The sequence below is a fragment of the Leptinotarsa decemlineata genome, unplaced genomic scaffold, assembly GCF_025532065.1.
Source record: "Leptinotarsa decemlineata unplaced genomic scaffold, Ldec_3_MD MMD2_tig00003736_RagTag_RagTag, whole genome shotgun sequence".
In the NCBI taxonomy this organism is placed as follows: Eukaryota; Metazoa; Arthropoda; class Insecta; order Coleoptera; family Chrysomelidae; genus Leptinotarsa; species Leptinotarsa decemlineata.
Window position 1 is genome coordinate 4,948,185 of NW_027412593.1, and position 106,782 is coordinate 5,054,966.

General features: G+C 34.4%; 1 protein-coding gene and 2 long non-coding RNA genes across 3 annotated transcripts; 1 reads left to right on the forward strand and 2 right to left on the reverse strand.

Annotated features, from left to right (window-relative positions):
• Nucleotides 1-132: 132 nt before the first annotated feature.
• LOC141483538 (uncharacterized) lies at nucleotides 133-5,589 on the reverse strand. Its single transcript, XR_012466145.1, has 3 exons — nucleotides 5,402-5,589; nucleotides 4,584-4,731; nucleotides 133-324 (listed from the first exon to the last, which is right to left on the reverse strand). It is a non-coding gene; the product is annotated as an uncharacterized lncRNA (long non-coding RNA).
• A 29,761-nt stretch (nucleotides 5,590-35,350) lies between these two features.
• LOC141483527 (liver carboxylesterase-like) lies at nucleotides 35,351-80,538 on the forward strand. The gene is made up of 3 exons (XM_074178204.1): nucleotides 35,351-35,565; nucleotides 80,187-80,318; nucleotides 80,368-80,538. Exons 1-3 carry the CDS (start codon nucleotides 35,464-35,466, stop codon nucleotides 80,536-80,538), a joined length of 405 nt encoding a protein of 134 aa, XP_074034305.1. The 5' UTR covers nucleotides 35,351-35,463.
• Nucleotides 64,916-77,194, reverse strand: LOC141483594 (uncharacterized). The gene is made up of 3 exons (XR_012466180.1): nucleotides 75,933-77,194; nucleotides 66,487-66,657; nucleotides 64,916-65,155 (listed from the first exon to the last, which is right to left on the reverse strand). It is a non-coding gene; the product is annotated as an uncharacterized lncRNA (long non-coding RNA).
• Nucleotides 80,539-106,782: the final 26,244 nt, after the last annotated feature.

A 106,782-nucleotide genomic window follows, 5' to 3' on the forward strand; every position in this document is an offset into this window, starting at 1 on the left:
AGGTACAATGAGGCCCTTTCGGATAAATAGTTATCAAGATTTTCCAGAATGCAACCTGCCTGACAAGTCAGAATCCTGAAAGAAAAGATGATCATAACAATACCACTTCAGAGACTTTTATACTCACCAGCTTCCTCATCCAGCTCGATAATTTCGTTCATCAACTCAGTAGATATTATTATTTCATCAAAAACTGGTACCGCTGCTCCAACAACATTGGTGTTTCCACCTTGTGGACAAACGGAAGTTTGTGATCATTACAAAAAGAGAGTATTTTTGATACTTCTTCGGTTGATTTTGGTTTCAATACTATGGCACTATTACCTATAGAAAATCAAAATTCAACGTATATAGTGTTCGTATAGTTTTACAAAGAGTTAGCTTTATATTTAGTTTTCCAAAAAAGGATTGTGGTTATTTTTGATATAATAGCTTTGAGATTCTTAAAAGATTTCAAGAACTCATTTATTAACAGATTGAAAGATTCTCGTGAATAAAGTGAACTTGAACTTGAAAACATTGAAAATATAAAAATCACAAACATTTCAGTTATAATTAAATGTTTTGAAGAATCGAGGTAGTCAATAATTATTGGGAAAGAAGGTTTTGGCTTTCTACTACTCCATCTTGATACAAAAAAAAATTAAATAATAGTACTTTCAGAACAACGTCATTTCAGTTGAACACAAAGAAAATATATCATTCGTAGATTGTTTAACAGATCTAAAGAAGGGATTATACGGAATGAATGAACAATATTGACACAGGTTAGAATGAATATTACTGGAGTTTTTTCCAACACCAAATCGTTATTTTTAACACCTCGGCACGTGTTTCGATCACCAAGTGATCATCTTCAAAGAGGAAGATTAAAACTGTGTAGTAATGAATATTACTGGAGTTTTTTCCCAACACAAAATTTTTATTTTTAACACCTCGACACGTGTTTCGATCACCAAGTGATCATCTTCAAAGAGGAAGATTAAACTGTGTAGTAATGAATATTACTGGAGTTTTTTCCCAACACCAAATCGTTATTTTTAACACCTCGACACGTGTTTCGCTCACCAAGTGATCATCTTCAAAGAGGAAGATTAAAACTGTAGTAATGAATATTTACTGGAGTTTTTTCCAACACAAAATCTTTATTTATAACACCTCGACACGTGTTTCGATCACCAAGTGATCATCTTCAAAGAGGAAGATTAAAACTGTGTATAATGAATATTACTGGAGTTTTTTCCCAACACCAAATCGTTATTTTTAACACCTCGACACGTGTTTCGCTCACCAAGTGATCATCTTCAAAGAGGAAGATTAAAACTGTAGTAATTAATATTACTGGAGTTTTTCCAACACAAAATCTTTATTTTTAACACCTCGACACGTGTTTCGATCACCAAGTGATCATTTTCAAAGAGGAAGATTGAAACTGTGTAGTAATGAATATTACTGGAGTTTTTTCCCAACACTAAATCGTTATTTTCAACACCTCGACACGTGTTTCGCTCACCAAGTGATCATATTCAAAGAGGAAGATTAAAACTGTAGTAATGAATATTACTAGAGTTTTTTCCCAACACAAAATCTTTATTTTTAACACCTCGACACGTGTTTCGATCACCAAGTGATCATCTTCAAAGAGGAAGATTAAAACTGTAGTAATGAATATTATTGGAGTTTTTTCCCAACACCAAATCGTTATTTTTAACACCTCGACACGTGTTTCGCTCACCAAGTGATCATCTTCAAAGAGGAAGATTAAAACTGTAGTAATGAATATTATTGGAGTTTTTCCCAACACAAAATCTTTATTTTTAACACCTCGACACGTGTTTCGATCACCAAGTGATCATCTTCAAAGAGGAAGATTAAAACTGTGTAGTAATGAATATTACTGGAGTTTTTTCCCAACACCAAATCGTTATTTTTAACACCTCGACACGTGTTTCGCTCACCAAGTGATCATCTTCAAAGAGGAAGATTAAAACTGTAGTAATGAATATTACTGGAGTTTTTTCCCAACACAAAATCTTTATTTATAACACCTCGACACATGTTTCGATCACCAAGTGATCATCTTCAAAGAGGAAGATTGAAACTGTGTAGTAATGAATATTACTGGAGTTTTCCCAACACTAAATCTTTATTTTTAACACCTCGACACGTTTTTCGATCACCAAGTGATCATCTTCAAAGAGGAAGATTAAAACTGATGTAGTAATGAATATTACTACAATATTACAAATCGTTATTTTTAACACCTCGACACGTGTTTCGATCACCAAATGATCATCTTCAAAGAGGAAGATTAAAACTCCAAAGGCTCCAAACAGTGCATCATAAGTACAGGTTAGAATACCAACTCGTAATGATTAGTTCCAAAAACATTATGATAATTTTCAAATACATTGTTATTAATAGATAATAACATTCATATTGAAGGGAATAATATAGGATCTTTCATTAGGTGCTTTCTATCTTTAAATTTGAATAAAACAATGTGTGTTGTGATATAATATCTAAATTTTGAATTCGTTTGGAAGACCTATTGATGCCATTATGTGTGAAATATGTGTGGAAAATGGGGATTGGATATTCTTATGCTGCACCTGGTTGGAATATTCAGAGCCTCCCTAGCTCTGAGGTATATTCCAGTAAGTGAAGAGAAGTACAAGTAGTATTTATTCCCAAACCAGGTAGGATGGACTACACCTTACCAAAAGCATTCCGTTCTTTTAAAAACTATTGAGAGGCTATGTGAGCGGTATATAAGAGATGAAGTACTAGTTCACAACCCACTTCATTCAAATCAGCATGCATTACTCCGGGAAGGCCTACTGATTCAACCCTTCACCATGTGGTTGGCAGAGTCGAAATATCATTGACAACAAAGAATCCACCCTGGGTATATTCATAGATATCAAGGGAGCGTTTGATAAAATAACCTTTCCAACAATGGGCTTGTTTCATGATTTTTGGTTTATAGTTCACTTGATAGAAATTTTAAATTGAAAAACAGTGCACTTTATTTCATCTCTCTAAATACCGTAGTTTTCCGTAATTAATTATTAAAAATCGAATGTGGTATGGTGGTGACGTCACGACCCTATTCCCGCTTCTTATTTGATTGACCAATAAAAACAATAGAAATAATCAACATTGCCAAATCGTAAAATTTACGGAGCCTATAATTATCAATTTCATTATGGAAGTGTACGTGAACCCGTTAACGTTTCGATTAATGAAAAAATTCTCCACATGTAATAAAATGTACACGATAAATCATGTTTGGAAATAAATTCTACATCTAAAATCGGTACACAAAGTCGATAGATCACAAAATATTTACCTAAACTATGATTTTATGCAATATTTAATAATAAACAGTTATGAAAATCAAAAAATATAGCAAACTGGATTTAAAAATCATTTCAAATATTCGATTTATTCTACAATCCTCAATCTGTACAACTGCAATTTATTACAAAAAAACTTCCTACATACATACCTCTTTCTAATTTAGATACTAAATTGAAGCGTTATAGGCTCGCTTGGGTAATCTGTTGAATCTTCCAAAATTGAGAGGCAGGCTGAATGAGGTCAAGTATATACAGAATTGATTGTACTCGAACTGTCGTCACTTTTTAAATGATTTCTATGAAGTCTTGGAACAGTAGAAGGATTGTAGTAGTTCTTTATTTTCAATGAATTAACGTTTCAATCAATGAAAAATTCTCCACATGGAATAAAATGTACATGAAAAATCATGTTTGGAAATGAGTTCTATATGTAAAAATCAGTACACAAAGTCGAAAGATCACAAAATATTCATCTAAAATATGATTTTATGCATTATTGCTATTAAATTCAAGCGTAATATGCTCGCTTGGGTAATCTGTTGAATCTTCCAAAACTTGAGAGGAAGGTTGAATGAGGTCAAGTATAGACAGAATTGAGTGTACTCGAACTGATCCAACAAAAGCTTCAGAGATAATACCATTAATCATATGATAAAATTTAATGAAGTGAAGTTAATACTTTCTGTGGAGAATACTTGAAGTTGAAATAAAAAACTGTGTCATTAAATTCAATATTTTCGTCTCCCTTTCATTTATAGTCACTTTTTAAATGATTTCTTTAAAGTCTTGGAAGAGTAAAAGGGTTGTAGTTCTTTTTTTCAATGGATCCGATATGACATACATTGTGATATGGGTACTCCATTTTCTCCATGAGAAAATGAACAATCAATTGAAATTTTTTTCAATTATTCATTCATTTTTTTAAAATAAAGCCAGCAAACAAATAAATATACAATAATAAGATCACCCAAATGCACGAATTGAGCATAAAAATGGACAATAATACTTGCCTCGATAAAAAATAATGAATGATTTTAAAAGACAAAAAATATAAATCAAAAGAAATAGTGCGAAAGTATAGATTGGCTAATATTTACAATGACATAAAAAAAATCCAGTCGTAGATAACTGTGAGACCCTATATTAGTGAATATGAAAATATGTAAGTTGCAAATGTATTGATAAATTATGTCATTATCAATAATATAGTTGAGAACAAACCTCTAACTTGCAAATACCAATCCACATTATACTTTTCTAAATCCGACGAATCCATAACAACTCTATTTTCGCCTAATAAACTTTTGAAAAAGTGTATATGGTCATTTTGCAAATAATTGAAATCTCCTCTGGTAACATTAAAAGCATTCTGAAATAAAAAAAAACATGAATGTAGATAATGTTGAAAATTAACTGATGTAACATGAGATGATTTGAAAAATTTCATTATTTTTTAATTTTTTATAGCGATATGTAGAGTTGAAAATGTTCATCAGTAGAGAGGTATTCATGAAAATATAGAAACCGTTCCAAATCAATTGATTTGAATGTCCATCATGCAGATGGGTTTCACAATATTTTCATCACACACGATCTCTACATTACGTTAGCTTTTTTACTGGTCCTAATACTTTATCTGGCGGAAAATTGTCATAATATCTAATCTCAAATATTTTGCTCTCAATGCTTCGACTTTCAAGTTCTAAAACAACAATTTGGTTAATCTTTTTAAATTAATAATCATAGGTTTCGTTTCTACTATATGTTTTGGTTGCATGAAACTGCAAAATAAAAACATCTGGAATTTCTTAAAATTCTATATAATGCGGCAGGCACTATTTTCAAATATGCATGCCTCTTAACATTTTTTTGAACTAACTTTCATGATGATATTCGTTTTCATACAGTTTAATTAGAAAATGAGAGAAATTAAATAAAAAAAGGCATAGGTACTTCTTAATCTGAAACTAATCTCTCCTTCCAACAAAACCAAAAATCGGCTATGTTAACATGTTTTTGAACAACATTCTATCACTCACTTTTGTAAAATCTGGTTTTTTGTGAAAAAGCGATTGATTTCCTCTCCCACTTTACTCAGCAATGACTGCACTCTTGAATTTTTCACGAAACTTGAAAACATTTTGCATTTACTTCAAAATGACTTTTCAGTAGGAAAGTATTATTTTTATATCGTTAGTCTATCTTAATAATATGTATGTAAACACAATATCTGTAAACATCAACTTTATCTTTCGAAGGTTATGAAGATCACTTGATTTATGAAATATCTCATTTGAAGCGTGTGGAAAAAAAATCTCCTAATAACATACTTACATATTCTTGAATAATATTTTTTAATTGGTCGTAAGCCTGACGTGTTTTGATTCTTCAACAGTAATTATAATAATAATGTTCATTCACAGAAAAACATTTCAAATAAAAAACTACATAAATATGGAAAAAACAGCGGCAACACAGAAGCAATGTGAATATTGCTTGTGTGTGTTGGCTATCCTAAAGCTAAGAGTCGTAAAAATCTACACGAAGCAGTACTATTATATACATTCATTTACGAACATTCACAAGAATATTTGCTGATATGTTGCTCCTTACAGATTTATAATTTTTACAACTTCTTGTGTTAGCTGTGTGTTGGCTATCCTAAAGCTAAGAGTCGTAAAAATCTACACGAAGCAGTACTATTATATACATTCATTTACGAACATTCACAAGAATATTTGCTGATATGTTGCTCCTTACAGATTTATAATTTTTACAACTTCTTGTGTTAGCTGTAATATACCCCACTTTGTTTGAAGGTGGTTGACAATGTTTCGTGATGAATTTCACTAGTTCGGACTTCCATTGTCTATTATATAAAATGATTTGAAATCCCTGAAACAAGTAAAAAAGAATAATTAAAAAAGAATAGTTGAAAATAACAATTATATTAAGCAACAATAAACCTGAAATGAAATGATAGTAAAATAACCTACAAGTAAAAATATAATAATTGAATAAATAAAAATTAAAGGAATGCAAAAAGAAAATAATAAAAAAATAAAAAAGTGTAGAGATTCCAAGTCACGTTAGTTCACGACGTTTCGATTGTTGGTATCTGTTGGTATCTGTTGGTATCTGTACAATCTACAGTCATCACCCGAAGACGATTGTAGATACCAACAATCGAAACGTCGTGAACTAACGTGACTTGGAATCTCTACACTTTTTTATTTTTTTATTATTTTCTTTTTGCATTCCTTTAATTTTTATTTATTCAATTATTATATTTTTACTTGTAGGTTATTTTACTATCATTTCATTTCAGGTTTATTGTTGCTTAATATAATTGTTATTTTCAACTATTCTTTTTTAATTATTCTTTTTTACTTGTTTCAGGGATTTCAAATCATTTTATATAATAGACAATGGAAGTCCGAACTAGTGAAATTTATACCCCACTTTGCTATACCACTTTGTTAAAATGTGCAGATCTCTTTATTTTTATTTATGTATAAACTGTCATATGTCAAAAAAACTAACAGTGAGGTTCTTCATGAACCCAGAGCCAGCCAGAACATCAGATCTCATCCCTTTAGATTTTTTAATATAGGAGTAAGTACCTTGAAAATAAAGGGTACCTATAATTTCCAAACATTGACCATTTGAAATAGTTAATGAGCTGATATACCAAAAGAATTTTAAATAAATTGTGATAATGATTGTTTAATTAAATGATGAAGTGTATGTACAAGATTTACGGAAACAAGAGTACTTTCGGATTATTGATGCAATCCTATCTGACATGTAGAAAACAATTCGTCTCCTATAACGGTTATAAATCTAGAACATATATAGCTTCTTCTGGTGTGCCTCAGGCTCCAACCTAGGCCTTTTTTTGTTTTTATTGTTTATTAATGACTTATGTGAAAGTTTAGCTTGTGAGCGGTTATGCTTCGCGGATAACTTGAAATTATTTTCTATAATTAAGGAAGTAGGTGAGTGTGGAAATCTTCAATCTCAATTAGAATTTCTTGTTGCTTGGTGTAGCAATAATAAATTGAAATTCAATGTGGAGAAATGTAAAGTAGTGAGTTATAGTCGAAAAAAAGAGGTTTATACATTCCCGTATGTAACACAGGATTCAGATCTGCTGAGATGGTAATGAGATCAAAGACCTAAGGGTAATATTTGATCATAAATTAACATTTGGTAGACATATTTCACAAAAAGTTTCAGAATCTCTCAGAGCTAATGGTTTCATTGTTAGAAATTGCAGAAACTTTCATAATATTAAAGCCATGAAGCTGTTGTATTTCACCTACATACGTTTGAAGATGGAATATGCAAGTATCGTCTGGAGTCCATTCTATGAGATTCATAACATAGCCATTGGAAGAGTTCAAAGAAAGTTTTGTAAATTTCTTATTTTCAGAATAGATGGTTCTTACCCTGAGAGAGGTATCAGTAATAATGTCATATATGAACATTTGGAAATTTTTATTCAAGTTAGTGAGAGAGATAGTTTGTCCTAAAATTCTTGAACAAATTAACTTCAATGTACCACGGCCAGCTTCACGATCTCAATCCATTTTTAGACCTCTCAGAGCAAGAACTAGCATTATGCTCAATTCCCCAATATATGTTATGTGCATAAATTTCAATAGCATTTGTGCCCATGGTGATTTATTCTCCACTAACCTTCACAACATTATTAGATTTGCTAACATGTACTTGAAATAGGTAATTAGAATTAGTTTTCCTTTTTTGTTCATTTTATTTTTCGTTTATGGTTAAGCATTGTGGATAAAATTTTATATTGTCCTGTAAATGGGTAACTGTTGGACAATAAAGCTATTATTATTATTATATTATTATCAATATTGTATTATTTTCTATCTACTGTATGCACATAATGTATTATTTTCATAAATAGCTGGAACTGCATCTAAGATAAATCGTAGTTATATTCCAATCGATCATTTATAAAAAGGATACATGCCTCTAAATACAATTTTTTTAGGAAATGGTGAAGATGAAAATAGTTTACCAGTTTTACTTGCAAAAAACTGGTTGAAAATAATATTGGTTGTAGTCAAGCAAAAAGTGATGCTGATCATTCAATTGTAAAATCATCTTTACATTTTACATTTACATTTTTTTAAATGTATGGAAAATCCAAAAGTACACACGCCTTCAGGGGATTCTCAACATACAAATATTCCTCCTCGGCGCAAGAAAGCATATGAATTAAAAATTTGTGAATACTTATATTTCTTTTTTTGATGAACTATATTATTTTATGAAATTAAATAACTGGAAAATTCTCATCTTTGTCGTTTCTGATCATTCGTTTTTATTCATTCCGGTATCATTACTTGGCGTTGAGCTGGGAATTCCCTGTCAGAGACTTGGGGTTTTCCCTTAATAGAAACTCAATCAAATTATTGCATGCATCATACGCATTCAAGCTTCATGTTCCTACAGTATAGTCTCCAAAATTATTGGATGTGAAAATAAAAAATAGTTGATATATGTAACCGTTACTATGTGGTATATTTGTTCAGAAATGTTCAGAAGTATACACCAATTAGTGGTTCCACTTATGTTTTTTGATCAAGTACTTTTTTGGTTTTTCTCATTTCGTCTTCAATCGAGGACCGCCTGCCCGGTACTGACGATGCCCAATAGGCTGAAACAGCTGTATACCGGTGCCTCTTAAATTGAAATCAATATGGGAATGATCAAAAATATATATATATATATATATATATATATATATATATATATATATATATATATATATATATATATATATATCTTTCTATCAATGATGCGTCCATCAATTAGCAATTTACATCTGATGCTGCGTCCACCGCACTATTGCGTCCGTATATCGGACGCAGCAGTACAATCTTTCAATTTCCATCTCCTTCCATTGCATTACCTCATATAACGCATTTTTCTGTTGGAGGATTGGTTACCGGAACCACCCCTTTCGTTCGGACCATTTTCCAACAGCCAATCAGGAAACATTGCTGCATATTGATATTACATTCGGACGCAGAATTCAAGGAAGTTTGAAAGAAAATGAATATTTTCAGTTGGAAGGAATACCGCCAGAGGCGCTCATAAATATTCGTTTTGAATATTTAAATTTCAATTTAATAATAATGCTGCGTCCATCGATTTGGCAACATTGCAGATTGTCTAGAAGGCAGTTGTTAGTATTTGAATTCACGTTTAATATATGTTCGTGTATGTACATTTTTGATAAAAATTAGTACAAGTGGTCGAGGTGTCAGAATACTGAAAATGCTTGATAAGTGGAAGATCCTTTTTTGAATACATGCATTTTGGAAAGTAACTTTGTATAAACAATTACCGAGCTGGTGGCTCAACCACAGCAGCGGTAGTGGATATAATCAGTGGCATAGTCGAGAGCCTTGAACAACGGAATCACACAGCTATCACGTTGTGCGACCTCTTGAAAGCCTTTGACTGTGTCGATCATTACATTCTATTGAAAAAATTATATTTTTATGGAATAAGAGGAGTTGCATTTTCACTTTTTGAATCGTACCTGAAAAATTGATTTCAGGCAGTTCGTTCCAATAATAGTACATCGGATTTTAAGGAATTGTTAATACATTCATAATGAACAAAAAAGACTTGAAGCATATTTATCATAACTGCAATAGTTTGAAAGTTATTATAATTATAAAAGCGAAGGAGCGAATGAAAAAGACAAGTATCAAGGTATCACAATATTAAAAGTTTTATAAAAAGTAGAATAAATCAAAAACACAGTTACTGTTATTATAGAACAAAGTATTAAAAAAATAATTTGTTCATAACAATTTTTTTAAATGAACAATAGAAAAAAAAATTTAAAAAAGGTTTTTTCAAAACCTTAATGAACAATAGAATTTATGATTCAAAAAATTGAAAAATTGAAAAAAGAATTAAAAAAAAGTTTTTTCAAAACCTTAATGAACAATAGAATTTATGATTTAAAAAACGGTTCCTTAATTTTAATATTTAGTTGCAAAAAACGATTGTTAATTAACAAACGCATTCTTCAGCAACAAAGAATTTTTTTTAAGAAACCATTTTTCTTCTGAAAATCATGATTTTTTTCAATTAAAATAATGCAAAAAAAATTTTCGATTTGCTAATAAACAATGTATTTGTTTATAATAAATGTATTAATGATAGCTGTGGAAAATTGAGAAAAAATATATTAATAATCAGTTTTCAGCCATGAGACACTGAAACAATGAAAAATTAGAAAAAAAAAGCTTGTAATGTATTTTTTATAAAATTATAATTTTCAATTGTCAATGAAAAAATAGAAAATAACAATTTTTTTATTTTGACAACGGTAATCTATTTTTTTGCCTATTGAGGATAACTTAACCAAAGGAAAAAAATGCCAGGGTTTTAGTTTGATAATTATAGGGATTTTTATATTAACTTTCAATTCAGAAAAAGTTATTAATTACCAAATTTATAATTAACGTTAAAATTGGGATAAAAATTTCTGCGGATTATTGTTTATTGATGCATAAAAATTACATGAATTTTTTCATTCCTTAATATTTACATTTAATATGTTTGATTTTTTTTTGTTTTTATGTCAGAGTGACAAAAGGCGCGCGGAATCCAGACTACCCGCTTTTGGCTCTTTTTCCAGGGCTCTGTAAAAATTATAAACAATCGAGATACAGTTTCGGGATTCCGGACTTTTTTTTACGCAAATTCATTGATCTTTTCAAATCTTTTTTCAAATTTCCAAAATTTTGAAAATTTTCCGAGATATTAAGAAAAAACTGAAGCCCCATTTTTTTTTACTTAATTGTTTATAACTTTTGTAATTTTCATCGGCGCGTTTTCGGACCTTTCCTTAAACTTTCTATGCAAAAATACGAATCGAATGACACCTTGGTCGTAATTTTTGTACAGGGGTGAAAAATGTTACAAAAAAAAAGTGAATGTGAACTAGACTAATGCTGACATTCACTATCATAACACCAGAAACTCTGACAAGATCAGACTTCCTAGATATAAGCTTTCTATTTCACAAAAATATTCTTTAGATTTTAGTCTCAACAATGCACTGCCTCATCAAATCAAAACGATGAGTGTGAATAAGTTTAAACGAACCATCAAATCGTATTTGCTAAAAAACAGTTTTTACTCAATCAATGAGTAGGTACTTGGAAGATATTCAAGGTATCCTTTAGCCTCTGAGAACATATTTACCGTTTATGTACTGTTTGTTCAACTGTTTTTTATATTTTTCTTATATTTTTGTATGTTTATGTGATGTGATATTTTGCGATTACTTTTGAAAGTGTAGTAGTGTATTACTGAATAGTTTACTCGATATCTTTTGAGACCAATTGACTTGCTATGAATATGCTTATGTATTTGATATAGTCAAATAAATTGTCGATCTATCTATCTCTGTCTTTCGATTCTTGAGTTTTCGAGACCATTCATAGTCAACGTATTCAAAAAACATTTTATTGTGAGATTTTCACAAACAATTTTACAAAAACGCATCACGTGTTTTGCCATACTATGGTTTTTTCGGGCGTGTCTTTACTAACAATATTCTACATATTCAATGCTTAATATATCTAGTTTTACAATTAGAAGTAGGTACCTGACTTTTACCTGAGTTTGTAATGAATTGAATCATCTGAGCTTATCCCCCAATTTTAACATCTGAAAAATATTTAGTTACGGAGAGTTATTCAATTCCAATTGATCATTCAGTTAATTACCCGAATTCCTGATTCTATTGATTTCTGAATATTTTAGAAGATTGAGTTTCAAACTCTTCTCTTCTAAATGTAACACGTCGTATTCAAGATTGAACTCATGTCCTTCTGCTAAAAGGTGGTTTGCAAATGTGGAATTGGTCTATTCTAAAGAGCATAGAAGTTATTTTGTAAATAGGAAGACCAATTCCACATTTGCAAACCACCTTTTAGCAGAAGAACATGAGTTCAAAATCATAAAAGCGACGTCTTATAGTTAGAAGAGAAGAGTCTGAAACTCAATCTTCTAGAATGTTTAGAAATCAATAGAATCAGGAATTCGGGTAATTTACTGAATGAACAATTAGAATTGAATTACTCCCCTTTACTAAATATTTTTTCAAATGTGGAAACTGGGACATAAGCTCAGAAATTTTAATTCATCACAAACTTAGGTCAAAACCAGGTACTTGAAATGTAGGTACGTCTAATTGTAAAACTAGATATATTAAGCATTGAATATGTAGAATATTGTTAGTGAAGGTACGCTCGAAGAAGCCATCGAAACACGTGTTGTGTTTTCGTAAAATTTTCAAGTGAAAATCTCACAATATTCGTATAGTTATCTAACAACCTGTTTCTAATTTAGAAAAACATTTCTATTAGAAAAATTATTAAAAGTCATCCTTATTGACTATAACACAAATACATAAAAGGAGATATTGAATCCGTTGTGGGGAACGAGCAGTGCTGAATTTATTGAAACTATTCGTTCCCCACCCTCAGGCTCATACAAGCTAAAACGCCTGATGTAGTCCTTTTCGACCACCAGAGCAAGACGATATTTGTCGTGGAGTTTTCAGCTCCTGGCTGAAAACTCCACTTACAGCACGGTGTGGGGGATGGTCGTTGGTTGATAATGCTGGCGCTCCCTCCCGAATCTATCAGAGCTTCGGGGATAGGGCCTGACCAGCGCATACTTCGGTAACAAAATATAATAATTTATTAGTTTTTTAGATTATGTCTAGCATAATATAGAAAAAGTCAGCATAGTACAGTATCAGTATGGGGTAAATTAATATCAAAAACATTTTACACTAATTGTAGTCAATATAATTAATATAGTTATTGATGGAACTAGGTTAGTTGAAGCATGTTAAAGGACTCAATAGAATAGTATTTATTGGTGGTTGATTATTTGTAATTGTTTCTTTTTACTATTTCATACGTAATACAGAACAAGTCAGGTGTCAGGAACAGTTTGTCCACGCGAGTTTTTGATTATACAAATAAGAGACTTACCTTATAAACATATTACAGATTACAGATCATACATAAAAACATCTTAAGGCAATAAAAACAAGTGGTTTGAAAAAAAATGAAATATGAAAATATGTATGCTATCATAAAATATAAAAAGAGTAGCACACTTTTTTTAATAAGATATTTTTGAATACTATTTTGAATTTATTCAAAGGGAGATCTTTGTAGCAGTTTGGTAGGTGATTAAACAGGTTATTGCCATGAATTTTGGGCAATGTTCTGTTTTTTGGAGACGGTGATTCGGCACTTCCAGGATTGCTGCATTTCTCGTGTGATATATTCTGTTTCCCAGCGCTCTGAATGAGGCTTACTCTGTTTTGGCATATATCAGTATATGTATGACATAAAAAAAATGGAAAGTCAGGATTTTCTGCTGTACAAATACATTCTAACAGCTTACTCTCCTGACAACTCCAACGATATTTCTAAATGTTTTTTTTCGGAGTTAACACATTGGAGCTAGTTTCTTGCACACTTCATTCATATGGTTAGTACGGCGTTCATTCACATGCAGCCCAAGGAACTTCGTAGAAGGTGCTTGAGTGATATATCTGCCGTTAGATTTTAGCCAAATTTATTATTTGTGATCGAATTTATTATTTGTGTGACTAAATCTTATGAACGTTGTCTTCTCCATATTTAAAACCCATCAATTTGAAGAGAACCATTCCTCAGATATTTTGATTTCTTTATTGGCCTTCAAGACTGTTTGCTGTACATTTTTCATTAGAAATATCATTCACGTATATCAGATAGAACAGATGACCTAAAACAGAACCCTGGGGAACCCTTACATCATTTATTGTTTTCAGCGAAGTGTGATTGTTTGCTTGATACATCTCTCCATTACAATATGGACCTTTCTATTCATCGTTATAGGGACCATATTATCAGATACACATATTCAATAACTGTTTCATCGTATGTGTAAGTGGGATTGGTCTGTTATATTTTAGATTCCTTCCATCTGTTCAATATACAAGTTTTTATTTCAATACAAGCACCACAGAAATATCCTTGAAACGTTCTCAGAGCGGTTCCTATGCGGAAGTAGTGATTCACGTTGGATTTGAATCGCTGGAGATTGAATTCATTTGGAAAAACGTTCTCAGAAAGTTTTTTTGCAAGTAATGTTCATGTCTCCAATCAGGCAGATGAGTCTTTTCTGAATGGAATTCAGTAGCTTCAGGGTAGGCTTAGGGGCGGAGCTCCATTCATGAGGACAATACTCCAAAGAAGGTCTGATCTGAGCTTTATAAAGCATCAAAAGTTGATGAGGTGTGTACAGTTTTCTGATTTGGAATAGAGTTCCAAGCTTTTGAGGAGCAGCCTTTGCAATTCCAGCAACATGATTGTGCCAAGACATATTGGTGTCCATTTCAATCCTCAACAAACTTATCGAAGCAGAAAGCAGAATTGTCTGACCTGACATTATTCTATCCGGTTCAGAGACATCTATCTTGTTAGAGAAAACCTCTGAATTCTCATTAAGAGATGCAATCTCCTGCTGCCGGTAAAGATGTGCATCCACAATCGATGTCCACGAACTGAAATGAAATGACGAGATAAATTCACTGTCGTCAGCAAAACAATATATTGGATTATTGGTTTTTCCCAATGAGTCGTTGATGTGCACTTAAAAAAAATGTTGGAGACAAGATGGAACCCTGGGGAATACCTGCGTTGATGGTGAAAGTATTCGAAAGATATTCTTCGACGACCACTTGCAGAAAACGTTATTTCAGGAAGCTGGAGAGCCATACATAAAAATGATTCGACCAGCCACAACATCCAAGTTGGCCAGCAAATTCTCATATCACATACGGTCAAATGCTTTAGAAATATCAAGCGCAACAGCCCTTGACTCTTCATATTTCTCTATTGCGTTATTCCAAATATGAGCGACACACGATAGAAGGTCGTCTGTTGTTCTTTGTTTCCGAAAGTCACATTGATGGTCGCTCAAGATGTTAAAGCCTTCCAAATATTCAAGGATATGGTAGTTTACGGCTCTCTCCATGATTTTTAATATAACTGATAGCCCAGCGACTGTTCTATAGTTATTTAGAAGATTTTTCTTGCCCTTAATGAGAATAGTCTGTACACGAGTAATTTCCCAACAAGAAGGAAAAACCTCTTCCTTATAATACAGGTAGAAAGGCCTGCGAAACACATGGTGCAAATTCATTTGCGCACTTTTTAATTACGATGATAAGCACTTAATCAGGACCAGAGGCCTTGTTGCCATTAAGCTGTTTCAGAATTCGCCTGACTATACGTCAAAAAATCATTTCCGGCATCGTGGATGTTAGTGCGGGAATAGTGGGTGATGCCTTTCCCAGAAAATCGACTCTGGAGTGAGACGCAAATTGTTCAGCTAGTAGATTTGCTTTTTTATGGCTGTTGTTGTGTTTTTAAAGATTGTAATCCCTTTTAATTTCTAGGTTTTTCCATTGAAACAACTGGGTTTCTGGACGCATTATCATATATTGTTGAGAATATACAGTTTTTTTTGGAGAGTTCGCTTCCAATTTCCTTCGTTTGAAATCGAAGCATAACTGATAATCTAGGAGTATATACTGCTGTATGGAAACTTGAAGGGTTTAGCGAAAGGAGGAAAATTCTCAGCCATCGATCTGCTTATTTATGTTGCGATTTTGTCAAACCTGACATCGATGGCCAACGAAGTGAAGCAGGGAAATATTGGAAAGAATTGATATGTTATTTCAAGTTCTTAAATGAAGACATATTCCAGAGTTGCAACCCTATAAAATAAATATTTATGGAAATGACTAACCCTGGGTGTTGAAACATGTATGTATAGACAGTCTTCATTTTCTTTAGAATTGGTAATCTGCTTTTCATCTGTCCATAATTTTTGTAAATAAATTTTTGTGGCTCTTTTCGTATACAAAATAACTTCCCAGTTTTCAGGTGGGACCGACTCCTGAAACAATTCACCTCAAAGATAAAGAGACCAAGAACGTATTCAATTACTTATCACTTGAAATCTACGTTCTCCGACAGGGGAAGTTGCGTATGGAATTCCTTGGAATGCATAATACAATTTTCCATTCTCTGTTGTGGAGGAAAGTCCTCGAATTTGTCCGTTTCGCATTGGTATTATTGAATCACTCTGGACATAAGTTTGAATTAAATAAAACAAAAAATGATATTTCATACATTATTTCGAAACCGACTTGCATCGAAGGCATATTGATTCAGGATTAGGAAATTGTATTTTTCAGCAGTAATTGAACAAGCTCTAAATTCAACTTGTACGATCAAGTGCTATTTTGTGGCGATAGGTTAACGATATATGTCGATATTTTCTACAAAGTGTCTTGGAGAATACATCGAAACTACAACGTTTTGCATAAGTTTGCATCATTAGGAGAAGAATATTTTCTTGTCTTAGTAATACCAGTTTGGTTAGCGAAATGAGCGTCCAGAGACAGTTGTTTGTTCAGGTGTGAAACAAAAGAGATTTTTAATTCATTCAACGTCAACTATCAAATGATTGTTAGATTTTGTAGCAATTCTTCCACTCAATAAACAATTCAATTATTTTTTTAAATCATCCTATCGAGAAATGTCAGTTATTATCTTTGAAGGAGAATTAATTCCTAAACACTGATTTCAACAATGGAAAAAGAAGAAAAACAATCATAAATAATTTGCAAATTTTCACAATTTTTTTCAAACTATCCATTTTATCATACCAAGAATTTGTTAAAACATTTTTTTTATACCATAAATGATTCATGACGTGGAAATGTACATATAACGTCGATTGCTTCATCATTTAAAGTTTCAAGTCGCCATTTATGAAAATAAAGATAAAAAAATTCATTAGTGAACAATTGTATAACTTTTCAAAAAGTCAAGATGAAAAACGGTACTATATTCTTTAAGTTTTTAATACCGTAGCTTATTGAATTTTTTTAATTAATATTTAATACTAACAGGTGCGGAGCTTTACTTACGGCCTTAAGTTAAATCATAAATACTAAACAAACTTAGAAAAATGCTAGTATATTTATAATTGTTTCATTTCGAGGTATCTATGTCGGTCAAGACAGATCATTAGACTGAAAAAATTAAATTTTTAAAGACGGATTTTCACCAAACGGACTCGCTTGCGAAAAAAAAAACTTGTTTTAGTTTCGAAAACAAACTCGATTTTCACCAAAAAGACAAAATTAGTTTACACAAACAGTTTTCATCTTTTCATCTCTAGAATATGTTTTTATAATGATCTGGGATTTTTTATAATCGAACCTTTTGATCGAAAAGAGCGAAAGCGAAAAAAATCAAGATACCAGATGAGATCATTATAAAGCAGATGAATATATTATGGAACGGATGAAATTATGGCAGATTTGATAAATAGTGAGATAGGAATTAATGGAACTGAGATCATTTTCTGAGAATGCACAATTAAAAAACTGAGAAACGTATTGGAAACGAAAATTGTTGATCAGATAATTTTTCTGTATGGCTCCCCAGCTTCCTGAAAGAACGTTTCATGTAAGTGGCCGTCGATGGATATATCTCGATTACTTTCACCATCCACGCTGGTGTTCCACAGAGATCCATTTTATTCCCAACCTTCTTTCTATTGTATATCAACGACTTATTGAAAAAACCAAGAATTCAATATTTTGCTTTTCTGACGACAGCACACTTGTCTCATTCCATTTGGATTCCTGGACATCGGCTACGGAGGCACATCTTCACCGGCAGCAGGAGGTTACATATCTTAATGAGGATGTAGAAGTGATTTCGAAGTAACCAGGTTCAATTCATTGCCACAAAAACCCAGGCATCGGTTTTCTCCAAGAAGATAGATGTCTCCGAACCGAATATAATAATGTTACGTCAGACAATTCAGCTTTCTGCTTCGATAAGTATGTTGAGAGTTGAAATGGACACCAATATGTTTTGGCACAATGAAAAACTGTACACACCTCAGCAACTCTTGATACTTTATAAAGCTCAGATCAGACTTACTTTGAAGTATTATTCTCATGTCTGGAGCTCTGTCCCCAAAACATACCCTGAGTTTCTGGATTCCATCCAGAAAAGAACCATCCACCTGATTGAAGACGCGAACATCACCTGTAACCTTAATAGCCTGGAACATCGAAAAAAGGAGATTTGCCTCTCTCCCATAGATACTTTCACGGGAAGTGTTTAAGTGACTTGGCACATTTGATTACACCAAGAGCGGTACATATCATAAATACGCGACGGAATGTGGCTGCTCATCGTTTCGAGGTTCAACTCAGTATACATCGAACTTCACTATCTAAGAACTGTTCTATCTGGAGAACTTTTTTCATGTGGAATAAACTTCCTAAGAACGTTTTTCCAAATGGACTTGATCTTCAGCAATTCAAATACAATGTGAGAGCGCCTTAAGGATTTTTCTGTGATGCTTGTATTTTGTCCTTAAAAACAATACAAATTACAGATATGTCATATCTTAACAGGTGCTTGTTGTTACGGCTTGTTGTTACGGTTTCCACATAGAGAGAACTCTGTTTACAAAACACGAAAATCTCTTGATCATTCCGCCTGTCAACAGGACATTTCGTTGTTGACAAAAACAGTTGCCCGCAACTCACAATCTTCAAAATGACACAGTTGCTGTTTTTTTGTGGTTTTGTCAGTTTGGTGGAAATCCGACTTAATATCTGCTCTACCCAACGGAGAATTGAACTATCGCATGTTGAGTTACATTGAAAACGTGTTATCTTTCAACCATTATGAAGTTGATTTTAATTTCAAAAAGGCACCTGATTAGTAGCCCGATATAAGCTGAGTCTTGGTGAGCACTTTTCATTTCTAACCAGTTGTATATGGATTATTATAATGACGAGCCAACATATTCGAAAAAATCACATAAAAAATGTTAAGTGTGTAGCACGTGGAAAACAATATATGTATATACTTGATTCTAGGAAAATCAAAATTGTGTGGAAAATACCTGCAATATTGACATTTTTTGATAAATGATGACAAAAATAATAAAAATTATTTCAAAGTATGATTTCCACTGCGTTTTTAAAAAAAGCTTCATCAACAATATTCCAATGATATTTTCGAGAGAGTATCATAACTGAGCCAGTTCACAAATGATTATATGTCACTTATGATATTTCAAGAGAAGTGATATACAGGTACTATACAGTATACACAATATATTGTTTTGCAGATGACAACTGCTGGATTTCATCCAAAAAAGAGCCATCCGCCTGATTGAACACGCGAACATCACTATCAACCTTGATAGTTTGAATATCGAGAGGGACTGTGGCTTCTCATCGTTTTGGGGTTCAACTCAGTAAACTTCGAACTACATTATTCAAGAACTCTTTCATTTGGAGAACTGCGTTTATGTAGAATGAACTTTCTGAGACCGTTCTCCCAGCGATTTAATTCCAATGTGGATCGTTAACTTCGCACAGGCACCGTTTTTAGGGCGCCTAAAAGATGTTTCTCTAGTGCTTTTGTTTTGTCCTTAAAAAACAATATATCAAGAAGTGCGTTTTGTGTGTCCCATACCACACTATCTCTGTCCTGCGCGTTTGGAAAAGCAATTTCGGGAAATTTATTCTATAAAGCCACCGTTTACCAACTGAAAGAGTCCTTGAAAAGCGATGAGCAGTAGCATTCTGTGGCGTACTACTGAAAAATGTCGCTCTAGGTGGGATCCAAAAAGCGCAGTCAATCGAACAGTTTCCGTGAAGGTGTCTAGAGAAAAGAGGTCTTCCTTCAAGAAAACTAAATTTTTCTAAAAAAAAAATAGTGGCTCCAGGGTATGCTTAGAAGAAAAGCTCCATGTATGTAATCAAATTTCCAAACCAATATAGTATTCAGAATTTGTTCCTTGTAGCAGGGGGAGAGCACGGATGGAGAATCCTTCTTCTAAAACTCTTTCTTGTCACCCAAAGTTGAAATATCGTCATATGACAATTTCGGGATTCCTTGAACACAGAATGGAGATAATATATCACCATATCACGTATTATCCTGGTGAATACATGGAAAAATCCTGAAAACGCAACGCCGTGATTTTACTTGGCACGTTATTTAATGGAATCTGGATATCCTTCGGAAATATATCCGAGAGAAAGTCTGACATCATTTTCGGGATGAGGTGGGGATCTGTTTCTCATTATGACGTGCATAATAATTCTGATGTGATATCCTGTAGACTGTTGATACTCAGGGGATTGTGTACGAGAATCCCTGAGAAACCACGGGATAATGAAATTGGGATTTATTACGAAAATTATTATTTTTATCCTCGAGAAATAATGTATTTATTGGTCTTAAATCGGAAGCTTTATTAGAATTAGATACCTTTGGCAGTGGAATTATTGTTGCTATTTTCAATTCATTTGGAAACATACTAGTCTCTGGTGAAGTATTAACAAGGTTCAGCAACGGTTCTGCAATATTATCAAAACAATATTTAATGAACAACATATTTATGTCGTCGATACTACTTTTATTGGGCATTGAAAAAATAATATTCTTTAACTCCATGTAATCAAACCATCCAAAATTCTTCCAATTGAGAGTTATAATTCCGAGTTGTGACAGGGTATTTTGGCATACTTTTGTCAATATTTTCAATTATGTTCATAGCGTTGTGTATATCACAGATATCTTTGATAGTTTCCTGTTCGGAAATTTGCATTTCATTTAAAACACACGTGTTTTCGGTTTTGGGTAACATTTCTTTCAATATTCTCCACATATCATTAGGTCTACTCCTATTCTCCATAATTGCATTTTTATAATAAAGCTTTTTTTCGCGCCTTATTGTTTGTACAGCTACATTTCGATTTTGTTCATATTGTTCCCTGTGTTCTAGGCTTGAAGTTCTCACAAACATTTTATAACTACTGTCTCTCTTTCTTGTAGCTTCGGCAACACATTCGTTCCACCACACTTTGAATTTTGGATATATTATTATATTTTTCTTAGGTGCAACTTCATCCAAAATATCCACAAGTTTTTTCTGAAAGTACCTATATTTATCATATATATATTATCATATTTATCATATTTATCAAAGTTCCAATTCACCTCTGCTAGTTTTGTATTATTTTTTAAAATTCAATGTTCCTTCCTCGGCTTTTTATTTGCTTCATCTCTCGCTTATGATTAGCATGTATATAGTTGATGATTATTATAAAATAATCTGTTATTCTGGGTGTATCTAGGATTTTTGTTATAATATTTTCATCATTTGTTAGTATTAAGGCAATGATTGAACCACCAGAATTTGTAGGACGAGTACATTCACCAATCATGTTTTTGAGACCTATGTCATAAATAAAATTTCTTAACCTATTACTATATGTTCAACTTGAGAGCCAGTCTATTTCGAAATCACCTGTAATGATCACATTACAGTTTACATCACAAATTGTATTATCACACCAATCTTCAAAAAAATCTAAAAAGTCTATACAGCTACTACTTGAAGACCTATATAAACAAACCACAAGGCATACTTTTATTTCATAAAATAATTTTACTGACACTAACCAATATATTTTTTGTACATGATATTTTTCACAAAGTAGTACAAAGATTTATTTTCTTTGAAATTTCGGAAACCACCCAAAACACGCGAGACACTTCTTTCTCGTTCCACACAAGAATATATTATGATGAATCTCACAAGAATTTCTCAACTGCAACTTAAATTTTCTCCTAAACCAATGTTCCTCTCTGTACAAGATCTCAGCTTGGGAAGCCGCATACATGTTGTCCAACAACGTATTCAGCCAGGCCAGCGTAGAAATACGAAACATATGAAAACCCATCATCAAACGAAAAATAGCCAACTCCCGCCAAAACGGTCATCTCTCACGGCATCAGTGAAGCGGAAAATGGAAAGCAGAGAAAGTGAAAGTATTTCAACGACCTATAAAATAGTCATCTCTCGGAGGAATCAGTCCAGTCATCACCCGAAGACGATTGTAGATACCAACAATCGAAACGTCGTGAACTAACGTACTTGGAATCTCTACACTTTTTTATCATTTTCTTTTTCATTCCTTTAATTTTTATTTATTCAATTATTATATTTTGACTTGTAGGTTATTTCACTATCATTTCATTTCAGGTTTATTGTTGCTTAATATAATTGTTATTTTCCGCTATTCTTTTTTATTTGTTTCAGGGATTTCAAATCATTTTATATAGTAGACAATGGAAGTCCGAACTAGTGAAATTCATCACGAAACATTGTCAATCACCTTCAAACAAAAGTTCATCGCACATTGTTGTTCATGAATTTCATGAAATTTCATAAAAAAATTATTTCTTAACCAATTATTTAAACAATCGAAATATAAAAAAAATCGATATTAAACAATTAAAAATTAAAATCAAGAAATTTTTCATTAAAAAATCACAATTATTTCCAGACAACAAAATAGCAAAAAAAATTTTTTCAAAAATATTGAATTTCTCTATTTGTTTAAAACAATTCAATAAACAAATTACCTAAAAAATTCATATCCTATGTTAATAACTGACATTGTTTGATGTGAAAACAGACATAGCTGTTTTTAGATATTTCATTTTGCAATAGTTATAAAAAATCATAATTACTAAATCAATAAATTTTTATGAACTTTTATCGCAGGATCGTATGGAATATATATCAAAAGGTCTCCACGAAGTTTAAAAATTATAGGCCAATTATTTATACCTTTTATACCATTATTTATGCCAACGGAGATTGGGAAAAAATTCGTTAGTTAACAATTGAATAATTTTTTGAATAATGGTGATAACACTTTTTTTTTCTACGGGACTCCATTCATTCAAGTGTTAAGAAGGTTCTAGAATTTTTTCAAATTGAAAAAAAACATTTTATGGTATAAAAAATTATTTCTTTTACGGCAGCGCGCGCATGTCGTAACAGTCGCGCGGAACCTTATTTTCAAAATCAAATTAAAATTATAAATAATGGAGAAAGAGTTTCGGGAGTCGGGACTTTTTTATCGGAAATTTCCTCCTCTTTAAAGAGCTTTTTTAAAATTGCTTAAATATCAATATTTTTTGAGTTATTAACGAAAAACTAAATACCATTTTTTTAAATCTTATTTCGTAAATAACAATTGCAGTTTTTTACCTGCACCAAAATCCTTCAAAAACATTTTTCTAGAGGTGATTCCGAATCGAATGAGCTATCGCTCATATTTTCAGAACCTTCATCTCTATTTTTCATGTTTTTGAACTTGTTGATTAGACTATGTTGGAAAAAGCGTCTTTGATGTGCTAGGAGACTCGACACTCAGAGGTAAACATTTTTTCATAACCGTGTTATCCTTACGATTCAGTTCATTCTCGATCACGACTTAATATTTGATATCATTGATATCACGTCCAACCTGTATGTATGTTAATTTCCAGGTTTTGGAACGTATTTGAAGGGTGGGGAAGATAATGTGCCTGCTCTGGTGGGGCCGTGGGTTACTAAATATTTTAACACACTTATTACAATTTTGATGAAATAATTTGAGCGCCAAGTGGTTTTTGAAGCCCTTGCTGTTAAAACAAAAACCACTAATATCAACTAATCATCAGTTTCCTGCTCGACAAAGAAAATGAATTGTTAAGAGTTATCAAATATATATTACTATATGAAAACAATATAGACAACTCACTACATTGATACTGGACCCTACCTTATATAATTGGGGGCTCTTGCAAGAGTAACAAAAAGTATAGAGGAATATACCTATCCCTTCACTAGGAAAGAGATATTGGCCTTATTGGCATTCCAACAACACTATCATAACTATTACTATTACTACTGTCATTATGAATTATATACTTATGATGCACTGTTTGAAACCTTTGGTGTAGTAATTACAAAAGTAATAATAATAATAATCATAACAGTCATGACTAATAATAAATATTATGGAGTTTTTTCCCAACACCAAATCTTTGTTTTTAACACCTCGACACGTGTTTCGATCTCCAAGTGATCATCTTCAAAGAGGAAGATCAAAAGTAATATTCAAGATATAAACTAATCTTCCTCTTTGAAGATGATCACTTGGTGATCGAAACACGTGTCGATGTGTTAAAAACAAACGATTTGGTGTTGGGAAAATACTTCATAATATTCATTATTAATCATGACTGTTATGATTATTATTATTATTGCTTTTGTAATAAAAATAAGTAAAATAATCGTACTTATGATGTACTGTTTGGAACCTTTGGTGTAGCAATGAATATCACTGTAGTTTTTTCCCAACACCAAATCGTTATTTTTAACACCTCGACACATGTTTCGATTATTTGGTGAGGGGTATGAAAAATAATGATTTGGTGTTGGGAAAAAACTTCAGTAATATTTAAAATAATCAAAGAATAAAAAAAGAAATCTTCTCTACGAAGTACTCATTCGTGATCCTTGCTCTTGAATACATTCAATGGATGAACTTTTCCTTTCAACTAACAGTTCACCATTCGAATGAATAAGCCGCCTTGTATCTCATATGAAGGTCCAGAGATATTTTCCACCTTTTCTGCTTGTCAACAAGCAGCTATATAACCTCAAAAAAACCGTCTAAAAAGCAATGATTTCAAAGATTGAGTCGTGATCGAGAATGAACTGAATTGTAAGGGTAGGTAGGTAGGTAGGTCTAAAGTGAATGGTTCTATTCGACCCTCCACCGCAACTCATAAGGGTTTATTGTGGCTCACACCTATTCACCCTCGGCCAAATAAACCCAGACACAGGCGACACACACTGTCTTTCGACAGTCCAAGTCTCTCCATGTGATGATTCAAATGACAGTGACCTGTAAGAAGGCCTGTTAGACATCGTAGTTCATTCCTACTGTAGTCTAACAACTGTTTGGAATCAAGCATAAACGCCTTGGAGTGAGTCAATCCAGGAAGATTCTGCCAGAAGTCCATAACTCTTCTTGCCATGACAGGTTCTGGTTCGATGAAGCCGCTTGCAGCACCCTCCATTGCAAGAGAGTCAGCAGCTTCCCCAGTAATAATATTTTCATGTTGCTTTTCAGTAACTGTGATAGAAGAGCATCTGTTTGATGAAAAGACATTGACGTTCCGTGTACATGATCTGTAGCATGTATATATATATATATATATATATATATATATATATATATACAGTGTGACCCATTTAAAATGGAACCACCCCTGTAGAATGTGCATTTTTCAATCAATCTCAATTTTTTTTTATTGAAATATTAAGCATGAAAAACTGTATCTTGACACTAACTTTCACAATTTTAGTTTCATTTCCAAGGCACTCTATGGTTTTTTTTGTTTGTCAAAAACGGCAAAAGTTTATTAGGCAATTTTTGTTTTCAAATTTGACTACACCACTGGATTCGTAGTCGTTATAAATCAAAACTGTCAAATTTTCATTAAAAAATATTTGTTAACAACGAAGTTACAACAACTTCAATTTTGGAAACAAAGTATTTGTTTGTAATTTTTATTCAGATTATAGACATATTTGAGATCTGACAACACTGTCATCACCAAGTAGAACACCAGTGAATTTGTACAGTGAAAATCCGAAGTCAACAGCTCAATGCGTTCTACAGTTATAACTCCTGAAAATATGGTAATGTGAGGGATTTGTGGTGCAAGCGTTTTGTAATAAAAATCTGACTACGCCACTGGATTTGTGGATAATATTCCCTTAAAATCATTTATTTGAGTGTAGGTTACGAGAAGTGTATTCTAGAATAACAGAAAATTAAAAATTCATTTTCAAGTTATGCAGTACTTGGTACATTCTTCCGCATAGCCGCTAAAATCAAATTGATTTAAAGCATGGAAATCATTTATTCAATAATAAAACAGAGAGCAGGACAAAAATTGTTCCCTGTAAATTCTTCATAACTCAGCTAAAACAATCTTTTAGAGGAGATATCAATAATTTGAGGAAGCTGAACTCATTATGCAAAGGTTTTATTATAAATCAACAGTAGGCTGTGATTTTGACAGTTAATCATAAATAAAATAATAGTTGTTAGTTACGTGCATTTAATAATGGCTTTGCAATTATCATTAGAAGAAAGAATTGAAATTGTGAGAATTTCTGGGGACAATTATCATAGTGAAAGAGAAGCAGCTAGGATATTTAATCACAGACATCCAAATCGACTTCCCATTGACAGAAGCACCGTCAGTAAAATTAACAAAACATTTAAAGAAACCGGTGCAGTCAGCAAACATATTTTAAAAAATAATCACCGAAGAAGAAATTTAAACGAAGGTGCTGTTTTAGATTATTTTAGAAACCACCCAAACAGAAGTTTACGAGTCGCCAGTTTGGATTTAAACTTACCGAGAGAGACTATTCGACGATGTCTTAAACAAAACAAAATGAGAGCATTTAAACCTAAATTTCTTCACTCTTTAAAGGCAGGTAATGAAGTGAAACGTATGGAATTTTGTTTGTGGGCACAAGGCGAGTACCTGAATACAAGAAATTTTTTAAACTGCATAATGTTTAGTGATGAAGCTTCTTTCAGCACCAATGGGGTAGTTTCATCGCAAAATGCTCGGTATTGGGCTACGCTAAATTGTAAAAGTCAATATTCCGAAAAAGTTAACGTTTGGTGTGGTATAGTACAAAATAGAATAATAGGTCCATATTTTTTTGATGGAAACATAAACGGGCAAAATTTTTTGGAATTTCTAAATAACCCATTATCGGACGAAATAGATGAAATGCCTCTTGCGGAACAAGTAAATTTATATTTTCAGCTCGACGGCTGTTCCGTGCACAATTCGAGGATTGTTAAAGAGTGGCTAAATAACCAGTTTCCAAATCATTGGATAGGACGAGGTAGTGACTTAATTGAATGGCCACCTAGATCGCCTGATCTAACAATATTAGACTTTTTTCTGTGGGGTATTCTGACACAAAAAGTATACAGAACAAGACCAACGAATCGAGCTGAACTCATGCAAAGGATACGACAAGCTTGTGCCGAAATTACAGTTCAACAAATAAGAAATAGTGTAAACAATATTCAGAAGAGATACGATAAATGTATTGAACTTAATGGAGGTTTGGTAGAATCCACAAAATATTGAATGTTAATTTTAAATCAATGTTTATTTTAGTATCAGTTTTTTCTTAATGGCAATTAATTGTTGAATAAATACTTTGAAACTTGTTTGTATACATTTTGTTTTCATCAGCTATAGAAGAAGGTAGAGTAAGTTCAGAATCTCATAAAATGTGATTTTTCAGGTGCGCTGTTACAAAAGTACTATTATTTATTATTGGGAAACTTCCAAAAAGCTTACAAGTATGACCATTAATACTTCAAGATTCTATCAAGATTTAGTATTTTCAGCTCGACGGCTGTTCCGTGCACAATTCGAGGATTGTTAAAGAGTGGCTAAATAACCAGTTTCCAAATCATTGGATAGGACGAGGTAGTGACTTAATTGAATGGCCATCTAGATCGCCTGATCTAACAATATTAGACTTTTTTCTGTGGGGTATTCTGACACAAAAAGTATACAGAACAAGACCAACGAATCGAGCTGAACTCATGCAAAGGATACGACAAGCTTGTGCCGAAATTACAGTTCAACAAATAAGAAATAGTGTAAACAATATTCGGAAGAGATACGATAAATGTATTGAACTTAATGGAGGTTTGGTAGAATCCACAAAAATTTGAATGTTAATTTTAAATCAATGTTTATTTTAGTATCAGTTTTTTCTTAATGGCAATTAATTGTTGAATAAATACTTTGAAACTTGTTTGTATACATTTTGTTTTCATCAGCTATAGAAGAAGGTAGAGTAAGTTCAGAATCTTATAAAATGTGATTTTTCAGGTGCGCTGTTACAAAAGTACTATTATTTATTATTGGGAAACTTCCAAAAAGCTTACAAGTATGACCATTAATACTTCAAGATTCTATCAAGATTTAGTAAAAGCGCAATTGGGAGATCCCATGACATGAGATTCTGAACTTGGTCTACTACTGCGTAACTTGAAAATGAACTTTTAATTTTCTGTTATTCAATTATTCAATTTTTATTTTAATTTTCACTTCTCGTAACCTACACTCAAATGAATGATTTTAAGGGAATATTATCCACAAATCCAGTGGCGTAGTCAGATTTTTATTACAAAACGCTTGCACCACAAATCTCTCACATTACCATATTTTCAGGAGTTATAACTGTAGAACGCATTGAGCTGTTGACTTCGGATTTTCACTGTACAAATTCACTGGTGTTCTACTTGGTGATGACAGTGTTGTCAGATCTCAAATATGTCTATAATCTGAATAAAAATTACAAACAAATACTTTGTTTCCAAAATTGAAGTTGTTGTAACTTCGTTGTTAACAAATATTTTTTAATGAAAATTTGACAGTTTTGATTTATAACGACTACGAATCCAGTGGTGTAGTCAAATTTGAAAACAAAAATTGCCTAATAAACTTTTGCCGTTTTTGACAAACAAAAAAAACCATAGAGTGCCTTGGAAATGAAACTAAAATTGTGAAAGTTAGTGTCAAGATACAGTTTTTCATGCTTAATATTTCAATAAAAAAAAATTGAGATTGATTGAAAAATGCACATTCTACAGGGGTGGTTCCATTTTAAATGGGTCACACTGTATATATATATATATATATATATATATATATATATATATATATATATATATATATATATATATATATATAAATCGATTTGATTCGTGAGGTTGCAGTCAATATATATCCCATATATTCAAGAATTGACACCAAAATCACTTAATGTATTCCGAAATAATAACCTCAAAATATCTAAAACAAATGTCACTTCTATATCTAAATTATACAGTAAACTAAAAGCTCCAATTTCAAATAAACAAAAATCCAATTTAGTATGGATTGCTCTAAAACATATATAGGACAAACATCTAGACCTCTAAGTAGTCGTATCACTTCACACATAAGAGCGACTGTAGACGAAATGTTAATTCTTGTGCATTAACAGAACATGTTAATTCGGAGGATCATAAAATGAATTTTGAAAATCCAAATATTTTAGATAGAGAAACCAATACAACTAAAAGAATATTTTTGGAAATGATACATATTAATAACGAAGAACATTCAATGAATAAACGAACTGATATTGATAGTCTTAGCAAAATTTACACGTACCTACTGAAATATGATAAAGAAAATAAAAGATCTAGTAATTCGAGTATCATTCAGAATTTTCCCACTTGACATTGTCAGCCAAATTTTTATCAACTGTGATTATTTAATGTTTTTCTATCTGTTTTTGAACCATTTTATATTTTATTCTCAAGTTAGTAAGTTCTCCATATTTATATATTTTTTACAAGACATATAATCTTATTATTGTAGTTGTCCTGACGAAGGTGTGAAATATACCGAAAGCTTGACATATAACAAAGAGTTTTCTTTGTAACAGCCCAGCTATTGACTGCAACCTCACGAATCTAACCGATTTATAATTAATCCAGTCACTAATTATTCTGATATATATGTATATATATATATATATATATATATATATATATATATATATATATATAATGTAATTTTTGTATTTTAATGTAATTTTTGGGATTGTGGATTCTGGTGTGGGAATAGTCGGTGGTACCTTTTCCAGAAAATCGACTGTGAAGTGGGACACTCCACAGTCGATTATATATATATATATATATATATTATATTTGTTATATATATATATATATATATATATATATATATATATATATATATATATATTCGGTTTATTTCACACCTTCGTCAGGACAACTACAATAATAAGATTATATATCTTGTATGTAAAAAATATATGAATATTTCAGTAGGTACGTGTAAATTTTGCTAAGACTATCAATATCAATATATATATATATATATATATATATAGAATAGTAGTTTTTCGGGGATTCGGTCTGATTAGAACATCTTCAACATCAAAATGACAACTTTTTGACATTGAATAATGTGAAATACTTTTTCAAATTTTTTATTATCGTTTACTATGGGGATTTATACTGTGTTAATATTACAGGATGTATTCAGATTTATATTTTTTGTTATATATATATATATATATATATATATATATATATATATATATATATATATATATATATACAGTGTGACCCATTTAAAATGGAACCACCCCTGTAGAATGTGCATTTTTCAATCAATCTCAATTTTTTTTTTATTGAAATATTAGGCATGAAAAACTGTATCTTGACACTAACTTTCACAATTTTAGTTTCATTTCCAAGGCACTCTATGGTTTTTTTTGTTTGTCAAAAACGGCAAAAGTTTATTAGGCAATTTTTGTTTTTAAATTTGACTACACCACTGGATTCGTAGTCGTTATAAATCAAAACTGTCAAATTTTCATTAAAAAATATTTGTTAACAACGAAGTTACAACAACTTCAATTTTGGAAACAAAGTATTTGTTTGTAATTTTTATTCAGATTATAGACATATTTGAGATCTGACAACACTGTCATCACCAAGTAGAACACCAGTGAGTTTGTACAGTGAAAATCCGAAGTCAACAGCTCAATGCGTTCTACAGTTATAACTCCTGAAAATATGGTAATGTGAGAGATTTGTGGTGCAAGCGTTTTGTAATAAAAATCTGACTACGCCACTGGATTTGTGGATAATATTCCCTTAAAATCATTCATTTGAGTGTAGGTTACGAGAAGTGAAAATTAAAATAAAAATTGAATAATTGAATAACAGAAAATTAAAAGTTCATTTTCAAGTTACGCAGTAGTAGACCAAGTTCAGAATCTCATGTCATGGGATCTCCCAATTGCGCTTTTACCAAATCTTGATAGAATCTTGAAGTATTAATGGTCATACAAAGTATTTATTCAACTATTAATTGCCATTAAGAAAAAACTGATACTAAAATAAACATTGATTTAAAACTAAACATTCAAATTTTTGTGGCTTCTACCAAACCTCCATTAAGTTCAATACATTTATCGTATCTCTTCCGAATATTGTTTACACTATTTCTTATTTGTTGAACTGTAATTTCGGCACAAGCTTGTCGTATCCTTTGCATGAGTTCAGCTCGATTCGTTGGTCTTGTTCTGTATACTTTTTGTGTCAGAATACCCCACAGAAAAAAGTCTAATATTGTTAGATCAGGCGATCTAGGTGGCCATTCAATTAAGTCACTACCTCGTCCTATCCAATGATCTGGAAACTGGTTATTTAGCCACTCTTTAACAATCCTCGAATTGTGCACGGAACAGCCGTCGAGCTGAAAATATAAATTTACTTGTTCCGCAAGAGGCATTTCATCTATTTCGTCCGATAATTGGTTATTTAGAAATTCCAAAAAATTTTGCCCGTTTATGTTTCCATCAAAAAAATATGAACCTATTATTCTATTTTGTACTATACCACACCAAACGTTAACTTTTTCGGAATATTGACTTTTACAATTTATGATCCAGTGCGGATTTTCCGTAGCCCAATACCGAGCATTTTGCGATGAAACTACCCCATTGGTGCTGAAAGAAGCTTCATCACTAAACATTATGCAGTTTAAAAAATTTCTTGTATTCAGGTACTCGCCTTGTGCCCACAAACAAAATTCCATACGTTTCACTTCATTACCTGCCTTTAAAGAGTGAAGAAATTTAGGTTTAAATGCTCTCATTTTGTTTTTTTTAAGACATCGTCGAATAGTCTCTCTCGGTAAGTTTAAATCCAAACTGGCGACTCGTAAACTTCTGTTTGGGTGGTTTCTAAAATAATCTAAAACAGCACCTTCGTTTAAATTTCTTCTTCGGTGATTATTTTTTAAAATATGTTTGCTGACTGCACCGGTTTCTTTAAATGTTTTGTTAATTTTACTGACGGTGCTTCTGTCAATGGGAAGTCGATTTGGATGTCTGTGATTAAATATCCTAGCTGCTTCTCTTTCACTATGATAATTGTCCCCAGAAATTCTCACAATTTCAATTCTTTCTTCTAATGATAATTGCAAAGCCATTATTAAGTGCACGTAACTAACAACTATTATTTTATTTATGATTAACTGTCAAAATCACAGCCTACTGTTGATTTATTATAAAACCTTTGCATAATGAGTTCAGCTTCCTCAAATTATTGATATCTCCTCTAAAAGATTGTTTTAGCTGAGTTATGAAGAATTTACAGGGAACAATTTTTGTCCTGCTCTCTGTTTTATTATTGAATAAATGATTTCCATGCTTTAAATCAATTTGATTTTAGCGGCTATGCGGAAGAATGTACTAAGTACTGCATAACTTGAAAATGAATTTTTAATTTTCTGTTATTCTAGAATACACTTCTCGTAACCTACACTCAAATGAATGATTTTAAGGGAATATTATCCACAAATCCAGTGGCGTAGTCACACTATATATATATATATATATATATATATATATATATATATATAAATATATATATATATACTTGAAAAGTGCGCCAATCAACTGGCACCAGTATTTTGCAGACTTCTCAACCTGTCTTACAAGAAAGGGGTTTTTCCTTCTTGTTGGAAGATTGCTCACGTTCAGCCTATTCCCAAAAAGGGCAAGAAAAATCTTTCAAATAACTATAGACCAGTCGTTTGCTATCGGATAATTTTTGCGGCGGCAAGTGTCCGCCGCAACCGCTATGTCCCTGCATTTTATACCTGTAATATCTTCGAAAATATTCATTTAGATTACATGCTTTAAACGACCATATTGATCTATATTGAATGCACAATGTATTTGAGGTACTCAATTTGATAAGGATTGATATTGTGTTGTTTGATATCGCTTTCAAAATAAGACATCATTTCTCGAGGATAAAACAAATAGTTTTCTCAATAAATCCCCATTTCATTATCCCGTGGTTCCTCAGGAATTCTCCTACACTCACCCATGAGTATCTACAGTCTGAAGGATATCACAATAGAATTATTATGCACGTCATAATGAATAACAGATACCCATCTCATCCCGAGGTTGATGTCAGGCTTTCTCTGGGATATGTTTCCGAAGGATATCCAGATTTCATTGAATAACATGCCAAGTAAAATCACGGCGTTGCGTTTTCAGGATTTTTCCATATATTCTCCAGGATAATACGTGATATGGTAATATTGTATCTCCATCCTGTGTTCAAGGAATCCCGAGATTGTCATATGACGATATTTGAACTTTGGGTGACAAGAAAGTGTTTTAGAAGGAGGATTCTCCATCCGTGCTCTGCCACTGCTACAAGGAACAAATTCTGAATACTACATTGGTTTGGAAAATTGGTCACATACATGGAGCTTTACTTCTAAGCATACCCTGGGCCACTAGATTTTTTTAGAAAAAATCAAAAAATTCCTTGAAGGAAGACCTGAATATCACAAGCAACCTCAATTGCCTGGGACATAGAAGAAATGTTGGAAATTTATCTCTTATCTGTAGATACCTTCACGGAAACTGTTCGATATACTGAGCTGTTTGGATCCCACCTAGAGCGATATTTTTCAGCAGTACGCGACACAATGCTACTGCTCATCGCGTTTCAAGGACTCTTTCAGTTGGTAGACGGTGGCTTTAAAGAATAAACTTCCCGAAATTGCTTTTCCAAATGCGCAGGACAGAGATAGTGTGGTATGGGATACACAAAAAGCACTTCCTGATATATTGTTTTTTAAGGACAAAAGAAAAGTACTATAGAAAAAACATCTTTTAGGCGCCCTAAAAACGGTGCCTGTGCGAAGTTAACGATTCACATTGGATTTGAATTGCTGGGAGAACCTTCTCAGAAAGTTTATTCTACATAAACGCAGTTCTCCAAATGAAAGAGTTCTTGAATAATGTAGTTCGAGGTGTACTGAGTTGAACCCCAAAACGATGAGAAGCCACAGTCCCTCTCGATATTCAGACTATCAAGGTTGCAAATGATGTTCGCGTGTTCAATTAGACGGATGGCTCTTTTTGGATGGAATCCAGCAGCTTCAGGGTATGCTTAGCAGCGGAGGTCCATATATGAGAACAATACTCCAAAGAAGGTCTGATCTGAGCTTTATAAAGCATCAAAAGTTGCGGATGTGTGTATAGTTTTCTGGTTCGGAACAGTATCCCAAGCTTTTGAAAAGCAGCCAAGACATATTGGTGTCCATTTTAACAAACTTATCGAAGCAGAAAGCTGAATTGTCTGTCTTGACATTGTTATATCTGGTTCAGAGACATTTATATTTTTAGAGATAACCGATGCCTGGGTCGAATTGAACCTGGCATTGAATTGAATCTTGTTAGTTTCACACCAATCAAAAAATAGATATGCAATCTCCTGCTGCCCGTGAATATGTGTATCAGCAGCGGATGTCTTGAAATCCAAATGAAATGACGAGACAAGTATGCTATCGTCAGCAAAACAATATATCATTATAGTACCTGTATATCACTTCTCTTGAAATACCATAAGTGACATAATTATTTGTGAACTGGCTCAGTTATGATACTCTCAAAAATATCATTGGAATATGGAATATTGGTGATGAAACTTTTTTCAAAACGCAGTGGAAATCATACTTTGAAATAATTTTTATTATTTTTGTCATCATTTATCGAAAAATGTCAATATTGTGGGTATTTTCCACACAATTTTGATTTTCATAGAATCAAGTATATATTGTTTTCCACGTGCTACACACTTAACATTTTTTATGTGATTTTTTTCGAATATGTTGGCTCGTCATTATAATAATCCATATACAACTGGTTAGAAATGAAAAGTGCTCATCAAGACTCAGCTTATATCGGGCTACTAATCAGGTGCCTTTTTGAAATTAAAATCAACTTCATAATGGTTGAAAGATAACACGTTCTCAATGTAACTTAACATGCGATAGTTCAATTATTCGTTTGTTAGTGCCTAGTTGAGTGATAGTGAAGTACGAATATGAGTAAAAAACTTCATATTTATTCCGGTCTCTGCTTGGGAATTTTAGCGTATTGGATAAAATCAAAGCTAGATAGTTCCAAGTTTCCTTATTTTGAAAATGTAAGTATTTTTCCCAGTCACATTCTTCATAAATGGATAGATCTTCGTTGTAGATGAGATAGATATAAAATATAAACTGAGAAACTTCCAGAAGTTTCGAACGAATCATCATGTAAGATGTGAACTATTTTGTTGTCAGTTCAGAAAGTGAATATTTCGAATGAGACTCGTAACATACATTAATTTTTCGAAAACTTTTTACACTGTAGTATATGACAAATACTTGCCGGGAAATGAATGATCCATAGCAAGAAGGATTTTCGATTACATGTATACATATTCCATATTTGATAAAATAGTAATTATTTTCCGACGATTATTCAAAATATGGCGAAACTAGGAGAGTGGATATTAAGGCGGATTTCCACCAAACTGATAAAACCACAAAAAACCATATTTCATCAGTTCGGACTTCTATTGTCTAATATAATATAAGTTGATTTGACATCCCTGAAAAAAAAATTTAAAAGAATAACCGAAAATAACAATTCCATTAAACAAAAAACTGAAATTATGAAGGAATAACAAACAAGCTGCAACTAAAAAATTGAAATATTAGTAAAAACTGAAAATTGAAAATATTATCAACAAAAAATCATAAATAAAAATCAAAAGATTACAAACCAAGTTACGTCAAGACGTTTCGATTGTTAGTATCCACAATCGTCCTCCGAAATCTGAATATTTATAGGTCATTCGAGTGCTTTGACCTATTCTCCCTTTCCTCTCTCCGCTTCATTGGTTTTAGCGCTAGATGACCCATTGGCGGGAGTTGGTCGTTTTTCGCTTGATTAGTGGTTTCCATATGTTACGTATCTCCACGCTGGCTTGACTGAATGCGTTGTTGGGCTACATATACGCGGCTTCTTTGAATTTTCTCCTAAACCAGTGTTCCTCTTTGTGAATGATTTCAGCTTGAGCCCACTTGATATTATGTTGATGAGTCCAAACATGCTCTGCTATTCCGGATTTGCTCGTTTCTCTTCGCTGTGTGTGTTTCTTGTGCTCAGTAATGCGAACTTTCAATGGCCTCTTAGTTTCACCGATGAATGAATCCCCGCACTCGCAAGGTATTCGGTAAATGCAATTCTTGGAATCGCAGTTAGCGTTTGGTGGCCTGGTTTTCGTGAGGCTGCTACGGATGGTGTTCCCAGATCTGAAGCAGGTCCTGATGTTATACTTGCATTCAATCCTTCTTATCCTTTTCGATAATCCTCTGATATAGGGAAGTACAAGTACTGGTTCTGATGGCTTCTCTTCCATGTGGAGCTCTTGCTATGTGGAGCTGAAGCCTTTTCCATCATCACTCAGGAGTAACCATTCCGTTGAAGGTCGTTTTTGATGATGCTCAGTTCCTTTTCGAGACCTTCCTTTGTATTACAGAGCCAGAAAGCATAGTCTAGTAGAGTCTTGATGATTTCTCTCTCAGTCTATTGATGGTGGTTGGATTTCTGGTTCAGATACTGTTCCTCGTGAGTGGGTTTACAGATGTTTTCCATTCAATTTCGGTCCTCTTCACCAATACGTCTAAGAAAAGCAATTCGTTGTGGACTTCCTTCTCCATTGTGAAAGTGATGGAAGAACTTACGTTGTTGATGTGCGTCAAGAAAGTTTCTAGTTCTGCATTACCATGGTTCCATATTATGAAGGTGTCGTTTGCGTATCTCACATATATATGATGAGCTGTTTTCTCGGGTTTCGCCCTTCAGTTGAAAGTGGCAGTTTCGTACACATCATCCTAGTAATTCCATGATTACTTGTATCGGTTAGTTTGTTCTACCTTTCAGGTCCCCATCCTATCTTCGGATGATTTGAAGTGCTTCTTCGACAGGAACGTTGATGTAGAGGCTTTCCACGTCGAAACTTATCAGTTGATTCTGCTCTTTGACTTCGATTTCCCCTAGTAGTTCAACAAAATGCCTTGAATTTTTCACGAAAGATGTTTTACCTTGCAATGGTTCGATTATTGGTAGTAAAAATCTGAATAAGTTCTGAGTGGCTGAATCTCTGGAGCTGATGATCGGTCTGAACGGAGTATCCTTTTTGTGGATTTTGGATAGTCCATACAAGTGATGAGGCTTACTGTGGTGCGGTGTTAGCGATGATCTCTCTTTTTCCGAAAAATATACTTGGTGTTTTTTCAAAGTCTGGTACAACTTCCTTTCAATTGATGCAGTTGGGTCTCTTACGATCTTCGTGTATTTTCCTTTCTGAATCACCTCATCAATCTTCTGTTCGTAGATATCAGTATCCATCACAACAGTAGAGTTTCCCTTATCTGCAGGTAAGATTTTGATGGTGTTGTCTTCACGTAGCCCGTTCAGGACTCTTCGTTCTTCATTGTTGACGTTAGAAATTGGAACTGGTTCTCGATCTAGCTGTTGTCTGATTTTCCATCTGGATTCTTCTGCCTCGATCTGATCAATAAGGAAACTGGTGGATTCTACTGCAGTAATCATTTCCATTGCACAGATGTTGGTGCAATGGCGAAGTTTAGACCTTTCCTCAACAAAGATTCCTCTACGTCCGTGAGCGGGTGGGAACTCATGTTGATGACGGTGGCTTCATCGTTGTTGTGTTCTCATTCTGCATTTGGGTATTGTTACTTCACCAACTTTCCCCACTTCCTGATGTTGTTTTCTCTAGCTCTGCACAAGAAGCTGAGGTGAGTTTCTTCTTTGGTAAGCTTGACCATAGTCTTCTCATATCTTCGGAATAAGTCGCTGGTTCCGGGTCCGTACGTTCAACGTTTGTTTGAAGGTGGTTGACAATGTTTCGTGGAGTATTTCATCGTTTCGGACTTCCATTGTCTAATATAATATGAACTGATTTGAAATCCCTGCAAAAAATAAATAGATTAACCGAAAATAACAATTTTATTAAACAAAAAACTGAAATTTTAAATAAATAACATACAAACTACAACCAAAACAATCGAAACGTCGTGACGTAACTTGGTTGGAATCTTTTAATTTTCATTTTTAATTTTTTGTTAATAATATTTTCAATTTTCAGCTTTTACTAATATTTCAATTTTTTGGTTGTAGCTTGTATGTTATTTCTTTATAATTTCAGTTTTTTGTTTAATAAAATTGTTATTTTCAGTTAATCTTTTTATTTTTTTTAGGATTTCAAATCAATTTATATTATATTAGACAATGGAGGTCCGAACTGATGAAATACTCCACGAAACATTGTCAACCACCTTCAAAAAACAGTAACTCTGTCGATTTCGACGAAACAAAAGCTTGAGTTGACAAAATAAGAAACATTTTGAAGATTGTGAGTCGCGGGCAACTCTTTTTGTCAACATCGAAATGTCCTGTTGACAGGCGGAAAGATCAAGAGATTTCGGTGTTTTGTCTGTGTTTTGTAAAAAGAGTTCTCTCTATGTGGAAACGGTCGGCCATAACATTAAGCAACTATTAAGATATGACATATCTGTAATTTGTATTGTTTCTAAGGAAAAAAACACAAGCATTACTGAAAAATTCTTAAGGCGCTCTCAGAGCGGTGCCTGTGCGAAAGTAGCGATTCTCAACTGTACATTCTCAGAAAATAATCTTAGTTTCAACTCGGCGTTATGCCACTTCCAACACTGTATGTTTATAAAGTGTTACTGGAGATTCATGAAAATGTTGACAAATTTGAAAGACATAGTGAAAGACATGTATATGAAACGAGGTCTGCAAGTTCATTGAAACTGCCTAGACATAATCTGACTATCAGTCAAAGAAATTCACTGAACTCAAATCTTTATAATCATCTTCATTCATCTGTGAAGTCACTCAACCTCACTAAATTTAAATTTATCATCAAAAGATTTGTCCTCCAACACTGTTTCTATAATATATAGGAATATTAAATCAGCATACCTACATTTATGATTTCATTTATACCTATATTCTTTACTTATATTTCATAGTAGATGAATTTTATCTCTGATCAAGGATTTCTGTATTTGTGACTTGCCATAAATGTATGTAAAATGGTCAAATAAAGTACATTACTCTATTTGGAAAACTTCAATAACTTGAGCGATCATCAATATGGCTTTCGGAAACAAAAATTAACAGGCGACCTTCTATCGTATGTCACCCATATTTGGAATAACACAATCGAGAAACATGGAGAGTCAAGCTGTAGCGCTTGATATTTCTGGGGTTTTAATCGTGGTGGCATGAGAGTTTGCTGGCCAAATTTCGAAGCTATGGCTTGTCGGATCATTTTTGTGTATGGCTTTCAGCTTCCTGAAAGAACATAACCTGCAAGTGGCCGTCGACGGATATATATCGAATACTTTCACCATCAACGCTGGTATTCCCTAGGGATCTATATTGTTCGCAACCCTCTTTCTATTGTATATCAACGACTTATTAAAAAAAAAGAATCCAATATATTGCTTTGCTAATGACAGTATATATGGATTCCAGGACATCGGTGGCGGATACACATCTTCACCGGCAGAAGGAGATTGCATATCTCAATGAGGATCTAGGAGTAATTTCGAATTGAAGTGAAAATAATCAGGTTCAATTTAATGACACCAAAATCTAGGCATCGGTTTTCTCCAAGAAAATAAATGTCTCCGAACCGGATGTAATAATGTCAGGTTCCACTATCTGCTTCGATAACTTTGTTGGGGGTTAAAATCATGTCACTAGAATTGCAACAGCCGCTTCTGAAAAATTTGGAACACTGTTCCGAACCAGAAAACTCTACACACCCCAGCTACTTTTTATGCTTTATAAAGCTCAGATCAGACCTTCTTTGGAATATTGTTCTCATGTATGGAGCTCTGCCCCCAAACATATCCTGAAGTTGCTAGATTCCATCCAGAAAAAAGCCATCCACCTGACTTTTAACCTTGATAGTCTCAAACATCGAAGAAAGGTTGGAGATTTTTATCTCTTCCGTAGATACTTCCACGGGAAGTATTTAAGTGACTTGGCACATTTGATTCCACCAAGAGTGGTACATATTAGAAATACACGACGGACTGTGGTGTGATCAGTATGGTTTTCGCAGGTCTAGAGAAACAGATGCAGCAGCAACCGATGTAATTTCAAGAATTCAACTGAAATTTACAATAATAAAAAATGTTGCCTCTTGTCTTCAGATTTGTATAAAGCATTTGATACATCATAATATATTGATTTGAGAAATGAACGATTTTGTCATTAGAGGGAATATCCTTAGTTGTTGTGAATTATATGAGTGACAAACAACAAAATATTCGCATAGAAAATAAATGAAGTTTTCTAAGGAAAATAAACTTTGGAGTCCCGCAAGGATCTATCCTTGGTCCACTCCGGTTTTGATATACATTAACTCGTTAACGAATTCATCTCTGGAGGGATCAGTTGAATTATTTTCTGATGAGATACAACAACTATTTATCTTCGGATAACTTCGACAAATTTCACGATTATATAAAAACGGACATGAAAACAATTTCAGGTTGGCTTTAAGAGAATAAATTGACGTTTTCAAAAAAACTTTATTGGGAAGAAGCCATTGTATCGCGAAAAACGTGTTGCATTTGTGTAAATTTGTTCAAGTGAAAAGCTCACAATAAAGTGTTTTTTCAATACGTTAGTTATGGATTTTCATCAAGTATCGGACAATTTCATCATATAGAATAAACTGACTCTGAATTTCCAAAAATGTTCGTGTATGAATATTTCTGAAAGAATATTGAGTTAGTTCTTTGCATGATCTACACATTCATGTATAGAGTTTCAAATTGATTACTTCCTTCCTTTCTTTGGAAGATTCTCTCATCCCCTTTTTTTGTATCAGATGGAGTAGTAGAAAGCCAAAAACTTTCTTTCCCAATATTGAACAGTTGTATCAATACTATAATTATTGATAACAATTCGATAAGTTATACCAACTCTATCAAATTCCTAGGATTATATTGATGAAAATGTATCGTGAACAAAACTCATTGAAATTATCCAAGAAAAATTGCATCCCTCATTGGTATTGTAATGAAAATCGGAAACTATATTCCTATTAAAATTTAAAAAAATACTCACAACTCCATTATCTAATTTCTATGTGGGTATCAGCCAATAATTCCACAATAAGATTTTTGAAATATTTATAAAATGAAACTTAATGCATATAATAATAATAATAGCTTTATTGTTCAACAGTTACCCATTTACAGGACAATATAAAATTTTATTCACAATACTTAACTATAACCAAAAAATAAAATGAAGAAAAAAGAAAAACTTATTCTAATTACCTACCTCAAGTACATGTTAGCAATTCTAATAATGTTATGAAGGTTAGGTTAGAAATTTACAAACTTTCTTTGAACTCTTTCAATGGCTATGGTATGGACTCCAGACGATATTTGCATATTCTATTTTCGAACGTACGTAGGTGAAATACAACAGCTTCATGGCTTCAATATTATGAAAGTTTCTGCAATTTCTAACAATGAAACCATAGGCTCTGAGAGATTCTGAAACTGTTTGTGAAATATGTCTACCAAATGTTAATTTATGATCAAATATTACCCCTAGGTCTTTGATCTCATTACATCTCAGCAGATCTGAATCCTGTATTACATAAGGGAATGTATAAACCTCTTTTTTTCGACTAAAACTCACTACTTTACATTTCTCCACATTGAGTTTCAATTTATAATTGCTACACCAAGCAACAAGAAATTGTAATTGATATTGAATATTTACACAATCACCTACTTCCTTAATTATAGAAAATAATTTCAAGTCATCCGCGAATCATAACCGCTCACAAGCTAAACTTTCACATAAGTCATTAATTAACAATAAAAACAAAAGAGGACCTAGGTTGGAGCCCTGAGGCACACCAGAAGAAGCTATATATGTTCTAGATTTATAACCGTTATAGGACTCGAATTGTTTTCTACATGTCAGATAGGATTGCATCAGCTAACAGGTAGTATTTGAAAAACCAAAACTCATCAGTTTATTGAGCAAGACACCATGATCAATTTTATCAAATGCTTTAGAGAAATCCGTGTATATAACATCAACTTGGCCATTGTTATCTAATGCCTCGGAAATAAATTGAGTAATAATGACTAGATTTGTAACAGTAGAACGCTTAGTAACAAATCCATGTTGATGTTGAGATAGTTGCCGTTGAACAGAAGCATATATGCGATTATATAAAATAATCTCACTTTTTTGTATACAGGACATTCTTTAGCTAATTTCCAAATATCTGGGAATATTCCAGATATCAGACATGACTTAAAAATTGTCGTTAAAGGTTTTGCCAATGCTCCTGCATAATCCTTCAACAAAAATGATGGGATTATATCTGGGCCTGATGTCAGTTTGTCCTTTAGTTTTTTAGTTGCAGATACAACCTCATTTTCTTGAATGGGGTAAAATTAATATGAACATTATTATTCACTATACCAACTTTGTTCAAAAGTGAGCCAGATTTTGAATACACCTCACTGAAAAAATTACTGAAGGCACCAACAATATCTTGAGGATTCTCGAGTTTGTTTCCTAAGTAGGTTACTGATCCTGATATTCTTGTGCTGTTATTCTTAGAGTGAACATATGACCGGAATCTGCTAGGATCTCTAGACAACATTGTTTGTATGTTTGCAAGATAGTTATCATGTACGGTTTTAATTTGGCTTTTAATCAAAGCACGCAAACGTTAGAATTCAAATCTATCCTCATCACGCATATATAAATCGTACTCAGAAGCAATAGTGAATTTGCATGAACCAAAAAATTTATTTGATTTGAACACACTATACAGACAAAAAATTTGGTGTTTCGTTCATTCAATAACAAATAAATCAAAAATTTCAAACATAAATTTCATAGAAATCAGTTTGTAGTTACTAATCTGATTTTGGACAGAAATCGATTCACCATGATGTAATTATGATTTATATTACAATATCTGGAGAAATAAAAAAGTATTTAATGAAGTGAAGTAAAAATACAGGTTTATACGATTTCCATATAGCCAGAATAATCTAAAAATTTTATACTAATTATGAAAATTTCACATTTGACTGTTTGCCCATATTGATTATTCATTCTACTCGTATTTTTTCACTCAATTATTTAAAATTATTTATATTTTAGTTTATGATAACTATCATCAAATTTAATGTTCACTGCTTATATCAATTACTCGTGTTTTCTTGTTCAATATTTCATTATTTGGTTAAATTTGTATCTTAAGTTAATTTAGTTTCTTGGAATAATGAAGACACTACAACAATTGAAATATGAAAGAACAACAAATATTTGATCTACTTAGTGAAAAAATGGTAGTAATTTGCAGTTTGTTTGAATAATTGAAACATCCTTTGATATCAAACAAAAGATAACAGTTATTAAATATCATTCTCGTCTTATTATTTTAATTTTCTCATAATGCTTTATTCTGTAGATGAGTTTTATTGTTGGTGCCAATGAAGTGAATGCATGTTTTCAAAGTCTGCTTCGAATGCAAGTCATGAGTAAAATATTTTATGTTTATTGTGCTATTACGGCCTGGCCACGGGGATCGCCGGTGCGAACGACGAAGCGGGGAGCGAGGCGACCATTCGCGCGACACCGTTTGCAGGCCACGGGCAGTCACGTTCGCCTTCGCGACCAATATTCCGACAGCGGAATGTCTTTATCGAAATTATCTCGATATTGCTTAGAAAGTAATAGTTTTTTGGTTCACAACCTAATATTTGGAAAAGATTGTGGAGTACATGATTTGTCTAAGAACCGGGTTATAGATGGATAATTCCACAAGAAGTACGAGAAATACAGATTATATACAGAAAAATGTTTTTAGTGTACCAGAATGAGTATTGAAACCTTCGATTATATTCTTATGAATATTCAACCAGAATTGGAGAAAAAAGTTAATGCGAATAGAATTTTAAGTGTCGCTGAAAAATTGTTCTTGACATTAACTATCATTATCAGCTAATTGAATGTTACCCTGTATATTATTATTTCACGAAATAAAAAAACTTTCAGATATTTATGTTATTCATTGCAGAAATCTAAATTATATGACAATAATTTTTCGTACAACTAAAACAAAAAGCAACTTCTAACTTGTAATTGACGGTAGAATGAATAATGGATTTCTAACTTTTTAATCAGTCGTTTATTCAGCAATAAAAATCTCGGTGTTCATTTTTCGCGGCGAAAACAACTAAACTCGTTTGATCACTGCACTATTCGCCGCGACTACCGCTCGACTCCGTGGCTCGCGCCGTACAGATTCATGCATTTGTTTCGCTCACCGGCCGCGCCGCAAGTCACCCACGCGATTCGCTCGGTACATTTCGCCGGTCGCTTCGCCGGTCGCCGGTGCGCATGGCTTCATAAGTACATTCCTATACGTTTGTTCATCGTTTACGAGATTCGGGTTGTGGACACATTCATTGAAACTCCGCATATTTATTCGATAATTACTTTAATACTTGTGATATAAAACTGAAATTTTTATACGTAGTGACCTGTGGACAGAAGCAGCTAGTTTGTAAAAATTACTGAGGTACGTTACGTATCACCCAAGTAATCCAATTTTTATCAGCTGATTTACCTATTTAGTACTGTTAAACCAGTTCTGATACTATAAAGAAGACATGACAACCGATGTGTCTAATAAGCAAGTACTTGAGAGTTTAATGATACTGATTAAAGAAGAAGGCGAAAAAAACAAAGAAGACATTAAATTGGAAATCAAAAAGAAAAATGAAGAACTCTTGGACATCCTAGATAAAAATAGAACTAGAATAGAAAATCTCGAGAAAAAGTTGGGGAACTGGAAAGTAAATGTGAATTGCTAGAAAAAGATCAAAGAAAAATAATATACTCATTTATGGACTGGAAATTCCAGAGTCTGCTTCTATTGCAATTCATGTGACAAATATACTTTCCGAGCTCCTTGAAGTTGAACTAGAAGTACGAGATATCAACAACATTTATTCCTTTCGCAACCAAAACACTCCTACTATCAAATTGGAATTCACTTCTTATCTGAAAATACAACAAATCCTTCAGAACTGTTACAAACTCAAACATAAAAAAATCACTATATCGCAAGATCTTTCGATCCAGGACAGAAAAGATCAGAAGCTATTAGTAGCCCACCTGAAGTTAGCTAAATCAAAAAACCTTAATGCGTTTATGAAAGGAAAAAAGCTGGTTGTGAATGGAAATTTATACGCGGTAGAAAACCTAAGGGAACTTGAACTGCCTGACCTATCACTTTCCCTCGGAAAGTGATAAGTCAGGCAGCGCAAAATATATTCCTTCGAATCAAGGGACAGGCAAAGGGAACTGTCAGAGATCAGACTCAGTGTCAAGTGAAAAATCGGTAAGAACTCGCCGCCATCGCAAGTAATTATTCTTGGGTGTATTCGTACCGGACTAAATTTCCTAGCACACATTTATGTATGTATCTAATCATTAAGTTGTTTTTGTGGAGAAAAAAAAATTGTTATCTTTATTTAGAATTCTGAAAATATTTGAATACATTTTGCCTAGTTATCACTGATAAGTGAAATCTAGACTACCGAAATTAGGAATGCCTGTCGATATGAATAAAAATATCAGTCTAATGCATATTAATGTCAGATGTCTGTCAACTGGATTTGGCACTTTGCGAAATTACATTCGTGATAATGACTTTGATGTTGTTGCCTTGGGAGAAACTTGGCTCAGTGAAAGAAGTGACTTAAACTTATTCAATCTCAGTGATTATAAGTTCTTGCACGCTGATAGAAATTGTTTGGGGGGAGGTGTAGCTTTCTATGTAAAGAATCACTTAATATGTTCTGTCTTGCACTATAATTTTAGTGAACATTTTGAACAGCTATGGGTGACCTAAAAATTCAAACATAAAACTGTTGTAGTTGGAGTTGTCTATCGGCCACCATCAGCTAATATAATAAGTTCTCTTAATGAATTAGAAGATGCCGTAGTTGATTGACTTCCAGGAAGTGATACATTCATTATTCTAGGAGATCTCAATATAGATCTATTAGTTTCCGATAGAAAATGTCAATTATTTGATAATTTATTAGACTCATTCAGTTTGGTACAATCTCCAACCATGGTAACAGAAGTCAGCCAAACTCTCATAGACGTTGTGAATAACTTACAGCACATTTTGTCCACATATGTTATTGATATTGATGATGTTTCCGATCATTTTGCTATCATTCTTGAGGTTGATATACCCAAAACAAAATATGAAAAGTTTGTTAGTTACCGTGATTTCAGAAAGCTTGAAGTAAACTCCTTTAAAGAAGATATTGCTGGATCTGTACCGCCCCCGACGGCTGGTTTTTTTATTTCACCTCTGCCATATTCCTTCATTTCCAGTTGTGACAACTATACCAAAATATGAAAGTGGCAGAGTCTCTAATAAAAATATTGCTGGATCTGTATCGCCCCCGACGGCCGGTTTTTTGATTTCGCCTCTGCCATATTCCTTCATTTCCAGTTGTGATAACTATACCAAAATATGGAAGTGGCAAAGTCTCTAATAAAAATATTGCTTGATCTGTACCGTCCCCGACAGCCGGTTTTTTTATTTCACCTCTGCCGTATTTCTTTATTACCAGTTGTAACCACTATAACAAAATATGAAGGTGGCAGAGACCCTAATAATAATATTGCTTGATCTGTACCGTCCCCGACGGCCGGTTTTTTTTTCACCTCTGCCGTATTTCTTTATTACCAGTTGTAACCACTATAACAAAATATGAAGGTAGCAGAGACCCTAATAAAAATATTGCTTCATATGTACCGGCCCTGGCGGCCGGTTTTTTGATACCACCTCTGCCATTTTTCTTTATTTCCAGTTGTGACCACTATACCAAAATATGAAGGTGGCAGAGTCTCTAATAAAAATATTGCTGGATCTGTACCGCCCCCGACGGCAGGTTTTTTGATTTCACTTCTGCCATATTTTTTTATTTCCGGTTGTGACCACTATACCAAAATATGAAGGTGGCAAAGTCTCTAATGAAAATATTGCTGGATCTTTACCGCCCCCGACGGCCGGTTTTATCTCTGCCGTATTTCTTTATTACCAGTTATTACCACTTTAACGAAATATGAAGGTGGCAGAGACTTTTATAAAAATATTACTCCATCTGTATCGCCCCCGACGGTCGGTTTTTCGATTTCACCTCTGCGGTATTTCTTTATTACCAGTTGTGACCACTACAACAAAATATGAAGGTGGCAGAGACTAATGAAACTATTACTCCATCTGTACCGCCCCCGATGGCCGGTTTTTTAATTTCACCTCTGCCATATTTCTTTATTTCCAGTTGTGACCACTAATAAAAATATTGCTTGATCTGTACCGCCCCCGACGGCCGGTTTTTTTTATTTCACCTCTGCCGTATTTCTTTATTTCCAGTTGTGACCACTATACGAAAACAACTAATTAATACAGTTTATTTTTATGATTTTCACTATAAGGGTTTTACAAAAATCGCGACACGTGTTTCGCTATACAATACAATACACGCGTAAACTTTCCGCTTGAAGAAGCTATTGTATAGCGATTTTGTAAAATCCTCATAGTGAAAATCATACAAATAAACTGTATTAATTAGTTGTTTTATATGGATTTTCATCATGTATCGGCCAGTTCTATTCAACTATACGAAAATATGAAGGTGGCAGAGTCTCCAATGAAAATATTGATTGATCTGTACCGCCCCCGACAGCCGATTTTTTTTATTGCACCCCTGCCATATTTCTTTATTTCCGGTTGTGACCACTATACCAAAATATGAAGGTGGCAGAGTCTCTAATAAAAATATTGCTGGATCTGTATCGCCCCCAACGGCCGGTATTTTGATTTCATCTCTGCAATAGTTCTTTGTTTCCAGTTTTTACCATTATAACAAAATATAAAGGTGGCAGAAACTCTAATCAAAATATTGGTGGATTGGTACCGCCTCCGACGGCCGGTTTTTTGATTTCGTCACCGCTATATTTCTGCGTTTCCTTTTGTTAACACTATAATAAAATATAAAGGTGGCAGGGTGTCTGATTGAAATGTTGACAGAGGTGTACCGCCCCCTGCTCGGATTTTTCATTTAGTTTCCACTATTTTCTATAATTTCCGTCATTTCAAATATTCATGATGCCTTCAAAATACATTTTTCACTGTTTCGGAAAAGAGAATAGAAAATACGAAATATTTCTGAACTTTATTGCCAAAGTAACCGAGGTGTTAATTTTTCATAATGTAAACTCGTATGAAGTGAATAAGCACTTTAATAAAATCAGTAGTAATGCTAGGGGCTCTGATGAAATCACAATTCGTATGTGGGATTTAGTTTTGCCCCATTTATTGGAATACATAACATATATCTTCAACTTTGCCATTGAGACTAGTAAATTTCCCTCTCAATGGAAACATGCTAGAGTTGAGCCATTGGCAAAATGTAACGATCCCTCAGAGTTCTCTAATATTAGACCTATAAGTATTCTTCCTGCCATCTCAAAAGTCTTTGAAATGATTATTAAAGAACAACTCTCAGATTACGTTAAACGAAAAAATCTTATTACCTCTGTTCAGTCTGGATTTCGCCCTCTATATAGCACTTCTACGGCTCTGAATCTCGTCACTGACGACATATTCAAATCACTTGAACAAGTAGGTTTCACATGTCTCTTAATGCTTGATAACAGTAAAGCATTCGATACCTTGGATCCTTCTTTATTGTCCATAAAACTTAAGTGCTTTGGTTTCACCCATAATGCAGTGTCGCTTATGAATAGCTATCTCTCCGGAAGGACCCAATCAACTTACCTTGATGGTAACCAATTAACAATAATATCAAAAAAATTTGGTCGGACCGCTTCTTTTTGCAATTTATATTAGTGACACGCGCTAATGAAAATATTAACAGAAACCTCAAAATTCTATATGATGTACCTATCGTGTGCACATGATCTTGCTATCAATCCAAAGAAATCCCAGGTCATGTTATTTGGTCCCAAAAGTAAAAGAAATATTGTGTGTGAGTCATTGTCGATCCGTGTCAACAATAACATAATATCTTTTGTGGATGAATGTAAAAATCTGGGCTTGTGGTTAGATACAGACATGAGATTCACGAAGCATGTAGGTCATCTGTGTAAAGCGTCATTCAATGTATTAAGACAACTTTATCCAAGTAGACACCTTTTATAAAAAAGTCTGAAGTTGAGTCTCTGTGAAACATTCATTTTTCAATATTAGCTTACTGCGATTGTATCTACGGACCCGCCTTACAACAATTAGATGTAATGCGACTCCAAAATAGTTGTGTCAGATTTTCCTACGGTATCCGAAAGTATGATCACATAAGTCCGTCCTTTCGAGATTCTGGCTGGCTTTCACTCAAATATCTAAGAGCAATCCATTTGCTTAGTTTCACGCATAGAATTCTTGTTTCGGGATATCCGCCTTACTTACGTGAAAGACTGGTTGCGCTACCACGCAGTGGCACTTCTCGTAATAGGCATACTTTGCTCAGTCCCAGGCATTCCACTACAATATTTACTCGTTTCTCCTACAAGTTTCTCCTACAATGCGGCAAAGTTGTATAACACCATCCATACAGACTTTAAAGAAAGTTCATTGAGAAACTTTAGGAAAAGGTTGAAAGACATGTTTCTTACACGACAGTGATAGAGCACGACATATGCAAAAAGATTTTGGCAATTTCTCACGTATCCGAATATTATAAAAAATAATAAAAATACATACCAATCGAGGTTTGGTTTAAAAGCAGCTCTCAAAGCTGAACTCCGCCTATTCATCATTTCTTTGAATTTTATTCAAGTTGTACTTCTTATTGTGATGAATAAAGACATATTATTATTACTATCATTATAATTTTTATTTGTTTCAGTCGCTAGACGCTTCGCCGTTGGCACCGCGCGAATATTCGCATCGGCGAGTGTCCCGTAGCCAGGCTGTTAGTCCGACAGCGAAATGTCTTCATCGACATTATCTCGATATTGTTTAGAAAGTAATAATTTTTTGGTTCAAGGCGTAGTATTTGGAAGAGATTGTGGAATACATAATTTGAATAAGAATCGGGGTATCTGTTTTTCCGTTAATCAGCTGTCGCCCCCATACGAACGACAACTCTCAGAAGTTGAGACACTTGTGCGAGCTAAGGACTGACGAGGTCTTACTTTTTAATGTGTGATTCCTAACACAGTATAGATGGAGAATTCCGCAAGAAGTACGAGAAATACAAATTATATCCGGAAAAATTTTTTGAGTATACCAGAATGAGTATTGAAACCTTCAATTATATTCTTATGATTTTCAACCAGAATTGGAGAAAAAAGTTAATGCAAATAGAATTTTATGTGCCGCTGAAAAATTGTTTTTGACATTAAGATATGTACTTACCTATCTATACATGTCCATCTACATTAATCTACATTATATATTTATCAATATATCTATGTATAAAGGTAATATTTAATTAGCGGATGATATTTTGGAAAATTACCTATAGTATCTATCAGTATGAATAACTTTTCCCAAAAAAGTAATGGTCGCAAAAGGATTTTTTCATAACTGAATTTATAACTATCTTTGCCCAAAATATTATCAGCTAATCAAATGTTACCTTGTACATTATGGTGTCATGAAATAAAAACACTTTCAGATAAATATGTTAATCATTGCAAAAATCTAAATTATATGACAGTAATTTTCGTACAACTAAAACAAAAACAACTTCTAACTTGTAATTGACGGTAGAATGGATAATGAATTTCTAACTTTTTAATCAGTCTCTATTGTACTTTTCAATCATTATGAATTATAATAATCAGACGGTCTTTTCGATGTTACTTATATATAAAATCTTATATTCAGAATCTGGAAATTTTATTTTTATTTCTTCCCACAATCTCTTCACTACATGTTTAAATTTATGTTGCGGGTAGCCAGACTTCCAAATAGCTGGTCTAGCTAATATTTCAGCAATGAAAGTCTCGGTGTTCATTTTTCGCGACGAAAACAACTAAACTCGTTTCACCACTGCACTATTCGCCGCGACTGCCGCTCGACTCCGTGGCTTGTGCCGTTTTGATTCATGCCTTTGTTTTGCTCGCTCGCCGCGCCGCAAGTCGCCCAAGCGGTTCGCTCGGTACATTTCACCGGTCGGTGCGTTGGTCACCGTTGCGCGTGGCTTCATAAATACATTGCTGTGTTTATTTCAGTCGCTAGACGCTTCGCCGTTTGCATCGCGCAATGGCCAGGCTGTTAGCGCGGTTATTTTTGTGTATTGGCTGAAAGTGAAAGTGGATTATCCTACTTTTCCCTATTTTGAAAATGTAAGCGATAATATCAAGAGATTTTGCAATTGTGAAATTTTCAAATGAAACTTCACAGAGCTCAACACATATTGATCTTTTCAGGTTCGTTCAATACTAACATCAAGTGGATTCGTAAACTTCAAGGTGAAAGTCTCACAATGAAGTGTTGTCCAATATTTTGCAGTGTCTATGGTGGCTGAAATATTTTGGAAATAGTGGCAATGAGTTACACCGGAAGTAGGTGTCAATTTGTTCCAAGTGGAACATTCTGAATATTATTAGTTGAATTCAAGATGGATCCTTCTGTATCTGTAGAGTAGGAAGGGTGAGTGTAAGCCCACAGCACTTAGGCCACATGTGACCCATTGTGCATCCTCTCGAGGAGTTGTCCTCCTAGGCCATCGTCCATCCTGTCCTTTCCAGGAAGGTGGATGGGTCACTGGGAAACATGTCCTTTATAACGGCAGGTGTAGGCCAAGACTCGCCGAACACACACTCTCTTATTGACGATAACTCCGGGCAGTCGCATAGGATATGCCTGACATTCTCATCTTACTGTTCACACATTCTGCATGGATGGATGGATCCTTTTTCGAATAAAACATACTTCAATAGTTTGTTTGAATGTAGCTACTAATGTTTATTGATGAATATTGGATAATTCGTACAGCAAACGCCAAACGTGATGGCGAGCCCGCCTCCCTTGCACACAAACTCCTTTTCAATGTAACCCTCACTGCAGCTCTTGCAAGACATACAAACTTTCTGTACAGAGGCGATCATTACTTGTCCTTCAATTCTGTCGGCGTTTGGCATTATCTAAATAATTTGTGTTGTTTTTGAAAAAATGTCATCGCCAAACAAAAAACGAATTTCTGCGAATAACGGAGAAGTAAAATTTTCCGCCCTAAGAAAGAAGCGCCCTAGAAAAGCACCAGTAACTGATATTTCCGCGTATGGGTATTCCAATATTAGACGGATTTCATAATGAGTTTTAATGTCTCAATTATAAATATTTGTAATCCTCTCTAACAGCAAGTAAATCATGGTTACAAGTGATAATAAATCTAATTATTCATATTATAATTTGTAAGCACTTCCAAAATACAAATCATGAAATTATGAAACTCTTTTCGTTTCAATTTTTCGATAGACAATGCTGCGGTTCCAGCAGACTTCAAACTTTCGGCTAGATGGGAATCCGCGACCGTGTCAACGCAAGTGAAGTCATATATCACAGGTTTACCGTATTGTATTTCCAAAGTATGAGAGACATGCCATCTGGTCGTTTACCATCTTCTCGACTGGTTCCTAAGGGTTCCGTTGACACCATAGCTCGTTTCAATATGTCGTTCACCTGATAATGTTGAGATGTACGCCCTGCACTTCTCTTGCAACTCAAACCATGTGTAACGAATTATTTACGACTCTCATAAGTGGGAAGGGTGTGGTAAAAAAGTTCCAACACAAAATCCATGACGGTTAAGGAATTGTGGCTTCTGAAACATCTCTTCGTAGAATTTTGAGGAAACAAAGAAGTAACTTTCAAACACGAATTAGAAGAAAAAGCCTCTCGTAATAACATTGAATGCCATGAAAGCAAAAATACTTTCTGAACAACCACTTGCATATGAACAGTGAACACTCAAACATTCGTTATGGATTAGAACCGGATATCATTCACAACATTGCCACACAATAATATAGTATTTTGCAGAGATAAAATTTCACTTACATGGAACGTTGTCATCCTCTATGGCGGAAATCTGATGTTTCGTTACAGGACACTTCTCTCATTGCCTCTTCAGCACCAATTTGAATTACATAACAAGATGAAGCACTCAATTCATTCATAAAATCTCTCATATCTTCCCATGTCATCGATGGTATATTTCTCGTTCTTTGTACAGCTCTGGCTCTGAGAATGAGTTCTTACCGAAGAAAAACAAAAAAAGGTTTTATTTTGCCTACGAGTAGTGGTACTGTCTTTCTCGATCACTTCTGGTTCTCTGAGCTAGATCTGAAATCTTCCTCTCAGGGCGTTCATACTTATGCTAGAAAGATCAAAACACGTTATTGATCTTCTCAATAACAATTTAATATGAACACCATTTGGAAACAAGTGGTTTAATTGAGTTACATAAAATGTGAAATACGGTTCATATTCACTGAATAGTACCCAATCGATATCACAATGCCTATGACCTTGAAAACAAATATAAATGATCCCAACTCTTACCAATGTGGTGACATATCAAAATTGATCAAGTTGATCAAATCTAAATCACTACTATCAACAAAATAAGTTATAGGTTGAGCACCAAAGTGGTGGCTTAACTAAAATGTTTCAACTAAACTAAGTTTAGGATTCCTTTAGTAAGGTTAATCAACGAGTACATTATGCAACTGCAGAAGGTGTACGTAAATGAAGCTTTCAATCAACTTGTTTCTAAAGTTCGTAAAAAGCAATGCCCTACCCCCTTTTAAAAACTACAATATTTAATTTTCAGTACAACACAGTATATTATAAAGTGGGAATAAAATCTAGTGAACACAAAAAACTAATAAGAATAACTCAATATCTCGTCGAAAATTCTTGAAAATTGAGAATCAAAATATACCGAGAAGTCAAAAACTTTAGAAGGAACTATTCAAAAGACATTTTGAAACCGCACTGCTTGTGCCCCGTGAATGCGAAACGATAGCAAAACTGTTTTGCTTGTAAGATGCGGGAAAGAGAATCCAGAGGCTGCCAGCTTTATGAAGGGATCAGTGTCAAGGCTATGAAGTCTCATCAAAAAGATCAAGCTCGACAATGAGCTGTAATAACCAAGGAGCATCACAGTAGATCTGAAAAGGTCGCAGTGAATCAGGTCATGGGCTAACTCCCCGACAATCTAATCTAATTCAAAAGACACTCTCCGAGGTCTGCAACATTCGTCTCGAAAATATGTTCACAGTTTCAGCTGATTAGCATGTTTACTTTGTTGGTGAGAGGCATTAGAAGTTAAAAGTATTTTGCGAGTTCGGCGGTTGCCAAGCGGTCCAGCATATCAACTACCGATGAAAATTATAGGAAAGTGAAGAAAATTGTTATGGAGATTCATCGAATTACCATTAGACAAGTTGCCGAAAATATCGGCATATCAGTTGGCTCATGCCTGCAAATTTTTTTCGGAAATTTAGGGCATGAAGCGTGTGGCAGCAAAGTTCATTCCAAAATTGCTGAATTTTGACCAAAAAAACCGTCGCATTAGCATCGCTCACGAATTTTTGAATGACGTCAACAGCGATCCATATTTGCATAACAGGTGACTGGTGACGAATCATGGGTATATGGTTATGACATCGAAACGAAATTCCAATCACTTCATTGAAAGATCCCGGGAGAGCCAAGACCAAAATAATCACGCCAAGTTCGATCAAATGTCAAGGTTTTTCTCACTGTTTCGTTCGATTACCGTGTCGTAGTGCATCGGGAGTTCTTGTCACATGGTAGTACGGTCATGCAATAAGGAGTATTATCTGGAAGTTATGCGCCGCTTGCCAGAAGCAATACGAAGAAAATATCAGTATTGAGAAAAAACAATTCATGCATCATGATAATGCACCTGCTCACTCGTCATTGCTTGTTAATAATATTTTGCCCACAAAAACACCGCAGTAATACCTCAGCCACCGGATTCACCAGATTTGGTCCCCTGAGACTTCTTTCTATTTCCAAGATCAAAGAGATGAATAGAAGGACGGCGTTTTGCGACGATTGAGAATATGAAAACCGAATCGCTGAAAGAGATCAAGGACATACCAAAAAGTGCATGTCAGAACTGCTCCGAAGATTGGAAAAAACTCTGGCACAAGTGTATTTTATTTGAAGGCGACCACTTTGAAAGGGACACAATAGAAATTGATGAATAAATAAATATTTTTTGAGAAAAATGAAAAGTCACCTTTTTTTAACAGACCTCGATGATTGTCATCATCGTATACACAATTTCTCATTCACATTCATAGCACTATATTCTAAAAATGGAAAATGTTTTCATTAAACAGTATTTACTTATATAAATTATATCAGATAACAAATACAGTGAGCGATATTGTAATACTGTTTTCAGCTTTTTGTGAATGTGCTCATATCATGATTTGGCTTCCAAGGAATCTCTTCTTTACGATACTTACGATATATAGAAAATGTCAATGAAAAGTTCGAATCTTTGAACATTCAATATTGCACATCGATGTTTCGGAATAAGACACTTGCCTTATTGCATCTTAAGCACCAATATGGATAACATCACAAGACAAATCATTCAGTTCATTAATAACATGACAATGAGTAATAATGTTCATTGGCCTATTTGATTTACTCCCAGACGTAGGAATCTTGTTTGAATTGAAATGGGTATATGAGAGGTTAATTTTTGGGAAAGAAAAATTTTGGCTTTCTACTTCTCCATGTTAATACAAAAATTCAGGGAAGAACCAAAGAAAAGAAGAAAGCAATTAATTCCAAAACGAACTCTTTATAAAAATGAGTAGATCGTGCAAAGAAGTAACTTACAGACACAAACTGGAAGAAAAAGCACTCTCGAAATAACGACTCGTATATAAACATTGAAATACAAAAAAATACAGTCGAAACAAATACATCTATTGAATCATACAAAAATACTATTTCTTATTTAGTTTGTGTTCCAAATGTTCCTTATGGAATTGAATAACATATCATTCACAAGATTCAAAAAGTAGGATGCCAAAACCTATCTTTCTCAAATATTAATCCTTCTTGAGAATATATCCCTTTCAATTTGAGTATTTTTCGTATTGTGCATAATGATGTCTCCGCAAATGGTTGTCTGATTCAAATAATATGGAAAAATCTTCAGTTGGTCCCATTAGGAAAATAACTTTTCATTTAATTGCTGGTTGAGGATGAAATTTACGTAATTTCACCCTTCAAGAAAGGAACTACTTTCTTCTATCAATTTCCCAATCGTATGATTCAAATAGCATTTTCAAGGAAAGAACTTCTAGGTGAATTTGGCTTTATGAAAACATGCCAGCATCGAATGAGGAAGTTGATAAGAGAAAAGTTATGGAAACGTTAGCTGATATCACCTTTGAACATAACGAGGAATTACTGAATTGTGTGTTTTTAAACAGTTTATTTTGTGAAAAAGACGGCTGAAAAGTTGCCCTTTTCTGAACTTTGAAGGGCCGTAACTTTGTAAATGAGGGAGAGCGCCGCTTTTTTCTTTCGAATTCGTAATCTACGCATCAAAATACGTAAGTAAACTCAAACATTTTTTCAAAATCGCCGGGTGCCATCAAAACGAAAATTCACCTTTATTTCTGCCTCTCGTTCAAGATAGATTTTCTTCCAGCTCATCTTACTCTAGTTACACTTCCAGTTGTTTAAAGGAACTACTTTCTTTCATCAATTTCTCAATCGTATGATTCAAATAGCATTTTCAAGGAAAGAACTTCTAGGTGAACTTGGCTTGATGCGCCTCAATGGAAGCAAAAGCCATTAACATAGAGAGAGAGAGAGAGAGAGAGAGAGAGAGAGAGAGAGAGAGAGAGAGAGAGAGAGAGAGAGAGAGAGAGAGAGAGAGAAAGAGAGAGAGAGAAAGAGAGAGAGAGAAAGAGAGAGAGAGAAAGAGTGAAAGAGAGAGAACTTCTAGATGATTCAGTTATTTGTAGTTTTGTTTTAATTCGCTGAAGAGTGGAAGTAAAATTCAAAGGTCGAGGAAGAGTCCATGATTATTCATGACCAATTAGAATGACTTTCTGTTCTCTAACGAAAAGGAATGCAAAATGGTTATTGATTACTCTCAATTTTCTGTTTTTCCAATACATTCATTTTGAAGGTAGTTGCCACATTGAGAGAACTGCGGGAGTCAATTGTATATTTAAGGCTTAGGTCGCAGTACGGCTGAACCGCCGTAGATTTTAACTGCCTGCTTTTGTGATTGAAGGAAACTAATGGAAGCGGCTGCACTGACGGTTTTTCCCGCGACTGATTTTGAAACTGCGACACGTTACAGAATGGCGGGAGAAAACCGTGCCAAAATTTGTAGTTCATAGAACTCATATTGGGACGAACACATTTGACGCGGCAACCGCAAGGGGTTCTGTCATTGTTCGGCACACCACCGTCATGAAGAGTCGCCGCTCTTCTGGTGAAATACATAAGCGAAATATTGTATCATGTAGGTAATGTGTGGACGTACAATTCGCAACATTTTATCGAAACTGGCTACTGACATCCGATAGTAGTTGAAAAATTTCTCAAGATGTTTTCTTAAATCTTGATACCTTTTATAAAAGAAACCTTTCTTGAATCTTCGGTTAGTCAGTGGATGGACCCAATACGTCCGAAATTTTTTATGACGTTTTCTCTTTCTGCTTCTTAGTATTAGAGCAGCAATACATACAGTCTCTTGGAATCCATGTTCAAACTGGAAATCGTAGCCAGTTTCGCGGTTTTTAACCCATTAAGCGCCGTTGATGCGAAAATGTAACGTTGTATTATTTTTTTTTACAAAAGCAAGTACCTACCAATATTCTCATTTTTATTTCATGTTTGCAAAAGATTATTGATGACTCATTATTTTTCTGCGGAATCACATCAGGTTTTTCTTTTCTTCATACAACTTTCCTTGCGTAATTTCATTATTCAGTCATCCTATTCAAGATCATCCTGTAACTTGAGGATAGCAAAACATGTTCATCTCGTTATTTGGCATTTTACGAAGAAAATATAGTTCTCGGGGAGTGATAATGAAAAATCCCGATATATTTGTATCCAAAAAAAATACAGTCTTTGAAAAATTATGTTGCGTTTTAGTATCATCGGCGTGAAATGCTAGCAATGGAAATTTCGTAGTTGGGGACTGCAATTTTTTTTAGTGTACTCACGTATTTTGATGCGTATATTACGAATTCGAAAGAAAAAAGCGGCGCTCTCCCTTATTTACAAAGTTACGGCCCTTCAAAGTTCAGAAAAGGGCAACTTTTCAGCCGTCTTTTTCACAAAATAAACTATTTAAAAACACTAGCATCTGCTCACTAGGTCACCTTCATACCTTATTCCTCCTTCTTTGACACTTTTCACTTCAATAATGAATAGTTTTCTTATAAAAAACTCAATTTAAAAACGGATGCTTCTCCTGGTGACATTCTTCTATTTTTAGGTTAGTTACTAGCGACATTTCAGAAAAAAGCGGTTGGTATTTGCCGCCGCCTACTATTTCAAATTCGTAATACACCACCAAAAACCAATTTCCGATCTAAAGAATGAAGGTAAAAAATATTTGAATTACTTTAGGAATATGGACTGCATCAGTCGTACCAACCATGCCATTAACCTTAAAAACGTAAAATACAGAGATATGTAACCCAAAAGCAGCTCCGTACATTTTTTAACATTTTTATTGGAAAAATGTTGATTATTGAATTGAAAAATGTCAAAGAAGGAGGAATGAGGTATAAAGGTGACCTAGTGAGTAAATGCTTTTGTTTTTGAATATTTCATTTTGTGAAAAAGAAGGCTGGAAAGTTGCCCTTTTTTGAACTTTGGAGGGCTGTAACTTTGTAAATAAGGGAAAGCGCCGCTTTTTTTTTCGTATTCGTAATCTACGCATCAAAATACGTGAGTACACTCAAAATTTTTTTCAAAATCGCCGGGTGCCCTCAAAACGAAAATTTACCAGTTTTTTAACCAATTATCGGATTATCAGGAGATCTTCCATTGAACAACCTTGCCGCATCATGGAAATTGAGGCCAGCCTCGGCTCGAACAAGTATTGCTTCTGTTTTTTCCTCTAAAGATCTGATGCGAATCATTTTAGAAAATTAAATTGGTATGCAATGAAGCGTATTCTTAGCATCAATAGTGACAGCCGTCAAGTTTACACAATACTCTATGTTACTAGGGTAATATGATGTGGATTCTTATCTACATAACACAATGGCTGTAAAGTTCCGGGCTAAGAAAGGAAACGCGTTATTTTTTGTTCAAAATTGGCTTTACTCATCAACGTGATCTCCATCAAGAGCCACACAATCATTCCAGCGCCGCTCTAACATTTCAATACCACTTTTGTAGAACGATTTATCTTCTGCTTCAAAATAGAAGGTCTATCTTGTTTAAGCTATAACCCCTTCAATCTAGCGAAATTTCTTACCGATGGGCATTTGTTCCCACATAGCAATAGATATTCCAGGTATATTTCATGAATATACATTTAAGGATATTGTATTATGCTATGAATATGCCATGGATATATATATCTTCTGGAGAATATTCCCTGGAAGTGCTCCTGGCGAACCTTTGATATATTTTAAGAATATTCCTTGGGAATATTCTTGGAATATCTTATAATATTCTTAGAATATCTAAGGTATATTCTATTAAGAATATTCCAGGAATAGAACCCGAGGAATATTCATAAAATATTCAGGATATTCTTAGTTTATTGTAGGAATATACAATAGAGAAACACCATAGAATATTCTTTAAATATATTTTATGAATATTCTAGGAATATTTGGAATATTCCAAGAATGTGACGAGTAACCGCTATTAGGCATGTATATATTGCATTTTGATACAAGCTTCACATAAGTAATAAAACACATAATATTCATAAACAAATATATTTTAAAAACAATATACACTGAAATATTTGACGTTTCAACCAATATTAAAAATAAAAAATCTAATTCAAAATATTTATTCACTAAATAAAATATTCCTGAATACTGTCATATTACAAATATTAGAAATGTATTCAAATTAGGATGTTCCTACTCTCAAATAAATGTATACTAAAAATATACTAAAATAACAACTCTGTGAATTCATCAGCACTAATTAAAAAATAATAAATATATCATTTCATTGAAAAAGAAAAAGTGTATTACATCAAGAAACAGGTTAAGTTGGGTTTCTCACTTAGAAAAATAAACCCACAAATGAAGTATTTAAAATGAGTGGTATGATGGGTTCTTCAATGAATTTCACTTACTTAAAGTTATTCAAACTTTGCTCACCAGAATAGTTTTCCTTATATTTGTCCAACAATGCATCAGCCAGTGTTTCAATAGTAATACCTGGAACAAAATGTACATTAACGTTCATTATCACTATATGAGAGTGGCACAATAAAACTGGAATAAAAATCAAATAGATATTTTTCGCATAGGTTACTCATGAACATTTACAACATTTTATAACTTGGAGAGCAACTTGCATTGTCTTGTTGAAAAGTAATCATTACGTTTTCAGTTGCTTGGCGCACCTGCCTGTACCAGGTATCACTCTGTTTCCTTTTGGGCAAATTGATACTATCTTGAAAACGAGTGATAAAAATTATGAGAACAAATGATACAAAAGAATGTGTCATTCACTTACTTTTCTCTATTGAAGATACACAACTGAAATCACTCTAGTTCAAACATGTACTTAGTCAAACCAACAAATCCCACACACCAACTCTCCTCGAACCTAAAATGAGGTATAGTAGGTTAATCACCATGACTTTACTATCGATACTATTGCATTTTACTTACTTTTCTTGAAGACTGAATAGATGCAACTCTCCTGTTTGAAGATCCAAAATCAAACTATTCGCTGTACTGCAAATTGGACAACCCCAAATTATAAATGGTATACTGAACGTGACAGAATTATACTTTGATAATAACACCAACACACCATACATTACACACGTGAACCTGCCACGTCAACCGCCATGTTGAATCAAATGTCGAATTTAACGCAAACGCAAATGTACCATGCATTAAGGGACAGCCGCTTTCACAGAGCTTATTCGACTGTCGCGCGCTACACTTCAATTGACCAATGAGAAACGTTTACTCCAATTATTCACTTTCCCATTTCTCTGTTTCCAGGATTTTTCGCTTTGTAATTAAATAATTTCAAATACAAAAAGACAAATAGGATGAGAATTAACCAATTTATTGATGCAATTGGTTCATTTATTGGTCCAATCAAATTTTTTTGTCGTTTCCAACAGTTGCTGTTGGAGCAATTCATCCAGAATCTTTGCGTTGAGTTCAAAAACTGGTTAACACTATCAGGGTTATATACATTAGGTTATGCATTCGATTAAGATCTTCAAATATTTTTGTTTTTAATAATATTGAATTATTTGAATACGTTATTATAAAATAATTCAAAATTCCATTGTATAGAATATTCCAAAATATACCGTGGGGATATATTCTAAGAATATACCATATGGTATATTCGATCGACAATATTCTTAGAATATTCAAGGGAGAATAATCCATTTATAGACATTCTATGCACATTCTTTCGGGAATAATCCTGTCATATTCATTCAAGCATATTCTATGAATATTCTAAAGGCATGTATATATTCCAAGAATATTCTATGAATATTTGGAATATATACGTTCGTTTTATGATATACAGGGAATATTCCATGAATATCTAGTGCTGTGTGGGTTTTGGGGTCTGCGAACCTCCAGAAGTCGCTTGATGGAACACACTTTTTCCTTCGCCATATGTGGTCGTTTCTTTACAATTTTGCTTTCTAAACGCTCCGCTGTTGATGTTATTTTCCTTTTCAAGATAATCGATGGAGATTACACCACGCACATCCCAAAATACCGAAGCCATAACCTTTTCAGACAATTTTTGTGCTTTCGGGCGCTTTGGAATAAGTTCACCAGTTACTATCCACTCAGATGACGATCGTTTTGATTTCGGAGTTAAGTGATGGATCCATGTTTCATTCATTGTCACATATCGACGCAAAAATTCCTGTTTGTGATGTTTGAACATGGCCAACACTGCTCAAAATCATCAAGGCGTTCTTATTTTTGGTCAACAGCTCGCGCGGCACCCACTTTGAACAGAGCTTTCTCATAATCAAATTCTCATGCAGTATAAAGTCAACATGGTTTTTTGATATCTTCACAATGTCAGCTAACTCACGCAATTTCACTTTTCGATCATTCAAAACGATTTTGTGGACTTCTTTCATATTTTCTGATGTTATTGCCTCATTTGGACGTCCACTGCGTTCTGCAACATCGGTGTCTCTACGACCACGTTTGAAGTCAGCAAACAAGCGTTTAATTGTTTTTTCTGGTGGAGCGGAGTCCTTATAACACTTTTCAAGGCATTGCTTAGCTTGAGCGGTATTATTTTTGATCCATTGTTTTAAAAATAACAAAAGTAGTGTCACTATTAGCACAATAACTCACTAACTTATGGGTAGAATATCATGAAGTTTCAACAGCTTTCTTTTGAAGGTTAGTACTTACTGAAAAAGCGGTGAATCCCATCTATGTGTTAGGCTCGAGACTTTTCAGCCTATGAAGTATAGATAGGCTGAAACGTTCGTAGACCAACATGCAGATAGCGCTGTGATTTTTAGTTAGACCTAATCTTCAAAAGACACGTGTACAAATTTGACAGATGTCTATTAATTTGTAGGATACAACATTTTCAGTGAAGCAACAAGAAAACATCAAGAAAGTCCGGAACATAATTTTGGATGACCGCGAAGTAAAGTTGATCTAGATAACTGAGGCTATAAAGATATCAAAGGAACGTATTGAACATATTGTTGTGAATCATGCCCTGCAGAAAGTAACGCCGGTCGCCGCTGGTAGCCATAATTCAATTGTGACGTGACCAAGATCACACGTAACTCGACGGCCGTTCCAGACGTGGCGTTGCATCGAGAATTATGCTCCCGATGTTTCGCGACTGTTCGATGTTTGCGCTTCTTCGATAAAATTCCGAAGAATTTTCCAGCGCTTTCGATTGACGAAGTGCCGTCCACTTGCCGTCCAGTGCCGTCCACTTGCCTACAGTCAAGTGGAAGTCACAGTGCGGTACGCGGAGGGATCTAATAAGACGATAGACACTTGAATAATAGTTGAAGTTTAAATTAAAGTGTTTTGTTATATTAAAAGTGAAATAAAATTGAGTTTGATTATTGTTCAGTGTAATCTACCTCGTCACCAGAAGAAATTGATCTGGAAGATTGTGATCCACCCATAAAAAAGAAAGAAGAATCCACCTCAAATGAGGAAAGAGAAAAGTCAAGAACAACCAAGAAGCAAAGTGAACAGAAAACCAATCCACAAGAAAACTCAGTTACAGGAAAGTCTAGTAGATTCACAGGGGTCAGAGAAAGTAGCAAATGAAGAATTTTGTTTACATCTGAGGTAGCATTACTCACTTTACTAGCACATTGTTGCTGTTTTATCACTTATGTGATGTCACTCATGACAAACTCTTTTATAGAGAATTTCAATCTGTGAGTCAATGTATTGCTTCATTGGTAAAGGCTCCATATATTCGTAATTTCGATTTGAAGCAAATAGAGACTTATGTTTTAGATGGTGTGAGCGAATTGAACGAAATTCATAGTAAAAATAGTTCGAATAAAAATTTCAAGATAATACACAACAATATTCGAAGCAATGCAAAAAATATAGATGAATTTGAAATTTTTCTGAAGCAGTTTCAGTCATCATTCGATTGCATTGTTCTCACAGAAACTCGCTATGTAGAAGATGTAGGAATGTATAATATTGATGGTTATATCACACTCTATAATGGAGGAAAGCTGAACCAAAATGATGGAGTCGTTATTTTTGTCAAATCAGATATTTATCATACTCATAAAATTATTGAACTAAATGGCTATTTTACGATTAAACTCAAACTTTCCATTGATAACGAATATGTGATCATTCATGCCATATACAGGTCCCCAGCTACTGATATAACTGATTTCGTAGAAAACCTCAAATCTTATCTAGTAAATGATAATGATGATCGGTACCAATACAAGTTGATTGTAGGTGATATTAATATTAATATTCTTGAAAATACTGACCAGTCAAACAATTACTTGCATATCTTAGGTGAACACGGTTATTTATCGGCTATTAATGCATATACGAGAGTACAAGTAAACACGAGATCATTTATCGATCATATATTTATGAACAGCAGAACGGATGATATAGGCACTATACTACCAATAAATTTTCGTACAGATATTACAGATCATTTTACCACTATGATTCAAATAGTTTTGTAAAATGAAAAACAAATCAAATATGAACCTTGAAATGTATCTCTCAAATAAATTATAAACAACTCAAAAGTGAATTATCTCGGGCCTGCTCGGATGAATTATATGCTTCGATGGATGTGGGAACTGCAACAAAAATTTTTGCCAATATAGTTCAGTCATATATTAGTAAATGTGAAAAAAAATCAAAATAAAAAGTAGTGAGAGAAAAAGAAAATTATGGATGACAAATTCACTAATGAAATCTGTAAATAAAAAAAATAAATTGTACACTGAATTACTGAGAAATCCTGAAAACCTGCAATTACAGCGAGAATATAAAAAATATAAAAATACTCTTTGCAAACTTTTGAAAGACACCAAAAATAATTTTTACAAGTCGCAAATGAATTCAAACAGAAACGATGCAAAAACCTATGGTCCAGTGTGAATAATATATTTGGTGAAAAAACATCTAAAGTGATAAATCAAATAAAAGATGACGAAGACAATGTCATCAATGATGAAAAAGAAATGGCGAATTATTTTAATGAAACATATGTTAATCTAGGAAAATCATTGGCAAAGAAAATTTTGAGAAAAAATTCAAATCCAATGAGAGAAAACTCAATAAATAATTCAATTTTCCTGAGTCCAACATCAGAAGATGAAGTCACAAGAATTATATACGATCTCAAAAACCGGAAGTCGCCTGGTATAGATAATATTAAAACTGAAACTCTCAAGGAGATTGCGAGTCGGATAGCTAGTCCTCTTACTTATATTATTAATAAATGCATTGAAACTGATGAATTAAAAAAATCTGTCATATGTTCTATATTCAAAAACGGGGACCCAACGGAAGCTACCGATTTCTCTCATTACGAACTTCAGTAAGATCTTTGAGAAAATTATAAAAATCAGGTTATCCAATTATCTGGATGAATATAAACTTCTATCTGATAGGCAGTACGGTTTCAAAGAGGGCAAATCAACGGAAGATGCCATTATTGAGCTGACAAATCATATTTATGGAGCCTTAGATGAAAGTAGACCATGTCTTTTCATTTTCGTAGACCTTGCAAAGGCTTTTGATACCGTGAGCCACACCATTTTAATATTTACACTGAAAAAAATTGGGATAAGAGACAATTGTCTACTGTTATTCGAAAACTACCTTGTGAATCGAACACAATGTGTCAGAATAAATGAAACACATAGTGATTTCACAAGAATTGAATATGGTGTGCCTCAGGGTAGCGTGTTGGGGCCGATACTATTTTCAATATACATAAACAGCTTATTTTCCATTCAGAGCAAAGCAAAAATAATCAGCTTCGCAGAAGATACTGCAATATTTTATAAGGGCGAGTTATGGCCTACTTTGAAAGAAGATGTAGAATCAGATTTTTCCCTAATCAAATCGTTCTTTGACAACAAGCTTCTAACTATCAACATAGATAAAACTTATTTCTTACCTTTTTCTAATTACGAAACAACAATACCCAAATTGGATTCTCTATCTCTCGAAAACAATACACGAATAATAAAATATCTTGGAATAGAAATGGGACTATCACATCAATTTCCTCCTGAAAAAACTTCGATTTGTTCTTTATAAATTCCGACAGTTGAATGATATTCTTGACCTGAAACAAAAAAAGATAATTTATCACAGTCTTGTGGAAAGTCACATCACTTATGGTCTACTCGGATGGGGAGGTATGTCTAAAAGTTACATCCATTCTCTTGAAGTCATTCAGAAACGATTTCTAAAACTGATGCTATCTAAGAGCTTGATATATCCAAGTGATACACTTTATAAAGAATCGGGACTACTAGATGTGAGACAATTGTATTACAGAAACTGTAACATAAGACAACATAAACACAAGAATCAGTAAGTCACACTTACCCATGACTATAGTACTAGGCATCGTAACCAGTTCCAATGTCCTCGTGTGCATAAATTGGTGGGCCAGAAATGTCGTCAATACTTGGATCCAAAACTATACAACAGCTTACCGTCGAATATTCAACGGATACATAATATCAACCAATTCAAAAGTAAACTAGTCAGATTTATAAAGTACTTACCTAGATCCAATAACACAAACTTGGCCCTTTCTGCATTCTACTCATTACATGTATATTATTGTATTTTATATATTTCATGGGAAAGAAAGTTTTTGGCTTTCTACTACTCCATCTGATACAAAAAAAAGGATGAGAGAATCTTCCAAAGAAAGGAAGGAAGTAATCAATTTGAAAATAAGTAACTATATACATGGATGTGTAGATCATGCAAAGAAGTAAGTTTCAGACACAAACTGAAAGAAAGTCCTCCTGAAACAGCTACTTTCATATAAACATTGAATTACACGAAAGAAAAAAATTCTTTCGAAACAAATACTTCTACATGAACACTGAATTATACAGAAGATACTTTTCTCTATTCAGTTTGTATATCGAACATTTGTTGAGGAATAAGAATCAGATATTATTCACATGAGTTCTACTTTGAGTGAATGGTAGTAAATTGTACTCACATGGAACACTGTCACTCTAACTGGTATACACCGTGTTTCGCCTTAAGACACTTGCCCTAAGGCTCTTCAGTACCAAATTGGATCACATTATAGAAAATACACACACTTCATTCATGAATTACGATTTTGAATTTTCAAATTGATTACTTCCTTCCTTTCTTTGGAAGATTCTCTCATCCTTTTTTTTGTATCAGATGAAGTAGTAGAAAGCCAAAAACTTTCTTTCCCAAAAATTAATCACTCCTAAAAATATAACCCATTCAAATATATTTCATATTATTAATTTGGTCGATATTTGTATCTCCCTAGTTTATCAATAGCTATATATAATGTGTAAAACTTTAATATTCGTTATCTTCACAAACAAGTTTGAACTTCCGTGTTCTGTCTGTATGTGGTTGTTGGTGTCTTAATTTTTTTGTAACGTTTGAATTTGTCTATCAATGCGGGAATGTATGATATTGATATTTTATTATACATATTTTTTTTCACGTGAGTAATTGTGATTGTGTTATATGTAACATTATTTTATTTTTTTTATTTGTTAATTTAACCACACACAGGGTTAAACCCTCAGTGGATTTGCAATTTATTCATCATTACCTTCAAGATGTTAATTCTATTTTGTATGCAACATGGATGAATGAATATTACTATTATTATTATTATTATTATTTTTTCACCGCTGTGCGCTGGTCAGGCCCTATCCCCCGAAGCCCCGATATATTCGGGAGGGGGCGCCAGCATTATCAACCAATGACCACTCCCCACACCGTGGGGTAAGTGATCATTGGGTCCGAGACTCATATGCCCTGAGCAAGCGCATTGAGCCAAGAATGACAACCTTCTGCATCTATGCGGCTATGATTTCTGCCTTCGTACGGCAAGCCGGTATGATTTTAAGATTCGAGAGTAGAGAGGACATCATTCCACCAAGGACTCCAATAATCCGAACAATCATCTTAACAGAGTGATCTGGATAGAGTCTGCGGAGTTCGAAGAAAAAATCTAGATATTTTATCTGGCTTATTAGGCTTATTAGCTTGTATGAGCCTCAGGCTTATTAGCTTGTATGAGCCTGAGGGTAGGGAACGAATAATTCCAATAAATTATTATTTTTATTTTTTCACCGTAGTGTGCGCTGGTCAGGCCCTATCCTCCGAATATAGGATAGGGCCTGAACGAGAAGTGCCGAATTTATTGGAACTATTCGTTCCGCACCCTCAGGCTCATGCAAGCTAATGAGCCTGATGTGGTCCTTCTCGACCACCAGAGCAAATCGATATTTGTCGTGGAGTTTTCAGCTCCTGGCGAGATGAATATCGTCAGAAAAGAGGAGGAAAAACGGATAAAATATCGAGATTTTCTCTTCAAACTCCGCAGACTCTATTCAGATCACTCTGTCAAGATGGTTAATAACAATAATACGTTTATTATTTACCAAAAAATTCACAACCAATATTGAGTTTCAATAAAAAAAAACTAGGTAAATAAAAGGTGAGAGTTCAGTTTTCTCTCAACACCAGGAAGAGAGAAACTGGTCTTCCACTCAGACCCTTTCTACAAACTAAACTTAAAACTAAAATATACCTACTGACTAGTACCAGTAAACAAGAAGAAGAAGAAGACTAGAGAAAAGCAAGAGAAAAAAAAAGACAAAAGAGAGAAAGAGAAAAGATAGGAAAGATAGGAACCCTTTTTATAATTTATTTTCACTTGTGAGGGCAGTGATTCCTTTAGGTCATAAAACCGCCAGCTTGCATGACGACGCTGCGAGAATTTTAGTTTTTTGCTCTGAGTTAGAAGATATTTTCGATTATATTTCATTTTTGCAGTTCACGCAAACATACGACCTACTGTAGTCGGTTATCTTATTTATTCATGTAACTAGCAATACTATGTGAAAAACTACGTTTGAAAATTTCCTTTCTATGTCGAGGAATGGTGATAAAAAAGTTTGTCGAGTATTTCTATCATGTATGTCTTTTCTATATATGACTTTATCATGGAGATAGATGGGTTGTTTGTATTTCAAAAGTTTGTAGAAGTAGCAAAGAATATGTAATTTACGCCTGTTGGACATATTGAACCGTTCAATTTCTTTAATTTTACGGGAAATCCTCTGCCTGATTTTTATGCCAAAAATAAGTCTCAAACAGCAGTTCTGGATTTTCTGGATACGCTGACTATCCATACCATCTAAACATGGCCCATATACAATATACAATCACAATAGTTGAATTGGGAAAGCACTAATGAATCACACAGCATTTTTTTTACATCTTGGCTTAAATAGTGTCTATGTGGGTAAATCATCTTCAAGCTAGTGTAACTTCTTTTCAACATAATATTAACCTGTTCTTTGAATCTCAATTTTTGATCTAGTATCAAAACCAAGTTCTTTGCACTCTCACTAAAAGGTATTGAGTCATTTCCCATTCTCAGTATAATATTATGAGATATATCATTCCTGACATTGTCATTGCAGAACAAAATAGCACATGACTTTTGAGGATTTATTTTGAGTAGATGTTTCAATCAAAATCAATCAAATCAAATATTTATTGATCCATTGAAAGAGCTTAAAAAAAGCAATTGGACAAGTCAGTACATATGAAATACAGATATAAAATATAAGTATATAATATACACATTCATAAATAACAACAGATACTAAAACAATCCGCAATCAATGCAGATAAGAAAAAAATTCATCGATTGTATAGGGGCTAATTTCAGAAAGTAGTTGTTTTATTTTATATTTGAATACTTGCTCCTTGGTTATAATTTTGAAAAACTCCGGAAGTGCATTATATAATCTCAGTCCCAAAATCTCAAACGAGTTTAGACGTAAAGATAAACGTGTTTTTGGTATGTGAAAATGATTTCTGATGCGTGTATTATATTCATGAAAAGATTGGTTTTGTTTAAAATCCTCTTTATTTTTATGAATATACAACAAAAGTTCCAGAATGTAAAGACCAGATAGGGGCAAAATTTTCAATTTTTTAAATAATGTTCTACATGATGAAGTTCGTGATGCGTTTGCAATGGTTCTAATAATTCTCTTTTGAGTTATAAAAACATTGTGCGCAGATGAAGAATTTCCCCAAACAATAATCCCATAGTTAATTCTTGATTGTATCTGACCGTGGTAATATAAGAGTAGACCAGATTTGTCTAGAATTCTTTTCAGGTTTCTCAACAGATAACACTGCTTATTAAGTATTTTGATGAGATTGTCGCAGTGCTGACGGAAATTGAGATTGCTGTCTAGAAAAATCCCTAAGAATTTCATGCTATCAACTCTCTCTATCTCAGCACCGGATATTTCAATATTGATGTCTACCGTGTTAATATTTTGGGCAGTATGAAAAGCTACTGCTTTCGTTTTGAAGGCATTCAAAAATAGTGAATTTTCACTAAACCAATTTTGCAAGCTATCAAGATCAGAATTTATATTTTGTTGCAGTTCAGGCAAATCTTTTGATTTAAATAGGAGAGAAGAATCATCAGCATACAAACAAGTGAGTGACTTTTGCAAAGCAGATGGCAACTCATTGATATAAAGAATAAAAAGAATTGGCCCCAAAACTGATCCTTGGGGAACTCCTATGTCATTATTTAACTGATCGGAAAAAAAAGTTTCGTCATAATTCTCATTCGAATATTGTATTTTGACAGCCTGGGTGCGATTTGAAAGATATGATACGAACCATTCATGCTGAATACCTCTAATACCCGTTTTGTACAGTTTGTCCAGGAGATTTTCGTGTTGTACGCAGTCAAAAGCACGGCTGGGATTTTCGTGGGATTTTCGCCTGCTTCAACAGCCTGTAGAAGATTCGAATAAAAAGAAATTATTGCCGTTGTAGTGGAATGATTCGATCGAAATCCGTGTTGGTTATATTCAGAAATTTATGTAGAAATTCCAACATTATGTATTCGAATACTTTTGAGAGTGCTGAGGAGACAGCAATAGGACGATAATTCTCCAAATTATGAGAGTTTCCTTTTTTCAGGATTGGAGAAACTATAGAATGTTTCAGCCGCGAAGGAAACTGTCCTTGCTGAAGAGATATGTTCATAATGTGAGTTAGGGGCGCCATGATGTAGGGTGCAATCCTTTTGAGTATATGTCCAGAGATGCCATCTGGTCCACACGAATGTTTATTTTTGATTTTGTCCCTGATAACCTTCAGTATATCATCTTCACTGACATATGTAGTGAACATACTATTCTCAATATTCGGTATCAAATTAGTCCTCAAAGGGTTATTTGTAGTTTTATTTATTTTGTCAACAATATCATGTGGAGTATTCACGAAAAAGTCATTGAACATATTTGCGATATCGAGTGGATCTTCTACAAGACCATCATTAGTATCTTTAGTTATATTACTTTTCTTTGTGGTTTTTCCTGATAACTCGTTAACAACAGACCACGTGTTCTTATTTACGTTACCTGAAGAGTAAATTTTGCTTTGATAATAAAGACTTTTATTTTTCCTTACCAGAGTTTTATGTTGACTTTTTTGTGTTTGGTAGAGTTCTTTCAAGGTAGGATTAGTCTTCATCTGCTGATAAAGTTCTTTAAGGTTTTTACTTGACATTTTGATTTCAGTGTTAACCCATTCAGTTCCAGGTTTTTGATTTTGATGTTTTCTGATAGGTTTTATTGGGCATTCACAATTAAAATAAAATAACAGAGTATCATGAAAACTGTTGAACTTATCGTCTAGAGTATCTAGTTGATACATTTCTGGCCAGCTCTCTTTTTCTAAAGCATTTGACAAATTTCTAATATTAGTGTCATTTATTATTCTCCTATGAATATATGAAGATCTTCCATCAGTTCGATGTTGTTGCTTGGAAAAGAAGACAGTTTGGTGTGAAGACATATAGTTTTCGAGTACAGTCCATTCATTATTCTCAGGTAGGTTCGTATAAATTTGATCGAGCGTTGTTTGACAAGTCTGGCTGACTCTAGTAGGCTTGGTTATTCTGGGACTGAGACCATATGATATCAACAATTGTGTAAAGTGATTTAAGTTGGTATTACTCATGGAATGGGAGTTGAAATCACCATTTAATATTATGACTGTTTTAGGAGTAAATATTTTGTCAATAATTAATGAGATTTTTTCAAAAAATGTTTCGAAGTTTCCTGATGGAGAGCGGTAACAGGTCAGGATGAGAATATTAGTATTATTATTTTTTCATAGGATACCACAAATTTCAATGTTTTTTTCAATGCAGTACTCTTGTAAATTCAACGGAGTTACATCTAAGTCGGCCTGAGACCATATACCAACTCCACCTCCTATACAATTTATTCTGTGATACGAGTTAGAAAGAGTAAAATCGGTAAAATTAAAAGAGTTTACAAAGCTTTCAGACCACCAGGTCTCTGTCAAACAGATAAATATAAGTTTATATTTGTCGGTTAGATATTCAGCACTGATATAGTCGAGTTTGTCATAATTCAAACATTCTGCATTCAGCAGCAATAGGTCGGCTTGCTTTGGTACTTCACCTAAGTTTGAAGGGTGTTCACGGACCTCCGAAAGTTTAAAAAACGTTGGACGTATGCTCCTTTGGGCCATTTAGTTGAATCCATTGCAAGATCAAAATGGGATTCATAAATTGAGACTTTGAAAGAAGCGTAGATATCTGGATGTTTGGAAATTAGAGTCTCAGTTTTAACTTCAGAGAAATGTGGAATTAAAGATTGTGTCAGCTCCTCCGCAGTCATCGAGGGATCAACCCGGTATACATGTAGACAAGCCATTTTTTGAATGCCTTTCAGTTCCTTACCATTGACTTTGATGGAACTATTATCTCCAACAATCAGTTTCCTTTTTAGTTTTGCCTTTTTAACTAATTTCCAGTCACTGTTGTTGGCCTCCATTTTATTCGCCAAATTGATAATCTCTTCACATTTTTGTTGCGTGGCCAGGTGCAACAAAGGTTGTGAAACATGTTTTTCGGTATAATTTGGATTGTTAGAAGTATTTGAACACCCGGCAACGCTGTTGAGAGGATTCAGATTCACAGGTCTGGACACATCCACTTTATTTGAATAGTTTTTTCCCGTGTCTTGCTTTTTGTTGGTGTCTCCAATACCTTTAACTGGTGAGGTATTCGTCTTATCTTTTAATAGAACAATTTGTTCGCGCATCAAATCTATTTTGTCGCGAAGTTCTTGTATAATTTCATTTTTTGTTTCACAATATAATTAAAAATATTAAGATCGACTACCTTACTTTCGCCTGCTAGGATTTCCATCGTATCAAAAAACGCTTGGTCGTTATCACCGCTAACTTTTTCGGAAGGACAACATATTACTATGTCTTCGTTGAGAAATTTGACATTGGTATTTCTCGCACAGCTTGTATGGAAGTTGTTTTCACATAGGGTGCACTTTACACCTTTAACTAGGTTTTTTTTACACTTATTACAGGATTTGTTTTTCGGAGCACTTTCACATACATTTGCACGGTTCGCTGCCATGTTGCCATGTTTATCACATATGTCTTCTAAAGATTGTGAGTCAATATTTATTTCTCTGTTAGTTTGCATGACATTATCTGGTTCAAAGGTTTCATATATCTGTGTGTCATCAGCGTACATGTGCTAGTTACACTGCTGCAAAGCCTCATGAAATGTTGCAGTAAATAAGGTGAACAGAAGTGGACCCAAAATACTACCCTGAGGAACCCCGCATGATACATGAGCAAAATTAGAAGTTTTATCATTCAGAGTAACACGTTGAAGTCTATTTGATAAATATGAAGTAATAAGTTTGCAAGCATTTTGGCCAAACTTTAAGTAGTGAAGTTTAGATAGGAGAATTCTGTGGTTTATCAAATCAAATGCTTTCGAGAAGTCAAGTAGGATGAGTACAGTTGCTTCATTTTCATCAATACCTTTGATAATGTCATCCGTTATATTTGCAAGTGCACTCACACAACTGTAACCAGGTCTGAACCCCGATTGCTTTTGAGGTAGAATTTTAGACTGTCTAACAAAGATTCGTATTTGTATTTCTATAACTTTTTCTAGAACTTTGGACAGAGTAGGAAGAATACTGATTGATCTGAGGTGATTGAAGTCTTTTGGTTGGTTCACCTTCGGTAAGGCAACTATGTTGGCCATTTTCCAGGCAGAGGGAAAATAAGACTTGAAAATACATTCATTTATTATATGTGTTATATATGGAATTATAGTAGGGCAGCAAAAGTGTAAAAATGTGATATTGACACGATCAGTACCAAAAGCTTTAGAGCTGATATTGTAAATCACATTCGAAACCGTTATTTCGCTAATATATTCGAAAGAGAAGTAGCCATTGATGCCATTACTTAAGTTTTCAAAATAGAAATCAATTAAATTTTCATTGGGTTTCAACATGTTTTTCAAAATATTCGTAAAATGATTCTTCAGTTGGTTAACGTCGCTGAGATGCTTTAGTATTTCCCTATTTTTATTTTTGCAGATGTTTACTTCATTCCATTTTTCCTTTGACGAACAATTTTCAAATATAAATTTCAAAAATGCTTTTTTTCAGATTTTATTGCGCAAGTAATATAATTCCTCAATTGTTTGTAGTAGTCCCAGTGATGGGTTTGTTTAGTGCATTTGAATTTTTTTTTGCCTTATCTCTTAGTTGTTGCATATATTTTATATTATCAGTTATTCAGGGAGAGTATTTATAATTTTATCTTTGTCGTACTTTTCTAATAGGTGCATGTACTTCGAATAAAAGTAAGATTTGTTCTGTGAAAAACTGCACTTTATCATCAATGTTATCGATTTCGAAGATTGATTGCCATGGAATTGCTTCCAAATCTTTATGGAGATGTTCTCGGGTTATATTTTCCAAGTCTCTGAATAAAAAAATTTGAAGGGTGCAGAGAAGGAGTCGCTTTTTATTATTCCATACGTCTGTAGATGATCTGATATTCCCCAATCATTTACCCCTGATTCAGAGATTGTAATATTGTTACTAACAAATATCATGTCTATCAATGATATTGAGTTTTTTGTTATTCTAGTTGGGTTGTTAATGATTTGTTTCAAGCGAAAAGTTTTACACAATGATAATAGTTGTGAAGAACGATTACAGTTTATATCGAGAATATTGATATTGAAATCTCCTAAACATATTATTTTATCGAACTCAGTGAACATGTTGGCCATAACGTCCTCGAAGCTATGAAAAAAAGAATCTATATTAGAGTGAGGCGGTCTGTAGATAAGTCCTATTGAAAATTTTTTCTTATTCACTTCAACTAACATACACATCTGTTCAATAAATTCCGAACATTCTCTGACAAGAATTTCAAATTTAATGTTACATTTTATATACATACCAATTCCCCCAGCATGTGTTCGTCTATCGAGTCTAATAAATTCATAGTTAGGAATTCTCACAACGTCGGTACCCACCCCAGAGCGGAGCCATGTTTCCATAATACCCAGGACATCATAATTTGAATTTTCCACCTGAGCAGAAAAACCATTGAAATCACTCAGAAGAGACCGAACATTTAAGTGGGCGAATTTCAGGCTCATCTAAACAGATACAGTTATTAGAAGAATAAACGTGAAATAAAAAAAAGGAGTGAAAAAAATATTTAGGACTGAAGAGAGAGTGTTAGGATGAAAGGGCAGAAGGACCAAGACAGAAAATCGGAATGTAGCAAATTTATAGTAGGAGAGAGGTAACAAGAGGCAAGTAGGAAGAAGAAAACGAAAAAAAAAATTGTGTCAGGTATACTCAGACAGAATTACAAAATAAAAAATAAATGCAATTAAATTCAAGCACATAAGCCGCTGCATGTAACCACCTTGTGGAATATTCGATTACCTACATTTTGACATAAACTCAGAATGAGTGCATACTACTATTATCACAAATCAAAAATAACGTAAAGCATCAAGTAAAATTAGTAGTAAAAAACAAATGTAATCTTCAAAAAACAAACTAAAGACAATCTACTGAATAGTGTCTAAGAAACTTAATGAATCGGCGCGAACAGTGGCACCATTATACTTAACATAAATTGAGCCATTTGTGAACCAAACATTTTTCTTATCAAACTTTTTCACTGCTTTGTCCAAAATATCAAGTTTCAACCTAGTTACGTTCTCTTTTATGATTATCCCTGTATTCTTGAGATATTTTCTGTTCCTCACAACAGCTGTCCGTGTCTTATCGTTGAAAAACCGTACCAATACAGCTGAAGATCGTGGTTTACTGATGTTGATGTTTTTTGCGGGAACTCTGTAAATCTTCTCTATATCAGTTAGTTTAATATTTTTGAGATTAAGATTCTCATTTAAGATACGAATAATCTTTTTGGATAGATCCTCGCCTTTTTCTTCTTCAACCCCAAAAATTCTTATGTTGAGATTTCTGAAGAACTGTTCTTGTTTGTCGAGCAGTGTTTGCATTTCCAAATATTTAGTTTTCAAGAAACATACCTCATTTTTTAGCTCGAGGATTTCCTTTATCTGCATGTCCAGTCGTTTTTCCAGTTTTTCTTCGAATTTACTGGATAGCTTGTTCGCTATATCTTGCAAAAATTCTTCGTTAAAAATGCTGCGTATCTGTTCACCGATGGGTGACTTGATTTCATCCATATATTTTTTGGTAAGCGGCATTTCGATACTAGGTATGTTATTATTCGTTTTGACATAACAATAAAGTTGTTACTACAGTTTGGAATGTCGTTGAGAGTTTATTTTAAATAATTTGAAATCACACAGCGGGCTACACTGATACGAACCGCTGATTATTGGAGTCCTTGGTGGAATGTTGTCCTCTCTACTCTCGAATCTTGAAATCATACCCGCTTGCCGCATTAAGGTAGAAATCTTAGCTGCATCTGTGCGGCTAAGATTTATGCCTTAGTGCGGCAAGCCGGTATGATTTTAAAATTCGAGAGTAGAGAGGACATCATTCCACCAAGGACTCCAACAATCAGAACAACCATTTCGGCAGAGTGGTCTGGATGGAGTTCGAAGAGAAAATCTCGATATTTTATCAGCTTTTCCTCCTCTTTTCTGACGATATTCGTCTCGCCAGGAGCTGGAAAGTCCACGACAAATATCGTTTTGATCTGGTGGTCGAGAAGAAATACATCAGGCTTATTAGCTTGTATGAGCCTGAGGGTGCGGAACGAATAGTTCTAATAAATTCGGCACTTCTCGTTCAGGCCCTATTCGGGAGGGCGCGCCAGCATTATCAACCAATGACCACTTCCCACACCGTGGGGCAAGTGATCATTGGGTCTCAGAGACGCGTTATGTCGATGGATATAGGTTGAAACCGCATATGCTGTACATGCTGATAGCAAGTGCATTAGAGTCTCGGGCGCCTCGCGGCAGGCCCTGCACCTTGTGTCAGGAACCTCTATACCCATCACGCGACTGCGGTAGGCTAAGGTGTTGAAGACACCATCCTGGCAAGCTTTGATGAACCCCTCAGTTTCCGACTTCAGCCCACTCGATCTGAGAAAAGCGAACGTCAGGTGCTTTGATAAGTCAAGGTCTCCAATATTATTGAAGCAGACCCCATGCATTGGCTTATCCTTGTGTCTCCGCCGAAGTAAGGTGATCTCTGCGGCTTTTATCTGAGCTCTTTGCTGAAAGGGTTCCAACTCGGTGACAGAGTTATAGGTAGTTCAGAGTCGAAAACTATACCGAGTTCATCAGCTGCTCGGGCAGCTGCCCTAAGGAGAAATGCTTTAATTCCTGCTCTCTCGTGGTCACGGACCATGCAGAGAAGGGGATCCGAACTCCTGACGACTTTACAGGCTGTATCCAGTACCATTCTGTCATGTAAACACTCCAAACTCAAAAGTCCACGGCCCCCTGTTGTCGGGGGAAGTACAACCGTGGGACGGACGATTTGGGATGCAAACTCCTATAGAGATGCATCATTTTTTGGGTATTTACGTCGAGTTGATACACCTCCTCCCGAGTCCACTTCACTACTCCAAACGAGTAAAGTAAGATTGGAACGGCAAGCATATTTGTTGCAGCAACTTTGTTCTTCCCCGACAGTTCCGATGACCAGATCTGTCGAAGTTTGTGCTGATACTTGCCGCGGAGAGAGTTTTTCACTGCAGTTACCTCTTGTGAGTGGCGTTGTTCCACCCCGAGGTAAGTATACGTCTCTCCGGCATCCAGATGGTGTAGGATGCTTCCATCTACGAGCTCCACATCCTCTCCGTAGTGTCCGCATCGTCCTCTTTTGAGATGAACCATTGCACATTTGTCTATCCCGAATTTCATACCGATAGCATGCGTGATAAGGTATTATTATTATTATGATCAATTATTGTTAAACCCACGGGGAAAAACGTAACAATATCATGCATGAATATTCGGGTATGCGGCGGAAGCTCTGTTCGAAGTGGGTGCTACCTGAGCTCAGAACCGACCAGAAACAACAACGAATTGATGATTCCGAGCAGTGTTAGGAACTGTTGGATCATGAAAAAATCCTAATTCATGCGTAGATATGTGACAATGAATAAAATATGGCTCCATCATTTCACTCCAGAATAAAAATGATCGTCATTTGAGTGGACTGCACGTGGTCAACTGACTCCAAAGCATGCAAAAGCGTATCAGTCGGCTGGCAAGGTTATGGTGTCAATATTCTGGGATGCGCATGGCATAATATTCATTGACAAGGAATATAATGATACTGACAAGGAAAAATAATGTACTGTTTCATCAAAATAATGCACCGTATCGCAAATCAATGAATGGGCTTCGAATAGCTTACGCATCCACCGTTTTCTTCAGATTTGCCCCTCAGCGACTTTTTCCTGTTTTCAAACCTTGAGAGAATACTCGCTGAGAAAATGTTTAGCGCCAATGAAGGGGTAATTCGGCCTATTCCTATTCCTATTTCGAAGCTGAAGACAAATGGTAACAATGAATTGATATATATATATATATATATATATATATATATATATATATATATATATATATATATATATATATATATATATATATATATGTTAGCCTACAAACTTTTTAGCCTACTGAAAAATCCTGTATCGAAATGAAAATAAAAATGCGCCTTTTTTGTGAAATTTTCTTATTAGTCAGTGGGCTATGCTTGAAGACTGGCAGTAAACAAATCTAAAGAATTGAACTTTGAACGTTCAAGCCAGTCCATTCAACCTACTGTGTAGGTATATTCGAGACTGGCTTGAATGTTTGAAGATCATTTCTTTAGATTTTTTTGTGAAATATTTTGGTTCAATTTTATTCTGTATACGATTCATTTACGTTAAAAATGTTTTTCTCTCACACATCAGAAACTTTTTGTAGACTATGATAACCAATTTAGTAGCTGTCTCAATCCTCTTCTAGTTGCAAAGGTACGAATTATCATCTTTGCTGTTTCATATTTTGGAAGGTCTCATGATTCCCCTTCCTCTTTGAAAAAAAAAAATTGTGCGACGACAGCTGCCCTGTCTGCGGTAACTGACGTCACACTATTAGCTTCTTTATCAGAACGTGTTGAAAAAATTTTGTCCGATTTTTAATATCTGGCCCCATTCAAAGGTTGAGAGTGTATATAGTCATGATTCTTATAGGGTAATCCAATATTGAAAATACATACCGGACAAATTCGTGGACATCCGCTCAAAACAGAAAATGGAAAATCATATTATGCGTTTCAAGAAATTCCTTATGCCGCTCCTCCCGTTGGAGAACTCAGATTTCAGGTGAGAAGTAACGTAGGAAGTTTTAGTTTTCACCACTTGATTATTTTAGGAAGCCATTCAACCAGAACCCTGGAGTGGTATTTTAGATACGACCAAAAATACAAAAGTTTGTTATCAGAAAAAACCGCCATTTGATGACCAAACACCAGATCCGAGAGAAAATGAAGACTGTCTATATTTGAACGTTTTCACTTCCAAAGTAAGTGCTATATTTGAATAAAGAGGGTTTGTGGTGAGAAATTTTTGACCCATTGTACTATATTATCTTGTAGAGGAGAGGTGGCATGAAACGGACATTTTTAGGGTAAATATGTATATAAGCAATATCAATAAATTTTAGATTTATTGAACCTGATATTATAATTGATACAACATTTGGAAAAGGATTTTGAGTTTAAAAAATATAAAAAAATTAGTTGTTATTAAAAAAATTTGAAAAATATGAACCATTGTATTTGTCCCTTTCAACACATCTCACTGGATTGAAAGGGGTTCATTTGGGGCTGAAAGGGACACATACAAAAACATTTAAAATAGGTGTGATAAATCAATATTAAATGAAAAAAAAGCTTTCACTCTTGCAGTCCCGGCATTATCAAGAGGTGGAGGTAGTTTGAGTACTATATCCCCTTTTTTGACATCAGCCACGTCATCAATCTAAGGAAAAACAAAGTGGTAGGAACTGTCATTAACTTTTTTTAAAAACTTAACACTGACTTCGCCATCTTCCATGACTTCATTTATTTGCCCAATAAAATGTCTGATTATTTTCTTTTTCGCAAATTTAACGACGATAAAATCATCCACGTTGAAAGAATCATTTTCGGCGAACCTCGTTTCTTCCTCAATCCAAAGAATTGTCACTTTCGGTTATGGTTGTCGGTTTAATTGAAAAAAGATAATAATGATGTAGATAATGTACTAAAAACTAAAAAATAATTCGGAAGGTCCTAGGTAGCAGTGATCACAGCACTTTTCTCAGCAATCAACGATATTATTCAGATACAAAAATAAAAAAATCGCTGGGCGTAACGTAACCTGAGTAAATATGTAAATACTACACCCAACGATTTTATTATTTTTTTATCTGATCAATATCGTAGATTGCTGGGGAGAGTGGTGTGATGACTGTTACCTAAGACTATGCTTTCAATACATCTACAACATTATTATCTTTGTTTTCAATAAAATCGTTCAACATTATAATTTTTATTTACTTATTTCATTTTAAAGTTTTTAGTTTTTAATTCCGTTACTCCATTCTCCTCATTCTGTTAAATTCCTGTCATTTGATACCCATATTGAGGTAGTTGTAAAAAAATATGTAATCCGCCATTTTGTAGCTGCGGTCATCTTGAATTTGCATCTTTTAGAAAGTGTACTACTATTCTATTAGTCAAGCCCTGTCATTCAATACCCATATTGAGGTAATTGTGAAAAATATGTAATCCGCCATTTTGTAGCTGCAGCCATCTTTAAATAACAATGATACGGAATTCATTAAATTGTATCGTCATAAAAAATGAACGTGTGTACCAAATATCAGATAAACCTGTCAAGAGGAAGGAGTCAGACATCAATCAATAAATTTGACCTCAAACAAACAAACAGTGCAAGGTAAATAAAACCATTTGAAAATACCTTGGTGAGGATGACGATCTCAATATATGTATGAATATAGTCAGTTCATTCTCATCTTTTCACGTTCTTCTCGAGGATCTTTTTTTATGAGAAAATGTAGATTAATCAATCATATATTCACTATAATATTCAAATGGAGAGTGTCTATTGAAAACAATAATTTTTGTCTGAAGATATTGATTCAGACAAAATTCACTTATTTTTCAGTGCATACATCGAACATTCATAATAGAAACAGAAACTTAATGGTATTGTCATGGATATATGAAAACTATAAAGATTCTAATTATATTTATATTGAATATAACAACTGTAATTAATCTGACCTTTTAAAAATATTGGAGTCGATGGTATTCCTTCTATATCGCTGTTTTCAGACATTTTGATAATATAGGTAGATAATATGAAAACTGATTTTGACAAATAAAGCAATTAGTTACTCAGGTTAGAATCTAGGACAAACAAAGGAACAGGATTCTTGATTGAAAAATTATGGGTTTCTATTGGTTGATAATCTGTATCGTTATGAAAAATCTGTATCATAATGGATATCATTATGAAACGGATTATGGTCATATAAGTGTATTGTTAGAGTACGGGTGTAGAAAAACATAGTTAATTCATTGGATTGCAGTACAAAATAAAATATTTTTGCTGGGACCAAAGAACTTATCAGTTGATTCATATTTTTTGGTGAATCCAAATTGTTCAGTTTGACCACCACTAATGATGATTTGTACAAGTTGAAATCAGAAAGGAAATGCAGAAATAAAGCAGGAAATTAGGGCCTTACAAGATCATTTCTCTGATGAAATTGAAAATTTGATTCGTAAGAACTCCGAACTTGTAGTCGAAAACACACGTTTACGAGACAAAATTCAGAGCATTGAGCGTCGGCAAAAAAAAATACAATTTTATAGTTTATGGGATCCCTGAATCCGATAATTCTTCTCATGCAGATATAATAGACCTATGCACGAAAACATTGAACATAAATTGTTCACTGTCTGATTTTAGAGATATCTATCGAGTTGGTAAGAAATCTAAAAATAAAATTCGACCGGTAGCTATTGAAACCTTGAATTATCAAATGAAGTTGGATATTTTAGCCAAATCGAAATTATATAGAAATAATTTGAAAACTCGTAACATACACATTGCTGTGGATCTTATTTCTGAGGATTATAATGCTAATAAATTTCTATTAAAATACTTAAGACAAGTGAAAGTCTATGATACAACATCTAAAGTCGATTTGAGAAGAAGAGTACTCACTACGGATGGAATAGAATACACATCTGAAGAATTGCAACGTACTGCGGAAGACGGAAAAATTCTTAAAACTTTGTCTCGCAAATTCGAATTCAGAGTTAGTCAACGAAGAAAATAAAAAAAGAAAAATCCAGTCTTCTCCTGGAAATTCGGATCACCCCCGGAAAATAACCACTCGGTCGTTATCCCAACGTCAAAAATATTAGAATTCAATTATTTCATGGAAATAGTGTGTGTAGATTATATTATATATATGTATATTATATTCAACTTCCGTGTTTGCATTCATTGAGTTTTTGTTTCAATTAGGTGATATTTTTTAATTAAAATGAAATTTGGCCGCCACATGAATTTACGTTCAATATACACTGGATTCGATGTGCTTCGGAATACGGTAAATAATAATGATTTTGATATTCTAGCAGTGTCTGAAACATGGCTAAGACCTAATTGTGATGTGTTTATGTTCCAAATACCTTCTCACAAATTTATTCATGTAGCTAGAGAAACTAGAGGTGGAAGGGTGGGACTTTTCCTTAAGAAATCATTTCGTTTTAAAAAGTTTAATTAGCGAAATACATGATAATATTGAACAATTGTGGATCGACATTAAATACAACTCATCTGTTTATATTATTGGTGTTATATATAGGCCTCCAAACACGAATATTTCTGACTTCATAAATGACCTTGAAGAGAGCCTAACCATAGTCGCGCCGCATTCTGACAATATAATTTGCATGGGAGACTTTAATATTAACGGGTTAGACATTATAGATAGAAATTATATCCATCTCACAGACATCTTAGATACTTACGAATTGAAACAAATTATAAATTCGCCAACAAAAGAAACACAATCATCATGTTCTCTGTTGCACTACATTATCGTTCACGTTAATTTCAAATGGTCTGATTGTGGCACAATGGACTTACATCATGTTTCAGATCATTTTCTAGTTTATTGTTATGCTCCTGAAATCATTGTGAAATACAACCCTGTTACGCGAGCTTTCCGAAATTAAAAAAAAAAACCAACTATGTTCATTTTACAAATGAGTTAGAATCAATCTGCTGGGATCCCTCGTATCTTTCAGAAAACATTGATGAAAAAATCAGTTTTTTTGTTTTCAAATCCACACGTTGTTCAATATTCATGCACCATATGTCACAAAAATTTTTACCAAACCTTATACACCATGGATTACAGAAAATGTGAAGTTTATGATGAAAATAAGAGATAAAGCCAGAAATAAATTCGAAAAAACCGGTAAAGCTGAAGATAGGAATTATGACAAAACTCTTAGAAACTTTACTAAATCTTCTATTGAGCGAGAAAAAAAGGCTTATCTAGAATACATCGCCTCTAATAATATTCACAATAACTCTAGAGATCTATGGTTAAAACTAAAAAAACTCAATATTCACAATAGAAAACCTATATTGAATCTTTCCTATCATTTATGTGATCCTAACAACATGAATGATTTTTTATTGCTTCGCAACAACGGTGTAATAAGGTTGACCCAAATCTGGAACAATTTTACAGTAATAATGTGAATGATTCTATCACATTACTTCTTGAATTGGTGTTGATCCCCGAAAATGAATTCTTAACCTTCATGTCACAAATAAAAAGTAGATCAAGATGATCTCGATAATTTTCTCTTAAATCTCTGTTGTCCATCTATAATATCCATTATTCTACATATTATAATCTTTTGCTTGGAGAAGAAAGTTTTCCCAAGTATGTGGAAGCAGTCTATCGTGGTACCAATACACAAAATTAAAGAACCTAAGGAATTCAAAGACTTGCGTCCTATAGGTCTTCTTCCATTTCTTTCTGAAATTTTGGAAAAAGCTATTGCTCAACAGTTGAGAAACCACCTTCACAACAACAATGTACTTCCAATTGTGCAATCTGGTTTCAGACCAAACTATAGCTGTGCTACAGCTTTATTGAACATATTAGATGATATCGTCGTAGCATCGGATAAAGACGAAATCACTGTTCTACTATTGATCGACTTCAGCAAATCTTTTGATACATTCAATCATCAACTACTTCGATCTATATTACATTATAATGGACTTTGTCAAAGCACTTTGAAATTTTTCGATTCATATCTTTCACATAGACAACAAACTGTTAGAGTGGAGAACCACATATCAGATTTCAAGAATACTTTTTCAGGTGTCCCACAGGGTTCACTCCTTGGACCTATCCTCTACATAATTTACACCTTCCATTTGACAACCTGTTTGAAAAAACTCAAATATCATATGTCTTTTATTTTCTTTTTTTCCTGGAAGGTGGTTGAAAGCCATTGCCCCGGCATATCTTAGTTTTTTTTTGTATTCCGTAAGATTACATTTTCTAACATGAATTTCATGGTTTTGTCTAGTGGGTTAATTGTGTATTTCGTGAGATCTACTGAACGATGACAAATTTGAGTGGATGTAAGATAGTAATTTATAAAGATTGATACCAAATACCGTCAGAATTTTATTTAAAGAAAAGACTTCTTTGCATGATTCGTTGTATTTTAGATCGAAGATTAATCATACAAATCTTTTTTGGATAACAAAAAATCTTCCTACTTCCACTGATTGTCCCCAAACTGTTATGTTCATACACAGAGTTGAATATACAAGAGAGTAATACAAATCTGGCAAATGCCCTTTATTAAAGTTATTTTCAAGAGTCGCAAATGCAGAGAACGTTTTGCCGAGTTTTTTGCAGAAGAATTCGATGTGTTTTTTGAAGTCAAGTTTGCTGTTTAGTTGTGTTCCTAAAAATTTTGTAAGGTATGAGGTTGTCAAGGAAACCGAATCTATATTTAGATACAAGTCATTAAACTAACCCAGTAGTTGTTTACAGCTGATTCTCGGCCTCCCCCCACCACTATGACGTATTAATTGCTTTTTTTTATTGGTTGTTGTTTGGTGAAGTTTTTTTGTTGTGCAGTGAAGTCAAGGCATTGTGACCTTGAAGTGTCTGGTGCATGGATCGTTCAGATTTTTTTTTCATATGAGATTTTGTGTGTTTATGTGTGTGTGTAGGAGAATGCACGGTACAGGGTTTCATCATGTGCTTGTTTGTCTATGTACAAACATACGTCTGCATACTTCGAAGATCCTCCAAGTAATAAATGCTCCATCGGTGTTAGGGCACCAAGTTAGTAGTGGAGTGACGTCACAGCAATAACCGTTCAACGGCTAGAGAGCGACATGTTCACTCCACGACGTGTGGCAGAGTAATGCGTATTCATCGGTCTGCCCTCACCTCTCCTGAAGCGATGAAGGTTCGCTCTAGCCCCGCTATCGATGGTGACACAACGGCAGCCGAGGACTGTTTGCCTAGCGTCTACCCTCTCCGAGACCGCAACGACCACTGCTTGCTCGTACCGGCAACTGTTATCGCATCAAGTTGGGAGATGGGCTTGGCTGTGACGTCAGGCATCTCTAGTGGATAGCAACTAGCAATGTGAATCTTTCACGGTTTCATGGTGGGGGTGACTCACACTGTTTAATATAAAAGAAATGCCTGGCACACTATGAAATCAGTAGACGAATATATCTGCAGCAGTTAGCAATTGGTAGAGTGTTATTCAGTTCGTAATAGAAGGAAGACGGTGAGTGTATTTGTCTGTTGGAAATTGTTTATATTTTCATATATATTTTCATCATGTCCGTTTCAAAAGTAGACTTGAATAAAATTAATAATTTGATTGTACAGGAGGTTGAAATACTAGAGCAAAAGGCCTTATCATCATTGCCAATTGATGAAGTGTACATAATTAAAAATATGTCAACTTATTCTACACGATTTGGTAAATCAATTTTATTAACTTTGCAAGATGTGAGCAATGATAAATTATTTAAAACATGGCTACCAAAACGTATTTCGTTGCAATTCAGTGATGACGATATATCTTGTATCAACTCATCAGGTGGTAAATATACGATGATGTATTTAGGACAGAGCCAACAAAGTTTTGCTGGCATGAAAACGCGATCTCTAGTCAAATTCAATATGATTGAATAATAGTAATAATTTATAGTGAATTTCTTTAGGTCATAGCTTACAAAGTTTTTTTGGTGTGAAAACGATAACTCTAGTCAAATTCAATATGATTGAATAATAATAGTAATTATAATGAATTTCTTATTGTTTTATTAATATTCATATATTAGATGATAATTATATGGAAATATAAACATTACTAACTTAGTTGAATACACTCACTTTGTAACTACAAGTAAAATGGGAATGTGAGTATTATATCACTGAAAAATTGGAGGTTGCTTATTGTTTTTTTTTTTGTTCGATTTCAGTTCCACCATTTAAAGATGTGGATGCAGTACGCAAGTCAAGATTGGGTCGATATTGTAGATCTCAAATCATCGGTTCAACATTTGTCGTCTAAATTGAAGGTGTTGGGTGATGGAGCCGAACATGCAAGCGTGTATGATATGAGTGTATGCTATGATGAAAAACAAATCGAATTATGCCTTCGTGATGCTGAGAACTATTGGAGTGGTGCAGAAGTTTGCAACAAATTTTTGGATAATGAATTGGAATTGTGGCAACTTTGTGAGGTTATGATTGAACTGAACCTAAGAAGATTCCTGTATAGCCTCCAACCATACTTGCCAGAATGGATTATTCATCACTTTGAATTGAATGATGAAAATCGAGAGGAAATTGAAGATGGTCGCGAAAATGATGATTATGAGGAAGAAGTTATTTTAGATAGTCTGTATGTTCCTGTGAATCATAAATAATGTCAAATAAAAAACTTTGTATTATTTTCATGTTTTATTTATTTAAATCTGATGAAATACAATAGAAAATGATTACAAAACAATAAATATGATATAAAATACAATACATGATATAAGTCAGTTACAAATAAAAAAAAAAAGATCATAAAACAGTACATGATAGAGTGAAAAAAAAGTGTCAATATCTGCTATGAACTGAACCATCCAATGCATTGTATGTTAAAACTGTATCATGCAAAATTAATGCATATACTTTAGTGTTGTCTGGAAACTTGGTCTTCCTCGTCTCAAACTCAATCTTTATATCAATAGTTGATGATTTTGTTGCATTCGGTTGATGGGAACAATCGATGACGAATAGTGGATTCTCTATAAATTGTCCAATGTCCATCAGAGGTTCACTCATATCTTTATCATAATAACTTCGCTGGAAACTCTCAAAAGCATAATAAGCAGGAGCATCAAGTTTTTTATCGAAATTCAAATTCCAACGCTCATATGGATAAACTTCAGAATTCAAGTATACTCGAATACTATTGATATCAGCAGTTGTGAATTTTGTAATATCTTGTGTTCTATCTTCAGATGTGGTAGTACTTTGGAATGCGATGATGACAAAACGAGGAGTTTCCAATGCGTTAGTTGTTTTGATGGCCCATATGTCTGAAGAAGTCCCACGTAATGATGGTAGTTCATAGAGGTCCCACATACGATACGCCAACTTGATTTTGGCATTCAGACCGCTTTTGTTTATTCTACTCAAAAGTTTGAGCTTGTGTTTATCATCTGGTACAATATGCCTTATTTTCCATTCGATTTTATTTATTTCCAAATCAGCATCAACCTCACCTATATATGAGTTTTTGAATGATCGAGCGATAATCAAAATCAATTCCTGTTTGGCATTCAAGATACTTTTGTTGTAATCTTCAGCAAAACCCATCAAATATTTCAGTGGTAGTTTTCCACTAAAAACATGACTGTTTGTATCCAAGATATCTTGCTTCAATTGTGAAAGTCCCCAACCAGATGTCAATAATGTGTTAGCATGAGATTGTCCAAATGATATCATGGTTTTCATTGTAGATGTTATCCCAGGTTTTCTAACAACAGCCACTTGTTCACCTCCCATTTCATAACGAATTTCGTCAAAGAGAAATGCAATTGCATTATTCGAGAGATAGCATGTTTTCGCTACATCTTTGGGGGTGAATTTACCTTCTATGTAAATGAAGCTCTCGGCAATATCTAGTATAACATCTTGATTATTGATTGCAATTCTGATTTCATCCGAATTCCTGAATAGCGGTGATCCATAGGGCTTATATGTGTGCTCATGTAAACTTATGAGAGAATGATCGAGCACTGGTTCATTGAATATATTCAACTTTTCATTGTTTGTTTCGAGCACCATTGTTATTTTCTCACTTTCAATCCAATCGATTTCAAAAATTTAAGATCACTCACAGACAGAGCGTTATGTGCTAACTGTTTAGCATACACTTGTGGAATGAGCTTCTTTTTATGCACACCTTTCTTTTTGATAGTGCAACTCGTTTGGGATTGTTCAATGCGATTTTGTCTATTATAAATGAAACCCATAACAACAGTTATTCGATTTTCTTCAATTCCAAAATAATGAAAATCTCTTCTTCACTTCCAAAATCGATAAGGTTATTTTTTTCATCCAAAATACGCACTGTAATGTTGTGAATCAATTGACGACCTTCTGGACTGACAGGCATATATATAATACTGTGTGGTTCTTTAGTAAGATTGTAGCCAGGTTCAACATCAATATCGAATGAGAAAAGAATGTGGGATTCTTCACCATTTATATATGAACCAGATATTATATTGCAATCTAAGCGGATAAGTCTCACAGTTGTAATGTTTATTGGTAATGATGATTCATGTATCTGATTTGGTGGAAATATTTCATGAGCGAACCCCATCATTTCTGCTATTGAATTTGGATGTGTCAGATCAATTTCATATTTGGATCGCATTTCACATTTGAATGTATTATTATTGGCGTGTAGATAGAAAATATCATCTGCAACGACATCATTTGGTTTTTTATCATGAAACAATCTGAACATGATATGTTTCTGTATGACGGCATTGATCTCTTCTATTTCATAAGCACCACATGGAATTTCAATTGTCAACTTTTGGGGTATCGATGAGTTGTCATTACTGATTCTAAAACTAACTAAGTTATTAGCTTCAGTTATATTATTGATTGTATTGCATCCATAGAATCCCAAAAGTCCTAATCCATAACGACTGTTCCTATCCAATTCAATTGGTGGAAAAAAATCCGCACTCAAGACACTTGTCCCGACAGCTTGTAGCTCGAACTTTCGTGACATGACTGATGAATATTTTGAAACACATTTCAATTTATTATTGTACACAGCAACAGCACATTTGAGACAATTTACACTTTTTGGAAGGTGTTGTATTGTAATAAGTATCATTTTTATTGATACCAATATTCACATCCTCTATATTACAAATACAACACATAGATTTCCGAGGTATAGGACCGTCATTAACATCCGATTCTGAATTTTGATCGTGGTGGTGGTGCTCATAACAATATCTATGTTTCATTATATCGATGTCATCTTGCAGATGCTTAGGCAACTTTTCCCAAACATATGCAATCTCATGTGCAACACATGCAAGTATCACTTCCTTAGGCATATTTGCAAGCATCACTTTATCCATTTTTTTCAAGGTACCATATTTTGAAAACATTCTAAGTGAAAACCCCATTCCCTTGATAGCCTCCCGATCCAGTTTTGGTGTTGAATCCATTTTTATTTGGAAAATTATTTAGAGAGAAACTGCAAGCACAAGTGACCACAGAGAACTGTATTAAATTTCTGTTGTCGATCATAGTTATATTTGATTTTTACATTCGAACATTTTCGAAAGAATCGAGTCAATTCCAATGGTGGGGGTAGATCTCCAAAACTATCGAAATATGTGACTTCTTTCCCACATTTTTTATATGCCACCCAATGTGTTCCTGGTCCACTTATTCCATCTAAATTAACAATAGCTGTCTCGTTTTGTTTTGGACCTGAAGATGGTAATCTATCACGCATAAAAACACCACGAAAATGTGGAATTTTCATTTTTTGTGCATAATAACTGAGATCGAGATCAGTAAGAGGCCTCTGAGGTAGGGGTTCAATTAGTTTTTTGTTTTGTTTGTGGCTTTGTATGGTTTTAAATATAGTCCTAAACCTTTACGGTATGGTTTGAGATATATTCCACTTCCGCGTTTGCCTAATGCTACAGCCTCCATGGTTTTATTGTGACGATTGGCTTCCATTAAAGCCGCTCTGCTGGCTTTTGCCGAATTCACGGCCTTGGTAATACCAGCAGCAGCTCCCGCCAAACTTCCTAGTGCGGATAGTCCAGCAAAAATTGGTATCAATGGTAAAAGTCCACCGATCTTGGGAACAGGAATTATGCGTGGTGTGCGGATTTTCTTCTTTCCACCGGCAGCTTTAAGGTATTTACGTGCCGCCTGCAATGCCACAGTGATAGCTTTTTTGCTATTATTCGTCACAAATTGATTCCCACCAGCTTTCTTCAATACATTTCGCACTTTATGGACTATCCCAGCACCAAATGCAACTTTTTTAATTTTATTTTTCTTCGTTTGTTTCCTCTTACATTTTTTCTTATTGGTACTACAACCCATGCCCATATGTCTTTTCGCTTTCATAATGTTGGTGACAAGTAATGCAGCTGCTCTTTCCCCAATACTCGCGTCCTTCGATTTAACCCTATCCCAAGCGCTGTATTCAAGTTCTTTGTCGGCTAAATGTCTTGCTGCAAGATCGGATGGATGCTTAGAATATTGAATATCGTGTTTTTTGCATTCAATATCTAATTTATTGATTCCAGGGTCGTTACGAGCTAAACGTTGTTTCAATTTTGTACCCGGTCCACAGTATTGATAACCTCCGGTAGATGTAATTCGAAAGGAAGTTTGTTTATTAAATCATTAACAAAACCACAACCTCTTTTAATTTTACGATCACTTTCAATACGTCCGTATCGTTTGATGGTACACATTGAAATGAATAAGCTAATAACATTTATATAGTCTCCAACCACGGCACGATGCGCATTGTAAAACAGAAAGAAAAGTTTGCTGTAGATAATCTAGATGAGAAATTTGGTTGTGGATTGAATGGACAAAGGGTATTCAGACATGGTCCACTACTTCCATCATCAGTTCGAGGACTCATTATAGGACCTTCAAATTGTGGAAAGACGAATGCAATGATATCACTATTAACACATCCACAAGGACTGAGATTTAGAAATGTGTATCTCTATTCGAAATCACTCAATCAACCTAAATATCAGTACTTGCGAAGTGTTTTGGAACCTATAAAAGGATTAGGTTTTTATACATTCAGCAATAATGCAGAAATAGTGGAACCCTCCGACGCTAAGCCTAATTCTGTTTTCATTTTCGATGATGTAATATGTGAAAAGCAAGATATTATTAGATCATATTTCTGTATGGGACGTCATAAGGATGTTGATTGTTTTTATCTAGCACAGACATATTCACGGGTACCCAAACAGTTAGTGCGTGACAATACCAATTTCATTATAATGTTCAAACAAGATGAGACGAATTTACATCACATTTATTCAGATCATGTTTCACCCGATGTAACATTCAAACAATTCCAATTGATGTGTGTTAAATGCTGGGAGGACCAATATGGATTTCTAGTCATTGATAAGGATAGAAAAATAGATGAAGGTAGATATCGCAAAGGATTCGATAGTTTTATATACCCATGATCTTGTTTTTGGAACTTATTCGATCACTGAATATTGTAGTGGTCACTTCACCAACGAATTAAGCTTTAATTCAAAAAAAAGGGCATTATGAATACAAAAAAAGATCCTGAAAATAAAAACAATGAAATAAATTTGAAACGTCAACTAGTAGAGACAACAGAAGCTGTCAGGCAGAAATTCAACTCTATCAAGAATGATAATATTGAAAATCGTACGACACTTGAAAGATTGTATGAGCCCATAATGAAACCATTGAATGTTTTATCATCAAACGCTACTTCTAAATCACCAGTGTTATCACCAAATCATGGAACTGTTCAATCTACTTCAAATTATCCCATGAGTACTCCAATAGGAAGAAAACAATCTTTTGGTAGTGTATCATCTGTGAATAGTGACACGAGCACACTTCAAGACGATATGAGAACAACTCTATTCGAAACACCATCATCGTCCCACATCGATTCCTCGGATCCTGACATCTCACCTGTTATGAATGAAAGTGGTGAAGATGTTTTGATGAAACATTTGAATAATATAAAATCTAGAAATCCAGCATATGATGGAACATTTGGCGTACGTATGGATCCAATTACACAAAAGCTGAAAATGGGAAGTCTAGTGGTAAATTTCAAAGATGGAAACATTTCATTTTGGGATGCTAATAAAGTGAAAAAATATGAATGCGCAGGTAGTCCAGAATTGTATGATATGATTTTTTTGAAGAATCCACAAGATGTTGATAATGAAGAAACTCGTCAAGTATATTCCAAAATATTGAAAATAACGAATGCTCCATATAAACAATATCATCTGAAGAATGGTTTTAAAAATACAAATTCTAAAAAATTTCGTGAAGTTATCAAACCTCTATTAGACTCACGACAATATCCAATAAGAAGTAGAAGTAAAATTGGTGGAGCACTCAAACGAGTGAAAATGGAGAAAATATATAATTCTAAACCTGTGAATTATGTGTACTGGAATTCACCGAAAGAGTTAGTTGCTCGCCTACGACTATTGGTAGCTTCAAAGTCAGCCGGACATACCGGACATGATAATGAAATAATTTCAATAATTGAAGAATTACGTGAAGAAGGTATAATATATTAACATATTCACATGTAATGATCACTGTCACATCATCATTCAATGCAGTAACATTATCACCTTTTCTCTTTAATCATATTGAAATAGAATGACTAATGAAATAAGTGATGTCAAACGACAAGTTGTTAATGAATTACATAAACCTGCAAGACGTAATTTTCGTAGAAGAATAACCACCATCAAAGGTTTTGCAGATCTATGGCAAATAGATTTAGCTGAACTGCAACCTTATGCAAAAAGTAATGAAGGATACCGATATATACTTGTAGTGATAGATTGTTACTCCAAATATCTGTGGACTGTAGCAGTTAAAGATAAAACAGGTAGTACAGTAACTAATGCAATGAAACATGTACTGAAAGAAGCCAAATACTCCCCCAAACACATACAAAGCGATCAAGGGAAAGAATTTTTCAATAAAAGCTTCTCATCTCTCATGCGAGAATATAATATCAATCATTATTCAACATTTAGCACAAAGAAGGCAGCTATAGCAGAAAGAGTGATTCGTACAATAAAGGCATGGCTCTACAAGGAATTTTCGATGAGAGGTCACCACAAATGGCTTGATATTCTTCCAATTATAACTAGTAGATATAATAATAAAGTTCATCGTACAATAGGTATGGCACCCATCAATGTTGATTCAACAACAAAATTAAAATTCAAGGGTATCAATGGAATTGGAGGAAGACAAAGTAAACCCAAATTCCAATTAAATGATATTGTACGTATAAGTAAATACAAACATATTTTTGAAAAGTCTTACACTGCGAATTTTACCACGGAGCTATTCAAGATTGTTAAAATTAATAAAACCATCCCAACGACTTATAATCTTGAAGATATGAATGAACAGCCGATTAGAGGATGTTTTTTACGAAGAAGAGTTATTACGAACCGAGAATCCTGACGTATATCTGATTGAGAAGGTGTTGAAGAGAAGAAAAAATAAAGTATATGTAAAGTGGTTAGGCCTTCCTAGCGAACAAAATTCTTGGATTGATGAATCAAATATGGTTTAAATGTATATAATAGTGACTTTTATGAATAAAGTAATATTAAAGTTCATTATTGTTTTCATTTCAATTATAAGTATGTGAACTGAAAAATATTGCAGCGGTAAACATTGCCCCAGCCATTCGCAATGTTCTGTGTATACCAAACCAAATTAATTGTATACTCCATTCCCGCTTATATTTTTCAACTCACGATATTGAAAACACATTATCATTCCCAAAACTAATCGCCGTCACTTTGAAATGCAGTATCCAACTCTTTTTGCCAATTATCTCTCACTGATAATGCTGTCTCATAAAGCTTAGTCGACTCCTCAAGCTCAGCCTGAGCTTGCATTCTCGAACGTTGATGGAATTGCTTATCTTTACCAATTTTTGAACGGAGTTCATCAGCATCTTTAGACATTCTAGCCAATTCAACCTTCGCTAATGCAATCTTGGCATCTAATGCTTCAAGAGTTTCATTATTAGCATTAATAGCTCGCTCACTCTTTTCAAGTTCAGCAATAGTCATCTGTGCCTTTACAAGACGGCATTTTGCTTTCCTTTTCATTTCCCCAAACCGATGGAGGGGGCTGAAAGAAGATAGCGGTTCAGCTTTCAAATCACTCTTCATTTCTTTAGGAGTACCTTTTGGCTTCCTCTTCGATCTGTCACTTTTCGTTGCGGGTTTTTTCTGTCGCACAACACTTTTGGATTCTTTCTTTTCTTTAAAGTCAGTGACAATCGATGAAGATGCCTTAGTAACCTTCCTCTTGATTGTTCTAGATTTCTTATCAACACCAAGAGGAAGGGTAGATGAAGAGTGTTTGAGTGATGATAATTGCGAAACGATCGGATTTTCAATAATAATTTGCTCATTTGGTTCTGGCACATCTGCAAAGTTAACGAAGTCGTTAATATCAAAATCATTTATCGAATCTTGACTCGATAAATGTAATACTGGAATATTTTCAAAATCAGTCTGATCGATATCAACAAGTGGTGAACCATCTTCAGCAATCAATAGCGGCATAGAGCTCATGATTATTAAGGTCTGAGGAATGATATGTGATAGCAATAGAATGTGGATAGGAAAGGTGATGATGTTACTGAGACCTCACCATTTATAGAAGAAAATAAACTAGCGCATGCGCTCTTTCATCAACTGGCACATGCGCTCTCTCACTAAACTATTCACGCATGTAACAATCTTTGTCATTTAAGAGGAAAACTTTGTGTTGCATGCATGTATTTTTAAATGTTAGAAAATAATACAAATAAATTCAAAATATATATATTTATTAATAATAGAGGACAATAACGATAATAAAAAATGAAAAATGTTAATATGTCTCTGTGGATGTGGAACGTTCTTTGACTCTATTCCTCAATAGTTGTTGCTCGTGCGTCAAACACCAACATTGAAAAAAATGGATTCTCCTATTGGGGTAGAGTTGACCAACCTTCTCACACAGATCCCAAGTACTTCTACATGCATTGCATACATGATTCCAACAATTCATGGAATATGTATCACAACGCAAACAACGTTGCAGTGGAGTTGGAACGGCAGCACAGATACCACAAATATTTCTACAGATACCTATATTGTTAAATATTATAGGTTCGGAACACTTCAGACACTGTAACTGTTGTTGACGATAATCCGATTTTGTTCGCTTCGGTGGATGAGAAGGAGGCGATAGTTGAATCCGCAACACGCAATCACTACACATACCAGTACATGGATTGATTGAATCCTTAGGTCTACTTATTTGACAAAAGTAGCACACAATAGCCCCTGCAATCATCATTGGGTAGACACACACTTTTGGTTTTTCATTCCACTCTTTTGGAAACGGCATTTTACTAATTCGATTAGAAATATAAAGAGATGACTTACAGAAACTCTGAATGCTCTCTCCTATACCTACGATCTCTATTTATACAAATCAACATCATGTGGAAGTATAGTGGGATAACTTCTCCTACTATTCCACTCTAAACGAGTCAAGTGGGAGTCGCATCACCTCCTATATAAGTTGACTTGCAAACCTAGAGTTCATTCATTCACTCTCTACAACTGTGAGCAAACAACAACAAGATGAATTCTGCAAAAATAAATGCTGCATTAAATAGAATAGCTGCTGTTGATGAAAACAATTGGATAGACGAATCAGATGATGAGGATGTCAATGTTCCGCTAGAGGAAGTAATAGTTGAAGCAGAAGATGTTGGAGTCGATGAAGATGAGATAGACGAAGTTGAAAACGAGGCCAACCAAAGCGACGAAGATGATGACGTGATGGAGTTTGAGAGGGTCATGGATGAAGAAGGAGATGATGAAGGGATAGAAGCTGACACAACTGAAGGTGATGGTGCTATGAGGATCGGTATGCGAACACTCAATGTCAGTGAGACACTGGAAGATCCCTTGGATTTGTATTGTGCATTGGATGCATACGTATTGATCAGCACAATAGATGGAGAGAACAAAAAACTATGTTGGTGCTGCTTTCGGTTTTATTCGCATAGAAACAATAATGGAGGGTGGTATGCCCATGTCAACACCCACAACACTGTCTCAATTATGGAAATGGGACAGAATTGGTGTGAAGCTTGCGAGAGGCCACTAACAAACTTCACCCGAGTATCTACATGTATTATATGTAATAATGTCCAACCTGTGGCACAATAACCGTGGACCTACTGGTCAAAAAAAAACAACAGCCCTTTTCAGGGCTACATTATTCACACAAACAGTAGTTAGTTGTATTAGTATTCATAGATTATGTGACAAATGAATACTTTGATTAATAAAAGTCTAAGTTGGAAATTTGTTAGTCTTTGAATATCTATACATTATATGACAAATAAATTACTACTTTGACTGAAAAGTCGAAATTTGGAATTTGATAGTCATTGAATATCTATGCATATGATGAGTACTACTTTAAATGAAAGTTGAAGTTGGCATTTGTCAATCATTCATATGCATATAATGATGAATACTTTCACATACATATATTTCGTTTGAGATTATAATGTTAACATAATGTTAACAATGGTATGAATCTGTTTCTGTTTGAAAGTATAATGGTAGCTCTGAAAAGAGCTATTTTTTTTATTGTTTCAGTCTTTAATTGTAGCCCTGAAAAGGGCTGTTATTTTTTTATTAATCCATGCAATGATATGGACTAACGCTCCTCATCATCAGAAACAATAATTATGGTATCGTCATCTGAATCAGATGATATACTAATGATATCATCCTCATAGTAGTCATCTGAATCAGATGATATACTCATGATGTCGTCGTCGTCATAATCAGCTGAATCAGATGATATACTAATCACATCATCCGCATTATTATCGTCAACAGCATCTATGTCGTCCTGAATACCTTGTTCCACTCGTTCTGCGAAATCATCAGGAAGATCATAGATTCGCTGCAGAAATTGAGCGAAGGTTGTACTCAAATGATCAGACGTTGAATCTATTTCATGTACTTGGATGGGTCCTGTACTCGACATTGTGGAAGAATGATATAGAACTGGGATTGTTGCTATATTTATATTGGAAGAAATGAAATGGAGGGGGTGAAATGTAGAACAGTGTTTGAGATTCGAAAACATCAAGAATGAAACTCTGAGCGATTATTAGGAGAAATTCTAGTGATTATTATGGAAAAAAAACTAATAAGAGGGAGAGGAAGGGAGGAAGACACTGCCCCAGCCTCGCAGTGCCTCGTGTACACCAACCAAAAAGTGTGTACTCCGTGGAAGGAAAGGAAAGGAAATGATGGACGAGTAGATGATTATATGTCATCATCGGAATTGAGGACATCATCATCGATTAGGATTGGGGATGGCGGAGGACTATCCTCGATGAGGATAGGGGATGGGATGGTGGAGGACGTCTAACGTCAAGCTCGTCATCAGCATCATCACCAGAGTCGTCGTCGTCATCATCGTCGTCGTCGCTACTCATTGGGACAATGTCATCATAAGCAGGGTCCCACCATCCGTCAGGATCTGGATATTCCGAGTCATCCAAGTGTCCTTCGTCACTGCCAGTGACATGCTGAACTTGCATCCTGATGTCGTGATCCCGGTATTCGTATGGCGGACTGTGGGGTTCCGTGGTGGAAGAGACAACCTGTACCTGGCTGTTATCCCAGTAATTGAAGTTGTACCCCTGATCCGGGCAGCTATAGGGTTCGGAGGTTGAATCGGGTTCCATCTCGATGCTAGCTGATCAACTGAATGTTTCATCAGATGATTTCTACTTTTATACTTTCGAGAGGGAGTGGGAGAGGAGTGGAACATTGAGTAGGGGTAAATTGTAGTGTGACATAAGACATATTCAATGAGTAGGGGTAAATTGCAAAGTGACATAAGACATATTCAATGAAAGAGATACTTGAATGGATAAAATACAAATGAAATATACTTGTCGATTTCACTATGAAACATGTCTATTTTTTTATTTTTTAAATTTTCTTCACATGAAATTATTTACAAGTGATTAGAGAACACAAAAATTGATGTGAGGTATTTGTCTAGAAGAACTTGGAATTGAAATAAAAAAATAATAATGATAATAAGAGGAAGTGAAGAAAAATGCTCCAACCATCGCATTGTTCAATGTGTACCAAACCAAAAAACAGTGTACACCCTTTATTTCACTTCCTTTTCCTTTATTCAATATAAACTTAACAAATATAAACTTAAAACTACCATAATTAAATACTCCTAACTAACCTAAAACTAATCTTACATTTACACTTCATCTACAAAAAGAGTGTCCATAACTGTCACTACTTTTTTGTACAGCTCTATCGAAGAGGTCTTTGCTTTACACCTTTCCTGCAGAGATGCATAATTCCGATCTATTTCGGCCATTTCCTTTTGGAGTTCCCTCCGTCGGTTATCCATTTCAGCCATTTGTCGCTTCATGGTAACCAACGCGGCCTCGCTAGATCGGGCAGCTCGTTCTGCTTTCTTGCATCTCTGCAGAAAAACACTCATCTTTTCACTAACCTCTCCGATAGGCTGTGGCACCAACACCTCAGGATCCGCCGGTGTCGCTGGCAGCGGTGGTAGTCGCGTCACCAACGGCGACAATATCACCAACTCCGGAGAAGGACTCCTCGGAATTTCCACTGCTGCTGGTGCTGCTGCTGGTGTGGAGGCCCTCTTACGAGAGGTCGAAAAACTACCTGCATAAGGATTAGTCCTATTGCAAGTAGCTCGGTACTTTGAAATAGGACCAACCTTTGCTGCAGGTCGTTGGCAAACCTTCTTCACAGCCCTGACTTCCTCCTCCTCCTCGAATAAGTCAGGGCTAGAAGATCTGCACCTAACTCGCGAACGCGAAGTGGTTGGCTGGTCAACCGTCACCGCTCTCGAAGATGCTGCCTCCTCCTGGTCAGCGGACACCGGCAGAATAGACGCCACAGCATTATTCACCTCCTGTGTATTGGTTGCCATTCTGAAAAAGAAGAAATAATACAAAGTTAGTTGATATAAAAAATAACATTCCTAATTTACTTACTCAAATATCAAGTTGGTCGTTGGAACGTACTGCCTTGTTGTGGAGTGGACTGCTCTCGATGAGATGACTTCTCGAACTGAATGTTGTGGAGTGCTCTCCGGAGGGTATCGACTTCGATGCGTGAGCGGTGGGAAAATGGTGGGAGCGCACATGCGCGATGAGGGTAGGGGTGTACATGCGCAAATGTTGGGAGTCGGGGGGCGGGGCTTCGGGGAGGGGAGGGGCGGGGCTTCGGAAAGGGGGCGGGGCTTCGGAAAGGGGCGGGGTATCCGAAAAGTTGGTGGCGACGGGGGGGGGGGGGGGGGGGGCGTGGCCCTAACGGGCCCCGCCCACTGCCTGGGCTCCGCCCAGGTGGGTGGGGCCTCCGGCCCCAGGTAGGCGGGACATCTGGAGAGACATCTACGCCCTCTTCGCGCGCGCGTTCGTAACATAATATGCAACCGAACACCTAACCTAACGTATTAACGTATTAACGTAACCTAACCTAGTACGCTAACCTACCGCTATGCAACCGAACACCTAACCTATCGTATGTATTAACGTAACCTAACCTAGTACGCTAACCTACCGCTATGCAACCGAACACTAACCTAACCTAACCTAACCTAACCTAACCTAACTAACCTAACCTAACCTACAGTAACTATTAACCTAACCTAACGAGGGAATACTAACCTAACACCTAACCTAACGTAAGTATGCAGCTAACCTAACGTAGCTATTAACCTAACCTAACGAGGGAATACATTCACCATGTTGGTTCCATTAATACATCATCAGTTGGTTTTGGTTTTGGTTGTATTATTCTATGATTTGGATTAATGTTCAGTCCTGGATATCCCAGTCCACCTGATGATGATGGCCTGACTTTATAGTTTCTCTCCAAAACTTCTTTATGGTTTTTCTCCAATACTTCAACTCTCTGTTCCAGTACATCATACTTTTTCATTGTAGTCCCTGTTATGTTTGACATAGCATCAAATTTTTTATTTGTAGACGCTGTTATGTCAGACATTTTTATGTCTACATCACTTGTAAGTTTGTCAAATTTACGAGTGAAAGTTATCCGAGCCTCTGCAATTTTATCGTTAAATGCTTGCCGGGCGTCCCGAGCAATATTGCCTATTGTGGATTGTATTGCAGCTTGTAGGGCTAGAAGTATAACTTCCTTTGCTCCATTAATTTCCCCCTCAAGATATGATACAGTTACACAATCACTCTTGTCAATTGGTTCACTTGTATTTTTCAATATTTTCCTTTGCATGTCATAATGACCATCTTTTGTTAATTTAAAACCATTCCCAGGAGGACCTCGAATGACATTACCACCCCATTTTCTTTTTCTACCAAACTTATCGATTGTTTTAGACATTGTGCACTCTACGATGATTCTCTTCAAACTGATATTTCTGTCATTTACATTATACTATATATTGCAGTAATTGATTAGGGAAATAGAAATAATACAAATAAAATTTTAATCATTTTATATTCATTACAGTAATACATATACATACATACATAATACATTAATATCACATTACTTCTATCATATATTATTAATTATAAATGGCTACATAAATATCAATATTGAATTTTCCGGTTTTGAAGATATTGAATGATATTTCAATCATTGATCTCGGCAGATAATAAATTAATCAATTGATCCAATGGAGTCTCCTGAGATTGTGATTGTTGAATAATATTACTTATCCAACGAATGTTCTCATTTGGATCGTTTTCATAAAATTCAATATCATTATGACCCAAGGAAGAGTGTGGGTAGTATTCGGAATGATAAATCGTTTATCATCGTGATATGATAATGCAACTTTATTTTTTAATTCAGTATACATATCATGTAACACGCTTCTAAATGAATTCATCTTTCTGAATATCATACCACCTTGTTCGACGATTTTTTGATAATCTTCGCATGTCAATTCATTCTTTATTACAGATCGTTTAACCCCTTTGGCTTTCTTAAATTCACCATCAACAGATTTCACATAATATGCTTTAGCACCTGTACCATAAAAACTCATGATTGGATCATTTGGAAATTCATCTTTGAAGTTACCCAAGACTGAACTTGTTACTGGAATATTGAATTGGTTAACTATACTGTAATTGGATGTATCAAATCTACTTATGTTAGTTTTTATGAATTCATAAAAATTTTCTGTGTTTACTTTAAGAATGAGCGAGTCGGTATCTGTGTAAAGTAAAGAGACATTTTCATCAAAGTGTTGTTTGATGCATCCATAGAAAAAGTCATACATGACTGTTTTAGATAATTCTAATATGGAAAATCCCAAATATAATGGTTTATCGTAATGAACCTTCACTCTACCCAATTGAATGGCAACGAAATTATCAGTGAAAATTGAACAATTTTTGAAATTTGGTTTGGCTATGAGAGTGCTGGCACCTATATTTTTCTTTATATTTTCCCAATGTGTAACGAGTCTAACATCAATTCGATTATCTACATTCTCCATTGTCTTTCCATACACCGCATTATTCATTAGTTTATAGAAATCTTTAACAGATTTGTTGTTAGACCTATTACGCATTTCAGTATTAAGATCTATATAGGGTTTCATCCAGCATGATTGTTTGAATTTCAATACTCTATGTGTATTCATTACAATCAATCCATTTTTGACAGCTTGCTGTAGATTCCTATAATGAACAATATATTTTCTTTTATCATTCAAATTTGGAATTAATTTGGGAATTTTCGATTGTGTACGAGGTGTATTATTTTTTCGACTAAAAATGGAAGGTCAGAATGTTTATCATGCAACTCTTGTGGATAATGAATGTCCACTTCAAATACATACCCATACGGACTATCAGTACTCACATCCATCACATCGAGATTAAGAATTTCATTTGGTGTCAACCATGTAAATTCACTTGTTGGTAGAGGTTGTGACATACTGTGACCGTATAGATTTGTTGCATCTAAATATGTAATGAATGTGGAAGGTTCGTTGGGATTATAATTGGGTAAAAATCTATTATTTGCTATATGTTTCCTCTCGCTACATTGACTAATTCCACCTCGTATACCTTTTTGAAAAAAGTGAATCATATCAATGTCAGTTAGTAATTCCAATTCAACATTAGTGAACTTCAACATGGCATCCCATGATAATCCAGGTGCAGTGTAATATTGTGCCGGATCTAAGTTATATATCTCTAAACTTGTGGTGCGGAAGTTTTCAAAAATATCACATAGTAGCAATACATCCGACTTCAAATACAAATCAGAGTATTCCCCCAAATTCTGACACTCGAATAAATTCCAAACTTTTCTAGCCCTATCATAATCAGTTTCCGATATATGTTCACAATTGAGTGTGTCATAAAACTGATTTTTTGTCGGAAGTAATGGATAATTCAATTTGTCAATGTCATCAACAAAACTATATGGAAATACACCTTTCTGTCTCATCAAATTGAATTTCTCAATTTGTGGGAAATGTTTGTGCATCTCCAAACATTGATCGGAGGTCAAGTTTGCACCCAACTTCTCCAACGAATTAGTCATAAATTTATAACTATCGATAATTCATTTTGAGATAATTCTTCCTAACCACACCATCTTTATCGGTATAGCTGTGTGTAAAGAGATGCTTCGTGAAAGATATATATTTCTCTTTAGTTTGCGGGATAACATCAACTTTCTCTTTATTCTATACAATTCTTTTATGAATAAATGACAATCATAACCACTTAAATTATGAAAAATGATAGGTATGAAGTTTGGTATTTTGAATTTTAAATTACATTTCGAGTGAGCGGCATGTGATCTTTTCTTTCCTGTGACATGACAATGATCTCTTACTTTGACGTCACCATCAGTAAATGCTTTATTACATATACCACAAGTTCTGGCTGCAACAAACTGTTCTTCTTCTTCGACAGTTTGTGTATCCATTGGTTTAGGGTTTCTGAGATGATTTTCATGTATCTCTTTCAAATCATCTTCAATGCTACTCACAAATTTCTGAGCTGCATCTACACCCCTATATGTAACAAATTTTGTCAAATCATCATTATATGAACACTTTATCAAATAAGCAAATGAATATGGGGCATGTTTGAATGTTTTAATCGTGTATGAACTTCCAGGATTTGGCTCATTCACATGAATCGGTTTAAGCACTGATTCAAAATCAGCATACACTACAAATGGCACCCTCATTTGCCTCTCAAAGTTTTCAAACATTAGTTTATTTTCCGCAACCATTCTACCATATTTATTGATCTTTAAATTAGTAGTTGGTGTTGTGGTACTAATGTGATTACAATCATACATATTATGACGTAAAAGCAATCTCTCATCAGAAAAAATATATCAAACATCCGTCACAAAAATATTTTTTCTGTCTATGAGCTGATAGTTGATTAGAAAACTAATCTTGAAAGATCTTTGATCCAACAATAGTGACCATTACCGGAGTCATCAGTTTATAAACAACAAATTGACATGTCTCCGGAGTCTTCTCTGTGAGTATCGCAATGGACCAATCACTTCATACTTCATTTTACCCTTCTCAAATGTACTCTCTAAACCGTAAACATTAATTGAAATATCATTCCTATCTTCGAATATTTCGATACTCTTATTATTAACTTTAACCGGAAAATCCATACCTGTGACATCTAAAACAGTGGAAAAATGTGGATATGACGTAAGTTCGGACACTCGACTATCTGCAGGATATAATGCTGATGTTATAGCCCAAGCAAAACAATATTGATCTTCATTACGAACATTCACAACAGCTTTCTTCCATTGAATACATTGAGGCAGCTTCACATATGAACGTCCTTCCAGTGGACTGTATTTATTAATGTTGACCTCGAGAAACAATATTTTTTCACAAGTCCAACCTGAATTATAAAAAAAAAAAAAATATTACTATTCAATCTTATTGAAATTTTTAAAAAATAAATACCTGAGTCACGATCCTGGAACTCAGTCGTTTGTGCCACAATTACATCACGGAATCCATCAAAAAACAGCATTCAAATCTGAAGATTGGTCCACTATTTTATTTTGGGAATTAAATGACTTCGTGTCCCTCGAATCATCAGTCTGAAGAATATAATTCCCAAAAACTTCCATATTCACCTTGATGCTTTTATGGATCCTGATGGCTGATTCCAGTAATTCAATGACCTTCTGCCTAATCTTATTGAAAAATGAAATGTAGTCACTGGTTACAATCGAACTCTCCACCCTGTATGTAGCAATGCGGCAATTGAATGCATTCGTTATAATTTGAACACCGTCAGACAATTGAACACATGCATTATTTTTATGACTCATGGTTCTTCGTGTGAGAATTCACTTGGCTCATAGGAATTGTCACATTACAACAATTGCACGTATACATAGGTGTTGCATTATCCACTCTCCCGTTTCACTGCAGGCCCTCCTTGGCAACTCTGGAGCTGATGCCGACGAAGATTATCACTACGAGTGAAAGATTTACCACAGTCACAGGAATACATTTTATATAATAGTTCTCACTAACTCACTTGATGTAAACTGACATAGCCAACACTCGTACGCTTCTTAAATACACTCTGATAGGACCCGTCAAGACGTCATAGCCAACCCACTTCTCAACTACATGCGCCAAGATTACCTCCCAACTGAATGCGATAACAGATGTCGATATACGAGCAAGCAGTGGTCGTTGCGGTCTCGGAGAGGGTAGACGCTAGGCAAACAGTCCTCGGCTGCCGTTGTGTCACCATCGATAGCGGGGCTAGAGCGAACCTTCATCGCTTCAGGGAGAGGTGAGGGCAGACCGATGAATACGCATTACTCTGCCACACGTCGTGGAGTGAACATGTCGCTCTCTAGCCGTTGAACGGTTATTGCTGTGACGTCACTCCACTACTAACTTGGTGCCCTAACACCGATGGAGCATTTATTACTTGGAGGATCTTCGAAGTATGCAGACGTATGTTTGTACATAGACAAACAAGCACATGATGAAACCCTGTACCGTGCATTCTCCTACACACACACATAAACACACAAAAATCTCATATGAAAAAAAAAATCTGAACGATCCATGCACCAGACACTTCAAGGTCACAATGCCTTGACTTCACTGCACAACAAAAAAACTTCACCAAACAACAACCAATAAAAAAAAGCAATTAATACGTCATAGTGGTGGGGGGAGGCCGAGAATCAGCTGTAAACAACTGACTTA

Excerpts from the sequence above, each read along its gene's own strand:
- LOC141483527 (XM_074178204.1), top strand. The coding sequence starts at position 35,464 with ATGAGTAAAAAACTTCATATTTATTCCGGTCTCTGCTTGGGAATTTTA. Across the intron at positions 35,566-80,186 it reads AGTTTCCTTATTTTGAAAAT|GGTAATCCAATATTGAAAAT; the intron begins GTAAGTATTTTT and ends TGATTCTTATAG. Across the intron at positions 80,319-80,367 it reads TTGGAGAACTCAGATTTCAG|GAAGCCATTCAACCAGAACC; the intron begins GTGAGAAGTAAC and ends TGATTATTTTAG.